Below are 141,494 nucleotides of genomic sequence, written 5' to 3'. Positions count from 1 at the left end.
TGTACTGTACGGCGTGAACGATGGAGAGTTTTGGTATTCAACCTTATATGTTTGAGCCTGTTTCTGACGAAGATGCAGATGTAGAGGAACAACCAATTTTGTTGCGATTGGCCATAGACGTTTCTGAGTTGTAAGTTAGTCTTTATTTTCAGTATGCACCTGCAAAACGTAACTGTTACGTCAATGGAACTAGCATATAGCGTTAACTTTACACTATAACTCATAACGTCAGTATTTGCAACTTTGTTTTTAGCATTGTAAAAAAAAATAATTGTAATAATGTGTCGCTGTATGGTTTTACAATGATAGCTTCTTCACTTTGCAATAACAACTCTAAACAACGAACGAAAATTTGTTTCTAATATATTGACATTACCGATATGATTTTAAATTTGATTTATTTAGCCAACCAAAGTAAAGCATAGAAGACATTCCAAAAAAGCAGTGTCATGTTTACTACTCAGCTGCCGTAGTGTGATTACGATTTAGCTATTAGTAACAAAAACTTACATCGTCTATAAATATCTTTTTCCACAGGTGTACGCATACAAGTCATACAAGTTCTCAGTAAATAAAAATATTTGAAAAAAAGTGACTAAATGTCTTGTCAAATGACTATCGTTTCAGTTTGAACGGTGTAGAAAGTTAGCTATAAGGATCGAGTATCTGTAGCTATCTGTAAGCAAATAAACTAACATAGTTAGCTTCGGTGTAATGTGTTGTTGGTTAAATATAGGTCAAATTATAATTATATCCGACAAAAGAGAATTGGCATATGTATCTACGGTTATGTTATAGATTTATATAACAAAGACAGTAATAAATTTTAACCTCACCGTTAATAGTAGTTACGTAAACTTTGCTATTTGTTACTGTACTAGCATCTTGCATTAGATCTAGACAACACTGGGTACATGGTCGTTAATGTTGTTAGCTCACTAAGAAACTTTACATTTAATCAGAAATAGTTTCTACAGCCAAGATGTGGATAAAAGCACTACTTACTGCTTGCGGGAATATAGTTGGAATTACCCCTTTCTTCAGTGTCAAACGCTGAGCGAAGCCTGCTTGATATTGTCCCAGGTTAGAAAAGCTGTCCGTGGTGAAATGGGCAGAGCAAACTAACAACTTTGAGTTAAATTGTTCCGGTATCCGGTTATAGATAAACATCAGCCATGCCTTTTGACAGTTTTTTTCTGGAGGAAGACTATGAAAAGTTTTCACATCCCCTTCACAGCCTGGAACATAACATTTATTTCCATGATCTGCCATTTTCGCTGTTATCCTCGCTTGGCTTGATTCTTCACTCTGCTTGCAGAACTTCCGATGATTCCGCTGGGCGGTTCCGCCTGGCCTGGATCATGAGCATATGCAAATATTGGGGGCGGAGTCCCCGACTGTTACGTAACAGTCGGTGTTATGTTGAGATTCGCCTGTTCTCCGGATGTATTTTAAACAAATGAGGTTTATATAAGAAGGAGGAAACAATGGGGTTTGAAACTCAGTGCATGTCTTTTCCATGTACTGAACTCTTGTTATTCAACTATGCTAAGGAAAATTCAATTTTTGATTCGAGGGCACCTTTATATCTACGAGTAGAAAGCACACGGGTGGACACCGGTTCCACTCGGAGGTTATAATACCTCGCGAATGTATTCGGTGTCGCCCAGCCTGCAGCTCTGCAAATGTCTGCAACAGAGGCGCCGTGCGCCAACGCCCAGGAAGAAGCAACACCCCGAGTGGAGTGAGCTCGCAACCCGAGGGGGCACGGCTCGCCTTGGGACTGGTACGCCAAGGCGATGGCATCCACTATCCAGTGGGCCAACCTCTGTTTGGAGACAGCCTTTCCCTTCTGCTGACCTCCAAAACAGACAAAGAGCTGCTCAGAGCTTCTGAAGCTCTGCGTACGGTCCACGTAAACGCGCAGAGCACGAACGGGACACAGCAGCGCGAGGGCTGGGTCTGCCTCCTCCGGGGGCAGTGCTTGCAGGTTCACCACCTGGTCCCTGAAGGGAGTGGTGGGAACCTTGGGCACATATCCAAGCCGGGGTCTCAAGATCACGTGAGAGTAGTCCGGCCCGAATTCCAGGCACGAATCGCTGACCGAAAATGCTTGCAGGTCCCCAACCCTCTTGAAGGAGGCGAGCGTGGTCAGGAGCACTGTCTTGAGAGACAGATGTTTCAGCTCGGCTGACTCAAGGGGCTCGAAGGGAGCTCTCCGGAGGCCCGAGAGGGCAACAGAGAGGTCCCAGGAGGGAATGAGGCGAGGCCTAGGAGGATTTAACCTCCTGGCGCCTCTGAGGAACCTGATGATCAGGTCGTGCTTTCCTAGTGACTTGCCATCAAGCACATCGTGATGCGCTGCGATGGCGGCCACATAGACCTTCAGGGTGGAAGGGGACAGCCTCCGTTCTAAACCCTCTTGAAGGAAGGAAAGCACAACACCGACCGGACATTTCCGGGGGTCCTCCCGGCGGGAGGAACACCACTCAACGAACAGACTCCACTTCATGGCATAGGCGCGCCTCGTAGAGGGGGCTCTGGCCGAAGTGATGGTGTCGACTACCGCGGACGGTAGGCCACTCAAGTCTGCCGCGTCCCGTCCAGGAGCCACACGTGGAGGTTCCACAGATCGGGACGCGGGTGCCGGGTGCGGGTCCTTCCTCAGGGGGATGCGCCAGGGATGGGCTGTCGCGAGGAGCATGAGTTCCGGGAACCAGGTCCGGTTGGGCCAGTACGGCGCAACTAGCAAGACCTGCTCCTCGTCCTCCCTGACCTTGCACAGTGTCTGTGCAAGGAGGCTCACTGGGGGAAACGCATATTTGCGTAGGCCCCGGGGCCAGCTGTGTGCCAGTGCATCCGTGCCGAGGGTCCCCTCGGTCAGCGAATAAAACAACTGGCAATGGGCGGATTCCTGAGAGGCGAACAGGTCCACCTGTGCCTCCCCGAACCGGCTCCATATCAGCTGGACCACCTGGGGGTGGAGTTTCCATTCCCCCGGGAGCGTGAGCTGTCGTGAGAGCGCGTCGGCCGCACGATTGAGCTCGCCCGGGATGTAGGAGGCGCGCAGCGACCTGAGTCGGCGCTGACTCCACAAGAGGAGACGGCGGGCGAGTTGCGACATGCGACGGGAGCGTAGACCACCCTGGTGGTTGATGTACGCTACAGTCGATGTGTTGTCCGTCCGGACCAGTACATGCTTGCCCTGCAGCAACGGTCGAAACCGGCACAGCGCAAGGAGTACTGCCAGCAACTCGAGGCAGTTGATATGCCAATGGCGATGGGGTCCTGTCCAGGAGCCCGACGCCGACTGGCTACTGCATATGGCACCCCAGCCGGTGGTGGAGGCATCTGTTGTAACAACAACATGCCTGGACACTTGTACTAGGGGCACACCGGCCCGTAGAAAAGCAAGGTCCGACCACGGGCTGAATGTGCGGCGACAACTCGGCGTGATGTCCACGCGGAGTGAGCCGCGGTGCCATGCCCACCTCGGGACTCGGTCGTGAAGCCAGTGCTGAAGCGGTCTCATATGGAGCAATCCGAGCGGCATGACCGCGGTTGCGGATGCCATATGCCCCAGGAGCCTCTGAAACTGTTTCAGTGGGACCGCTGTTTTCCGCGAGAACGAGTTCAGGCAGTTCAGCACCGACTGTGCACGCTCGTTGGTGAGACGTGCTGTCACGTTGACCGAGTCCAGCTCCACACCGAGAAAAGAGATGCTCTGCACGGGGCAGAGCTTGCTCTTTTCCCACTTGACCCGAAGCCCCAACTGGCTGAGGTGACTGAGCACCAGGTCCCTGTGTTCGCACAACTGCTCTCGGGACTGGGCCAGAATGAGCCAGTCGTCGAGGTAGTTGAGGATGCGAACGCCCACTTCCCTGAGCGGGGCAAGGGCCCCCTCTGCGACTTTGGTAAAGACGCGAGGAGACAGGGACAGCCCGAAGGGTAGGACCTTGTACTGATATACCCGCCCCTTGAACGCAAACCGTAGGAACGGTCTGTGTCGAGGAAGGATCGAGACATGAAAGTACGCATCCTTCAGGTCTATTGCTGCAAACCAATCCCGGGCGCGAACGCACGTGAGAATGCGTTTCAGCGTGAGCATCTTGAACGGGAGCTTGTGAAGGGCCCGATTCAAGACACGCAGATCCAGGATTGGTCGTAACCCCCCGCCTTTCTTGGGTACTATGAAGTAAGGGCTGTAAAACCCAGACTCCATCTCGGCACGAGGGACAGGCTCTATTGCGTCCTTCGCCAAAAGAACCGCAATCTCCGCCCGCAGGACAGAGGCGTTGGGACCTGTCACCGAGGTGAACAGAACGCCGCTGAACCTGGGGAGACGCCTGGCGAACTGAATCGCGTAGCCGAGTCTGATTGTCCGAATGAGCCAACGGGACGGGTTGGGAAGGCGTAGCCACGCCCCCAAGCTCCGTACGAGTGGAACCATCCGGACAACAGAAGTACCCACGGGGGGGCAGCAAGGAGCACTGTGGCCCAACTCGGGAGGCGGTGCGTCCCGAAGTCGAGGCTGTGAGTGGGGTCCACTCACATGGCTCCGAGTGGGCAGGGTGGCGTGGGAAGGCAGTGCGTTCCCGGGGCGAAGGAAGGAGTGGCTGGGAGAGAGGGAGCGAAGGCTCGCTCACCCCCAGCGCAGACCTTCTTATATGACCCAGAGGTTTCGGAAATTGCTCTTTTATTGAAAATGTGGGTGGAACAGAAAGAAAAAACACAGGATTTTCCCCCGGGCCCTGTCCCGGGGGAAGGAGCGGTGCGGTCACCGTCTCCCAAGCAGCAGCTTCCGAAACCTCCGGGTCTCCCGTCTCAGGGCCACTTCTTCGCCTTCTTCTTTTTCTTCGAAGGCGGTTTGGCGGTCTGGGCGGGGGGCGTGGCCTTCCTGCAGGTGGCTCGAGGAGGATGGGAGGGCTCCGATCTCACAGGAGCCGGAGCCGCAGGAGGACACCCTCGGCGAGGAGCAGACGAAGGCACGGCCCGTGGCGGATTGGTGGCATCATCACGCCTGGGCAGGATGTGCTTGATGGCTTCCGTCTGCTTTTGCACTGCCGAGAACTGCTGGGCGAAGTCCTCGACAGTGTCGCCGAAGAGGCCGGCCTGGGAGATGGGGGCGTCAAGAAAGTGAGCTTTGTCGACCTCCCTCATCTCAGCCAGGTCCAACCAAAGATGCCGTTCCTGGACCACCAGGGTGGACATCGTTTGACCCTGGGCGTGCGCCGTGACCTTCGTCGCCCGGAGGGCGAGGTCGGTCGCGGCGCGCAGCTCTTGCAGCAACCCTGGTTCAGCACTACCCTCATGCAGGTCCTTCAGAGCTTTCGCCTGATGGACCTGCAGAATAGCCATGGCGTGCAGGGCAGAAGCCGCCTGTCCAGCAGCGGAGTAAGCCTTGGCCGCGAGAGCGGCCGTGGTCTTACCCGCTTTGGAAGGGAGACGCGGACGATTCCGCCAGGTGGCCGCGGACTGCGGGCACAAGTGCACCGCAATCGCACGTTCCACCTGCGGGATGTCCACGTACCCCTTGGCGGCTCCCCCATCGAGGGTAGTGAGAGTGGAGGAGGCAGAGGACCGTAGTCTGGCAGTGTGAGGTGCCAACCAGGTCTTCTGGAGCTCCTCATGCACCTCCGGGAAGAACGGCACTGGGGCGGGACGCGGCTGAGCGCTGCGCCCCGACCCCAGAAACCAGTCATCCAGCCGCGAGCGCTCGGGACACGGTGGAGGGTTCCACTCAACCCCGATGCCCGCGGCGGCCCGGGCAAGCATGGCTGTAAGTTCAGAGTCCACCTCCGACTGAGCAACCATCCCAGAGGGCGGAAGCTCGGAGTCATCGTCGCTCTCTGAACCGTTCAGCCCACTCCCCGATGCAGCGATCGACATCCGATCCTCCTCCGGAGCGCCGAAAGTGACGTGGGGCACCCCCGAAGAGGGCCCCGCGACAGCAGGCAGCAGCTCGACGGCACATGGTGTTGTAGAGGAGTGGGAGGTTCGTGGGGACGGACCCGACAAAGTGGCTCCCACTGTGATCCTCAGATCTCCCAGAGCACTAACCGGACCGGGTAGTGACAGAGGGGCCTGGGGTAGTGACAGAGGGGCCTCTCACTTCCGTGTTAAAGAAGGAGAGACGCAACCTCAACACTAACATGGACATGCCCTCGCAGTGAGGGCATGTACCATCCACGAGCGCTGACTCAGCGTGCGGTCTACCCAGACACGTGAGACAGTGGTCGTGGCCGTCAGAAGAGGTCAGGAAACGACCGCATCCAGAAACACACGGACGAAAAGACATCTTGAAAAAGACGCTGATCGCCCGTGCTTGCTCTTTCAGTAAGCCTCACCAGCCGAAGCACCCAGGGATGGGCGTAGCACCGTCCTGTGGGCAGCGCGCCGTCACACCCACCGCTGAGCGTGCCTTTTCCCACAGCTGGAGAGACTCGAGCAGCCACCGGAACAAACAGATGATAGCAATAAAAATTGCTGTTGTTCAGGATGAACCTGTAGCAATTAAAATTGCTGTTTGCTCTTTCCTTAGAAATTCGCTCTCTTATAGAGGTGATTGATGACCGAACTGATCGGCTCCGAAGCAAAAGTATGAATGAAGGTGAGTATGCCGGCCCTATTTATACCCGTATGCCGGGGGAGGGGCCCGGCATGTAAATCTCACAGGCCAATTCCCATTGGCTTGTTTTGTATCCTTGGAGGTGATTGGGCTCCCTGGCGAGACCCCATTACGTCAGTATCGACGTAACGTCGAACGTGACTGACTGAATGGGAACTAGCCATTGCTCTGGTCTTCGTAAACAGCCGCTAGCGGTACCTGCTGGCATCTGCTAACAGCAGATGGAGATCATGCATCGGCACTCTACTGCTTTTCCTGCAGTTCCCGGATGTGAAATTTTGAATTTTCTGCCGAATTTGAACCACTGAATTTGTGGAAGTGAATTTGTGAAGCGAAATTAAATGGACCAAAAATTGCCAGTCGAATATTATAGGTTGTATTTTTAAACGGAATGAATGTTTTGGAAGTGAAATCTAAAAGGTGAATATGAATTTATTGAATTTTTAATAATGAAAATGTATGAGAAATGTTTTGAATTTAAATATTCATAGCTTAAATATATGACCATGTTGAATTTCAGTGCATAAAAATGCAAACCTTAAAAATACAATGCGTCTAAATGCAAGCACAGATAATGTAATGCATTTTTTTTTTCAATTAGTGCAATTCAACAAGCTTTTTATTTCAAAAACATTTGGCATTAATTTACTTCCATACTATGACGTCAAAGGGCAGCGAGCACTGCCTCTGCAGAAGAACGCCTACTTCATCACTGCCTGTTTAGCCCCGCCCACTGATTCACGCATGACATGCAATAGAATAGGTAGCCTAAGGCCCCGTCCACACGGAGACGTGTTTTTATGAATACGCACAAATTTTGTATCGGATAGCAGTTTCGTCCACACGGATCCGGCGTTTTCAGAAGGTGAAACCGCTATTTTTTGAAACCGGGTCCCAGAGTGGATAAATCTGAAAACGCTGTCTTTGCATTTACGTGTGTACAGCCTATCCGTATATTTTGTGAAACGATGATGTCATCACCCCACGTGTCGACCCTAGTCAGACTCCGCTTACAGCACAAAACAGCAGCAACAGGTTTATGCGCATGCTCCAAGTCTTATTCGCTGTTTTAAGTGTATCTCTGTGGCAGAATTACAGTGCCACATACTGGTCTGGCATGTATACTACATCATTTTGAGTCATTTCAGTGGTTTTGTGTGGACGAAGATATTTCTTCAGACGAGGAAAAAAAAGATCGGATAGGGTAAGCTACGACTTCGTGTGAGCGTAGCCTAAGTCATAGACATTAGGCGTAAGTAACACAGGCCTACGTGGGGCTAAACCAGATCGAGCTACCAAGCAATAAACAAAAGTTGAGGATTACAAAATACTGTGCAGTGCCTGGACTCGACAGTAACGCAACAACATGTAAGTAACTGTGTTAATTCTAATGCCTGATCTGATATTAATGATTCATGTACAGTCAGATGTTCTTTGTCTGTGTGTCTGTAAATCAAACCCGTGACTAAATGTCAACTGTGTTGTTTCTCTTAGTAGGATTAAAATAATCTGTTATTTAAAGGTGATTAAATTATATAAAGAATTTATCAGTGAGTGACTCGCAAAACTCCCATTTTATTCAACGAATCTCTTAGTTATATCGTGTTTGCACTGTAAGTGAAGATGAAAGCATTTGTTAGTGTACAGAAATTTAGTTGCAATGACGAGATCACTTCTTTCATGCGCTCAACAACATGTCTGTGATCGGCTACACGCTCATCACTGCAACCTTTCATGCCACTATCTAAATATAATGCCATAGATCTAAATGAAATGCAACACTTTTCACGATTAGTCAACCTTGAGAGCTGTAATAGTAAAAACACGCTAATAGAGAGAGTAATATGTTATTTTATATGAAAAATATATTCATATGAAATATGCTATTTCAAATGGAAAGATGTTAGCCAATCACAGCAGTGGGCGTTTACACTGAAGTCTCACAGCAAAATAAAACAACACAGTTCATGACCTCTTTAAGATATTTTTGATGAAATCCGAGGGTATCTGATCCACACATAGGCAGCAACGTCATTGCACCTTTTGATGTCCAGAAAGGTAGTTAAAAACATGGTTAAAATAGTCAACGTGACTACAGTGGTTCAACCTTAATGCTATGAAGCGACGAGAATACTTTTTGTGCGCAAAAACAAAACAAAAAAAATAACGACTTTATTCAACAATTTGAACCGTAGTCATACATAGTGAACTCAATGCAGGCTTCCTTGTTTACGTCCGAATGCCGGCTTATTATTTGCCGAATCCTGTGTCAGCATCACATGCATACGCCGCGCTGCTCACGTGTTCAGCTTCAGCTACATTCTAAATAATGTATTTATGCAGTACTGCTGTAGCTGCTGCTGTTTAGTGTTGTGACATTCCTCCATGTTCAAAAATAGTAGGCTAGTGATTGTGCTGGGCAAACTCCATATTAATGCTTCCAAACTTGATTGGCTGATTGGAACAGTATACGATTGTGATTCCTATTTCATTACGGTGGCAGGCCATTTGCCAATTTAGCAGACATTAAAAACTTTGACATTAAACTCAGACATTAAAAACCTATACTGTTCACATAGATCTAAATCTCATTCAAGAATTGAGCCAAAGCTCAGGAGTTTGATTGACAAGCGAAAAAAATATCACTCATCACTTAATGAAAGCTTAAAAATGAAGGCCTGATTTTTTTCAGGGGCCTTGTCACAGGTCTGTTGATTTTGAATTTCTGTGTTACTTTTGCTATATTTTCACACTTAAAACAATGATTTGGTAATCCTCTTGTAGCCTACTCTTTTGTGCTAAGAAATAAGTATCCTGACAGTTCTCTCCCAAGTGGTTCCATTGTTGTCAGTATTAAGTCTGAGAATGATTCATTGGGCTAACACTGTTAGACCTTGCTGTAGAAAAACGGCCAAATTCTGACAGTAACAAACCATTTTCCATTAAAACTGTAATATACTGTAGAAAACAATGCATTCTGGGTAATATTTGTCATTTTCGAGAAAATAGCCTTCAGGAATGTACTGTGAGTTAACATCGCTCAAAGTCGACACTCAGAGGCTGTGATCTAAATCACACCCTATACCCTCATTCACTATTCCCTACATTAGTTCACTAATATAGTCCACTTGACAGAGTTAATTAAAAGAAGTGAGTGAATTCAGACACTTTATGAACACCTGATAAGCAGAATCACTGAAGGACAGAGAAACAAGTATCCAATAAAAAGAGATGAGCAGAAACACAAGAACTACAACTGACTTCAGCCACACTGAGTGTCAAACCAGTTTACAAACCTGTTTGACATTATTTCTTTTATACATGTACAAAAGTTCTTGTTGAGAATTAACAGATATGGATGTTGATGTTTTATTGAAAATAAAAAATTATTGAAGTTTGCAGTCACCATCGTGGTGACCAGTGTCTGCTTTAGTTGGGCTCTTGACTCTTTTACATTAGTTTTCTCAGGCTGCTGTAACTGAGTGTGGTTGCTGATGCAGTGAAAATCTTTTTATTTAAAATGTTTTTATTGAATTCTAAAGAAATAAGTTCATAATAATAATATGCATATGTTATTAGCATATAATTAAAGTTAGTTAGTAAATTTAAATGGCAGTCTGAGGGAGTTGGTTTCTGCAAATGAAATGAGGTAACACAAGTTTTAATTTAGTGAATGGTATCTTTACAGTAACATACTGTAGATTACAGTAAATAACTGTACAATCAATAGTAAATCACTGGCAACAGTGTTGACAAGCCTGGCTTGTTTTCTAATCTTGTTTTATGATACAGCCCTTTGGATTGATCCTGTTTGAGTTAAAGTGGTTGTGTAGTGTCTTGTTTGTGTTTTGACTTATAAGGATCTTCTTCGTTGTGTGTTTTATTACAGCCACCAAACCTGACATTTACTACAACATGTTTTTTTTTTTTTTTTTAAGCATTTTAATATGTTTGAAGAACCAACAAATAACGGAACATACAATAAGGTTATGAGGTAACATAGTAGAATACATACATTAATGCATATTATATAATAAAAAATAACAAGGTGCCTTTGTTCAGTTATTCTACCAGCTGTAAAGCATAAACAATGAAAGTAATTTAAAATACTAAAAAAAAAAAAAGAATATCTATAGCTCTGACATTGTTTATTTACAATTATTTACAGGTTTTTTATGATAAATATTTAAATTGACTGAGCTGTGTTGCATCTATATTTCAAATTTGTGGCTGAAAGAAGCTCAGTGAAAGTTAAATCACATAATTCATGTAACATTTTAAAAACCAATAAGCTACAAGTTTATCAACATACAATTGTTTCATATATTTTGGAGTTGGGAACCATGGAGGTTTTGAACCTCGAGGGACGTTTACCCTCGTCCAAAAACCTTACAAAAGTTGATTGCATGTACTAGCTTGTTGCGAAGTGTGTTGATATCGCTGTATTTGGGAAGAATTAATCTGCCAAAACAGGTCTGGGCCTCTGGTAAACGGTCATCTGGATCAGGACCGTCTGACTGACGAATCTTCAGAGAGCACATTGAGAAACCTCCCACAGGTACACGTTTCCTTCCATACAAGAACACTGAAGAAAAATAGAGTGAGGCAATAAAGTTAACATTTCTTAAATGTCCATATGATGTTGTTGTTGCATCAAAAAAATAAAAAAATAAATAAAAGAAATTCATATGTTCAAGTTAAAGCTTACTCAGAAATTTCTTCTTATTCTCTTCAGAGAACTCAAAGAAAACAGTCCAGAAGTTCTTGATAAGCTCATCAGAGGCAGAACAGCTTTCATAGGAAGCAGACTGAAGATGAAACAAAAAGTCTTACTAAATGTGTTAAATACTTGTTAGAAATTTGCCAGTTTTGTAAAAACATTTACCGTTTGAAGCTCCTTCCATTCATATTTAGGGGAGCCTTGAAGAAGCTCCTGGAGTTCCTCAGGGTGGAACATGCTCCAGATATCGAGAGGACAGCCCTTAGAGAAACCTCTTGAAAAATGCTTGAACTGATTCTTCACGGACTTGTTGAAAACAAAGTCGACATACAAATCCACATACTTCTGTCTGCAAAATAGATAGATAAACAGATGGATAGACAGACAGACAGATGATAAATAGATAGATCAATAGAACGATAGAGAGATGATAAATTGATTGATAGAGACAGATAGACAGATATAACAGTACCTGTTAACTTTGTTCACTTGAATTTGACCTCCGTTTGGAATGAGCTCTTGCCCTCTGACCTGAAACAGATAAAAGGCTAATGTAAGCATTTAAACTACAGCTGTGTACACTTATGTACAAGTGAACCATATAAACTGTATTACTGTGAAATCCAAAAAGAGTATATCCACGACGTCCTCATCCTCCTCAAGAAGGTTTTTCAAATTTCTAATGTGGGATTTTAAAAATACAATTAAAAACATGACCTGCACTGTGAAACAATGTATAAAATCGAATGGTTTTAACGGTTTACCCGGCCTCCACAGGGGACAGTTCCTCCAGATCATTCAGAGTGGGACTCAGCTTGAGCAGTTTCTTGTACAAGGCCAGTGGGAAGTTAATGTCTATGTAATGATGGTTGTACAGCGCCATTCCACAGATAACGCCAAGATAGTAAAAATCCTTATTACCTTGTGTGTGCTGAAAAGACCAAAGCATACTGATATATGGGGAAGACCACATAAGAAGGAATAAGAATTGTTTGGGGCAGAGCTTACATGAGGATTGAACCAAACCAATGAATTCCCTTGAACTTCCAGCACCTTTTTCTCCCATTTGAGAAGAGACTGGGAAAGGAGGGTGAAGAATTCTGCAGATAAGCCCCTCCAATCTATTCCATTCTCCCCGATGAACACCACCTGTACAGGAGACATTTTCATAAATATAAAGGTAAAATGCACTGTCAGACTTTTAAAATCTGATTTCAATTCTGTAATTCTTTTACCTCTAATAGATGATAAAATGAGTGGGTGTTTTGTCTGAGATACTGTAGCGTGTCTGTCAACAGTGATTCCCTGTTTACGCGCAACACGTTGTCATTTAACATGAGCATCTCTTGGTCAGGAGAGAACTGTAAGTGCATCTGCAAGTACTAAAAGAGGTACAATTATGTTAGCTTTAAAGGGAAAAAATGTAAATTCTGTCATCATTTACTATGTCATTCTAAACCTGTATGACTTTCTTCTGCGGAACACAAGTATTCTGAAGAATGCTGGTAAGCTGACAGTTTTGATGCCCATTGACCTCCATTGTATGGTTCAAGGAAAAAAGGCATTTCTCAAGATGTCCTGCATTCTTAGAAGAAAAGGCTCTATAATATAGAACCTTTAAGGAAATTATTTTTAATTCATTTTTAATTACATTTTATGAATTAAACAGCTTGTAAACATAGTTTATCATCAAATAACCTTTTAAACATGAGGGTATTATGCAATCATGTAAGACATTTCTCCTTATAGAACCTTTTTGGCATTGGGGGTTCTTTAAAATGGAGTCCAAGAATCCTAGAGTTCTATATAGAATCCCAGTGAACCTTTTTCTTTTTTTTTTTTAAATGTATTTTGTGTCCCACCTAAGAAAGAAAGTCATACAGGTTTGAGGGTAACTTGCTAAAAAATTAAGTTATTTTGCATATGTATGACTGAGTATATCCACCTCTGACTTACACAAAACATTCTCTGTTTAGATTGGGTGTCAGCTGCAAAAGGGAACTTGACCAATATTTCAATAATTCCCTGAAAGAAAGATCCATGGAAGTACTGTAAGATTTGTTAAAGTTATTGAACACAGAACATAAAAAATGTCAAGCAAAAATTTTCATATGCATCATGTCAGAAGCTTTGAATACCCACAAGGTAGTAATCTTTCAGTGTCACCAAATCATTGAAATCTTCAGTGAAACGAAGGTCCAATAAAATCATGGCCAGATTTTTCAAGGTAACTTGCAGCTATTGATGTATAGAAAAAGAGAAATTCTTGGTATTATGGTTTTTGTCCAAAAATATCTGAAACAAAATTCACTATTGCTTTGGTTCTCACCTTAACTATGAGATCATTGACCTCATGAATGATGAAATCACTGTTTGTGATGGTATTGTGGGTACTGCAACAGACCTTCACAACAGAGACAAAGAAACAACCATTATACAATGATAAGATATCCCAGATAGCATCAATGATCGAAATAATGTTGAATCAGTGTTAATGTGTCAATGTTAACTGCATTAAATCAATATCACTTTTGCACCCACAAAAAATGTTGAAATTTCAACCAAAAATCAATGGAAATGATTGAATTCATTTAATCAGGGTTACAATGTGATGTTGGTTCAACATCATGCTTACACTCTCAGAAAATGAAACACAACTTCAACTGACTTAAAGCTACACACTACACAGCCTGAAATCAACTAAAGATAAAAGAAGACAATAAATCTCTCAAGATCTCAGCAGAAGTTCTTTTTGAGAATTAACAGAGTTTTAGATGTTGATGTTTTATTGAAAATGTTTGGTCACCATTTTGGTGGTCAGTGTTTCCTTTAGTTGGGCAGTTTGACTCTTGGCTTTTTGTGTGAGTTTGTTGTCTTTGTTACAGTGCTTACTAAAACACATAATTTGTTGCAAAGAAAACCTGAAACAAATGATAGAGTGATATAGTTTTCATCATCATAAAGCAAAGTCATTTACTAATTGTTCTCATGAGCAAAAGTGCATATTTGTTTTTAACAGGTAACATTCACCAACAATGCTTTCTTGCTACAGATCAGACTTTCTGAATCTTGACTTTTAAAGTGCAAATTTTTAAAAACATTTTTAGACACACAGACATCAAAGAATCAGCATATGAATCTCAACATTGGTGACATCCTTCATGCTGCAATGCATGCTGGGAGCCACCATAGTATACAACTCGTGACTCCTAGCATGCATTGCGGCATGAAGGATGCCCAACTAAAGGAACCACTGACCACCAAAATGGTGACGAAACATTTTCAATAAAACATCAACATCTAAACCTGTTAATTCTCAAAAAGAACTTCTGCTGAGATCTTGAGAGATTTATTGTCTTCTTTTATCTTCAGTTGATTTCAGGCTGTGTAGCTTTAGGTCATTTGTAGTTGTGTTTCATTTTCTGAGAGTGTAAGCATGATGTTGAACCAACATCACATTGTAACCCTGATTCAATGCCAATTCCATAGATTTTTTGTTGAAATTTCAACATTGATTCAACATTAATTGAGGGTGCAAAAGTGATATTGATTCAATGCAGTTAACGTTGACACATTAACATTGATTCAATATTATTTCAATCATTGATGCTATCTGGGTAAATTTCATCTTGAGATCAAATGTTTAAAAAACGCACCTCATAGAGCATCTGAAGGATCTGCAAAAAGTTCTGCATGTGTCTAATTAAGTCATGGCCAGTTTTACCACAAGAAATCTGGCCAATCAGCTCAGCAGATTCTTTGTGAAATAACTTCACCAAGCCTTTGAGCCAATCATCAGGGAGTTTGGACCAGTACATCTCTGAGAATATATCATACAAATACTTAGACAAATACAACAAGGACAACAAAACAAAGGATGTAAATGTCCACCAGCTTTACCTAACACCTTGCGAGCAGCTGGATTCAACTGAAGGATTTTGGAGGCCAGTGCTCCAGTGAGTTCAGTTCTTTTTTTCCGAAATCCTCTGATGAGCTCAGGGAGGAGGAGGTAAAGTCTCAGAGATTCAACACCAGTTGGATTTGGATTCAGAGACGGCAGCAGTTTCTGTTGAACCACCTTCACTACCTGAGGTACAAAAAAACATCAACTGCATCTTACTGTTTAAAATTTAATGAACATGTTTAGTAAATGTTGGATTCATCATTACCTCTGATATCAACCTTTCATTCTCTGATAACTTTGCAAAGGATGTTTTAACCAGATCAAAATCCAACCCACAATGCTCCACAGACGTCTGATAATGTTCATCACAACTACAAAGACAGAACGTTACATCAAATCTGTGATGGAAGAAATCATTTTTGGCATAAGGAGGAGAAATTACTAGATAATACTATGTAATGTTACCTTGTTTTGAGAAAACTTCCATTCAGAGAGGCAGCAGAGGAGAACACTGTGTTTATTTCCCTGTAAATATCAAAACAACACTTTTTAGACCATTTATTTATATGTATCACTATAATATATAAAATTGCTCAATTACATTATTAGGTCACAACCTCTAATCAAATAATAGCAAGAATCCTACATAAGATTAAGATCCACACACTAAATTGTTGAAAGAATATGTGTATTTTCAGTCATCTTTAGTCAGATTGTGACTGTGCCTCAGGTCCTGTTTCCACCTGGTGTTAAGCTGCATTTGGTCGTTCAGATCACTATAGACGAGGGAGAAACTGTGCTACAATACTACCGTCAATAAATTCTTCTCCCCACAAGAACACTGGTCAAGCTTACTTATTTTATGTATTAGAGAAATATAATAAATTGGCGAGCCACCCAAACAACTGCTCAGCCAAATACAGCAAAATCTAAATACATAAATATAAATACTAACAAAAAAAACAAAACATAAATACTATCTGGAATTTCTGCTATTTACTTTACTAAGTTTAAAAAGAAGGACACATGCAACACACAGCTCCACATGCATTTTCACAATATTTTAAGAGCAACATGGACATAGTATACAATTTATAGCAATATCATAAAAAAAATCATGTGAATAGATAAATCAAACACTCACTTCTTTATTACTTTCCATGAATCCCTTTCAGACACCCATCGGTCAATCATTCTGTCATTTAATGTCAAAACCCCTCTGAGAGTGGATTTTGGCTTACTTTCAAGCTCCTACAAATAATATAACATAGTAAAAATATTATCCTACAATAATTTATATGTTAAACTATTTATGAATGAAAACTGCCTGTCTTACTTTGAAAAACAAGGCAAATGAATGATTCTCCCCAGCGATGAGTTTTTCAATCATATATTCATGATCACATTCTGTGTGCAACATTTAGTTTAGAGCTCTGAGCAACATGACGAGTAAAACAATATTCATAACAAAATAATATACTGTTAAAAGATCTACCATTTGACAGATCCACCGGTAAAGGCACAGACTGCTTGATCATTTCTCCATTTCCCAGCTGCCCTTGCATCCCACATCCAAATGAGTAGATCAGTTTTGACGATGAGACTGATACGAGTGTGTGACGTCTTTATACAAGAAAAAAAAAGTTACTGAATCGGACTTGAACCATAAAAAGACGTGTATTAGGGCTATTTATCTTAACCATGTGAGGATCATTATGTGCTTATTAGCCCTAAAGAAGGTGCACTGTGAAATCAGCACAACTGCTCTGAAACACTGATTGCTTGTGAAAAGTCTAGTTTACCTCCCACATGTGACCTGTGACACTTTAGATCCCCACAGTTCAGCAACCACCCGCGGATGATGTTCATCTTTAAACGAGTTGTGCCCAAGCTGACCAAAACCTCCAGATCCAAATGTGAACACTGTGCCGCCCTGAAACATAAACTGTTTACTACATTTTCTGTTAAAGGGTTAGTTCACCCAAAAATTTAATTTCTTTCATCAAGTACACACCCTCATGTCGTTCTAAACCTGTAAGAGCTTCGTTCATCTTCGGAACACAAATTAAGATATTTTTGATGAAATCCAAGGGTTTCTGAACCACACATAGGAAGCAGCGTCATTGCACCTTTTGCAGTCCAAAACTGTAGTAAAAGACATCATTAAAATGATGATGTTGCTGCCAGTGTGTGGTTCATATACCCTCGTAATTTATCAAAAATATCTTAATTTGTGTTCCGAAGATGAAAGAAGCTCTTATGGTTTGGTACAACATGAGGGTGAATACTTAATCGCAGAAATTTTGTTTTGGGGTGAACTAACCCTTTAAGCTTATTTAATCTTTTTATCTGATATATAAAACATAAATGTATGATCTGTTACAACATACTACCTTTGATAGAGTGGCAGTGTGTTTTCCTCCACATGAGATGGACACAGTTTTCTTTCGGTTCAGACTATTTACAACCGTTGGGATGTGTCTGTCTGTGGTGAAAAAACATCATGCTTTGATTTAGATTTGACACAGTATTGCACAAATGTAGTACATTTAAATGTGCTTTTATACTATTACTGGTTTAGTTTGTACATGAAGTATTCAGACCTGTAGTGTCTCCGAGGCCCAGCTGTCCAGCCGAGTTCTTTCCCCATCCGAACACGACTCCAGAGAGAGACAACACAAAGCTGTGGTCTCCTCCAGCGCTGATCTGAGCCAGTGGGATCCCACACAGACTCTTCACCTGTTGAGCTGACGGAGATCCAGGATGTTCTTTCCTCAAACCCAGCTGACCGTGAGAGTTTTCACCCCATACGAACAACTGACCATCTGAAAGACCAACAACAGCTCTGCATATCTACACTCAAATGCCAATCAATTCATGTCAATCATGAGATGTCAAAAGATTAAAACATCAGATGTTACATGAAATGGTGAATACCCTTGGTTAGTGCCATTGAATGCTGGTCTCCACATGTGATCTGAATCACCTGCCTTTCCAGACCTTTGAGAGGCCTGCAGAGAAAAGACAATTTGTCAGATATATATTAACATTTAAGGTAATTTATACTTTTATGCCTACAAAATCATACCTGCACACAGTAGATTTGTCCATAACGAGAACTCTTCCTGCATCAGCAAGAAGAACCGCACCCGCTCCTCCACAGACAATCGATCTGATTCTGTTATTCTTCAGCTGTAGTTGCTCTGGAGTAAATTAAATATTTTGATCAATTCAACTTCTGTTCAGTGTAAACATAAAAACAAACATGTTTTCATTTTTAATATATGACATTAAGTATTATGTAATGATAATTTTAACAATAAGAATAAAAATAGTGTAATCATACCTAGTTTTCCATTGTGATCATAGTTTTCCCCGCGCAGTCGCAGAACCGAGACTTTCCCATCCCGGATAAATCCAACAAAACTCCTTCCAGCTGACATGTCCTCAACTGATTTTGGACACATGGATCGTATTCCATAATTGCCATGTTTGACTTTGTCAGGCTTTAACAGACCGAAGCCCTCTCTGACAGGCGCTCCCCAGTAGCACAACATGTTCACTGACGGATCTCCAGCTGACTGAAGACATACTGTCATAAACACGCTGATTTCAGCCAAAACGAAACTTGTTCTATTTCCTACTAAATGAAAGTGTTTGGGAATCATGCCATGCTTGGTGCTTTAAATTGAGAGTGATTAGATAAAAAGTACATCAAAGAAAACATATAGAGGAATGAGGACAGTTAATTGGAAAAAGAAACAAAAACCTAAGGGATATTTCAACCAAAAGTTTATATAGCTATTTTTCTCGTGTTTTTCAAAACTTAATTTTTTTCCACGGATCACAAAAGGAGGTGTTTGACTAAATTAATGGATTAAAACTCAGAAAAGTCAACATTCACTTTCACTTTCATCGGGTTTTCATGCAACGAAAGTTTCGTTGCATGAAAACCCGATGAAAGTGAAAGTGAATGTTGGTGACGATTCACATGACATCCCTACTACATCAAGATCTACATGTCGATAGATACATATGTATTTTAACACACATTCACGCTAAAGTTAAGATATTGACGGTTTGAATTTTTTTATAACGAAACCTATGTTGTAAAACACAAATAGTTCGCTTATTTGCATTCCGAGTTTGAGTGCCAAACTACCGTTTATCCTAAATCATTGGTTTAGATCCACGTCAATCACAGAAGTCTGGCCAATCAACTGATTGAACCCTACCGACGAAACAGAGGGATCTGATTGGTTCACAGGTATTTTCCTTCAGCGGCGACGTGCAGTACTGCAGAGAAATGGCCGACTGTTAGCCTATTTACATAACTCGTTAGTATAAACAAAAACAAATCGAATTTCATTGTTATCATGCGATTTGAAGGTAGGTAGCAAATAGAAATCATACAATATTGTCGTTTTTTTGTTGCGGTGTCTGTTTTCGCTAGATTCTACGTCTTGAAAGTATGACCAACATAAGAATTTTCACTGGAAAATATCAGCTGAACAAGTACATAACATTTCTACCACTTTTGTTCTGACCAACTAAGGAAAAAAGCATTAGGCCTACAATAATCCGTGCTGCCAATGATTAAATCTAACGATCGCTTAGCCTGGATTATTATTACTGTTACTTTGTTCTTAAATTGTTAATGTTAACAACATCAGCATTGCGTAATTATCCCTGCGTCTCAATCAGCTCCCTAGCTCGTATATATCATGTAAAAAAATGTGGCCGATTCCCTGATCAGTGCCCTGACTACTGAACTAGGGAGCTGATTGAGACGCACACTAAGTGTATTTAGTGTGTATTAGCGTTACCTGTAGATTTCAATTTCTGTAGCCACTCCGTAGTCCGAAGTCTTTTGCTTTTGACTACGGCTGAATCTCCAGTTGTCACTTGTAACAAGTGGAATTAGGTACTGCTCCTTTAAGGCGGAACGCACTCTCTCTCACTCGCTGATGAGTGGGCAGTATGGAGCGCGAACTGTGAGCATCGCATGTGTGCATGATTTATCTCTGTTGCTCTTTGCCGCTTATTTCTTTTGTTTTGTTCAGTAACGCAGTTGTCAGTGAAGTGTTGCAAACTGCCCCATGTGTTCGTGGGAACGGCGCTTGATAATGAACCCCATGTGAAAGGTCAGATAGCCTACGTGAGTTTTGCTTGCTCTTGGCTGCAACCATTCGGTCCAGCTATCCGATCTCTCTCTCTATATAAAGCGTTACACACTGATGATTGTAAGTGTCAGATTGACACTTACTTATTTCAGTTGCTGTGAGAACAGGCTATAAATGATCCACCACCTGCAGCATCCTCACATGATAAAACTGAATTGCTTGCCTGGACTCCTTTTTTCTGTTTACGGATGTGACTTAATGACGCAAAGACGAACTGCTCCATGCTCGAATTTCCCACAGAAATCCACCAGGTCGTTATAAAACATTATTACAAGCTTAGATAAGGAGATAGTTTTGAACACTGGCTAATTTTTAACCAAAAAAAGTTACGGACTGCAACTTTAACTTGTTGATTCTTTGCCCAAGTGTCTTTATGTGGGTCATTTCCCTTTTATATTATTGTATTGATCAGGGATGGGCTGTATTTATGATACATGTATTTCAAATATATATTTCAAATACAAAATAGTATTTTGTAATTTGTATTTGATTGGGTTGATGAAAATAGCTGTGTATTTTGTATCAAAATTCTTTAGTGTTTTGTATTTTTGTATTTTTAAAATATTGTAAAATACTTTGTAAGAAGTCTACATGATGACATCATACAATTGCGTTCGTTTTGGTAGCCTAGGCTAAATAGTTTACCAATTTACTTAATGTTCCTGAAAACTATTGTACCGAGCAGCAGCCCCCTATATTTATGATTAACACTCAATTTATTAATTAGTTAGAAACTAGTTGCCATGAATACAGGAGCCATCAGTTGTCTTATAATTGACTTGTTTGTCATTGAGTCAGTGTTGCTGATGCAAAGTAGGCCCTTCATTACCAAATATCAAGTAACTAAATTAGGATACAATTATGAGTCTTTTGCAAACATTATACTGTTGGTTACTTTAAAATAGGGCTGGGCGATATATCGCATGAGATTGTCACGCGCATTTCGTCAGTAAAGCCGGTTCCCTGATTACCGCTAAATCGCCATCACCTGCTTTCAAATGGAGCGGCATTTAATAGACAGAACCGTAGATCACTGAAAAGCCACGCAATATCGCGTTCATATCGCAGATGAATCGCCTTCGATAATGAACGCGATATTGCGTGGCTTTTCAGTGATCTACGACTCTGTCTATTAAATGCCGCTCCATTTGAAAGCAGGTGATGGCGATTTAGCGGTAATCAGGGAACCGGCTTTACTGACGAAATGCGCGTGACAATCTCATGCGATATATCGTGCAGCCCTACTTTAAAACTAAACTTCATCTGGAAGATCACAGGGATATGTGCATATTTGATCTTTTGATCTGTTAAAGCCACGATATGTACATTTTCGCCACTAGAGGTCACTCATTCAAAACTAAGGCATAACTCGATGACACCTTGATTTCACGGAATCACAGGAGGTGTTGTCTTCACGTCTACAGCCGGTTGAAAAGAATTGGGATGGGACTCAGGTTGAAATCATGTTCATGGATGAGATTGTCAACGTTACTGTAATATGAAGCAGAGCATGGCCGAATGCGCAGAGGGTGACAGCAGCGGATCTTTTATTATGCCGCAGTCACTGCTTCCACTTCTTCCGGTCATGTGCACTTAGGGTAACGCAGCGCTGGCTTATCATATTAGATACATTTGTGTGTTGAAAGTTGTTGTAATGCTACTCTGTGCGTTTTCTCGGTGGCTGCTATGAGACACTTGTTGCACACCGCAGTAAGCTAGATCGATTTTAGGCATGGTAAAACATGGTACTCGCTGTAAATCAAGAAAACAAGATTTAAACAATAAGACTTAATGTGTTGAACTATATAACATGTTTAGTTTTCTGTTGATGAATGTATCCAGTTGCTCCCCTGTCTAATAAAACATAATATATTAAAGCGTCTTTGATGGTTCCCATGGCTTCGACAAAATAAAACCGGAAATCAAGGGTAACGGGGATATGATGTCATTGATAGGTGACGCATGGACACGGTCCGTGTCCTCAGTAAAATTGCTTTTTTTCTGGATTTAAACATTATTGGAATCATTTGGGATAATGTAAGTACACAAGTCAAAAAATATATAACACTCTTCTAGTGTCACAGACACGTCAGGTTCCAACCTCAACCAATCACAGTGCACACCATCTCCAGAGTACTGATCACCGCCACCTGCACCTCATCACCTCACTCATCAGCAGCACCATAAAGAGCACACACACACAGCACTCCATGTCCGGTCTCGTTCGCATATACTTCCTGTTATGCTTACCTCAAGGACTCCTCTTCATATACTCACCTGTCTCCAGCGTGTCTCCTCCCCTCTGTGTGCCTCGTCTACTGTGTGGGTGTGCTCCAGTCAGCTCCAAGTGTCTCCAGCGATCTCCAAGCTCCAGCGTATATCTCCCTGCAACGAAAAGGACAGTAACTATTCCTTATATCACCCTCTGAACATCATCTGCATCCATTCTACTCACCTGTTTGATATCTCATGCTCTACTGTGGTCAATAAACTACCGATACCTGTATACATCTGTGTCTGCCTCCTGTGTACCGTAACAGAAGACCGGACCAACACCGCAGACCCAGTATGAGCCAACCGGATCCCTTTCAAGCCCTGGTGGATGCGCTTCGGCGAACTCTCACCACCAATCCACCACCACCATCTCCTGTCACTGCTCCTGCACCTGCACCAGCGAACACCACCACCAGCGCCATTAGCTCTCCTTCACCACTGCCGTACGCCAGTCCCATGGCCAAACCGGCGCCCTACTCAGGATCGGCGGAGGATTGCAGTGGATTTCTGCTGCAATGCACACTGGTCCTGGAGATTCAGCCGCACCTGTACCCAAGTGAGTCATCCAAAATCGCATTCATCATTTCTCAGCTCAGCGGCAAAGCATTGAAGTGGGCCGATTCCATCTGGTCCCAACAGGGCGCTGTAACCCAATCCTACTCGGCATTTATTTCCCACTTCCGGGAGGTGTTCGGGAAACCGATTACAGATTCGTCTGCTGGTGAGAAACTCTATAATTTGAAACAAGGATCAATGTCTGTTTACGATTATGCTTTGCACTTCAGAACGCTTGCAGCAGCTAGCGGATGGAATGAACAAGCTCTGATCACAACATATCGTCAAGGATTGGAACCTCGGGTACGGCTGCATCTCGCTGCATGCAAGGATTCCAATGGCCTTGAGAAATTCATCCAGCTCTCCATCCCAACATGCTCCTCTGCCGATCCGAACCCGTCAGCTCCCCAGAACCAGCCCAAGTACCCATGGATGTGGAAAATTCCCGCTTATCTCCGGAAGAGCGCCACCATCGGCTGACCCTGAATCTTTGTTTGTACTGTGGATGTCCTGGGCATGTGATTGCAGCATGCCCCACACGACCACCTCGACCCATGGTGAGTGCAATCATTCCTGCTACCCATAAAATGAAACCACTCACCACTGTAGTCAATCTTACTGCCGCTACTATCTCCATTACAGTGGTCGCGCTCCTCGACTCAGGGTCAGCCGGCAACTTCGTCTCCAGCGCCCTCTGCTGGCAGCTACGTCTCAAGACCTCTCCGTCTCCGACGATCTACAAGATCAACTCCATAACTGGCAAACCCCTGAGCCGTAAGAGCGTCCACACCGTGGCAGGACCTGTAACACTCCAAGTTGGTTTACTGCATCAAGAGGAATTACATCTGCTGGTTCTGGAGGATTCCACCGCTGACGTGGTTCTGGGGCGCCCCTGGTTGGAGCAGCACAACCCAACCATCTCCTGGAAAACGAGCGAAATCCTGAAGTGGGGCGACACCTGTTTCTCTCGCTGTCTGGCTGAACTTCCTGTTCCATCTTCTCCTTCGCCTGATCTCTCCCTCTGCGCCACTTCCATCAAGAGTCCAGTCGAACAACGCTCCATCGACATCCCCAAGTGTTACATCAGGCCGTCTACTTCCCCTGCTGCTTCCAGCTTCTTCTTTGTGGCTAAAAAGGACGGAGGCTTGCGGCCATGCATAGACTATCGCTCACTCAACAAGATAACCGTGAAATTCAGATATCCCCTTCCTCTCGTCCCAGCGGCCCTGGAACATCTCCGTGGTGCCACTGTGTTTAGGAAGCTGGACCTCCGCAGCGCGTATAACCTCATCCGGATACGTGAGGGGGACGAGTGGAAGACCGCCTTCATTACTCCTGCCGGCCACTATGAATACCTGGTGATGCCGTATGGCCTGGTCAACGCCCCCTCTGTATTCCAGGACTTCATACATGAGGTGCTCCGGGAGTTCCTCCATCGCTTCGTCATGGTGTACATCGGCGACATTCTCATATACTCCCGGAGCCAGGCCGAACATCGCCAACACGTTGCGGAGGTCCTCACCCGTCTTCGTCAGTTCAACCTGTTCCTCAAAGCAGAGAAGTGCTCCTTCCATCAACCCTCTGTCTCCTTCCTCGGATACAACATAGACCACAGTGGCATCCGGATGGACGAGAGGAAGGTGGAATCCATCACCAACTGGCCAGAACCCACTACCATCAAAGAGTTACAACGCTTCCTCGGATTCTCCAACTTCTACAGACGGTTCATCAAAGGTTACAGCTCCATCACCCATCCACTTACCAGCCTACTCCGTGATAAGCCCAAGTCTCTGTCCTGGAACTCGGCAGCCACCAACGCATTCAATCACCTCAAAGAAGCCTTCACCACCGCTCCGTTACTCGTTCATCCTGATCCCGAGAAACAGTTCATCGTGGAGGTAGATGCTTTGACTACTGGAGTGGGAGCGGTGTTATCGCAGCAGCAGGGGACGCCAAGTAGACTCCATCCATGCACCTTCTTCTCCCGCAAGCTCAGCCCGGCGGAAGTCAACTACTCCATCGGTGACAGGGAACTTCTTGCTGTTAAGCTTGCCTTGGAAGAGTGGAGGCATTGGCTGGAGGGAGCCAAGCATGTGTTCCTGGTGTTAACTGACCACAAGAACCTTGAGTATCTTCGTTCAGCGAAAAGACTAAACCCAAGACAAGCTCGCTGGGCCATGTTCTTCTCCCGATTCAATTATACCATTTCCTACCGTCCAGGTACCAAGAATGTTAAAGCTGACGCTCTCTCTCGTCTCCATGCTCCAGAGGAAAAGACAGAAGAACCTGAACCTATCATCCCGAGCTCTCTCATTGTAAGTCCCATTACCTGGTCAGAGGAGACCATTCCCTCCTCCAATGCCTCCACGAATCCTCCGCCGGGCTGCCCACCTGGCTTGCTTTACATCACCCGGACACGACGCACTCCAACCATCCACTCTGCTCACACGTCACTTGGCACTGGTCACCCGGGGGTCAATGAAACCCTCTCGTTGCTAAAAGAACGCTTCTGGTGGCCAGGGATGGCATCTGATGTCAGAAGGTACGTGCAGGGCTGCCGGGAGTGCGCCATCTCCAAAAGTCCTTGTCATCTGCCAGCTGGGAAACTCCTTCCGCTGCCCATTCCAGATCGACCATGGTCACACCTAGGAGTGGATTTCATCACTGATCTCCCTGTCTCAGAAGGAAATACCACCATCCTAGTCGTTGTGGACCGTTTCTCAAAATCCTGCCGTCTAATTCCACTCCCAGGATTACCCACTGCCATGGAGACCGCCGAAATACTCTTCAATCAAGTGTTCAGGTATTTCGGAATACCAGAAGACATAGTCTCTGACAGAGGACCTCAGTTCATCTCCAGAGTGTGGAAATCGTTTCACTCCCTCCTAGGTGTGGCCGTCAGCCTGATTTCCGGATACCATCCACAGTCGAACAGGCAGACGGAAAGGAAGGTTCAGGAGATTGGCCGCTTCCTCCGTACCTTCTGTCATGACCACCAGGACTCTTGGAACCAGTTCCTGGGTTGGGCAGAGTACGCCCAGAACTCTCTCCGGCAGTCGACTACAGGACTCACACCATTCCAGTGCGTACTCGGCTACCAACCCCCACTGTTCCCCTGGACCGGGGAACCCTCCAACGTTCCGGCAGTGGATTACTGGTTCCGAGAGAGCGAGAGGGTCTGGGACTCAGCGCACCATCAGCTGCAACGAGCCCTGCGCAGACGCAGAATGACGGCCGACCTTCGACGCTCCAACACCCCAGTCTTCCAGCCTGGTCAGAAGGTTTGGCTGTCCACCCGGGATGTCAGACTGCGTCTGCCCTGCAGAAAGCTGAGTCCCAGGTTCATTGGCCCATTTCCCATCGTCAAGCAGGTCAACCTAGTCACCTACCAGCTCCAACTGCCACAAGGGTATCGTATTCACCCCACTTTCCACGTGTCACTGCTGAAACCTCACCATCCTTCTGCTCTCTCCACAGGACCTGACGTGGCTCCCGCCGAACCCCCCCTTCCACTCATCCTGGAGGACGGAGCAGCGTACGAGGTCCATGAGATCTTGGACTCCCGGCGTCGTGGTGGTCAGCTGGAATATTTAGTGGACTGGGAAGGTTACGGTCCCGAGGAACGCTCCTGGGTCCCAAGAAACGACATCCTGGATCCCAGCTTACTCCAAACTTTCCACGACAGTCACCCTGATAGACCGGCACCGCAGGGAAGAGGACAACCACCACGGCGTCGGGGTCCTCGGCCCTCTGGAGCGGGCCGTGGAGGGGGGGGTACTGTCACAGACACGTCAGGTTCCAACCTCAACCAATCACAGCGCACACCATCTCCAGAGTACTGATCACCGCCACCTGCACCTCATCACCTCACTCATCAGCAGCACCATAAAGAGCACACACACACAGCACTCCATGTCCGGTCTCGTTCGCATACTTCCTGTTATGCTTACCTCAAGGACTCCTCTTCGTATACTCACCTGTCTCCAGCGTGTCTCCTCCCCTCTGTGTGCCTCGTCTACTGTGTGGGTGTGCTCCAGTCAGCTCCAAGTGTCTCCAGCGATCTCCAAGCTCCAGCGTATATCTCCCTGCAACGAAAACGACAGTAACTATTCCTTATATCACCCTCTGAACATCATCTGCATCCATTCTACTCACCTGTTTGATATCTCATGCTCTACTGTGGTCAATAAACTACCGATACCTGTATACATCTGTGTCTGCCTCCTGTGTACCGTAACATCTAGTGGTTATTGGATATTTTAATCTAAAAAACCTACATATTGTGCCGTTAAATGGTTGCATATGTCAGATTTATTGCATGACTCGGGCAGAGAAAAGTTGGTGCTATCAAACATTGTGCACTTAAATGAGTCTGTCTAATGGTGAAGGGATAGATCAAATAGGCCAATTGATGGAAGGTTTGCAAAGACATTTCATGCTCCCTTGTAACAGTATTTTTTAGTATTTTTAAAATACAAAAATACAGTATTTTATTTTGATACATGTTGTAGCTGCTCTATTTTTGTATTTTGTTTATTTTGATATATTTAAAATTAAGGTATTTGGTTTTTTGTTTTAAAATACATTTTGATGTATTTTTGCCCAACCCTGGTATTGATGTTGTCTTCGCAGGTTATGCGTCTATTGAATCTTGTGTGAATTAACGTAAAATTGGAATTTTAGAATTTGCGTAAAATTGTTACTGAATGACTCCATTGGGACACAGCATAGACTGTAAAAAATATATGTGGACGACGCACCTCCACTCTTTCCATTGTAGAAAAGTGAAGCCACCAACATGTCCCAACATGGTGCTGACATCTTGTGCTGGTTCGGGACTTCAGTCTGCATAGTAGTGAGCATGAAGTGGAGCCGTTCGCTATCAAGGCCCCGCCCACACAGTCCACACTCCCGCAGAATTGTTTAGTACAGTTTACTGCAGAACAACTCATTATAGTGTAGGGGGAAAAAACAGTAATGGAAATGTAGAAATTAAAGTTAAAGATCTAAACACCTCCTGAAAATCCTAAAAAAAAAAGTCTGTTGGTGCCTCAGTGACTACTTTGTTTAGAGAAGCTGTCACAGCTGTCAATCATGACGTCACACTCCCATTTTTATAGTATCAAATAACTAACTAAAAACTTATTTAAAAAAAAAAAAAAACGGACACTTGAACTGACATAAGCATGATAAAAACTACATAAAATGACACTATCTAAATGCAACTTTTGTGTCTTTATCAGCTTTTCTGCATTTATACTGGGCCTGATAATCATCACACATTCTCTTACCGCTTGCTCTATTTCTGCAAATCCGTTTTTATGAATGATGACTAACTAGCCATTGTTCTAGTCTTCGTAAACAGCCGCTAGCGGCACCTGTTGGTGAGGACGACTAACAGCAGATGGAGATCATGCATCGGCACTCTACTGCTTTTCCTGCAGTTCTCGGATGTGAAATGTTGAATTTTCTGGCGAATTTGAACCACTGAATTTGTGGAAGCGAATTTGTGAAGCGAAATAAAATGGACCCAAAATTGCCAGTCGAATATTATAGGTTGTATTTTTAAACGGAATTAATGTTTTGGAAGTGAAATCTGAAAGGTGAATATGAATTTATTGAATTTTTAATAATGAAAATGTGTGTGAAATGTTTTGAATTGAAATATTCATAGCTTAAATATACGACCATGTTGAATTTCAGTGCATAAAAATGCAAACCTTAAAAATACAATGCATCTATATGCAAGCACAGATAATGTAATGCATATTTTTTTCTATTAGTGCAATTCAACAAGCTTTTTATTTCAAAAACATTTGGCATTAATTTACTTCCATACTATGACGTCAAAGGGCAGCGAGCACCGCCTCTGCAGAAGAACGTGAAAATAAACATGCTGTTGAGGATTACAGAACATTGTGCAGTGCCTGGACTCGACAGTAATGCAACAACATGTAAGTAACTGTGTTAATTCTAATGCCTGATCTGATATTAATGATTCATGTACAGTCAGATGTTCTTTGTCTGTGTGTCTGTACCAGCGGATGAGTCTGGTCGCCATTGAATCAATTCGATTTCTAGGGCAGAGCAAATCCGAGCAAACAGGAAGCGGAGTAAACCAATCAGAGAAGGGCGGATATGATGTTAGCAAAGCGAAAAGAGAGTCAACAGTGAAAAGTAAATAAACTGCTGGGGTTTTAATGACTTAATGTGTTTTTGGTCATTTAAAACTGAATTCACGGCTGAATAGAACAAACTCTCGGGTCTCGCGTGCGCCATCTTTGTTGATATTGAAGGGACTTTCATCGCACTAGAGTGACGCTGTTTGCGTCACTGAAATAAACGAATCTGATTGCACGGTATGGTTTGGAGTTGACTCGAGGTGCGACGGAGGGCGGACTGACCAGACTGATATATCATGTAGAAGATATATCATTCTGGACTTACCAGGCAAGTAAAAAGCATACTAACAATATAAGTCGACCCCAGGAAACATTATAAAAAAAATAAAACAATGCAGTTCATGATCTCTTTAAGATATTTTTGATGAAATCCGAGGGTATCTAATTAGGCTTGGGTATCGAGTATCGAGTATCGATTGGAACCGGGACTAGCTTTGCGATTTTCCCGGAATCGGTCAAAAGTTTAAATTTCGATTCCTAGTTTCGATTCCCAGTCCGCCGACTGGAAGAAGAAACCGCTTAACACCAACGAAGAAGCGTCCACCGAAAGTGTTGGCATAACCGAGCGAGTCGAACATGGATAGCGTGCGTCGGCGGTCCAAAGTGTGGCTTCAATTTTCTAAATAGAACGAAATCTCGGTAAAATGCTAGCCTGACTTCGTCATACTCATATTCTAGGCAGAATGTGAGTCTGATACTGCTCCATTGCACTTGAATTATGGGGCGTGTCTTAACCGAACCAGTAAAAAAAAAAACTCTGCACTCAATTGGATAGACCTACAACCAATCAGAGCAACGCAGTAAGTGACGTATGTTGAACTTGTACTTAAACTTTTGCCGAATATTTTAAAATTTTAATAGCACGGCCATTCAAAACCCGAGGATCTACTATGTGCATTTAAAACTATCAGTGACGATCATTTTGGGGCAGGAAGTAGCCTAATGTAAACACAGATATCGATACCAGTGGCGTCTAAAGTGAGTAAACACACTGGCCAAAAAATCGGATATGGTCAAAAGATCGGATTTGTGCATTAAGACTTGCAGTGTAAATGCACACACTCATGTGTAAATGTGTTTTCAATATATTCATAATTTATAATATTTATATTCAAGTTCATAGATTTGATATTTATATTGTAGTTGAAAACAGCCCTGTGAGAAATTCATAGTAAAGTTCATAAAAAGTAAAAAGTTCATAGAATTAAAATTGATGGAGAAGGTCAGATTATTTCCTTCAGAAAGACCGTTGGTTAGCTAGCTCATTTAAAATATCCTAAACTTTTTTTGACCCTGCCTCTTAAAAGAATCGGAATCAAGAATCGTTAGGAACCGGAATCGAAACCATGAATCGAAATCGGAATCGGAATCGTTCAAATTCAAACGATACCCAACCCTATATCTAATCCACACATAGGCAGCAACGTCATTGCACCTTTTGATGTCCAGAAAGGTAGTTAAAAACATGGTTAAAATAGTCAACGTGACAGTGGTTTAACCTTAATGTTACGAAGTGACGACAATACTTTTTGTACGCAAAAAATAAAACAAAAAAATAACGACTTTATTCAACAATTTGAACAGTAGACATACATAGTGAACTCAATGCAGGCTTCCTTGTTTACGTCCAAATGCCGGCTTATTATTTGCCGAATCCTGTGTCAGCATCACATGCATACGCCGCGCTGCTCGCGTGTTCAGCTTCGGCCAATACTGAGACGGCGTTCAGACGTAAACAAGAAAGATTTTAGATAATGATTTCAACACTTTTGAAGCTTTTCAGTTCAAAAATTTACTGGGAAAAGTCAATGCTGTAGTACACAAAAAGAAAATGAACATTTTTATTTATACATAGCCTACATTTATTTTGTAGAAATGTGTTACAGTTGCTTGTTCATTTTTGCACATTCTATTGTCTTCCCCTAACACCACTACCACCACACATTCTTACATATCTTCCTATTGCTCTTTCACGACAAGCAACTGGGAATTTTCAGTTTAAATGAAACACATTTTTACTAAAATAAGTGTACTGTATAATGTATTTATGCAGTACTGCTGTAGCTGCTGCTGTTTAGTGTTGTGACATTCCTCCATGTTCAAAAATAGTAGGCTAGTGATTGTGCTGGGCAAACTCCATATTAATGCTTCCAAACTTGATTGGCTGATTGGAACAGTATAGGCCTACGATTGTAATTCCTATTTCATTACGGTGGCAGGCCATTTGCCAATTTAGCAGACATTAAAAACTTTGACATTAAACTCAGACATTAAAAACCTATACTGTTCACATAGATCTAAATCTCATTCAAGATTTGAGCCAAAGCTCAGGAGTTTGATTGACAAGCGATCTAACCAATCATAACACAGATTCCACCATTTTGTCCAACAAAGCAGTCAGGACAGGAGTTAGAGGATTAACTTCGGTGGACTTGAACTTGAAAAATGGTGTGTACTGACGTCTTTCCGCGTTTGAAACAACTTTCCTTCTCATGTTCAATCATGTTTATTTGATGCTATAATAAATGAACTAGTAAGAGATGATCGGTTCACAAGCCGCTTGAACTGAGGCGCTACAGCAATCTGTCACGACACATTAAAGAGCCACAAAACAGTTTTTATTTTTTTAATTTCTTAAAAAAATACAGTTTGAAAGCTGGGACTTTAATATCATAAGTAACCTGCTCTGTCTTGTCTGTTGACATGTTGTCAGTGTCCTCCTCTTTGCTCCACAATGTATTTTTCACTCTGTGTGGCGTACAGCGCCCAAGCAACAGTAAATAAGGGAGGTGGGCCTTTGCAAAGGGACAACTGAAAAAACTCTAATAAGATCAATATTATGAAAAAGTATTTACTGTCACAGTTTGTTCTCGTTTAAAGTTTGATTTGTCATCATGACTTTTCCATTTTACTTTCATGATCTGTTTTCTGCTTAAAACTGAGAAGGTTTTCTTTTGATTTTTCTGCGTACAGATGACACCATTGTCAAAACGATCCCCATTCATACGAATCCATGAAAATGACTAAAAACCCATTTTCAAAAGTTTGTGTTTTCAGGCCACCAAAACGCTTGTCTTGTAAATGAACGGACAAAATGCATAAAAAGTTGTATGCTCCTTTTTTAGTTGAGAATGGTGTCGTCATGTAAACAGCCCCCTAATTACCTCTCCTTTCCTTCGCTCCCTGCCAGTATACTGATTTATTAGAGTATTCTGTTCAGGTGTGTTTTTGTTTCTCCCTTTGTTCAGATCTGTATTTAAGTATTTCTGTTTTCACCTCTCCTCTGTCCTGGATTGATCCTGTTTGAGTTAAAGTGGTTGTGTAGTGTCTTGTTTGTGTTTTGACTTATAAGGATCTCCTTCGTTGTGTGTTTTATTACAGTCATCAAACCTGTGACATTTACTACATGTTTTTTTTATTTTTTTTAATATATAGCATTTTAATATGTTTGAAGAACCAACAAATAACGGGGCATACAATAAGATTATGAGGTGACATAGAAGAATACATACATTAATGCATATTATATAAAAAAAAGAGAAAAGAATATCTATAGCTCTGACATTGTTTATTTACAATTATTTACAGTTTTTTTATGATAAATATTTAAATTGACCTGGCTGTGTTGCATCTATATTTCAAATTTGTGACTGAAATAAGCTCAGTGAAAGTGAAATCACATAATTCATGTAACATTTTAAAAACCAATAAGCTTTATCAACATACAATTGTTTCATATATTTTGGGGTTGGGAACTTTGGAGGTTTTGTACCTCGAGGGACGTTTACCCTCGTCCAAAAACCTTACAAAAGTTGATTGCATGTACTAGCTTGTTGCGAAGTGTGTTGATATCGCTGTATTTGGGAAGAATTAATCTGCCAAAACAGGTCTGGGCCTCTGGTAAACGGTCATCTGGATCAGGACCATCTGACTGACAAATCTTCAGAGGGCGCTTTGAGAAACCTCCCACAGGTACACGTTTCCTTCCATACAAGAACACTGAAGAAAAATAGAGTGAGGCAAAAAAGTTAACATTTCTTAAATGTCCAAATGATGTTGTATGCATCAAAAAAAGAAAAGAAAAAATTAATATGTTCAAGTTAAATCTTACTCAGAAATTTCTTCTTATTCTCTTCAGAGAACTCAAAGAAAACAGTCCAGAAGTTCTTGATAAGCTCATCAGAGGCAGAACAGCTTTCATAGGAAGCCGACTGAAGATGAAGCAGAAGAAGTCTTAAATACTAAATGTGTTAAATACTTGTTAGAAATTTGCAAGTTTTGCAAATACATTTACCGTTTGAAGCTCCTGCCATTCATATTTAGGGGAGCCTTGGAGAAGCTCCTGGAGTTCCTCAGGGTGGAACATGCTCCAGATATCAAGCGGACAGCCCTTAGAGAAACCTCTTGAAAAATGCTTGAACTGATTCTTCACGGACTTGTTGAAAACAAAGTCGACATACAAATCCACATACTTCTGTCTGACAAACAGATAGATAGATAGACAGACAGACAGATGATAAATAGTCAGATCAATAGAACGATAGAGAGATGATAAATTGATTGATAGAGACAGATAGACAGATATAACAGTACCTGTTAACTTTGTTCACTTGAATTTGACCTCCGTTTGGAATGAGCTCTTGCCCTTTGACCTGAAACAGATAAAAGGCTAATGTGAGCATTTAAACTACAGCTGTGTACACATATGTACAAGTGAACCATATAAACTGTATTACTGTGAAATCCAAAAAGAGTATATCCACGACGTCCTCATCCTCCTCAAGAAGGTTTTTCAAATTTCTAATGTGGGATTTTAAGAATACAATTAAAAACATGACCTGCACTGTGAAACAATGTATAAAATCGAATGGTTTTAATGGTTTACCCGGCCTCCACAGGGGACAGTTCCTCCAGATCATTCAGAGTGGGACTCAGCTTGAGCAGTTTCTTGAACAAGGCCAGCGGGAAGTTAATGTCCATGTAATGATGGTTGTACAGCGCCATTCCACAGATAACGCCAAGATAGTAAAAATCCTTATTACCCTGAGTGTGCTGAAAAGACCAAAGCATACTGATATATGGGGAAGACCACATAAGAAGGAATAAGAATTGTTTGGGGCAGAACTTACATCAGGATTGAACCAAACCAATGAATTCTCTTGGACTTCCAGCACCTTTTTCTCCCATTTGAGAAGAGACTGGGAAAGGAGGGTGAAGAATTCTGCCGATAAGCCCCTCCAATCTATTCCATTCTCCCCGATGAACACCACCTGTACAGGAGACATTTTCATAAATGTAAAGGTAAAATGCACAGTCAGACTTTTAAAATTTGATTTCAATTCTGTAATTCTTTTACCTCTAATTGATAATAAAACGAGTGGGTGTTTTGTCTGAGATACTTTAGCGTGTCTGTCAACAGTGATTCCCTGTTTATGTGCAACACGTTGTCATTTAACATGTCTCCGTCAGGAAAGCTCCTCTTCTGCAAGTACTAAGAAGAATGAAATTATGTTAGCCTTAAAACAAGGTAGTTCACCCAAAAATGTAAAAATCTGTTATCATTTACTCTCCCTTGTGTCATTCTAAACCTGTATGACTTTCTCTCTTATGCAGAACACAAGCATTATTCTAAAGAATACAGTTTTTATGCCTATTGACCATTTTATGGATTTAGTTTCAATTAATTTAGTTTTAATTCATTTTTACTTTATAATTACATTTTGTTAATTAAACAGCTTATAAACATACTTTATCACTGGGGAAAAACTGAAATAACCTGTTAAACATGAGGGCAATATGCAATCATTTAAGAAATTTCTCCTTATAGAACCTTTTTGGCATGAAAAATAGTCAAGAACCCACTGAATCTTTTTATCTAAGAGTGTATTTTGTGTTCCACATAAGAAATAAAGTCATACAGGTTTGAGGGTAACTGTTAAGGGGGGTGGGATATCACACACAGTTTATGCTAATTTCATGTTAATCTTGAGTTCCTATAGAGTAGTAGTGCATCCTTCATATCTCCAAAAAAGTCTTTAGTTTAATCATATTTATAAAAGATATATACGCTGTACTGAGTATTTCCAAAAAAGCCAAGTGCCTGGAGGCGTGTCGCTGTGAGCGGAGATAGAGTGATGCGCTATCACGTGTACACGCAGCTTTTGTGTAGAGATCGTCTACAAGCTATCAACGGTCAGCTAAACAACTGTATTTAAACACACAACACACCATCACATTATCCCTGGGTAACTTTTAAATCACTATAATGAATATAGCGTATGAATGATGAAATAATAATTTTATAAATTCACTACATTCGTATTGTTTACTTTACGTTTTAGGCACTCAGGCGCCTATTGCCAACAAAACAGACATTTGAAGCAGTTTTACTCACCACCTGCTGTTTCGACTCATGATCTTTTATTACTGTGACCGCTCCATCTTTCAGTTTTAAACGATCTGTAAATCCAGCGTCGAACTGGGCCTTGTTTATGAAACCATAAGCGCCGATCCTGAGGGCTCGAGCAGCCACGGAAAAACACGAAATATTCTCCATTAATTTTAACCAATAAAAAAGTGATTTAACCATCAGTTTCTATGGTTATTGAGTAAGTGTCAAGAGCGCATCAATGTAATGTGTCAGAACAAAACTCTCAGCTCCACTTAAAACTGGGTTCTTTGGGAAGCAAGGTTATCTTTCCCTCACAACCAAAAACACACTTTTTTGGTGACATTGTTGATTTCGTGCAGTCCTGTGACCTGTGCAGCGCTGCCGACGACTTCTGTAAACCCGAGTGCGCGTTGATAGGCGTGCTATTGCTCTCTCGCTATGGTCGGCGTGCGCGCGCGCCCTTCCGTGGGAAGTGCCCGTATAAGGAAATTCTGCCCTCCGTGACGTCACTCAGAACCACGCTTGAAAAAGAAATCCGACACCTGTGACGATTTGGAAGAGAATTTTTGGAACAGAAATACATCCAACTCATGTTTTGAAACTTTGGCCATGTTTAGCATGAGAATCCAACTCTTTAACGATGTAAATAAGTCAGAATACATGAAATAGCACTATACCCCCCATTTAAGTTATTTTGTGTATGTATAACTGAGCACATTCATCTCTGACTTACATAAAACATTCTCCGTTTAGATAGGGTGTCAGCTGCAAAAGGGAACTTGACCAATATTTCAATAATTTCCTGAAAGAAAGATCCATAGAAGTACTGTAAGATTTGTTAAAGTTATTGAACACAGAACATAAAAAATATCAAGCAAATCTCATTGAAGTTTTTGTATGTATCATCTCAGAAGCCTTCAATACCCAGTAATCTTTCAATTTCAAGTGCATAAGCATGTCCATGTCTTCCAAGGTTACTTGCAGCTATTGATGTATAGAAAAAAGAGAAATTTCTGGTATTATGGTTTTTGTCCAAAAATATTGTTGTGAAAGAGAATTCACTATTGCTTTGGTTCTCACCGTATCTAGGAGATCATTGACCTCATGAATGATGAAATCACTGTTTGTGATGTCATTGTGGATACTGCAACAGACCTTCACAACAAAGACAAAGAAACAACCATTATACAATGATACGATAAATTTCATCTTGTGATCAAATGTTTAAAAAAGGCACCTCATAGAGCATCTGAAGGATCTGCAAAAAGTTCTGCATGTGTCTATTTAAGTCATGGCCAGTTTCACCACAAGAAATCTGGCCAATCAGCTCAGCAGATTCTTTGTGAAATAACTTCACTAAGCCTTTGAGCCAATCATCAGGGAGTTTGGACCAGTACATCTCTGAGAATATATCATACAAATACTTAGACAAATACAACAAGGACAACAAAACAAAGGATGTAAATGTCCACCAGCTTTACCTAACATCTTGCGAGCAGCTGGATTCAACTGAAGGATTTTGGAGGCCAGTGCTCCAGTGAGTTCAGTTCTTTGTTGTTCCTGGAGTCCTCTGATGAGCTCAGGGAGGAGAAGGTAAAGTCTCAGAGATTCAATACCAGTTGGATTTGGATTCAGAGACGGCAGCAGTTTCTGTTGAACCACCTTCACTACCTGAGGTACAAAAAAACATCAACTGCATCTCACTGTTTAAAATTTAATGAATGTGTTTTGTAAATGTTGGATTCATCATTACCTCTGAGATCAACCTTTCATTCTCTGATAACTTTGCAAAGGATGTTTTAACCAGATCAAAATCCAACCCACAATGCTCCACAGACGTCTGGTAATGTTCATCACAACTACAAAGACAGAACGTTACATCAAATCTGTGATGGAATAAATCATTTTTGGCATAAGGAGGAGAAATTACTAGATAATACTATGTAATGTTACCTTGTTTTGAGAAAACTTCCATTCAGAGAGGCAGCAGAGGAGAACACTGTGTTTATTTCCCTGCAAATATCAAAACAACACTTTTTAGTCCATTTATATGCATTACTATAATTTATAAAATTGCTTTATTGCATTATTAGGTCACAACATCTAATTCAATAATAATAGGAAGAATCCTACATACCGACAACCCTACAATAAGATATACAATCCTACAATACAGAAGAATCCTACATAAGATTAAGATCTACATACTAAATTGTGTAAACATTATATAAAATAAATACTGGAATTTCTGCTATTTAATAAGTTTAAAAAGAAGGACAAATGCAGGAATAGTTCACCAAAAAATGAAAATGATGTCATTTATTACTCACCCTCATGTCGCTCCAAACCCGGAAGACTTTCATTCATCTTCGGAACACAAATTAAGATATTTTTGATCAAATCGAAGAGCTTTTTGTCCCTCCATAGACAGCTACGCAACTACCACTTTGAGATAAATGTTCAAAATGTTCATAGAGATCTTAAAACTAATCCATATGAACTGAGTGGTTTAGTCCAAATTTTCTGCTTGAGCTTCTGTTGGTTTACTGATGTGTGAGTTGATTAATGTTTATATGTGAATAAAAGACTAAATTAAATCATATAAAGCGATCATGTCTCTTCAGAAAATTTGGACTAAACCACTCAATTCATGTGGATTAATTTTACGATCTTTTTTTTGAAGCGTCAAAGTGGTAGTTGAGTAGCTGTCTATGGAGGGACAGAATACTCTCAGATTTCATCCAAAAGATCTTAATTTGTGTTCTGAAGATGAACGAAAGTCTTACGGGTGTGGAATGACATGAGGGTGAGGGCAAGCTCCACATGCATTTTCACAATATTTTAAGAGCGACGTGGACATACAAAAACTCTGGATTTATAACAATATAATGAAAAATCATGTAAATAGACAAGTCAAACACTCACTTCTTTATTGTTGCCCATGAATCCCTTTCAGACACCCATCGGTCAATCATTCTGTCATATAATGTCAATACCCCTCTGAGAGTGGATTTTGGCTTACTTTTAAGCTCCTACAAATAATATAACGTAGTAAAAATATTATCCTTCAGTAACCTATATGTTAAACTATTTATGGATGAAAACTGTCTGTCTTACTTTGAAAAACAAGGCAAAGGAATGATTCTCCCCAGCGATGAGTTTTTCAATCATATATTCATGATGACATTCTGTGTGCAACAAACATTTAGTTTAGAGCTCTGAGCAACATCATGAATATAAAAATATTCATAACAAAATAACCTACAGCTAAAAGATTATTTTATCTACCAGTTGACTGATCCACCGGTAAAGGCACAGACTGTTTGATCATTTCTCCATTTCCCAGCTGCCCTTGCATCCCACATCCAAATGAGTAGATCAGTTTTGACGATGAGACTGATACGAGTGTGTGACGTCTTTATACAAGAAAAAGAAATTCCTGAACTGAACTTGAACCATAAAAAGACTTGTATTTGGGCAAATATTTATCTTAACCATGTGAGGAATTATCATTATGTGCTGCATGAGAGCTAAAGAAGTTTCAGTGTGCATAAATAAATCTGCACAACTGCTCTAAAACACAGATTGCTTGTGAAAAGTCTAGTTTACCTCCCACATGTGACCAGTGACACTTTAGATCCCCACAGTTCAGCAACCACCCGCGGATGATGTTCATCTTTAAACGCGTTGTGCCCAAGCTGACCAAAACCTCCGGATCCAAATGTGAATACTGTGCCGCCCTGAAACATAAACTTTTTACTACGTTTTCTGTCAAGCTTGTTGAATCCTCTTATCTAATATCAAAAACATAAATGTATAATATAGTACAACATACTACCTTTGATAGAGTGGCAGTGTGTTCTCCTCCACATGAGATGAACACAGTTTTCTTTCGGTTCAGACTATTTACAACCGTTGGGACGTGTCTGTCTGTGGTGAAAAAACGTTAATTCATCACTTCTAGTCCATTGATTTAGATTTGACACAGTATTGCACAAATGTAGTACATTTATATGTGCTTTTATACTATTACTGGTTTAGTTTGTACATGAAGTATTCAGACCTGTAGTGTCTCCGAGGCCCAGCTGTCCAGCCGAGTTCTTTCCCCATCCGAACACGACTCCAGAGAGAGACAACACAAAGCTGTGGTCTCCTCCAGCGTTGATCTGAGCCAGTGGGATCCCACACAGAGATTTGAGCGGTTGAGGATACAGAGTGCTCGGCTCTCCCTTCCCTAAACCCAGCTGACCTTGAAAGTTTTTACCCCATACGAACAACTGACCATCTGAAAGACCAACAACAGCTCTGCATATCTACACTCAAATGCCATTCAATTCATGTCAATCATAAGATGTCAAAAGATTAAAACAAAACATCAGATGTTACATGAAATGGTGAATACCCTTGGTTAGTGCCATTGAATGCTGGTCTCCACATGTGATCTGAATCACCTGCCTTTCCAGACCTTTGAGAGGCCTGCAGAGAAAAGACAATTTGTCAGATATATATTTGTTATTATAATTTATGGTAATTTTTACTGTTTTGCCTATATAAACATACCTGCACACTGTGGATTTGTCCATAATGAGAACTCTTCCTGCATAAGCAAGAAGAACCGCACCAGCTCCTCCACAGACAATCGATCTGATTTTGTCATTCTTCAGCTGTAGTTGCTCTGGGGTAAATTAAATATTTTAATGAGTTTAACTTCTGTTCAGACTATAAACATAAAAATAGATTGTATTTCTAATGTAACACACTTAGCTAATAATTCCATTAATAAGTCACAAAGATAGTCTGGCGCAGTAGCTCATGTACTTTTATATATGACATCTATCTCTTTAGTATTATATATGTTAATGTTTTCAACTTTATGAATGAACAAGTGTCATGTAGTGCATCATACTTAGTTTTCCAACATGATTATTGCCTTCATCGCGCAATCTCAAGACCGAGACCTTCCCATCCCGGATAAATCCAACAAAACTCCTTCCAGCTGACATGTCCTGAACTCCTGATTTCGGACACATTGATCGTATTCCACAATAATTATTGGCATGTTTGACTTTGTCAGGCTTTAACAGACCGAAGCCCTCTCTGACAGGCGCTCCCCAGCAGCACAACATGTTCACAGCTGACCGATCTCCAGCTGACTGAAGAACACACTGTCATATTGAACTGAAACCGAAACACGCTGGTTTCAGTCAAAACGAAACTTCCTCGATTTCCCACTAAATGAAAGTGTTTGGGAATCATATCATGTCTGATGCTTTCAATGGACAGTGATTAGATAAAAAGTTTTTTTTTTTTTTTGATTAGATAAAAAGTACATCAAAGAAAATGAGAAATGATGACTAATTGGAAAACGAAACAAAAACTATATTTCAACCAAAATTAATATTCTAGCTATTTTTCTCTCTCGTGTTGTTCGAAACCAGTTATTTTACTTAGGCACGAAAGGAGGAGCTTGGCGAAATGTAATGGACTCAAAACTTAATACACTGACTTTTATCTGTTTTTCATGCAACGAAAGTTCTGTAGGTACTTTATGTACGACATCCCTACTACACCTCAATACATGTGGATTTTAACAAACATACACGCTAGGTCTGAGTACGACCAAATTGAGATAAACATTTTGGCAGTCTGAATTATTTTATAACGAAACCTAAACAGTTCGCTCATTTGCATTCCGAGTAATACTGTTTCTCCTAACTCATTGGTTTAGATCCACGTCAATTACAGAAGTCTGGCCAATCAACTGACTGAACCCCACCGACGAAACGGAGGGATCTGATTGGTTCACAGGTATTTTCCTTCAGAGGCGGTCGCTGCAGCTAAGCCGAAACGATTCTGAGTGACCGACTGTTTATTACATATATTAACTCGGTAGGATAAACAAAAACAAATCGGATTTCATTGTTATCATACAATTTGAAGGTAGGTAGAAATTAAACTAGAAATTATACAATATTCTCGTACAATATTCTCGTTTTGTTGTAATATATATATTATGTTTATGTTTAAAACGGCAATAACGACCGGTTTGAAGATATTACTAACATGCTGTTATATAAGCGGCGTTGCGTCATGTTTATTTATCCTCTTTTCATTTTTAACTTGTTGATTCTTCACCTGTATGTCTTTATTTGGGTTATTCCCCTTTTAGATGATTGTATTAATGTTATCTTCGCAGGTTATGTGTATCTATTAAATCTAGTGTGAAATAAATAGGGGGTGGGGCACATTTGCGTGTTACAGAATGACTCCACTGGGACATGCTGTTTAGTGTTTATACCAGACCATGGAAAACAAACGGCATGGGAGGAAAAAATATTTTTCAAAGCTTTTGCGTTCCCTCGCAAAACTTTTCCTTTCTCTCGCAAAGATATTTGCATTCCCTCACAAAACTTTGCGTTCCCTCGCAAAACGTTTGCATTTTCTCGCAAAGATATTTGAGTTCCCTCATAAAACTTTGCATTCCCTCGCAAAACGTTTGCGTTCCCTCAAAAAACGTTTGCATTTTCTCACAAAGATATTTGCGTTCCATCGCAAAACGTTAGCATTCCCTTGCAAAGATATTTGCGTTCCCTCACAAAACATTTGCGCTCTTTCGCAAAGATATTTACGTTCCCTCGCAAAACTTTTCCTTTCTCTCGCAAAGATATTTGCGTTCCCTCACAAAACTTTGCGTTCCCTCGCAAAACGTTTGCATTTTCTCGCAAAGATATTTGAGTTCCCTCATAAAACTTTGCATTCCCTCGCAAAAATATTTGTGTTCCCTCGCAAAAAGTTTGCGTTCCCTCACAAAACGTTTGCATTTTCTCACAAAGATATTTGCGTTCCATCGCAAAACGTTTGCATTCCCTTGCAAAGATATTTGCGTTCCCTCACAAAACATTTGCGCTCTCTCGCAAAGATATTTACGTTCCCTCGCAAAACGTTTGCGTTCCCTCGCAAAGATATTTGGGTTCCCTCGCAAAACGTTTGCATTCTCTCGCAAAGATATTTGCGTTCCCTCGCAAAACGTTTGCATTCTCTCGCAAAGATATTTGCGTTCCCTCGCAAAACGTTTGCGTTCTCTCGCAAAGATATTTGCATTCCCTCGCAAAACGTTTGCATTCTCTTGCAAAGATATTTGCGTTCCCTCGCAAAACTTTGCATTCCCTCGTAAAACGTTTGCGCTCTCTCGCAAAGATATTTTTAGGTAAAATTCTTCTTTAGGTAATAATTTTAGGTAATAATATCTTCATAAAGATATTATATAGGCTTTAAACGATACCAGATGAGTAATAAGGGTCTTATATAGCGAATCGATCTGTCATTTTCGAAAAAAATACAACCGTTTATGCTTTATAAACAAAATATCGCCTTGAACGTACTAGATAAGACCCTTATTACTCTGGGATCGTTTAAAGCCCTTGAAGCTGCACTGCAACTGTAATTTTGACCTTCAATCTGTTGGTAGCCATTGAAATCCACTGTAAGGAGAATAATCCTGGAATGTTTTCCTCAAAAACCTTAATTTCTTTTCCACTGACGAAAGAAAGACATGAACATCTTGGATGACATGGGGGTGAGTAAATTTATCAGGAAAAGTGTATTTAAAAGTGTACTAATCCTTTAAGACAGAACTATTTAGCTCAGGGTCAGATCATCATTCACTAAATAGACCGATACTTAAAATGTTGAGACTAAATATACCACCATCATAGTTTCTCATATTTGTCATAATAAAATTATATTCTATGGATTTATTGCATACAGACAATGTAGTGACCTGTCAATTCACTTTTATTTATACAGAGCTTTTTAACTGTATATTCATTGTTATAGAGAGTGCCATTAAATATAGCTAATATAAAGTGGGTTTTCACGAAAAAATAAAATAAAAAAATATAACTAAAATCAGAACTGGGAAATGCTGGATAAAAAAAACTCCCAATAAATGTCCAAACAACCCATATGTATACACAATTAATCATTACAAGATTGTGATCTCAATTCAAACTCAAAGGCGATCTTATTCCTAAATGACAGTGATTCTGTTTTGTCTAACCTAAATTATGATAAAACGATATTTAAACTTTCGCGCTGCCTGTGGCTCTTCTCATGCGATATGCCACGCTCAGCGGGTCCCGTGTCTGCAGCAGGGATGCCCTCGGCCTGACCAATGCCGATCAGGAAGACCCGAGACGTGCTCTACACACTCCATCATCTCCTCGATGCAGTAACTCCCGCTTTGATCCAGACAGCAGTGGCTGTCTGACTACCTGGGACTCCATTGGGATCTGGGACAACCGCATCGATGAGCCCATTATGCTTCCGTCAAGTATCCGCTATGGTAAACTTATTCCCAAAGTTTGTCTGACCAAGCTGGGCTGCGCCTCGCTGATTGGTCAGCGGAAGGAGAACGAAGACCCCTATCAACTATCGCTGATGAGGGACAACATAAGGGCTTTTCACACTTGAAATAGTTGACTCTGGGTCATTCTAAACCCCTGGTAAACTGAATCCTGGGTTATCTTTATTCACGTTTCACAATGTTCATACTATACCTGGGGTTGACAGTAAATCCTGGGTAATCCTGGGTTAAAGTCCTTAGCTGCATATTTGTGGTGTCACTGTCACTGACTGGACAAACGCAGCACGTGACCTGTTTACATAAAGGCCAATTCACACCGCACCGACAAACGCCAACGAACAAGTTGGGCGCTGGATTTCGAATTCTATGAGAAAAAACTGTCATGTTCACACCGCCCCAACAAACACCGACCAACGAGTGACGTCTGACTGGGAAAATTCCACAACTACACAAGTAACCATGTTAACAATATGTCAGGTTAGTTTACTATATTAATAATAGTATCATTTTCATTGTATTAAAGTATTGAGGCAAAACAAAAATACTAACCTGAAATCCGAAGCGCTGTAGCCATCGATCTGATCGTAACCTGCGCTGCGGTTGGTATACCGGTTTTTAAACTTTTTTTAGCGCGACCCTATTTATTAACGAGACCCATAAGCATATACAACCATGTAGCTAAACAAGTCAAAACGAATTATTAAAAAACGAAACTGAAGGTAAACCTGCGTTGCTCTCATGGTGGTTATAACGTTACGTTACCTCTCTCTTTCGGTGAAGTGGAGCAGCTGCTCTCGCTGAATGGCACGGCTTGCACTATGGACTGTTGTACCTTTTGTGTATATATATATATATATATATATATATATATATATATATATATATATATATATATTAACTGTATTTTATTTATTATAACGAACAAGCTGCGATGTCACGTGTCCAGTGTTTTGTTGTGTGTGCGTGAGGCGCGGGCGCGATCAAATAGCTGTCTTTGCAGGGGACTTCCCTCATCGTCATGGCAACGGTTCGTGAACAGGTCAGATTACGTCAGAGTTGGTTGCCGTCTGTTGGAAAACTGTTCACACCGCGCAGACATTCCACGACCCGACAAACGCCGATTAAACATGTTCAGTCGGGTGAAAACCGACTCCGACCAACGCCAACAGACAACAACAGGGGTATCACACCGATCCAACAAACTCCAACAGACGAGTTTGTTGGCTGTTGTCGGTGCGGTGTGAATTGGCCTTAAAGGCTCTAGCATTGTGTGTGTGTGTTGCTGACTGTATCAAGTGAACTTTTCGAACTATAAAGGTAAGAAATGACTCCGATTGTTGCGTTTTCTGTTGCCATTTGACATTTTTCCTATCATATGCACAAACTACTGTTTATACATCGCAAGGTATGTCCGTGACTGCCCAAAGGCACGCAATTGGTTGTTGGTTGCTAAGTATCTAGCTGGAACATTCTAATACTGCATTCACATTGTACAAGTTTGGCACAGTGCGGAGTTCATACCACAAAAGCTCCACTATCCCTGCTCTAGAGCAGGGTTTCATAACCCTGGGTAAAAAGCGGTGCTAACCCCGCATCTAAATTACAAGTGTGAAACACTCCTTTACCCGGGGTTAAAAGTGGTTTTTATAACGACGATAACCTGGGGTTAAGTGCAGTGTGAAAAGCCCTATAATGTACTTTGCAGTTTTTGATGGGCACAGGTGCAGAGGCTGCTGAATTCTGCGACAAGAACATGGAGAAGCATACTAAGTAAGGATCAGTCGTTTAATGATTTTATTTTATTGTTATATCCCATTTCCCTAGTTTTGTACGTTTGCATTCCCTCGCAAAGATATTTGCGTTCCCTCACAAAACATTTGCGCTCTCTCGCAAAGATATTTGCGTTCCCTCGCAAAACACCTTGCAAGGTGTTCCGGCTATGATTTCTCATAATTGTACTTGCGTGCCATTTATGGATTCCAATCATGTGCAATTAGTTATTGTGTAAGCGTAAACAATTGTACTTACTCTTTTGCGTTCATGTGCCAAAACATGCAATTTGCCCAAATCAGTTAGAAATTCAAATCTGAGATCTAAACATTTAAGAATTGAGCCAAAAGCAATTGAAAAAATTTTCTTTTTATTTAAGCATTTTAAGATGTTTGAAGAACCACCAAATAACATGCATACAATAAGGTTATGAAGTGACATGCTATAATACATGCATTATTGCATCATATTATATAATATGATAATAAAAATTACAAACTGCCTTAGTTCAGTTATCCTACCAGCTGTAAAGCACAAACAATAAAGCTCATCCAATGAAAGGTTATTTAAAATACTAAAAAAAAAAAAGGAATATCTATAGCTCTGACATTGTTTATTTACAATTATTTACAGTTTTAATGATAAATATTTAAATTGACTGAGCTGTGTTGCATCTATATTTCAAATTTGTGACTGAGAGAAGCTCAGTGAAAGTTAAATCACATAATTCATGAAACATTTTAAAAACCAATAAGCTACAAGTTGTATCAATAAATATACAATTGTTTCATATATTTTGGGTTTGGGAACCATGGAGGTTTTGAACCTCGAGGGATGTTTACTCTCGTCCAAAAACCTTACAAAAGTTGATTGCATGTACTAGCTTGTTGCGAAGTGTGTTGATATCGCTGTATTTGGGAAGAATTAATCTGCCAAAACAGGTCTGGGCCTCTGGTAAACGGTCATCTGGATCAGGACCATCTGACTGACAAATCTTCAAAGAGCACATTGAGAAACCTCCGACAGGTACACGGTTCCTTCCATACAAGAACACTGAAATAAAATAGCGTGAGTCAATAATAATATTTCTTAAACATCCAAATGATGTCGTAGATGCACCCAAAAACGAAAAGAAAAAATTAATATGTTCAAGTTAAAGCTTACTCAGAAATTTCTTCTTATTCTCTTCAGAGAACTCAAAGAAAACAGTCCAGAAGTTCTTGATAAGCTCATCAGAGGCAGAACAGCTTTCATAGGAAGCCGACTGAAGATGAAGCAGAAGAAGTCTTAAATACTAAATGTGATAAATACTTGTTAGAAATTTGCAAGTTTTGCAAATACATTTACCGTTTGAAGCTCCTGCCATTCATATTTAGGGGAGCCTTGAAGAAGCTCCTGGAGTTCCTCAGGGTGGAACATGCTCCAGATTTTGAGAGGACAGCCCTTAGAGAAACCTCTTGAAAAATGCTTGAACTGATTCTTCACGGACTTGTTGAAAACAAAGTCGACATACAAATCCACATACTTCTGTCTGCAAAATAGATAAACAGATGGATGGATGGATGGATAGATAGATAGATAGATAGATAGATAGATAGATAGATAGATAGATAGATAGATAGATATAGTACACTACCTGTTAACTTTGTTCACTTGAATTTGACCTCCTTTTGGAATGAGCTCTTGCCCTTTGACCTGAAACAGATAAAAGGCTAATGTGAGCATTTAAACTACAGCTGTGTACACATATGTACAAGTGAACCATACAAACTGTATTACTGTGAAATTCAAAAAGAGTATATCCACGACGTCCTCATCCTCCTCAAGAAGGTTTTTCAAATTTCTAATGTGGGATTTTAAGAATACAATTAAAAACATGACCTGCACTGTGAAACAATGTATAAAATCTAATGTTTTTAAAGGTTTACCCGGCCTCCACAGGGGACAGTTCCTCCAGATCATTCAGAGTGGGACTCAGCTTGAGCAGTTTCTTGTACAAGGCCAGTGGGAAGTTAATGTCCATGTAATGATGGTTGTACAGCGCCATTCCACAGATAACGCCAAGATAGTAAAAATCCTTATTACCTTGCGTGTGCTGAAAAGACCAAAGCATACTGATATATGGGGAAGACCACATAAGAAGGAATAAGAATTGTTTGGGGCAGAACTTACATCAGGATTGAACCAAACCAATGAATTCTCTTGGACTTCCAGCACCTTTTTCTCCCATTTGAGAAGAGACTGGGAAAGGAGGGTGAAGAATTCTGCAGATAAGCCCCTCCAATCTATTCCATTCTCCCCGATGAACACCACCTGTACAGGAGACATTTTCATAAATGTAAAGGTAAAATGCAATCAGACATTTCAACTCAATTCAATTCTGTAATTCTTTTACCTTTAACGGATAATAAAATGAGTGGGTGTTTTGTCTGAGATACTTTAGCGTGTCTGTCAACAGTGATTCCCTCTTTACGCTCAACACGTTGTCATTTAACATGAGCATGTCTTGGTCAGGAGAGAACTGTAAGCGCATCTGCAAGTACTAAAAGAGGAACAATTGTGTTAGCTTTTAAGGGGTAGTTCACCCTGAAATGTAAATTTTGTCATCATTTTCTGTCTTCATTTAAGCCAAGTTTACACTACAGGACTTTAAACGTCGGCAGATCGCTGTGCTGTTCAGACTATGTGACTTTCTGTGGAGTCTTTAAGTCGTTGTGGTGTTCACACTACATAAATGATCTGCAACAGGAGGTTACCACTACATAAGCTCACGATAACTGTCACCAAACGACTTTATTTGAAAATGGATGTTGGGAGGAAATTAGATTTTGAATTAAATTTAATTAAAATTAAAATAATCCTTTCACACATAAGTTTAAATCATTCTGGCTGCCTTCCCAGAGTTAAGGCGACTGTTATTTTATAACGTTTCCCTTTATTGTTTCCATGATGACGCGTCATGCTTGTCACGTGACACACCGCAGCCAGCCGGCCACACTCTATGACAGATGTATTGCTTTTCTCACCATGTCATCAACTATCTAATATTCCAATTCTCAAATATGTGCAAGTGAGTGTTTTGTCATTTAAAGGTGCCCTAGAATTGAAAATTGAAATTACCTCGGCATAGTTAAATAATTAGAGTTCTGTATATGGAAATGACATACAGTGAGTCTCAAACACCATTGTTTCCTCCTTCTTATGTAAATTTGATTTGTGTAAAAGACCTCTGAAGAACAGGCGAATCTCAACATAACACAGACTGTGACGCAACAGTCAGGATCATTAATGTACGCCCATGTTCAAGGTATTAGACAAGCAAGTATTAACCTCTGGAGCAGCACAGCCGAGTCATCAGACGTTATGCAGGTAAGTAAGCTAGGACAACAGCGAAAACTGGCAGATGGAGCAATAATAATTGACATGATCCATGATATCATGATATTTTAGTGATGTTTGTAAATTGTCTTTCTAAATGTTTCATTAGCATGTTGCTAATGTACTGTTAAATGTGGTTAAAGTTACCATCGTTTCTTACTGTATTCACGGAGACAAGAGCCGTCGTTATTTTCATTATTAAACACTTGCAGTCTGTATAATTCATAAACAACTTAAATCTTTATAAATCTCTCCAACAGTGTGTAATGTTAGCTTTAGCCACAAAGCACTATCAAACTCATTCAGAATCAAATGTAAACATCCAAATAAATACTATACTATACAAGATCTGATAGGCTGCATGACGAACACTTTGTAAAGATCCATTTTGAGGGTTATATTAGCTGTGTGAACTTTGTTTATGCAATGTATTATAGAGTTGCGAGGTTGGGGGCGGGGAGCGCAAGCATTTAAGCGAGTTAGCATTTTAGGACTTCCGGTTCCATCACCCTGAAGTCAATGGGTTTTTTGAATGGATTTTTGCCTGAAATAAGGTCTGTGGTTAACAAAGCCTCTAAATATTTTCACATTTTGATCTATGACATAAAACACACCAGTTATAACCCGCTTGTGATTTTTTTTAAACATTTATTGTGTCTTAAAAACGGCAGTTGCTAACAAATTGCTAAAATGGACTACTTCCTTTGGCGGGGACTTTAGACGTCATCATGACAAACAGGACATTTGGACAGCATTTCTCATGAAAAAGTGGATAAGTATTCACACACAGCGCAGATCATTCAAATAAAGTTGTTTTTTAAATAAAGTTTGAGGAAGCTTGGTGGTGGGGATGTTGATCCGCGACTATGGTGTGCTGTAACCCGTTTATAGCCTACTGTTAGCTTTTTATATCTGACGACTTTATTTAGGCTTTAAAATGTATAAAAGTTGTGTTAACTTGTAAAGATTATCTTGATAGACAAAATGTGTAAGTGGCATAACACTTTGTTAAACATAGCTTATTTTTTTGCGATTTTCTAAAAATTCCAAAAAGCCTCTTTATGCGTCGTAGAGTAGTTCACACATAAAGATTGGCGAGCGCCGATCACCCGCTGATTTTCCCCCGATCACAGCCCGACCTGTCGGCGAGGTCATTAACTTGCAAATCAGGCTTAAATAGAGCTTAAAATCCTGAAGCGTAAACTTGGCATAACTCACCCTTGTGTCATTGCAAACCTGTATGACTTTCTCTCATCTGTGGAACACAAGTATTCTGAAGAATGCTGGTAAGCTGACAGTATTGATGCCTCCATTTATGGCACAAAGAAAAAAGGCATTGCTCAAGATATCCTGCACTCTTAGAAGAAAAGGTTCTATAATATTCTTCTGCATATTATAGAGCCATTTGGATAAATTATGCTGCTATAATTGTCAGAGTGTGTTGGTATGGATGTGAGAGTGTAGTTTGTATGTGTAATAAAAAATTGTGTGTGTGAGTGCTTGTAATATTTGAGAGAGAAAAACTCTACTGCAAATCACAAATCCAACCACTGTGTGTACTTAAAATTTGGCACTGCACCCAAACAAAATCTTACTGAAAGCTCATTTTTTGAGATATTAACCTCAAATTTGGAACACAACTTGTTTAGATGTATGGCTTTGATTTTCTAGCAGTTTTAGAGATCAACATGTTTCATAAAATATATATTTTATATAAAATATTGTTCATAAATCACTTTCATAAACTTAAACCACTATAACTTTTTTTTCCCCCACTTTTTTAAACTTTTTTTTTTACTTAATCTGCCAATGGTCTTTAAATGAGACCAAACTTAAGTCTGTACTCCCAAGCTTCAAATTTTTGACAGTTTTTTGACATGGACATTTCTGTCCTCTATGGACATGTGTAACATTTTTTAATTAATGCACAAGGGTTAAGGGTTCCGTCAGGCGCTTCATATATAGAACCTTTTAGAGGCACCCATTATGAGATAATTTTATGGATTTAGTTTTAATTAATTAATTTTAAGTCATTTATAATTTTAATTACATTTTATGAATTAAACAGCTTGTAAACATAGTTTATCATCAAATAACCTGTTAAACATGAGGGTATTATGCAATCATTTATGACATTTCTCCTTATAGAACCTTTTTGGCATAAAGGGTTTTTTAAAATGGAGTCAAGAACCTATATAGTTCTATATAGAATCCCAGTGAACCTTTTTGTTTTTCTAAAAGTGTATTTTGTGTCCCACATAAGAAAGAAAGTCATACAGGTTTAAGGGTAACTCTTGCTTAAAAATTAAGTTATTTTGCTTATGTATGACTGAGTACATCCATCTCTGACTTACACAAAACATTCTCTGTTTAGATAGGATGTCAGCTGCAAAAGGGAACTTGACCAATATTTCAATAATTCCCTGAAAGAAAGATCCAAAGAAGTACTGTAAGATTTGTTAAAGTTATTGAACACAGAACATAAAAAATGTCATGCAAGTCTCATGAAATTTTCATATGCATCATGTCAGAAGCCTTGAATACCCACAAGGTAGTAATCTTTCAGTGTCACCAAATCATTGAAATCAGTGAAACGAAGGCCCAATAAAATCATGGCCAGGTCATCCAAGGTGACTTGCAGCTATTGATGTATAGAAAAAGAGAAATTTCTGGTATTTTGGTTTTTGTCTAAAACATCATTGTGAAACAGAATTCACTATTGCTTTGGTTCTCACCGTATCTAGGAGATCATTGACCTCATGAATGATGAAATCACTGTTTGTAATGTCATTGTGGGTACTGCAACAGACCTTCACAACAGAGACAAAGAAACAACTATTATACAATGATACGATAAATTTCATCTTGTGATCAAATGTTTAAAAAAGGCACCTCATAGAGCATCTGAAGGATCTGCAAAAAGTTCTGCAGGCGTCTATTTAAGTCATGGCCAGTTTCACCACAAGAAATCTGGCCAATCAGCTCAGCAGATTCTTTGTGAAATAACTTCACCAAGCCTTTGAGCCAATCATCAGGGAGTTTGGACCAGTACATCTCTGAGAATATATCATACAAATACTTAGACAAATACAACAAGGACAACAACACAGAGATTGAAATGGTCCTACAGCTTTACCTAACATCTTGGCAGCCGCTGGATTCAACTGAATTATTTTGGAGCTTATTGCTTCAGTGAGTTCAGTTCTTTGTTTCTGGAGTCCTCTGATGAGCTCAGGGAGGAGAAGGTAAAGTCTCAGAGATTCAACACAAGTTGGATTTGAATTTGGACTCAGAGACGGCAGCAGTTTCTGTTGAACCACCTTCACTACCTGAGGTACAAAAAAACATCAACTGCATCTTACTGTTTAAAATGTACTGAACATGTTTTGTAAATGTTGGATTCATCATTACCTCTGATATTGACCTTTTGTTCTCTAATAACTTTGCAAAGGATGTTTTAACCAGATCAAAATCCAACCCACAATTCTCCACAGACGTCTGGTAATGTTCATCACAACTACAAAGACAGGACGTTACATCAAATCTGTGATGGAAGAAATCATTTTTGGCATAAGGAGGAGAAATTACTACATAAGACTAACTAATTTTACCTTGTTTTGAGAAAACTTCCATTCAGAGAGGCAGCAGAGGAGAACACTGTGTTTATTTCCCTGCAAATAACAAAACTATAGTTTTTAGTCCATTTATATGCTCTAATTAAATAATATGAACCCTACATACTAAGATTAGGATTCACATAATAAATTATCTAAACATTATATAAAATAGATAATATCTGATATTTCAGCTATTTAATAGAAAAGTTAAAAAAGAAGGACAAATGCATTGAGGTCATGACACAACTCCACATGCATTTTCACAATATTTTAGAGCGACATGGACACAAATGGTATACAAAAACTCTGGATTTATAGCAAAATAATGTGAACGGAAGCTAAGGCAAACACTCACTCCTTTATTGTTACCCATGAATCACTTCCAAACACCCATCGGTCAATCGTTTTGTCATTTAATGTCAAAACCCCGGATTTTGGCTTACTTTCATGCTCCTACAAAATACAAAAAAGTAAAATATAAGTAATCACAGTGCAGCAATAATGTTATGTTAAACTATTTTTTGAAAAATGAAAACTGTCTGTCTTACTTTGAAAAACAAGGCAAAGGAATGATTCTCCCCAGCGATGAGTTTTTCAATCATATATTCATGATCACATTCTGTGTGCAACATTTAGTTTAGTTTAGAGCTCTGAGCAACATGACGAGTAAAACAATATTCATAACAAAATAATATACTGTTAAAAGATCTACCATTTGACAGATCCACCGGTAAAGGCACAGACTGCTTGATCATTTCTCCATTTCCCAGCTGCCCTTGCATCCCACATCCAAATGAGTAGATCAGCTTTGACGATGAGACTGATACGAGTGTGTGACGTCTTTATACAAGAAAAAAAAAAGTTACTGAACTGAACTTGAACCATAAAAAGGGCAAATATTTATAACCATGTGAGGAATTATCATTATGTGCTGCATGAGAGCTAAAGAAGTTTCAGTGTGCATAAATAAATCTGCACAACTGCTCTAAAACACAGATTGCTTGTGAAAAGTCTAGTTTACCTCCCACATGTGACCAGTGACACTTTAGATCCCCACAGTTCAGCAACCACCCGCGGATGATGTTCATCTTTAAACGAGTTGTGCCCAAGCTGACCAAAACCTCCGGATCCAAATGTGAATACTGTGCCGCCCTGAGGATAAACTTTTTACTACGTTTTCTGTCAGGCTTGTTGAATCCTCTTATCTAATATATAAAACATAAATGTATGATCTGTTACAACATACTACCTTTGATAGAGTGGCAGTGTGTTCTCCTCCACATGAGATGGACACAGTTTTCTTTCGGTTCAGACTATTTACAACCGTTGGGACGTGTCTGTCTGTGGTAAAAAAACGTCATGCTTTGATTTAGATTTGATACAGTATTGCACAAATGTAGTATTTATATGTGCTTTTATAGTATTACTGGTTTAGTTTGTACATGAAGTATTCAGACCTGTAGTGTCTCCGAGGCCCAGCTGTCCAGCCGAGTTCTTTCCCCATCCGAACACGACTCCAGAGAGAGACAACACAAAGCTGTGGTCTCCTCCAGCGCTGATCTGAGCCAGTGGGATCCCACACAGAGATTTGAGTGGTTGAGGAGTGCTCGGCTCTCCCTTCCCTAAACCCAGCTGACCGTGAGAGTTTTCACCCCATACGAACAACTGACCATCTGAAAGACCAACAACAGCTCTGCATATCTACACTCAAATGCCAATCAATTCATGAGATGTCAAATTATTAAAACAAAACATCAGATGTTAGATGAAATGGTGAATACCATTGGTTAATGCCATTGAATGCTGGTCTCCACATGTGATCTGAATCACCTGCCTGTTTTCCAGAACTTTGAGAGGCCTGCAGAGAAAAGACAATCTGTCAGATATTGTTATTAACATTTATGGTATTCTATACTGTTTTGCCTACATACTGGCACACAGTAGATTTGTCCATAACGAGAACTCTTCCTGCATCAGCAAGAAGAACCGCATCAGCTCCTCCACAGACAATCGATCTGATTCTGTCATCCATTAGCTGCAGTTGCTCTGGAGTAAATAAAATATTTTGATTAGTTCAACATCTGTTCAGACTGTAAACATAAAAACAAACATGTTTTCAATACATGGCGTTCATCTTACATTTATTAGGTATAATGTAATGATAATTTGAACAATACATAAATAAATATAGCTGCGAGCAGCAGTTATCGGGGTTCAAGCTCTTTAAGGCTTTTAAGCACATAAAAAGGTTTTATATTTTATTTAGCAATCATGTAAGCACTTATATCATAGATGGAAAAGACCATTTACAGACCATTTACACTTTTTTAGGTGTCCTCAGAGTGTGCCCATACATATGTGTCAAATTCAGTGAAAATATCTCATTTCGTTTTGAAATTATAGACGCTTATATATATGAGAGCATGAAAAATGACCCATAAGCTACGTTGATTGGATTTTTTTGCCACTTCCTATCAAAATTTTGACATTTGGGCATTGAAATATAGCTATCGACCTATGTTTCTGTATTTCCTACGTTGGTTTAGTATCGATTATACTAACGGTTTCAAAGATATTCGCAAAAGTTTTTTAAGCGCTAAATCACAATGTTGCACAAACCACAAGGCGAAACCTAGCATGTTTGGTATCGCTGCACTCGGCAAGGATTCAGGAGTCTAAGGAGGCGATAAGTTGACCACACCCAAAGTTATAACCATCTGAAAATTTAATTTTACCACTAGGTGGTGCTGCTTCGAAACTTCTCAGTCTCCTTCAGGGCATCGTGCCAATGACCAGTACTGACCCTGCATCCCAATGTGCATACTATCCACCCTAAATAGTATTGAATATTACTAATGTCACATACTATTTAGGATGGATAGTATGCACATTGAGAGGCAGGCTAAGTTTCGTTCCGATTGGCCTCCATTAACCTTGTCTAATAGGTGCTCAAAATTCATTGGCCAATGGCGGCCATGTTTTTTGAGATACACCAATGTCCTCATAGACAATCATGGCACCTTGGACCAAGACACTGCATGCATTTAAGTCGATCGGACTAACTGTGGGTAGTTAGAGTCATTTTCATGTTTTTTCATGTTATAGCGCCACCATGTGTTCAATCGATGCATTTTTTTACTGTGACCACAGATTGAGCCCACACTCACGTATACCAAGTTTGGTAAACATATCTCATTCTGGAATGTTCAATAGTTATAGCCATTTTAGTAAAAGTGGCCCTTTTTCGAACGTTTTGGCACCCCTTAGAAAACAAAATTTCATTTTTTTTTTTTTTTTCTTTTCTTTCTTTTTCTTTTTTATTATTATTCATATTCAGTCTCCAGAGAATATTTCTGCACTGGTTTGGTTCCAATCAGGCCAAAAACCTAGGACTAGTTCGCAAAAGTATGTTTTTGACAATTCAAAATGTTGGAAATTTTTTCATGAAATTATATAAAGCTGGGTGCACACTGTGAGATCTATAATAGTCCTTTACGATTGTTGCTTGTCAGACTGTACGAACTTGATCCTCATGTCACACTGTGGGATCTCAGCTGTCCTATATGTCAGACTGTATGACAGTCAAGACGGACTGGGCGTTAAAGGCGTTAAAAACGGACGCGCGCATGAAAACTTGTCCAGAGTATTACATCATCAACCCACAAACATTCGGTGACAGTGAGCTGCATTAGCTACACGCGGGACTGAATGGTGGCTAATAAAGAAATCTCTAGCGTTAATTTTGATCACGGCTTATCTTGAAAAATTAAGACAATTTGACGTTTGTCGTAGAAGAAGTCACACTGCAGGACTGTGCACCAAAACTTCTGACACTGCCAGAATTTCGTCGGAGGTAAAATTTGATCGCAACGGTCATTAATCGGCGGTTGGTGAACATGTCAAATGAGCGATCAAAGACTACAGAATTTAGCCTAGGATTATAGGAATCTACGGAGCCCCAGACATGACATGCAGGAAAAAAATAGTAGGCTAAATCGTTCCCTCGATTTACTAAATCATGCGCACGATTTACTATTTCGTTCCCTCGATTTACTAAATCGTGCGCAAGATTTACTATTTCGTTCCCTCGATTTACTAAATCGTGCGCACGATTTCCTATTTCGTTCCCTCAATTTACTAAAACGTGCGCACGATTTCCTATTTCGTTCCCTCAATTTACTAAAACGTGCGCACGATTTCCTATTTCATTCCCTCGATTTATAAATCAAGCGCACGTTTTAGTAAATTGTGCGCACGAATTAGTAAATCGAGGGAACAAATTAGTAAATCGTGTGCACAATTTAATTTTTTTTCTTTCTTGCATGTCATGTGCAGGGTTTCGTAGGTATCTTTTAGGATTCTCAAAATTGGTCCCAAGACAGGAACACACCAAGCCGACGGTCGGCCGTCTGGCAGTTTTTGTTCGTCGGCCGACTAAGTTTTCTCAGTGTGTTCTGCACCGTCGGCTGAAGTTGGTCCTCGTTGGCTTTTTTCGGCTGATTCGAAATGCTGAATCGGCATCGGAGCTCGTCGGTCCATCTGATCATTCTGATTGGCTGTTCAGATACTGCCACCTGCTGGTTCGGAAAGGCATTTCATCTCACGCAGGTGCAGAACGGACGTGCTACTTGGCCGTCAGCTGTCTAGCGTTGGTTTGGTGTGTCAGGGCAACTTTAGACACAGACGCTGCCGACGTGAGCCAACCCCGCAGTCTGCTTTCGTCGCATAGTTCAACGGCGCTTGGTGTGTTCCGGCCTTCAGATGACTAATCGTAGCCACAGTGTGCACCCGCCTTGAGTTTACGACAAACGGACTCTAGGGGTTATTTTACATTTTTGATCATTGTAGCGCCACCTATTGGCCAATCTGGGTCATACTCTGTCATCCTCTCCCCAAATTGAGACCTATTATCTGGCCAAGTTTCAAGTACGGTTTGGTTTGCATGATTAGTTTAGTTTTACTGCAGAATAATAATAATAATCCTTACAATAGGGGTTAGCACTACGTGCTTGAGCCATAAAAAAATGTCATTTAGTGTAGGCTATCCTACCTAGTTCTCCATCGTGATCATAGTCTTCATTGCGCAATCTCAAGACCGAGACCTTCCCATCCCGGATAAATCCAACAAAACTCCTTCCAGCTGACATGTCCTCAACTGCTGTTTCCGGACACATGGATCGTATTCCATAATTGCCATGTTTGACTTTGTCAGGCTTTAACAGACCGAAGCCCTCTCTGACAGGCGCTCCCCAGCAGCACAACATGTTCACAGCTGACGGATCTCCAGCTGACTGAAGACATACTGTCATAAACACGCTGATTTCAGCCAAAACGAAACTTCCTCGATTTCCCACTAAATGAAAGTGTTTGGGAATCATTCCATGCTTGATGATTTCAATAGACAGATTAGATAAAAAGTACAAAGAAAACACATAGAGGAATGAGGACAGTTAATTGGAAAAAGAAATAAAAACTTAAGGGATATTTCAACCAATAATGTATATTCTAGCTTTTTTTATCTCGTGTTATTCGAAAACAGTATAACTTATTTTCTTCTACGGATCACAAAAGTGTTTAGCAAAATGCAATGGACTAAAACTCACAAAACTCAACATTCACTTTCATCAGTTTTTCATGCAACGAAAGTGAATGGTGACGATTCACATGACACATCAAGATCTACATGTCGATAGATACATATGTATTTTAACACACATTCACGCTAAGTTGTGATAAACATTTTGGCAGTTTGAATTATTTTATAACGAAACCTTCGTTTGTAAACTTGCATTCCGAGTTTAGTGTGCCAAATGACCGTTTCTCCTAAATCATTGGTTTAGATCCACGTCAATCACAGAAGTCTGACCAATCAACTGATTGAACCCCACCGACGAAACTGAGGGATCTGATTGGTTCACAGGTATTTTCCTTCAGAGGCGGTCGCTGCAGCTAAGCCGAAACGATTCTGAGTGACCGACTGTTTATTACGTATATTAACTCGGTAGGATAAACAAAAACAAATCGGATTTCATTGTTATCATACAATTTGAAGGTAGGTAGCAAATAAAAAAACTAGAAATTATGCAATATTCTCGTTTTGTTGTAGCGGAATCTGTTTTTGCTAGCAGCTCGAGCGCCAAAAGGCAAAGCTCGAGGATTCATCTCCATTTTGTTTGTTGTGATTAATGTTTTAATAAATAAGCCCCTTCTGGTATAATTTATATCAGTTTCTCTTTTTGCATTTTTAGTTATGTTTAAAACGGCTATAGCGAGCGGTTTGAAGGCATCGCTAACATGTTAGTTATATAAGCGGAGTGTTGCGTCATGTTTATTTACACTGTTTTCATTTTAAACTTGTTGATTCTTCACCTGTGTGTCTTTATTTGGGTTATTCCCCTTTTAGATGATTGTATTGATGTTGTCTTCGCAGGTTGTGTGTATATAATCTATTAAATCTCGTGTGAATTAAATAGGGGGTGGGGCACATTTGCGTATAATGTTGTTACTGACTGACTCCAGTGGGACATGCTGTTTAGTGTTTAAACAAAGGCTGTCTCATAACCCAACGAGCTGACTATCTAGGCAGCGTTTTGGGCACGTATTATACAATGTTTTTATTGAATGACTTAAATGGAAAGGGCTGTAAACATGCTATTTAGTTTTGTGTCTCAAAAACCCATTGAGCTGCCTGCCTAAATAGCTTTTTTGGGAAATCATAGGTGTCTAAAAAGTGCCTGAAATGCTGTCTGTGTTGGCATCTTACTAAGTTTTGAGACACCACTGAAAGGTACGTGCAGCATGTCGCATAGTATGTTCATCTAGGGAATAACAAGCTTCAGGGCAAGTTATTCATTTGTTAATGTCCTCGTTTTTCAGAGAACTCCTGGTCAAGACTGTATATTCTTTGAGACAGACTTTCTGCACTGAATTTTGAAGCATATTTTGGGTCCATTTGTTTGAGACTCTTCCCACCTATTCCATAAGCCACTGAGTATGTCAGTGGCTCTTCTCATGCGATATGCCACGCTCAGCGGGTCCCGTGTCTGCAGCAGGGCTGCCCTCGGCCTGACCAATGCCCATCAGGAAGACCCGAGACGTGCTCTACACACTCCATCATCTCCTCGGTGCAGTAACTCCCGCTTTGATCCAGACAGCAGTGGCCATCCGACTACCTGGGACTCCTTTGGGATCTGGGACAACCGCATCGATGAGCCCATCATGCTTCCGTCGAGCATCCGATATGGTAAACTTATTCCCAAAGTTAGCCTGACCAAGGTGGGCTGCGCCTCGCTGATTGGTCAGCGGAAGGAGAACGAAGACCGCTATCAACTATCACAGATGACGGACAACATAATGTACTTTGCAGTTTTTGATGGGCACGGGGGTGCAGAGGCTGCTGATTTCTGCCACAAGAACATGGAGAAGTATATCAAGTAAGGATCAGTCGTTAATGACTATTAGGGGTTTTTATTTTATTATTATATCCCTTTTCTCGAGTTTTGTCATGAATATGCAAGGTGTTCTGGACTCAAGCCATGTGTTTAATAACATAAAACCAGTTCTCAGGATTAATTCAGGAGATGGGAATGTGGTGTTTCAGAATAACTAACTGTTTATATTGCATTTGGTGATTTTTGTTTCAGAGACATTGCAGAGAAGGAGAATAACTTGGAGTTAGTTTTAACCAAGGCATTTCTTGAGGTGGACAAAGCGTTAGCAAGGCATCTTCACTTCAGTGCAGATGGTAGGTCCTATTTCACGGATTTATTCTTTTTTGAAAGCATGCATGTTACGTGAATATAATACTCTGTAGTCTCTCAGTTCAGTTTTAGAGTCTTAAATCAGTATTGCTTTGATGCATCAGGTATATATGTAACAGAGCCAAATTGACATTTGTGAGCAAAGCATGGCAATGTAGAATAAATAAATTTGGTCACTTTAGATTAGGGTCCAATTCTCACTATTAACCAACTATTAACTACGACTTTTGCCTCAATAAACTCCTAATTACTGCTTATTAGCAGTTAGTAATGTAGTTGTTAAGTTTAGGTATTGAGTAGTATTAAGGGATGTAGAAAATGGTCACGTAGATTAAGGCATAAATATGTGCTTTATAAGTACTAATAACTAGCCAATATCCTAGTAATATGCATGCTAATAATCTAGTTTATAGTGAGAATTGGACCCTAAACTGAAGTGTTACCATACATTGTTTTGTTTAATAAAATGAACAGTGATGCCTAATACAGAGCAGTGAAGACCTTTATGATCTTCTAGTGATAGTTCACAGACTTCTCTTTGGCTCTGTAAAATGCGTCCATCCCAACATTAAGATAGCACTTGTATATACTAGGGGTGGGTAAAAAAAAAAAAAGAAAGATTATTAGATGCATTGACATTCTTTCTCCAAATAGTTATTAATAATTTTATTTACTGAAAACGGACAAACACTGGTTTGGAGGACATGTGTAGTGGCATATATACCACAAAATGGTGTTGACACTGTGCGGTTTGTGCAAACAAACATACACAGGAGCTTTCAGATAAATTTGAGCAAGGCAAAAATCTCAAGCTTTTGTTTACATCAACATCCAACTAGCATTTTGTATCATTAACTCTAAATTAAATGATTAAAAATGACAAATTCAATTATTATAATTACAAATGATAATAAAATTATACAAATTATGCAAATAATTAAGACTATTTTCTTTCTTTTTTTTATGTAAAAATATAGTATAATGAATATAGTAATATGTCATCTTATGTAACTGTAAATAACTCTTTGTTATAATTGACCCTTCGCAAAGACCCGCCCCCCTTAGTTACTGTTGCTTTGTCTGACAAGCTGTGGCGCTGTCACACCACACACAGTGAAAAATACATCGCGGAGCAAAGAGGACACTGACAACACATCGACAGACAAGAAAAAGCAGATTACTTAGGATATTAAACAAAGTCCCGGCTTTCAAACTGTGTAGTGTTTTTTTTTTAAGAAATTCAAACAATAAAAACCGTTTTGTGGCTCTTTAATGTGTCGTGACAGATTGTTGGAGCGCCTCAGCTCAAGCGACTCGTGAACCGATCATCTCTTCCTACTAGTTCATTTATAGCATCAAATAAACATGAATGAACATGAGAAGGAATGTTGTTTCAAACGCGGAAAGACGTCCATACACGCCATATTTCAAGTTTAAGTCCACCGAGGTTAATCTTCTAACTCCTGACTGCTTTAATTGTCGGACAAAATGGCAGATTCGGCATTCTGATTGGTTAGATCGCTTGTCAATCAAACTCCCTGCAAAGAGTCAATTGCTGTATCCTAAACGATTTTCCTGAAATATTCTCTAAACAAATTTGATATGAAACAAGTGTGTTATTAGAATCAGTATTTTAGTCAAAATGTTCACGCTCCCCTTCTCTTTTTGCAACTAGGCAGTTGACTTAATTAGTAGGGGTGTAACGGTACACAAATATCATGGTTTATATCACCTCTGTATTGAAGTCGCAGTTCGCTACGGGTTCTGTACAGGAGGGGGGAGAAAACTAATCATAAAATTGCTTCTTCTTTTTTATTAAAAGTGGTTTATTGAAAAAATTGTGTCTCTCACTTTAAATAAATTTAATTATTATTAACCTTTTCTTAAGGATAAAAAAAATCTATCTCAGCTAATGCTGTAAAATATATACAATGATCCTTTTCTTGCACATTACTATAATATTAAAGGTTACAGTTAATAGCAGAGCCCAAACTATTAAATTCATTTGTTATGTATTTTTGGATATAATAATCAACACACAAATAAAAAAGAAACATGTTAATTGCACATAATGCAGGTTTTGCATTAACTGCTAAACCTAATGATAAAATTATTACTCCAATACATTTGTGAAATATAATCATTTGCACAGATACTGTCATAACTTGTTTTCATGAAAAAATTATTTAAACATATTAAGATATTACTAACAGGTAAAGTAAAAAAAAAAATACTAAATGACTTGCCTGAGGTAAATGTAATGTTACGTGAGATATTATTCATGTAAACATAACTATGCATAGATCGTCTGTTCTTCTTCTTCTGCATTTTTTCCTGTTATGGCGGTTAGCAAACAGTGTTGCATTACCGCGTGCGCTCCCATTCTGGATTGGATCGTGGATCGCCTGTGACCGACTGTATTCGTTATCTGACTGCATGCACCGAACTGTGATGCACCGTATGATGAATAGATGTACCGTTACACCCCTAGTGACTAGGATACCTGTGTTGTACCATGCAGAACTGCTGTCAATTAATAATCTGAATATTTTAGCGCTGAATCAAGACATTAGTTATTATACTCATTTATTTCTATTTCTTAACAGAAAATTTGCCTGCAAGCCACCTTAACTAAATAACGATTCGCACCCAATGGAGTTGCTGAAAAATGCATCAGAAATTATTTGGACTCCTTGAACTTAAATAATAACAAATATTACATTAGATTCCCACCCCCAGTATATAATATTAATGCATCATTTAAAAAAAAGGATTTTGTCATTTTTCTTTAACATAGCCTTGTTAGATTCATGTGTGTTGATAAGGATATTAAATGCTGTTAGAATAAGTACGATTATGCCAGGTGCATCTTATTCATGTAGTGTGCGGCCCACTAGTGTGGCCTGCTGCGTGACATGTCCAATCTTGCCCTGTGTGTGTGCGTGTTATATCTACAACAGCCGCGGACCCAGCTTACCCCCTATAAGAGCTGCAGCTCTGCACTACCTTTATGGAGGCCGGCGGGCTAGATTGCTCCAGCGGGTCCTTGCGTGGACTTCTGGAAGGTTCCTGACCTTTCTCTCTCTCTTTTCCTTTCTGTCTTTCTCTCTTATCTCTCCTTTACTGTGCTCTGCCTTCTTCACATGTGTTGGTTGCTGGAAAATGATTGGTTAGTCGTTGTGTTCAGAGCTTGTTTTCTGTGTATGGATAACGCTAGTTTTTTATTTGATGTTGTAGAAAATAAGCACAAGATATTTACTGTGGGAGAACAAAATAATTTTCAGTGAAGAAAAGCTGTTTTATGCCATTAATGCCTTTTTGTAGGCTAAGCAATGGTTTACATTCTTCTCACATGTGTCCTATGTGCTAGACTAGTCAAAAAGACACAATGCTACCTGCTTGCCTTGATCACTTCAGTACATCATCTCTTTTGGAATCTCCCTCTTTTTGTTTCAGTTTACATTTATGTTTTTATCAGCTTGTTTACCAAAGCATTGCGTATATATATCTGATAAATATGCACAGTATTGTGTAGTATAGTACACTAGAATTATGTGCAAATCTCAGAACAGGACTAAGAATAATAGCTGTTTAGTTTCTGTGTGATTATATATTGTGCAAAAACTCTGTATTGCGTGTTATACTGTATCAGTGACCTTAAACGCGTCACAGACTAACCATTCAGCCTCGCTCTCTGGTGTGTTACAGCCTCTCTGTTGAGTGCAGGGACCACAGCCACGGTGGCTCTGCTGAGAGATGGGATCGAGCTGGTGGTGGGCAGCGTGGGGGACAGCCGTGCTATGATGTGCCGCAAAGGCAAGGCCCTCAAACTCACTGTGGATCACACGCCTGAGAGAAAGGATGAAAAAGAGAGGTACAGTTTGCCTCTGGGAGCTTTAACTTCTCTAAGCAGATTGAGACACTGTGAGAGCACTTCTTCTGATCATCATGTGTTTGTTTCTGAAGGATACGCAAGACTGGAGGTTTTATTACGTGGAATAGTTTGGGTCAGCCTCATGTCAACGGCAGACTGGCCATGACACGCAGCATTGGAGATTTCGACCTCAAAACGTCAGGTGTCATCGCAGAACCAGAGACTAAGAGAGTTTCAGTGAGAGCATTTTTTAAGTTCACTTTAAGAAATTCAAAATGTACTATATATATATATATATATATATATATATATATATATATATATATATATTACACACACACACATGATTTTACTGAATTTATTATATAAAATGTTTAAAAATAAATTATGTTAAAATAATATAAATACTTATGAAATATTTTACTGAATTACATCTCAAATTAAGTTGTATTGATTTAAGTGTACCTGTGTTGTCAGTTGCATCACGTCCATGATGCCTTCCTGGCACTCACTACTGATGGCATCAACTTCATCATGAACAGTCAGGAGATCTGTGATGTCATTAACCAATGTAACGACCCTAAAGAGGCCGCACAACGCATATCTGAGCAGGTGAGTCAAATAATCCAACATCCACCATTAATATTATTAGATATTCTAGTTATTACACTCAGCTCTTTATGGCTTACAATACTGCATATCATAAATTGTTCAGATTTACCACAGATTTTGAGATGATGTCTTTTGTTTGTATCAAAGTTCCAATTAAAAAGAGAAAATCAGATGAGATGAAGTATTGATTCATTAGATCACAAATAGAGAACAACTAAAAAATGAACTACTGGTTATATATCTAAATTGGGGATGGGCATTTTTGTCATTTAGAGTATTGATGGGGCTCAAAAACAAGTACTCAGGGGTGTTTGTCCGTCATGCCGATAATAAAAATAGAAAACACTATAAAATATAAAATAAAACACTGTTGTGAAAATAAATGTTGCAAACAAAAATGACATATGAAAATATGACTAGAAAAATAACACTGCTTGATTATCAATAATACATCACTGTTTTTGAAAAAGAAACATCCCAAATGAATATGACTCATATAACCCAGTCATAGTCAGTAATGTCGGGCATTGCCGTTTGAGCTGATGCTGAAGAGTGAATGAACTCGTTATCGATTTCGTTATCGATTAGTGAAGGCAGGATAGGCGGAATCACGCTGAATATAAACCTACTGTATCTGAAAAACAAGTTTATTTAATTTGTGTATCTATAGTATTTGTTGTATTGCTAAAAAATGTCCTTAAAAATGATATCGGTGCATCCCTAGTTCTCATTATAATGTTATAACATGTAACATTGTAATGTTATATATGTTGTACATATGCAGTGCTTAGCAAATTTATTAGACCAGCTGCCATAATAAAGAGAACAAATATTTAAGAATGTGTCAAAAAACTGTTTAAAAAAATTGTATTGTCATTTAGTAGGCAAATGACAAACTGAAACAACTAAATAGTCTTTTTTCACACATAATAACCAAAAAACTTTTGTATAACCTCATTTGTCCTTGATAACAGCTTGCATTCTTGCTGGCCTTGTTTTTATGTACTTTTCCACAGTCTCTGTTGTTATTGACTTCCAAATAATTTCTAGTTGTTCCCTTAGACTTGCTTTTGATTAAACTTCTGAGCGATCTATCCTTGAATCCATTCATTCACAACAATAATTATATTTTAGCATTAGAAACACTACTGTGACTAAAGAGCTTAAACATACTGGTGTGGATTAACCATTACAGAAACATAAAAGATGATTTTGGTAATCACCAATACTGTTAGTTTAGTGCAGCTGTGGCACAAACCATACATTGGGTAGTGGTCTAATAAATTTGTTAAGCAGATTGGTGCTGCACATCTCGCACTTAACTGTGTTTTCATGATCAAAGTGATTCCAGACATCACTGCGTGCTTTCAAAGCCATAGTTTGACTTTGTTTTGGCAGTCTGGATGATGTGCTGTCCTAACGCTAACCAAGCAGACCTCGGGTAGCACGCAACATGCTGCAAAAATCAGAAAAAAAAAGAAAATCTATTTTTAAAGTCACAGCGATCATCGATTTCATGATCAGTCATCGCTGTCACGTCCGATTATTTGAGTACTCATGCACATCCCTAATCCAAGCTATTTTTGGAATGTCCAGCAAAAACAACTATATTGTAATGTGTACTGTTACCGTGATATAAAACTACTCATTTATTCTTGTCTTTATTGTGAATGCAATAAAGACAAGTGACACCCAGTGTTCAAAATAGGTACTGCAGTCCAAATTCAAAATATTGTTTGGCCCGCCCCCTCGCCAACAACAATAGGGAGCGCAATTCAACATGAAAGCTGAGGAGACTTAAACACTGTATGCTGATGAGTTGATTTATCTGTTTTAATATGCTGTTGTTCATATAGATATTTAGATGGATTCAGAGGCTTTTTAGGTCAGGTAGAATCTGCGATTCTCTGACCCAGTTTGTTTGTCGGTTTCCATGGTTGCAATACGCGGTGTTTTCCGCCAAATACTATTGGATAAACGCACAGACCAAAACAAAGACAGACATTCCGACACGGAACGCACATTTTCAAAGTAGAATATCTGGCTGTAGCATTGTGTTTCTGAGAAATAAGTAGGTGAACTTAGCATGTTTCCTAAGTATCTGCAAACATATCGGGGTATTTTTATGCTTTATTAAAGTAAAAATCTTACATAGAGCCCCTTTAACTTAATTGGTTCTTTTCCTCTTCTGCCCCTCTCAGGCTCTTCAGTATGGATCTGAAGACAACAGCACTATCATGGTGGTGCCGTTCGGTGCCTGGGGCAAACACAAAAGCTCTGACGTGAGCTTTTCCTTCAGTCGCAGTTTCGTCTCCAGTGGTCGCTGGGCCTAAGCAAAAATAATAAGACATTGATGGTATAAGTGATGCGCAAAAGTGACTCACTAATATGAACTGATCAACGTGCAATATTCTCTTTATCCATCCTGTGAGGATCACCTCAAAAAAAAGACCATTACATACTTCAGTTATTTTGCCTAGAGAAGCAAATTAATATCTAAGACGTTTGTGTTAAAGGTTTTCCTTGTCTTGAAATCTTTCTCATATTTATCTCCTGACCTGTGGTGCTAACCAACAATTTGGTTACCTCAGTTCTGGTTTTCACTTTTGCATATATAATACTTTAGTGGAATCAACATTTTATTTTCACAACAGGAAATTTAAGCACTTTCCTCATGACTCTCGTCTTTGTAGTGTTGAGGGACACGCAGAAGCACATTTCAATGGTCTATAGTCTTTGTCTGATGGCTGTGCACATTCATAAGCCCATATTCACAGAGTTAGACTACTGTATATACTGTGTATACTGAAGTATGAACTCCTATTCCTTGTGCAAGCACACATTTCTATAATTCGATCTATTATTAGTGTGAATATTCATTCATACAGTTTTCCAGTTTAACAACCAGCAATTTTAAAGCTACACTAAGAAATATTTCTACCAAAGGGAATCTGCAACCCAACTTGAGGACCATTGTGTGAACAAATTGATGATTTCTGTGCCTTTTCCATAAAAGTCTGTTCTTATTTCACATGCTTGAGTCATTCTGGTAAGGAACTCAACTTTAGGTTCATATCTAAAGTTTTAAACTGTGACTTGTGCTTATTTAGTGTTACCAGACAAACTATTTTTGTTCAGATTGTATGGTTTTCCGTACAATGCATAGATCAAAGTGCAGTTTTATGTTATTTATATAATGTATATGATGGACAGTTAACTTTATGGTTTATGCGTTTGTATAGATGTTATATTTAAATACATCTTTTCTTCTAAAGTCTCCTAGTTACAGGAGAGAAGTGAACGTCATTCATTCATCCTCTGACATGATCGTTGTAATTGCAGACATTCTGCTCTAACTTTAAAACCTCCAGCTTTTAATCGAAAAGGCTTCTGTCATGATCTCTAATGTCCAGTGAATTTTATTTGTAGAGCCATACACACGTGACCTCAGCAAGTCGGCATCTCGGTTCATATTCTAGTGCTGTTTCTTCATGTATTGATTTCTGCATTAACATTTCTTTCATTCTCATTCAGCGTTTCCTCTAATTTTAGACTTTTAACAGGCTTTTTTTATGTCTTCCTCTTTCCAAAGCATATCCAGTATATGATGGGTGTCCTTTTTCTGTTCATATTTACTGTTTTTCAGATATTATGTTTCTGTCAGAATGTATTACATTCAGTGTTAACACAACTGTGCATGGATCTTACCTAGAACAATCTGTAAAACAACTACAAGTGTTTCCTGCTCTATATATGGACCTATCTTTGCTATTATTGATAAGCTGTTTATTGTAAAATACAGTGCAGCTGTGAATAAAGTTTTACCAGAAACATCTCCTTTGGTTACATTTTATTTTTTGCCTGTGTTTAAATACTGGTGCATCTGCTTTTAAATCTGATAGGGTCCATTAAAAGATTTTTTTTTTTTTAAATTTCCCATTGTATTAGACACCACAATTATTGATTCTAGTTTCTAATTCACTTACTACTTAAAGCATATATTTTATTAACTTAAGTTTGAATAAATGTCCTGCTTTAAAATGTTATATTATTGTGTCCCAGTAAATGTAATTCAGGAAAATGTTCAGAGGAGGTTTAAACCCTGATGATGCCTGTGCCCGAATCCCACCCTCTGCTTCACCTATTTAAGATCTCCGCTTCACTGCCTCAAGTCAGATTTGGATTTTTCCCATCTGATACTCCTGAGAAGAGCTTAAACCCTTGCAGACGTCCAGCGGTCACTGCAGCAGCTTGAGCAGGGTAAGCATCTTCTTTAATGTCTTCACTGATGTTATATTAATACTGTAGAATGAAGTTTGTGCAATGTTTATGCTACACTGTAACCTGTTTGTGCTTGTATTCTGTTCTATCTATAATCTGTAACTGAGTTACAGTGAAAAACATGCTGATAAAGTGTTACAAAATAATTTTCTGAGCCTGCAGCCAAATTGTATTACTCAGATGTGCATTTGTTTTTAAATAATGCCTAATTTAATAAAAAGACAAGATTATATAAAATTACATATTCATATAAATGATATAGCCATATAAAATTAATACATAATACACTGGAATATAAAAAATTAAAGGTACATGTATAGAATGTTACATTCTAAAAGGATAGTTTTATTTCTAAAAGTTTCAGTATAGACATACCTTAAAGGCTGCAAAAAGACTATTAAATATGTAAGCGTTATTCTGAAAATAGCATAACAACAACTCTGTTACGAATTTCAGCGGTATCATTTATAGTCCTGATACAAGCTAAGCAAACTTCTTCTCTTGTTCATATCGTGTTTGTCTTTTTAGGGAGAAAACCTGTCAGAAGATGACTGACAATGCTGTCTTTGAGCATGATCAAATCACTGAAGAGACGGGCAGAAATGGGATGTCTTTGTCAAAGGTCATCACCATGGAGCCCATGAAAAAGCAACATGGAGCCACTGTCAGCTTTCACAGCATCCGTTATAGAGTAGAACAGAAGAGTGGACCCATCTGTAAGAGGACAACAGTCCAGAAAGAGATTCTGGTGGACCTCAAGTGAGTCAAGAGAGGTCAAAATAATACAGATCAGGGCTCATTTAGCCTCTTTAATTTGTTAAAAGATCATTCTCCATTTCATCTTTTTTGGTTAAGTTTCTTATACAATGATGTTCAATAAGCTCTTCAGACCTTCATATTAATTCTATTGAAGTATTCTTCAATCCTTATTATTGCATCATAGGAATTTAGTCCATTACTTCATACGAACTTATAGGAATTTTAAAAGGTTCTCCTATGACATCATAAGAACTTAAAGGTCTTCTATGATAATATAGAATTTTAAAAGGTTCTCCTATGACATCATAAGAACTTAAACGTCTTCTATGATAAAATAGGAATTTTAAAAGGTTCTCCTATGACATCATAAGAACTTAAAGGTCTTCTATGATAATATAGAATTTTTAAAAGGTTCTCCTATGACATCATACGAACTTAAACATCTGTTATAATATAGGCATTTTAAAAGATTCTTCTATGACATCGTAAGAACTTAAACATCTTCTGTTATAATATAGGAATTTTAAAAGGTTCTATGACATCATAAGAACTTAAACATCTTCTATAATAATATAGGAATTTTAAAAGGTTCTATGACATCATAAGAACTTAAACATCTTCTATAATAATATAGGAATTTTAAAAGGTTCTATGACATCATAAGAACTTAAACATCTTCTGTTATAATATAGGAATTTTAAAAGGTTCTCCTATGACATCATAAGAACTTAAACATCTTCTATAATAATATAGGAATTTTAAAAGATTCTTCTATGACATCGTAAGAACTTAAACATCTTCTGTTATAATATAGGAATTTTAAAAGGTTCTATGACATCATAAGAACTTAAACATCTTCTGTTATAATATAGGAATTTTAAAAGGTTCTATGACATCATAAGAACTTAAACATCTTCTGTTATAATATAGGAATTTTAAAAGGTTCTCCTATGACATCATAAGAACTTAAACGTCTTCTATAATAATATAGGAATTTTAAAAGATTCTTCTATGACATCGTAAGAACTTAAACATCTTCTGTTATAATATAGGAATTTTAAAAGGTTCTATGACATCATAAGAACTTAAACATCTTCTGTTATAATATAGGAATTTTAAAAGGTTCTATGACATCATATGAACTTAAAACGTCTTCTATGATTATATAGGAATTTTAAAAGGTTCTCCTATGACATCATACGAACTTAAACGTCTTCTATAATATTATAGGAATTTTAAAAGGTTCTTCTATGACATCGTAAGAACTTAAACATCTTCTGTTATAATATAGGAATTTTAAAAGGTTCTCCTATGACATCATACGAACTTAAACGTCTTCTATGATTATATAGGAATTTTAAAAGGTTCTCCTATATCTTAAGATATCACAGGAACATAAAAAAAATTCTCCTATGCCATTATGTGAAACATACAAATGTTCTCTTGTGACATCACAGGAAATTTAAAAGGTCTTTCCTCTGGCTTCAACTGAACTTCAGTAGATTCTCCTATGGCATAAGGCTGTAAAAACCATTACCTTTACATGTGCTGCATTACATGTGTTCACCAGAACAATGGATAGCAGAAAACCAAAATGCTTTTCCTAAAGACGTTTAATAAGCTTGACATTTCCCAGAACCAAGTTTCTTTGGACATTCTCTCTATAGTGTTAGTGTCAATTATATGATATTATGAATGGGTTTGTGAGTCTAATCTCTTGATCTCTTGGCTTGCAAACCCACCAGGGTTAAATGCAGTCAAGTGTGATCTTGACCTAATGAAAGACCTAGTGGAACTGCAGGTCTCGGCATCAGCTTGATGACCTAGTTTTAATCGTATTAACCATTTGAGATTTCTTAAATGTCAAGTCAGTTAGATTCATTGCTAAGATGAGCAGCATTTGGCCATGGCACTTTTCTTTTAGACTAGCACAACAACATCTATGCAATAAGTGTGCCTTTGTTTTTTTTTCCACCGGGCCTGATGAATTCCATAGCAAGTGACATGAACATAATCTCATTTTTATCTCCCTTTTCAGTGGGATCATGAGACCTGGTTTAAATGCTATTTTGGGTCCTACGGGAAGTGGCAAATCTTCGTGAGTACATATTTGATGAATTCACAGCTTAATAAAATATCGGTGCCAAATGGATTCCGGATTGAAGGCGAGATTATGTTTTGTTTAACAAGCCTTTGGAGTATCTTTCCTGACATTTTCCTCCAGTAATGCGGAATCAATTGTATGTTAATGCAACATTATTATCATCCTCAAATGGAGTTTTTCTCTCTATCACTCAGGTTTTTGGATGTACTTGCAGCCAGGAAGGATCCTGCAGGTCTTTCTGGAGAAGTGCTCATCAATGGAGCCCTACAGCCGCCTAATTTCAAATGTCTTTCCGGTTATGTTGTCCAGGTACAATGCATGCATGATATGAGCACTATATATGAGACTAAAATGTGTGCTCAGAGTATGCCATCTTAAAAGCCTTTTTATGCTTAAATGCTTATAAAGGATAGGACGGTATATTGGGATTCAGAATAGAGTTACATTATATACAACGTTCATGTGTATGTGTTAAGGATGACATTGTGATGGGCACTCTAACGGTGAGAGAGAACCTCCGTTTCTCGGCTGCGCTGCGTTTGTCCTCCCAAATCAGTCCAAGGGAGAAGGAGGCAAGAGTCAGCCACCTCATCTCAGAGCTGGGCCTCAACAAAGTCGCAGATGCAAAGGTGAAATAGCGTTTCTTGTCCAGGATAAATTAGGTATGTCAAGTGTACTTGTTTAATTAAGTAGATACAAACATACAAGGACTATCAGAAAGCTGTTACTTCTTTCATAGATAAAAATTAAGTAAAATTAGGTGGTGTATGTATAACAAGTTCTGACACATTGTTTATTATCCAATGTAAGTATTTTACATAAAAATGTATAGAAATTAATAATGGAAAGTGTATATTTCAGGTCATGTATCTAGTTTCCATTTCTAATCATCTTTTTGCACTAGTTATTTTAAAGAGGCCATATTATGCCCTTTTACAAAGTCTTGATTGTTTTTGGGGTCTAATAGAACATGTTTTCATGCTAGAATGTTCAAAAAACACATTATTTTTCACATATTTGACATTGTTGCAGCACCTCTATTCCCAGTCTGTCAGTAACACTCTGTTCAGTTCCTGTCTCTATGAAGCCCCTCCTTCTGAAAAGAGCAATGTGGTCTGATTGGTCGGCTGGATCAGTGTGTTGTCATTGGTCAACCGCTTCGAGCATGTTTGAGGAATGCCACGCCCCTTACCATAACAAATTACTAACTCAACACAACCCAACCAAGCTTCGCCCTTTTATTTTGCGCATGCTTTGGGTGGGAATTATTTAAATGAGGAATATTGTGATGTGTTAGTTCCTGGAAGAAGTTTCAAGACTACAATGGAGGTGTTTCAGGGAGTTCAGAAACAGTGCGCACTGATATAGAGAATTACTCACTTGTGCTTTGTAACTTTTTGAGCATGGAAAAGGTCTACATAGTAACATTACACACTAAAGAAAGTTGAAAATGTAAAAATGCATAATATGTCCTCATTAAATTGTCCTGTGATGTTAAAAATATTTTTAAAAGTAATTTAAATTTTTTAACTCCTATTCAGTGTAGTCTCAAAAGATATGGACCATAAATGTGCACGTATGTCTGTATAGGTGGGCACGCAGCTTATTCGCGGTATCTCCGGTGGGGAGAGGAAGAGGACCAGCATTGGGATGGAGCTGATCATAGACCCCTCTGTGCTCTTTCTGGACGAGCCCACCACCGGTTTGGATGCTAGTACAGCTCATTCTGTGCTTCTGCTGCTAAAGAGGTCTGCATATTCAAAACATCCATCCACTGTCATCTCATAGACTTTACTTAAATCAGAAGGGGATGTAAAATAAATATTAATTAATAAAAAGAATCCTTTGGCTGAGCTTATGTGCTTTCAATGCCCATTTTTGAGATATGCAAGTCATCACATACACTACCGTTCAAAAGTTTGGGGTCAGTTAGTATGTTTTTAAAAGAAATTTTTTTATGTTCTCTCATTTATTTGATCAAAAACAGCAAAAAAGTAGAATATTATTACAATTTAAAATAACTGTTTTCTGTTTGAATATATTTTAAATGTATTCCTGTGATGTTAAAGCTGTATTTTCAGCATCATTACTCCAGTCTTCAGTGTCACATGATCCTTCAGAAATCATTCTAATATGCTGATTTGCTGCTGATTTCTTCTTATTATTATCAATGTTGAATACAGTTGTGCTGCTTAATATTTTTTGTGGAAACCGTGAAACATTTTATTCAGGATTAGTTCAAGTTCAAAATAACATATTTTAAATAAAAATCTTTTGTAAGATTGTCTTTGCTGTGACTTTTGATTAATTTAATGTGTCATTGCTGAATAAAAGTATCAATTTCTTAAAAAAAAAAAATCTCAATGAACTTAAACTTTCAAGTAGTGGTGCAGATATTTCACTGTCTCAACACTGTTTCTGTTTGTTTCAGAATGGCCGGTCAGGGACGCACCATCATCATGTCCATTCATCAGCCGCGGTACTCCATCTACCGGCTCTTCGACAGCCTCACCCTGCTGGCCGGTGGCAAACAAGTCTACCACGGACCCGCTCAAGACGCTCTAGACTACTTTGCCAACATTGGTAGCATAATTTATATATACGAAACCTAAAAAGTTTTGAATATGCAACTATGGTTGAAAGAGTTGAACTGTGAGGTGTCACTTTCTTCACTTTCTTTAAAAATGTGAATATTCTGCAAGAGTACAGTGCTTTAAGTACTAACATCTCTACTGAAATGAATGAAACTTAAAGGTGTTTGTTTTTTCTAATATATCTTAGGATATGCTTGTGAAGCTCATAATAACCCAGCTGATTTCTTCTTGGATGTCATTAATGGCAGCGCCGCAGCTGTTAACATGACAAAGATTCAGAATAATGGAGGTACTTGGTTATATTTCTATTTAAATTGAGGCGGTCAGATTCACTTGTTGAGTGATGTCCTCATCAGATATAAAATATAAAACATGCTAAAAAAAAAAAAGGCCAATATTTCCTTGCTTTTCTTTCTAGTTAATTTCTTTCTAGGGATTTGCACAGAACGTGGCTATAAATAATAAAAGAGATGCTTTGTATTAGTGGTGCATTGTAAATTGTGATTTGTGTCTGCTGACATCACTTAAATGAACTTTGTGTAATATCATTGACAGATTTTGAGTTTGAAGTGGCTGCCGTCAGCCAGCAGTGTATTGGGGATCAGCTGGTGGACAAGTACAATAACTGCAGTTATGCACGGGGCATCAAAGCCGAGCTGGATCGCATCATCCGAACCAAAGACAACAATATCAGAGCCAAATGTCACACCATCACCTACAACAGCTCTTTCTTCCACCAGCTCCACTGGGTGTTATGGAGAACCTTCTGGAATCTAATGCTGAACCCACAGACTTCAGTTGCACAGGTACCTTATGGATTCTTACATGTAGATCTGTCTGTCTGTCTATTGCTGTTTTCTAAACTATTTACATTTTTTATTTATAATAATTATATTAAATGCATCACCCCAAAACCTAAAAATGAAATAAATTCTATAAACACAAAATAATAATTATAAATAGAAATGTAAATAATTTAGTAAAATAACTGAATTTTTTAATATATGTTAAAAAATAAAAAAAATATTAAAATAGGTATTAATATATATATATATATATATATATATATATATATATATATATATATATATATATATATATATATATTATTGTTATTTCAAAAAATCAAACCAAAATCAAAAAAGTACCTTTATTTATAATTATATTAAATGTATCACCCCAAAACAAAAGAATAAAATAAGGAATAAATACAAATAATAATTTTCTATAAATAAAAAAATAATAATTATAATGTAAATAATATATATATAATTTTTTTTTTTTACATTATAATTATTATTTATATATATTAATATATAAAGTCTTTTAAGGTCAATTAAGAGATTTTGTAATTTTGTATTTTCCTCCCAATTTAAAATATTTATGGTAGTCTTTGTCTATTGTTTTGTGTTGCTTTATAGTACAATTATAATTATAAAGTTTTGGTCCAGCTATTTTTGTTAATTATATTATTTTATTACTGTATTACAGTAAAGAGAATCTAAAAAGTCTTGCAATTGAAAATGATGGTAATTACAAAAATTGAAATCTGTGGATGCATGAGAATTTAATTATATATAAAAAAAATAATGTCACAATGTGAAATCTTCTTAATTGTCCTAAAATAGGCTTTATTTTTTTATGCAAAACATCTATGTAACCTGGGCATGTTTTCATGCATTGAGCCTAGTTTGTAGGGATGGATTACACTAAACAAAGACTTGTTGCCCCAACAGTGTAGATTAATCCTGCTCCAGATTTTCCTCAAAAGAGACTTTATGGAGACTTTAGATGCTCATTAACACCAAATGCCATCAGAGGAGCCCTTGATTTAGTCATTATTAACAGCTGATTGCTCCTAGAGGCTTTCGGCTAATTTCTTGAGGTCAGAGCTAAGCGGATTTAGTGACTGTTGTGACCCTGGTCTCGCCCTCCTCGTAGATCTGAAGTGATATCATTTCTGGCCATGCAGTGTGGATAAATGTTTCACAAGCATAAGAGAATAGTGTCTACCCGACCATCACCTGACTGGAGTTAAGTCGAGCGTTGGCGCCTCAACACAAGGGGTGAAGGGTGGTTTCTTTTCCAGCTGTGCTGTATTTGCTTAGCCTTTTACCCTGGGAACGACCTTCACACTCATAAGCTGTCAAGAGATTATTGTCAAACTCACTCGCTCTCGCTCTTTCTGCCTAGTGCCTTTATTGAGTAAATTATGCTAAGATGTTCTGAGTGGTGTTTAGCACGTTGCCTTGTGGTTGTTATGTTCTGGGTGGTTGGTGCACTGTTGCTTAATGGTTACTAGGATGTTTTGAGTGGTTTCTCGGTGGTTAAAGCTGAATTTGTGGTCCATCTCATTTGCTGCTACTTATTTCCTATACTTCTTTTGTTTACATATTTCTCCAATTGCATTTAAAATAATATCTTAATGAAAACATGTTAATGTGTCAGTTGGCCGTCACGACCCTCATGGCTGCCATTGTTGGTGCCATCTTCTATGGAGTCAAAGATGACCAGAGTGGCGTACAAAACAGGTGAGTTACCTCTTCTCCCGTGGGGCATTAAAAGTGCAGTAAGTGATTTCTGAGAAACACTGTTGATGTTTGAAATCAACCCAAACAAACACACCCCTCCCTTCATTGCTCCACCCCCAGAATGCACGAACATGCAATGCTAGAGTGGATGAATCTTTATCATAGCTGAAGTGAAACAAAATAATGCTTCACAAAAAATAAAGTAAAGATGATGAAACAACAACAACAAGGAAGAACAAAAAAAATAACATAGAAGTATAAACAAGCAAGAGTTCGTTGTTACCCCCTACTGCAGAAATCGCTTACTGCCTCTTTAAGTAACTTTAATCTTTAATGCCTTTCTTGAAGTATTGCGCTTGTATATAAAGCTTTCATTCTTGTTCGGGGTGGGCAAAGTACACAAATCCTGGACTTGGAGTAAAATGTGTGATATTATGCTTTAGAAATGAATGAGAAAATTCATCAAAATAAAACACTCTGTAAAGAGCAAATACTTGTACTTGCATACAATACTTTGACTAGACTGAAAAAAAAAAACCAAATAGTGAAATTTACTTATTTTTTTTTAGGTTTTGGAGTTCTTTTTAAAGTATTTTTTTTTTACTTAGTGAAACTAAGTAAAATCTACACTTTTAGTAAATTAATCAGCAGTTATGAGTAAATCAGTGCTATCAAACTGGTTAATCGCGATCAATCACATCTAACATAAAAGTTTGTAAATTATATATTTTTGTTTGTGTATACACGTGCATTTACAAACTTTTATGTTAGATGCGATTAATCACGATTAATCGATTTGACAGCACTAGAGTAAATCTAACTAGATTATTCTACATATAATTAATTAGAAGTAATGTGTATACATAATTTGTTAATGTAAAACTAATTAAAATTGAGTGTGATTTGATCATTTTATGATCATTAATTAATTAAAAGCTGTGAATAAATTACTAATTTACAGTGACTATACTAAGTACACTCTTATTAAAATGACAAGGTTATGAGATGAAAACAAAACAAAACAAAAAACAAGAAAATGTCAGCTCTTTTTCCACCTTTAATGTGATATTGAAATCAATAAATTTCATATAAACGAATATAAACTTGTGAAATTAAGTTAGTTATATGCAAATTACACTGTGGTTTTGAGTCAGACACACTGAGTAAAATACATGTGCTCACTTGATATTTTTTTTTTTTTTTTTTTTATGGGTTCAATCTAAATGTCACAATTTTCTTTTCAGGTTTGGTGTTTTGTTCTTCATCACAACGAATCAGTGTTTCAGCACACTCTCCGCTGCCGAGCTCTTCATCACGGAGCGCAAACTGTTTATGTATGTACTTTAACACATGTTTGGCATTTAGAAAGATTCTAGAAATATTTTCTTTTCTAGTACTGAGCATCAAATTCTTGTGTACTGTATTAACAAGCCGAAAACCACACATACATAATGACTAACAGAAAAGTAGTGCTTGTGGAGTGATATTATTTCTGTTTTTGAGCACATCCTTTAAAGGCCTCTAAATTTTTGGTACTGCAAAAAACAGGCTCAGTCCCTAATATCAAAAAGCAGCTCTGATGCAGTTTTGGTCCAGCCATTTTTGTTAATTATTATTTTGAATTATTTCGTATTATACTTGTAATTCATTTATTTTATTATAATATATATTTAAATATATATTTTAAAATTTCATTCATAATTTCATGTTTCTATATTTTATTATTATTTATAATTAACATGTGGTATATATGCAGGCTCAGATGCATCTTCTGCACCTCCTCTGCTCCGTAAAGTAGCATGTTATTTTTCTCGTTTTGCAGTCATGAATACACAAGCGGATACTACAGAGTGTCTGTCTACTTCCTGTCCAAGATCCTGTCCGACATCATCACTCAGCGCACGATCCCTACCATACTGTTCACCTGTGTTATTTACTTCATGATTGGTAAACATTGTACATGATTAAACCTTCATCCATATGTTTTAACCCACAGTATCTACATTCAGCCTACAAAAAGGAAAACTCATATAATGTATGTTTGCAGTGTTTTAACATGTTTAAAATGTCTTTGTTTTGCAGGGCTAAAACCCACAGCGGCAGCGTTCTTCATCTTCATGCTGACAGTGATTCTGGTGGCTTGTACGGCCGCGGCCATGGCCATGGCCATCTCAGCTGACCAGTCAGTGGTGGCAGTGGCCAACATCTTCATGACCGTCAGCTTCATCTTCATGATGGCAAGTACATAACGCAGAACAAGTCTTTTTTACTGCAGAGGAGGCCTGATCTTTTTACTTGAACTAAATGTGTGTCCAGATCTTCTCTGGTCTGCTGGTTAACCTGAAGAGCATCATGGACTGGCTGTCCTGGTTGAAGTATCTCAGCATCCCTCGCTATGGGCTTGAGGTATGAACTTTCACTTCCTACATCTGAGCAACCAAGGCTTTCTGTTGAGATGATATTTTTTTCTGATGGTTGGTCTAATCATTTGAACAGGCATTGGAGATAAATGAGTTTGTGGGGCTGAATTTTTGTGGAAATGTCTCTGCTGTGATGAGCGGCCCAGCCACAGACATCCTCATGTATGTATAAATATATATGTTGATATATGTGGTATGTGGACTGATAGTCTCCGCATAAGTGTAGAATTGTGTATATTGTGCCAGTTTATCTTATATAAAACAATATTGTTAAATGCAAGTAGGTTCCTGAATTAGACATTTATAATGTTTTCTATTTCAAATAAATGTTGTTCTTCTGAACTTTCTATTCATAAAAAGAATCCTGGAGAAAAAAAGTATCACAGTTTCTACAAAAATATTAAGCGGACAACCATTGTCAACAATGATAATAATCAGAAATGCTTCTTGAGCAGCAAATCATAATATTAGAATGATTATGTGAAGGATCATGTGACACTGAAGATTGGAGTAATGATGCTGAAAATTCAGCTTTGATCACAGGAATAAATTAGAGTTTAAAATATATTCAAATAGAAAACAGATATAATATTTCACAAGATTACTGTTTTTACTGGATTTTTGGTCAAATAAATGCAGTCTTGGTGAGAAGAGACTTCTTTCAAAAACATTTTTAAAAAATTGTCGAGTGTATATGTGTATCTGATTTTTTTTGTAATGTTATACTACATATTCTGTACATTATATTTCACAGGTGCACAGGAGAGCAGCATCTGACGTTCCAAGGGATCGATTACTCATCCTGGGGTTTATGGCAGAACCACATTGCACTTACAGTCATGACTTTGATCTTTCTCATCATCGCTTATATCAAGCTCAGATACATTCATACGTTCTCATAAATGTTCTGTTTAATATTAGCTTTATGAATCACTACACAGTGATGTATCATATAATATCATTTTATCCTTCTTTACAGTAAGGACGGACGTAGATGTGATTCTTTCAATGCTGATTTCATGCTAAGTTCAAGATTGTAAAGATCATCAGGGTTTTATAGTCAACATGTGATCAAAACTGGCCCTATTTACTTTCCAAATACACATGACTGGTCTTACTATGAACAATTATAATACACATTATTTTTCCAGTCTGATCAAAGTGTTACTGCATTTTCTTTCTTTCTTACTTTTGTAACAAACATATCACATGAAGGGCCGTTCACACCAAGAACGATAACTGTATTAGCATCCACACCAATGCTTGATGATATTCTGTTTATTATAAGCATGCTCTTCAGTTTTGTCGCCTGCCACTTTAAATTCTCGAGCTCTTTAAAGGATTAGTTCACTTCAGAATTCACCCCCATGTCCTCCAAGATGTTCATGTCTTTCTTCAGTCGAAAAGAAATTAAGGTTTTTGAGGGGAAACAATCCAGGATTTTTCTCCATATAGTGGACTTCAATGGCTACCAGTGGGTTGAAGGTCCAAAAACAGTTTTAGTGCAGCTTCAAAGGGCTCTACACGATCCCAGACGAGGAATAAGAGTCTTGTCTAGTGAAACAATCAGTCATTTTCTAAAAAAAAAAAAAAAATTATATACTTTTTAACCACAAATGCTCTTCTTGCACTGCCCTGCGACGCGCCACGCATTATGTAATCATGTCAGAAAGGTCGCACGTGACGTATGCGTAAGTACTGTGGTAGGGCGAAAAACTCCATCTCATTTTCTCCTCCAACTTCAAAATTGTCCGACGCTGTTTTACCTTTTTTTTGTAAAAGGCATTTGCACGTTTGCTTTGTAAACACTTTCTCGATTCTTCCGCCTACGTCACACGTGACCTTTCCAACATGATTACATAATGCGTGGCACATCACAGAGCAGTGCAAGACAAGCATTTGTGCTTAAAAAGTATCGAATTTTTGCAATTTGGACCTTCAACCCATTGGTAGCTGTTAAAGTCCATTATATGGAGAAAAATCCTGGAATGTTTTCCTCAAAAACCTTAATTTATTTTCGACTGAAGAAAGAAAGACATGAACATCTTGGATGACATGGGTACGGAAGAGGATTAGGGCCAAGGAATAATAAAAAAATAAAACAATCTCGAGATTAAAGTTGTTAAATTTCGAGAAAAAAGTCTAAATAAAATGTTGAGAATAAACTCGTTAAATTTCGAGAAAAAATTCGAGATAAAATGTTGAGAATAAAGTCATTAAATTACGAGAAAAACGTCGTTAGATTATGAGAACAAATTCGTTAAATTATGAGGAAAAATGTCATTAAATTACGTGAAAAAACTCGTTAAATTTCGAGAAAAAAGTCGAGATAAAATGTTGAGAATAAACTCATTGAATTATGAGAAAAAAATCGTTAGATTATGAGAACAAATTCGTTAAATTATGAGAAAAATGTCGTTAAATTACGTGAAAAAACTCGTTAAATTTCGAGAAAAAATTTGAGATAAAATGTTGAGAATAAAGTCATTAAATTACGAGAAAAAAGTCGTTAGATTATGAGAACAAATTCGTTAAATTATGAGAAAAATGTCGTTAAATTACGAATTTGTTCTCATAATCTAACGACTTTTTTCTCATAATTTAATAACTTTATTCTTAACATTTTATCTCGAGTTTTTTCTCGAAATTTAACAAGTTCTTTCTCAACATTTTATCTCGACTTTTTTCTCGTAATTTAACGAGTTTATTCTCAACATTTTATTTCGACTTTTTTCTCGAAATTTAACAACTTTAATCTCGAGATGGTTTTATTTTTTTATTATTGCTTAGCCCTAATCCTCTTCCGTACATGGGGGTGAGTAAATTATCAGGAAATTTTAATTTGAAAGTGGACTAATTCTTTAAATCAGAATGGATTGTGATTGGCTGTCGATGTTTTTATCGTTCATTCGATGGAAAAAAACATGATTCCAACAATATTGTTTCGTTAATGTGCCGTTATCGTTACAGTTGTGGTGTGAACTCTGCTATTCTTTTATATTTAGAGTGATTTTTAGAACCATATCATCAGTTATTGTCATTGGTGTGAACGGGCCTTTGGAGAAGTAAAATGGATGTTTCATGCTGACTTGTTAGTATAATACTATCTGTAAGTATATCTTAACATTATTATAAAATTATAGTTAAAATTAGCATAGGTATAGTATATAATCTTTTATGAAGCTATATTAAGTTTATTGAAATGATTCACTATATCAACTTAAATGTAAATATTCTCCCTTTCATTGTTTTTCCCCCACAAATGTAAGCATATTACACAAATTACAAGTCAATTGATGTGGTGTACATTTCCTTGGAATAATGAATAATTTGAACCCCGATGTTACAAACAGGACCAGGGTTGTGCACAGGCCTGGTACGGCTCGCTCCTTCATAATCCGTTTAATTGGTCTTAACCCTCTACAGCACAGCGTTGCCCTCAGGCAACGGAAAGTTTTCTTAAGCCCTATGTTTACTACATTTTTCTTTAAATGATTACAACCAATTAGAAAGGTCGAGAAAGTACCCATTAACAGACCAGTAAGGTGTGGGAGTCAATATCAAGCACCATTTAAAGGTGGGACGTCCTGTTCTGACACATGGTCACAGGAGCACATGGTGTGAGAAGAAGGCAATATTATTTGCTTTAGTAATCTTATTTAAAACGACATGAACTGTACATAAAAAATATGTGTGCATGTATGAAGGTGTAGAGAAGCCTTTTGTCAGGTTTATGAAATTTTTTTTATTTTGCATGTTCAGAAATTCAGTTTTTCTTTTCGTAGCCTCAGGGCAACGTTGTGTGATAAGGGGTACTTTTCAAGGAGGTTTTAGACAGTACCTCTCATTGGCCCCAATGTATTATAAGAAGGGAAGATGCAGGGTTCCTGGGTGTGCAGGAATACCCAAAGTTATGTGCAAAAATTGTAACATACACCACTATGTCACAGCAGAGAAGAACTGCTTTTTGAAGTTTCGTACGAAGTGAAATCTTATCACATGAAGTACATTATATTGCATAGCACACTACATGATACAGACCTATGCATGTATCAAATTCAATATATCAATGTCTTTCAAGTGTTTTTCCCTTTTTACTTAATGATTTCTTTAATTTTTTTTTTTTAAAAAAATGATTTTGATGATAATTTTCTCTATGACTCTGTACCATTGTCGCACAACTTTGCCCTGAGGCAACGAAAAAATATTTTGGGGTTGGGGGAGGGTGGGGGGAAATTTTTTAAAATGTTCCCAAATGAACCAAAAAATGATGTGGAATATTTTTTTTTTTCATGTGCCATCAACATGTGTGCAGTAGAGGGTTAATGTGTTATAATCCACACCCCACAGCCAGCAGCTAAAACCACAGACGAAAGCTAGCAAACTCTTTGGTTGATAACTACACAATATTCCCTTTATTGTACAGTCGCTCTGTTTGAGGGCATTATGACTGGGATCAAGCTACACGTGTTTTGTGACCAAATAATGAGCACATGATGAGTTTCAGTGGATTTTATTTCAAACGACTGTCATATTAAACTGTAAATAATGTATAAACAGTACCATAAAGAGTTACAGAGGTCATTGAACAAATTGAAAAATGTAGAAAAGAAAAAAGACATTTTTCTTAGGCTTAAAGGAGAAGTGATTTCTGCTTTAGCGGCACCAAACGGTGAATTGTTTGGGCGGCCCAACATAACAAATTTGGCTGTATGTTTAAATAACCTGTTTGAAAACAGCTAGTTGTGCAGAAACTATATATTTTACCTTTAAGGAACAGTGAAAAGCTTTGTAAATCCTACCTTCGACAAATACACATGGGTTTCCCATGAAATCAGATGCACTCCAAATTGAAGTTTGTTTCAAATTACAAAAAGTATCAAAATGATTTAAGAATCATAATTATTAAAAATGATTAACAGAACATGCCACACTTGTATTAAATCAAGACAAACTAGAAAATATGGAAAAGCAAATCATAAACTTGAGTGGAAATTGCACCAAAGTTGAGATAAAAAGCAATGTGTGACCACCTTCATTGTTTGGAAAATGTGAATGTTTACTTTTCATAGCAGAGATGCTTTATAAGGTAGATTTTTGTGTTTAGAAATGGCTGTTCAATTATATACAGAATGATATTGGTCATTATTTCCTTCATTATTACATTCATCATTGTAAGCTTTCCGACTGGCTTCTTCATTACTGTTGAAACAGGACTTAAATACTGTAGGTTAGTCAAAGCTTAATGCATAACTAAGTATATACTGCATTTATTTGTAAGCAGCGCATTCAATCATAGCAGGATACAGTACAAAAAAAATGTGATATATATATATATATCTGAGCCATTTCTACAATGACTTCTATGTGTTTTTAGTGACTTCATTAAGTTCTCAAGTTTAACATGATTCACTAATACTATTTGTCTTCATTTTTGAACAGTGTATCTATTGTATTATGAATGTTTTATCATTTGACACATGCTACTTTTTTGTATGTTGTATCTAATGTTCTGAAAATGGTTTAAGAAAACGTTTTGGGACGAATGCTTACTGTAAATTAGGAGCTTGATGAAATGATTGCATCAGTAGAAGCAGTATAATTATAGCTAGGATTGCCTGTTAGAAAAAAAAAATGCACCTCAAATTCCAAAAACCTGATTAATGCGTTAATATGAGTAAACTAATGCTAAGCTGCAGCTGATTGACCTTAAAATCTAATTTGCTTTATTAGAATATCCACAAAAAATTCTTTTCAATAAGTAATAGTGAAACTGTGTTTTAGAACTTCAAATTTATCTTCATTTTTTGCATTATAAAGCACTGTAAAACCCCAAATTTACTTTAATATAAAGAAACAAATAAATAGCTTTGTGCAGGACTATTTAACGTACTGTATGTGGCTTTAATACTTTGTAAGTAGATTTTGCCCAGTGCACTGCACCAGACGTGGCACTGGAGAACAAATTGTGGAACAATGAAATTCATGAAATGTAGGAATGTTTTTACAACCAAAACCGTTCAAACGTGGGCGGCAGCACTGGCCGCACCATCAGGGCCTTCATTGGACAGCGAGGAGGGTGAGCGGGAACTGCGGGGGCGGAGCTGAGCAGATGGGATGATGGGTGTGCCCTGATGGTGGCTCACCTGTGACATCGTGTCATCAGACTCCCAGCGCTCCAGCTCTTCTCTCACCAGCCGGTCCATGTGCTCTCGGTGCAGCTCTGGATCTCGGCCCATTCTTTCGTCCTGAGAGCACAAGATTATATGTCTGAATGTGTGCTCAAATAATTTGCTCTAATCCACAGTTAAACATTAAACATGTCAAAGGCTGCCTGTTAAAACCTACTGTCTTAAAGGGATAGTACACCTAAAAATGACAATTATCCCATGATTTTCTCTTTCGATGTGTAAAGCCATCTGCTGTAAGCTAGTTATTATAGTTTATAAAGTTTTAAATATGGATATATAGGTCTTCATTAACCCCCTGGAGCCATATGGATTAGTTTTATGATGGATGGATGCACTTTTTTTTGGGCTTCAAATTCAGGAGCACCATTCACTACCATTATAAAGCTTGGAAGAGCCAAGATATATTTTAATATAAATAACTCTAATTGTGTTTGTCTGAAAGAATATAATCATATACACCTAGGATGGCTTGAGGGTGGGTAAATCATGGGGTAATTTTCATTTTTGGGTGAACTATGCCTTTAAAAAGCATTTTTGGGAGTCGTAAGCATGCAAAAGTTTCTAAAAAGTCTAAAAGCAAAAATGCTGCCCGACATCACACATGCACATTGTATATAATGTATTGAGTATTTCTATTTAGTACTAAATGATGTTGAAAAGTATAGGAAATATATTTTTTTTTAATTTAAAAAGTTTGGAATAATTAAGATTTTTTAATGCATTTATTTGATCAAAAATACAGGTAATTTTAATTAATATTTAATATATTTTACAATGTAATTTATCCCTGTGATGGTAGAGCTAAATTTTTTGTATTCCAGTCTTTTTTAATAAATTAATACTTTTATTCAACAGAGATGTATTAAATGGATCAAAAGTGACAGTAAAGACATTTATAATATTACAGATTTACATTTCAAAAACATGCTGTTCATTTTACTTTCTATTCATTAAATAATCCTGAAAATTGTGATTTCCACAAAGAATAAGTAGCAAAAATGGTTTGCCACACAGATAATAAGAACCATTATTAATAACTTAACAACAAAAATTGATAATAATTGAGCAGAAAATCAGCATATTAGACTGATTTCTGAAGGATCATATTACAGTCAAGAAAACAGTTATCTTAAATTGTAATATTTCACACTGTTCTCACTGTTTTAAAAACATTACTAAATCTAATTATTAAGTGTATGTATATATATATATATATATATATATATATATATATATATATATAAAATATATAAAAAATGTACTGTTTATTTAATAAATGCGTTTTATATTTGTCTGTGGTTTTCACTAGGTTTTCAGACACAGCAAAAATCACTAGAACGTTTTATCACAATGCTATCGCAATGGTAAAGTTGTCATAATGCTAACGTGCAAAAGTTTTAGAAAGGTTTTAAAAGGGTTAAACATTTTTATCATCACCTCAATGACTCCATCCAGGATCCGTCCAAGGACATCTCTCCTCTTCATCTTGGCTCTCTCCATGGCCTCTAGCTTCACGATAACGGCGTCTATCTTTGACACAATGCTGCCGATCGAGTGCTCCATGCGGTCCACCCGACGCACAAGCCTGATGGGACACATCGAGCACAAAATACTTTTTACTTAGAGATCAATCATTTGATATATTGTGAAAACGTAATACCAGTGACAGGTGATGTTTACACTTGGAACTCCTCGTATGACACGCCTCCTGAGCTGCTGCCACGGCGACGGGAGCTGTGTCCACTGTCCTCGTCGTCGTCCTCCTCGGAGTCGTCCTGGCTACGAGAGAAGCTCCGCCCACTCACTGGCCTGGGCAGCGAACTGTGCTCCAGATCCAAGTCCTCCTGGCGAGTGTTCAAGAGATACTAAACATCTGCTCCAGTGTCATGTAATGATTTGATTCTTTATTTAAAAAATGTTAATAGTGTTCTTCAATGTTTTTGAGCATTTCTGTAGCTCAAACAGTAGATCATGGCACTAGCAACACCAGGGTCATGGGTTTGATTCCCAGGGAATGCATGAACTAATAAGATGAATGTAATGTATGCGACTAACAAATGCATAAATATAAATGTTTAAAGCATTCGTTTTTCACTCACTCTCTCTTTCTCCAGGTCATCTCTCATCTGCTGGTGCTCGTGTTCGGTCAGTTCCTGATCTCCGTCAAGGTCATACTTGGCAAAAATGGCTTCAATCTCAGCATCTGAATGGCCCTTTCTGTGTACAAGCACACACACACAAAAAAAATGCATTGACGGTTGCGTCCATCTTGCAAGGGGTTTCACTTGAATAATTTAGTGGAGATAAACGTTTCTCACCCTCTGAGGTCTTGCCGGAGCTCATCAAAGCTGAGTTTGCCACCACCCTGGTGTAAGCCTTCTGGGATGTCATTGATGGAGGTCTTCTTCAGCTTGAGTTTTACCATTGCCCTGTTATAGCCCTTCTTGATTAGGTCTGTGATCTCCATCTCTGACCTCTGCTGGGCCATGTCAGCTTTCACTTCCGAGTAAGTGTCATTGATGATGGCCAAGAACATATTCTGAACATAGCAAAACGATCAGTAAAACATAAGCATTCCTTTTTTTATATATTTTTTATTTTCTTTTAAGTTATATTATGATTTTTATTGTTGCCTTTATTTAAATAGGACAGTAGGGGACAGGAAATCTCAACCAGTAGAACACGGCGCTTGCAATGTCAAGGTCATGGGATTGATTTCCAGGGAAAGCAAGTGCTAATAAAATGTAAAGGCCTCGATATACTTTAAGCGAAATGGAAGAATGAACTGGTGTGATATAATTTCCAACAAAATCAGGCCAAAATGAAGTTCGTCTGGAGTCTGGATAAAGTAAAATATATAAATAAACTTGACGTAACTTGAATGGAGAGCCAAATTACAGAGCTCTTGCAAACATCCACATTGCTATGATCAGATGCTTTCTTATCAGCTGTTTTCTCATTTTTGTTGTGTGTTTATTGTGTTATTGAGAGGAAAACGCTCAGCACATATTTACATATTCAACGTCGCTCTCAGCAGCGTGGACAGTTTGCTAACAGTATACCGCCACAAAGATATTTCCAACTTCTTTTTACCCCTAAATGAAGAACGAAAAAAGAACTTCACTGTGTGTATATCGAGGCCTTAAACCTTCAATCATAGGAGAGAAAGAGGGGAATTAGACCGGGAAAGGACCTCAAGATGAGACTCGGACTTGGGTTTCCAGAAGTGCAGTCACACTATATGTCGGAGCACTTGCCCACACGGCTATGACATGACTTTATTTATCTTCTATTGTTATTATTTTTATTTAAAGTGTTAGTTCACTCAAAAATGAAAATTCTGTCATCATTTAATCACCCTCATGTCGTTCCAGACCCGTAAGACCTTGATGAAATCTGAGAGATTTTACAATCTCTTTATGAACTTTTTGAAGCGTTTCAGTTGCAAAGGCTGTCTATGGAGGGACAGAAAACTCTCGGATTTCATCAAAAAGATCGTCATTTGTGTTCCGAAGATGAATGAAAGTCTTACAGGTTTGGAACAACATGAGGGTGAGTAAATAATGACAATATTTTCATTTTTGAGTGAACTAAACCTTCAAATGACTTGAATCCTAATTTATTTTTAAGGTATATTTCATGTCATTTATGTCATATTCCTCATGTGGTGTTTACCAGCAAAATCATGAAGATGAAGAACACAAAGGTGGTGAAGTATATGGGTCCCAACACGCTGTCGGCCTCCTCGATTTCTGAGAAGTCAAAATCACCCAAAATGATCCGGAACTGCGTGAAACTGAGAGCAACAGAAACCACAAAGTTTAACAATATTCATAATGTATCACAATATATTTTTTTAAAGTGTCTTAAAACTAAATAAATAAATACATTTATTATTAAATTAATATTAGTTTTGAAATAAAAAAATACTCAAAACAGAAAAGTGCCTCATATGTTACATAAAAACACTTTGTCAATTTTATGTCATGCATATTTAAAGTCACGATGAAACAAGTAGCAAAAGATATTTTCTTCAGTATTGTGATATGCATCTGAGTTTTAATGGATTATCGAAACAAAAAAAATGTGGGGTGGGGACTTGGTTCTATGCATCACTTGTTGATTGGATGTTGATTGTGGGCGTGGCACTCAAAAAATGAAGGCAGATGAATGTGAGCTTGCAGGGGTGGGGTTTAAGTGGACTAAATGATTGGAGAAATCCTGCATATATCACCAGAGAGACTTCTGGCGTTTTTACCGAAAGATGATATTTTGATTAAAGATTATGAAGGATGAATTGTCCACAATAAGATCTATATCATGCATTTAGAAAATAGAGTGAATTTTTATTTCATGCCGACTTTAAACATGCATGACATTTTTCTAAATAGCTGACAACTAATTGTTGTCATGTTTTTGTAAATTATTGCATATTATTGTTTATATAATAAGAGTATATTCTTGGTTATTTAAATATGTCCAAAACTCACATGCAGGCCTGAAAGGTGCTGAAGTCGTTGACTTGAGTTCCAAAAACTAAATATGCCAGCTGCGCGTAGGCCAGGAACACGATGAAAAACATGATAGCAAAGCCCATCAGGTCCTTGGCGCAGCGTGACATGGTGGTGGACAGCTGATTCATGGTCTTGTTGAAATTAATAAACTTAAAAAGCTGTGGGAGAATCAAGATGGTTGTATTTTGAGGAAACAACAACAACACAATCATTTTGGCATGTCAAAGGTTGAGAAGACATCTCACCTTCACCCATGAAAGGAAGACAATGACAGCAGCCAGGTTGTTGAAGTGAACCTGAAGGCGAGCGAGCGGCTCAAAGTTGGGGTATGTGCTGTGGTTCTCCAGCAGGAAGTGAAGTCTGTGACTGACCGCTGATGTTCTGCAGATGTTCATAATGATGGCTGGAAGACTGAGCTGAAGAAGATGAACCAAAGTGTCATACTCAAAAGCAAAAAATACACTGTCTAGAGTAAACTATACATATGCAGCGTCTAAAATACGTGGCCTACTGTAACAATGAGAACATCCAAGCAGTTCCACAGGCTCTTGAAGTAACGCAAACGATGCAGGCGGATCTCTAGAACTTCTTCCACCAGGTAATACAGCACAAAGAGGCAGAAGGCCACTTCACACATGCCCACAAAGTAGTCCCAGCTGGACACGTACCGGATAAGACGCACCGTCTGGAACTGCCAGGAGGTCACGGCGCCCCCTGTGGCCGGAAACTCTACTAGCAACCTACAGCAAAGCAGCAAGTGACAGAACTTTGAGGTAATGTGGCATATTGAGTTAAGAAAAGTAGAGCAAGGATGCAAAAGCTATGCTATATTTTATTATACATCATACATCACATGACATAAAAAAAAATCGTGGCCACGAATTTAATTAAAGGTGCCGTAGAACGTCTTTTTAAAAGATGTAATATAAGTCTAAGGTGTCCCCTGAATGTGTCTGTGAAGTTTCAGCTCAAAATACCCCATAGCTTTTTTTTTTATTAATTTTTTTAACTGCCTATTTTGGGGCATAATTAAATATGAGCCGATTTAGGCTGCGGCCCCTTTAAATGCTCACGCTCCCCGCCCACGGAGCTCACGCTTGCCTTAAACAGTGCATAAACAAAGTTCACACAGCTAATATAACCCTCAAAATGGATCTTTACAAAGTGTTCGTCATGTAGCATGTCTAATCGCGTAAGTACAGTATTTATTTGGATGTTTACATTTGATTCTGAATGAGTTTGAGGCTATGCTCCGTAGCTAAAGCTAACATTACACACTGTTGGAGCGATTTATAAAGAATGAAGCTGTGTTTATGAATTATACAGACTGCAAGTGTTTAAAAAAATGAAAATAACGACAGTCTTGTCTCCGTGAATACAGTAATAAACGATGGTAACTTTAACCACATTTAACAGTACATTAGCAACATGCTAACGAAACATTTAGAAAGACAATTTACAAATATCACTAAAAATATCATGATATCATGGATCATGTCAGTTATTATTGCTCCATCTGCCATTTTTCGCTGTTGTCCTTGCTTGCTTACCTAGTCTGATGATTCAGCTGTGCACATCCAGACGTTAATACTGGCTGCCCTTGTCTAATGCTTGAACATGGGCTGGCATATGCAAATATTGGGGGCGTACATATTAATGATCCCGACTGTTACATAACAGTCGGTGTTATGTTGAGATTCGCCTGTTCGTCGGAGGTCTTTTAAACAAATGAGATTTATATAAGAAGGAGGAAACTCTTGTTATTTAACTATGCCAAGATAAATTCAATTTTTAATTCTAGGGCACCTTTAAATTAAAAGGAGTGAAAAAAGTAGTTCAACGTGGCCACAATTTAACAAAAATGAGGGAACCAATTAATAAGTCATATGAACAAATTCAAGTCATTTAAATTATATGTTTAAAAAAATGCAGGACAGAAGACCAATCACAGTTCAGTATTCAAATTACACCTTTTAATCTCAAAAGTCAATGGATGATTTTCAAACTTTAATCTTTAATTTTTTTAAATAAAAGTTTAAAATAAAAGCTTGATAGTTTAAATTTGTAGCTAAAACTATGCTATATTTTATTAAATAAATTATATTTGCTATATTTTATTAATATATATGCAATATTTTATTGCATAAAATAACTATTTAAATTGAGCTATTTAATTTTTTTTTTTAAATAATAATTTAAAATATAAATTTTATTTTATTAATTTTAGTATATATTAAACTTATGTAAATGCAAGCAAGAAGACCAATTACAATTCAGTATGCAAATTACACCATCACAAATGCTTAACTATTAATCTAAGTCATTAGATGATTTTCAAGATTTCATTAATTTCTTTTTAAAAAGAACAAGTATAAACAGTTAACAAAAAACTTGATAGTTTAAATGGAGCATGTATGTTAATGGTTTGGAATAGGCAGAATAAATTGCCTCAAATGTAATCTGAGGTTTAGAATAAAATGAGTGTTAATCCCATGCACATACAACACAATTACCTGACTATACAAAACAGGTTAACATTGCCATTGTAGATGGAGAAGTCCAGGAACACTGCTCTAGTGCCACGGTCCAACCAGAGGTTGTTTTTTAACTCTTGCAGCTGATTGGCCGTCTTCTCTCGAGTGCGTGAAAGGTCCTGGTAGTAACCTCCACCGCCATAAGTCGACACTTGACCCCAGTAGCTGCTCTCACCCAGACTACTCTCCTCTGAGTACCTCCACCTGACAGATAAACAGCATTATAAACCTGTTTAAGACCACTATGTTAAAAAAAATATTCAAAATAAGCTATCCATGTATTTGTACATACGCTGTGCCATTCTTAGATCCGAATGGTGCCTTGTCCTCATTGGCAGGAGAATAGACGTTGTAACAGTCGTAAACCTCGTCCCGCAGGTCCTCGTGGACAGAACAGGACTCATTGCGCACTTTGAGTTGCCGGAGACGTGGGACGCCCAACAGGAGGTTCTCGTAGTAGATCAGACTCTGGTTTTCTGGGAGACTCTTGTTGTTGTACCAAAACTCCCAGTACATGCCATTAAGGAAGGGGCCTTCTGTGAACTACAGATAATGTTTTCATTAAGGTCTGTGATGCAGTTGGAACTAACCTGCATTTTCGTACTGTAAAAGAGCATTAAAGTCAGTAGAATAATTACTTTCCAGAAGTCCTCCATGGTAGAAAGAGACTTGAAGGTTGTTGGTTCTCCACTTGTCAGCGGTGTATCCACGAAAAGTTGGGACATGACTTTGGTGTAGTAGTACATGTTGGTGCTCACCATTCCATAGGTTACTAAAACAAATTTAAAGACATATCGATAATTTGTTTAATATGAAGCCCTTAAAGAGACATGGTGGTGGAAAAAAATAATGGGAGGAAAAATAAGTCAATGCTTTTGCGCTCTCGCAAAATGTTTGCGTTCCCCGAGAAACTTTGAATTCTCTCGCAAAATGTTTGTGTTCCCCTGAGAAACTTTGCATTTGCTCGCAAATGTTTTTGCGTTCCCCCGAGAAACTTTGCGCTCTCTCTCGCAAATGTTTTTGCGTTCCCCCGATAAACTTTGCGCTCTCTCTCGCAAATGTTTTTGTGTTCCCCCGATAAACTTTGCGCTCTCTCTCGCAAATGTTTTTGTGTTCCCCCGATAAACTTTGCATTTGCTCGCAAATGTTTTTGTGTTCCCCCGATAAACTTTGCATTTGCTCGCAAATGTTTTTGCGTTCCCCCGAGAAACTTTGCGCTCTCTCTCGCAAATGTTTTTGCGTTCCCCCGAGAAACTTTGCGCTCTCTCTCGCAAATGTTTTTGCGTTCCCCCGAGAAACTTTGCGCTATCTCTCGCAAATGTTTTTGCGTTCCCCCGAGAAACTTTGCGCTCTCTCTCGCAAATGTTTTTGCGTTCCCCCGAGAAACTTTGCGCTCTCTCTCGCAAATGTTTTTGCGTTCCCCCGAGAAACTTTGCGCTCTCTCTCGCAAATGTTTTTGCGTTCCCCCGATAAACTTTGCGCTCTCTCTCGCAAATGTTTTTGCGTTCCCCCGATAAACTTTGCGCTCTCTCTCGCAAATGTTTTTGCGTTCCCCCGATAAACTTTGCGCTCTCTCTCGCAAATGTTTTTGTGTTCCCCCGATAAACTTTGCATTTGCTCGCAAATGTTTTTGCGTTCCCCCGAGAAACTTTGCGCTCTCTCTCGCAAATGTTTTTGTGTTCCCCCGATAAACTTTGCATTTGCTCGCAAATGTTTTTGCGTTCCCCCGATAAACTTTGCATTTGCTCGCAAATGTTTTTGTGTTCCCCCGAGAAACTTTGCATTTGCTCGCAAATGTTTTTGCGTTCCCCCGAGAAACTTTGCGCTCTCTCTCGCAAATGTTTTTGTGTTCCCCCGATAAACTTTGCGCTCTCTCTCGCAAATGTTTTTGCGTTCCCCCGAGAAACTTTGCGCTCTCTCTCGCAAATGTTTTTGCGTTCCCCCGAGAAACTTTGCGCTCTCTCTCGCAAATGTTTTTGCGTTCCCCGAGAAACTTTGCGCTATCTCTCGCAAATGTTTTTGCGTTCCCCCGAGAAACTTTGCGCTCTCTCTCGCAAATGTTTTTGCGTTCCCCCGAGAAACTTTGCGCTCTCTCTCGCAAATGTTTTTGCGTTCCCCCGATAAACTTTGCGCTCTCTCTCGCAAATGTTTTTGCGTTCCCCCGATAAACTTTGCATTTGCTCGCAAATGTTTTTGTGTTCCCCCGAGAAACTTTGCATTTGCTCGCAAATGTTTTTGCGTTCCCCCGAGAAACTTTGCGCTCTCTCTCGCAAATGTTTTTGTGTTCCCCCGATAAACTTTGCGCTCTCTCTCGCAAATGTTTTTGTGTTCCCCCGAGAAACTTTGCGCTATCTCTCGCAAATGTTTTTGCGTTCCCCCGAGAAACTTTGCGCTCTCTCTCGCAAATGTTTTTGCGTTCCCCCGAGAAACTTTGCGCTATCTCTCGCAAATGTTTTTGCGTTCCCCCGAGAAACTTTGCGCTCTCTCTCGCAAATGTTTTTGTGTTCCCCCGATAAACTTTACGCTCTCTCTCGCAAATGTTTTTGTGTTCCCCTGAGAAACTTTGCGCTCTCTCTCGCAAATGTTTTTGTGTTCCCCTGAGAAACTTTGCGCTCTCTCTCGCAAATGTTTTTGTGTTCCCCCGATAAACTTTGCGCTCTCTCTCACAAATGTTTTTGTGTTCCCCCGAGAAACTTTGCGCTCTCTCTCGCAAATGTTTTTGTTATGTTTTTTATTATTATAATTATTATTATTAGCAAGATTGTTTGAAAATATGTTTATTTTTGTAATTCCGGAAGGTGCCACTAGTGTCGCAGAAACTGCATACTTCACCTTTAACTCCTAAATTTCAGTTTGCTCACTTTATAAAATGTAGTGCACTTTCTCTATGGATGCATTTCCTGCAGCATTTCCTTATGTTCCTGTAGCTCAAACTGTAAAGCATGATACTAGTTAAGGACATGGCTTCAATTCCCAATTAATGCATGAACTGCTAAAATGGAAACCGTATATGCAATGTAAGTCATTTTGGATAAAAGCATCTGATAAATGCATAAATGTAAATGCATTTGAGCTGACTATAAATAGTCAAAAAGAGAACTGCTGCTGTGGTCGTTTTGAGGACTTTAAAGCACCGGGTTTTTCCAGACTACCAGAGCTGGAGCAGACCAGGGAAACTGACAATTTGAGAAATATTTTTTCCATTATTACATCTCATTCTCTGTGCTGAATGGCAATACATTTTGTACCATTCAAAACAAATAAGTCTTTATACTTCTTTTTTTATGCTCTATTAAACAGAATCTTCATCTAAGAAATATTTCCCAGGCCTGTTACTCCAGCATGTAAGGAAAGGCAGTGTAAAAGCATTAAAAACATTAATGTAACATGGTATGTATTAACATATTCAAGCATGAAACTGTCCAGTATTACACTTACATATGCAGAGGGTGACCAGAAAGAGGATGTATGTGATCATTTCTCGTAGGACGGTTTTCAGGTACATCTCTCTGTTACTGTTGCTCTCACCCAAAAGACGGGTATCCCACAGCACTGAAATAGAGAATTAAATTAGGCAGACGATATAAGGATATAGGGTACCCACAGCAACAAGAAATATTTTCAAGAAATCTTTTATACCATCTGCTATTACTTTGTTAAATAAATGATCTATGACTAGGCTTAAGTATGCTATGTAACAAGTGTTTGTAATCCATGGGGCAGGTAGTTCTTGCAAGTTTTTATGTTTTTGTGTGTTTGGTGTATTGGATTGTGAAGTTAATGTATCTGTGGTATATGTTTTTTATGTTTTTGTGATACTGAAGATGAATTTCCACATGTGTGGACAATAAAGATATCTAATCTAAAATTAAGAACTATCAATTTTCCATCAATGCACACAAACACATTTACCAAGCTAATTAGGGATTTCTCACATATTTTCTTTCTCAATTATTTTTAGTTTTAGCTATTTCTTTTTTAATGATTTTTACCGTTGACATATAATGAGGTACTTTTTGGAATGTAGTATATATGTAGCCTACTACATTTCAAAAGTTCAGGGTTGGTAAGTTATTTGAATGTCTTTTCTTTTCTTTTCTTTTTTTTTCATTTGTTCTTTTTTCAGTCTCTTCTGCTCACCAAGTCTGCATTTATTCCATTAACTATACGGTAAAACAGTAATATTGTGAAATATTATTGCAATTTCAAATAACTGTTTTCTATTTAAATATAATTTAAAATGTCATGTATTCATGTGATCAAAGCTGAATTTTCAGCATCATTACTCCACTCTTCAGTGTCACATGATCCTTCAGAAATCATTCTAATCTGCTGATTTGATGCTCAGGATACATTTCTGATTATTATCAATGTTGAAAACAGTTGTGATGCTTAATATTTTTGTGGAAAACATGATACTTTTTTTTCAGGATTCTTTAATGATGAATCAATCAATGCACTTTGCTTAATTTTTTTTTTTATTTATCTTCTGATCAATTCAATGCACTTTGCTTAATTTATTTTCAAAATACTTACAAAAATAGCAAATTATAAATAGCACAAATTAACAAACAGACACTTCGTCATATTTAGATTTTAAGACATTATTTTGCCCTTTGTATGAACTTTATATATAAAAAAAGTGTGACCCGGCCTCTTAAGGCTATTAGGGCCCGGTTTCACAGACAGGGTTTAAACTAAGCCAGGATTTGGCTTTATTTCAATTAAGGTATTTAAGTAGCTTTTATAAACATACCCTAGAAAAAAACATTTCTGGTGTGCATTTTGAGACAAAACAACAGCTCTGACATATTTTAAGATATGTCAGTGCAAGTTACTTTCAGTTAAAACAGCTCAAACACGCATTTTAGTCTAGGACTAGCTTAAGCCTCGTCTGTGAAACCGGGGGTAGAAGTTTTATTATATTTACAGTATAGTGAAACATACATAACTATATCAGAAATTCCAAGCAAAAGTTTCACCTCTCATTTTCTCCAGTATCCTCTTCCCACAGCTGCGGTGTTCTTGTGCTGGTGGGGTTGGATACAATCCTCTGTTGATCCGCGCACTGATGCCAGAGAAGCTCCCGGGTCCGCTGCTGCTGCTGCTTCTGCTGGACGCCGTGGACACTGACCTCCGCCCCGGGCTCGCCGGAGGCCAGTCCGCTTCCATCATCCCCTCCTCCGGTTCGAAGCCTGGGTTATCCCGGCTCCATGCCTGTCTGGAGCTGGATGTGGGTGGAGAGGGAGTCTCTTCGGGCACTCCGAGGCCTACTTCTTCATGATGCATTTTTTCCATCTCGATCCCTTCATCATAACGCGGAGATGTTGCGGGGGCAGCTGCTGCAGATGCCGCCTGGGTCTGCGGTGCTTGAGGACGGACGCGACTGGAGCTCATTGTGTCATTTACAGTAACTGAACATAAACAAACGTCTTCATTTCAGTCGCTGTTTAATGCTGGATGATTGCGAAGTTGGTTATGAAACGCGCAAAGTTGATGCCACGAACTGAAAACGCAAACTCCATCAAGTCAAAGTTGTTGAATAGTTATTGTTTCAGCGTTTTAAAACTCTAAATTCACGATTACTATGTTATGCAACAGAAATACTTAAGAAAACTGAAAAAAACAGGGGTTTTTTGTCCGAAAGAACAGACGCTTTGAAAAATAAAAATAACGCTAGTTTATACTTGCATGTTTCACTCTGAAATCATTTTGAGTGGCTTCAGTCCAGCTTTTGTGAGAGTGGGGAAAATCAGTTTTCCAGTCCACACTCAGCCATCTTTGTTCCCAGTTGTTCCAGACCAGAGGAATCCAGTTACACTGACATCAACCTCTGGAAACTTCAACATTTCCCTTATTTAGTGCAGCTCCTCCCTTTCTGTCCACCGCACTTTCACTGACACTCACAAAATCACTTAAACGTTCGTTTAATATAAAGATAAAAAAAGTAAATGGTTTAAAGTTCTTTAAATTACATTGTAAAGAGGAAAAAAAGTTTTTTGTAAAAAAATAAATAAATAAAGTTTTAAAACAATGGCCATACATATCATTCAGTCTAAAACAGTGACTACATTTGTTTCAATTTGTTTAAAACTACTCGAATTCACACTTTGTTGTTGTTTGCGTAAAAGGGGAATAAGTTGCCAGGCAACAAGATGCCGCCCCCCTCCAGGATTGGATGTGGAATGTTGAGTGACGTTTGATGAACCAATCAAAAGATCAAATCAAAACCAGTTACGACCACTTCATATATGAGATGTTCTTCTACCGGCGATGTAGTAAATTACCACAATAATTCAGGTTAAAATAATGACTACCAAAACGTTGCTTTAGCCTTTGCACTGTAAAGCACGCAATAAGGAGAATAAGGGGAAACCCTGCAAATGTACAGCGATACTATATAGTGTTTATTTGGCATCTGTGGTTCCATGAAGTAACTTTAAAGGGATAGTTCACCCAAAAATGAATATTCTGTCATAATTTACTCACCCTAAAGTTGACCCAAGCCTGAATTAATTTCTTTCTCTTTTGTGTTCAGCACAAAAAACTCAGTGAGTGAGTCATGCCGGAAAAAAAAGGTGTTAAAATTGTACCTTTAGGGGTACAACAGCTTGTCGCTAGGCCAGTACCCTTTAAAGGACATCGTTGTACCTTTTTAGTCCTAAAAGGTATATATTAGTACCTACCTTAAGATCTTTTAAGGGTACTGCCCCAGCGACAAGCTGTTGTACCCCTAAAGGTACAATTTTAACACATTTTTCTCTCTGTGTGTGTGTAAATGATGAGAGAAGTTTCATTTTTGGGTGAACTAACTATCCTTTAATATCCATGGAAACTTTTTATTGCACTGAAGGTTCTTTGTTGTTCTTTACACTGAGGGAAAAAATGGTTTCTTTTAAGAACTGATAACTGAGAGTTTGTCTGGGGACCCCACAATGGTTCTTATGGCATCGTTGTGAAACCCCACTTTTGGAACCTTTATATTTAAGATTGTTTTTTTTTTTTAGGCTAATTAAATCAAATTATCTGCTATTCGTGTATTTTACATACAGAAACTAAGAACAATGTTAATTTGGTCATTAATATTATGCTTTACTAATTATTCCTAATATTTTTAGAATTAGTATTAATTTAATTCTAAAAACAATTGCTTTGCTTTTACTTTTGGCAATTAGGCCTTCAACTTTGACTTGGTGACTTTGACTTTGATAGAGAAAATGCATGCATAAAGCATAATATTTACACAATTTTGGGACAAGACTCAATCAGTTGTTCGCAATGCAATTAAATCTATTGTTTTTCTGGTATTTGCAAGTCTACAACATTCTGCCATAAGGGATATTCAGTGAGTCATTTGCAGCCTCAGACAAGTCCTAGTAGGCCTACATCTCACTGATAATGATCAGATGTTTTTCATCTGAATCAACTTTTTGGCATTTTCACACCTTTCCAAGTCTCTCCATTGTCTTCCATTTCCTGTTAGATTTCAAGACCACCCTGGGTGTTTGTGTAGAAAAAACATTTGGTTACCTTCCCCTTGTCTTGCTTCTCCAGATCCAGATCACCAACTTATTTATCTTCGTTCCTCAGTGGTGGAATCAACTCCCAACGCCTGTTAGAACAGTGAACAATCCAACCACATATTTAAAAAAAGCCTCAGAAGATATTCAGACATAATTAAAAGGTTTCTCTGACTAATAAAGTCATTTAGTCAACGCCTCGGGTAATTTCACAATTTGTGGGGCTCCACAAGGGCTGGTTTAAAATAAATAAAAGTCTTGTTGATAGGATCTTTGCTTCATTTGCAGCCATGGATGTTAACACTGCTCTCAGACTGCTTGCTGCAATGGTTGTTCTCACCTCACAGCCATATAATACTGAAGGTATGTTTATGAAAACTATTGTTTTATGTTTTCACATTCAAGCGTTTTAATGCTTAATTTTATAAATGATCACCTTTAGTCTTTATTTTGAACTTAAATGATAAAATGCTATAACATTCTGTTCTGAAGGGGTTTCAAACTAAAATTCATGTGTGCCTTTTTATAGGTAGAAATATTTGCAGCAAAGATCTGCGCAGTAAGTACATTACATAAGATATGAATGTTTTGCATTAAGTTATGAAAATGTTATTTCTGAATGTTATAATGTTCAAAACATCCAGATTTTTAATGTTTTTTTTTTCTAAAACATTACTTTTGATCATTCTCTAAACATTCTGAAATAAGCAATAGTAAAATAGTTTTAAAAATGATGAAAGTCCAACTAAACATTTCAAGAAAATACGTTTCATGAACGGTGTATAAATAATGTTTTTGTGCTAACATTTTGAGAACATTATTAAAGACCAGATAACTTTGAATGGACGTTCTGTTAACGTTAATGGAAGGTTTGTTCATAACTTTGAGAGAACCTTGACAAAAATGTTCCACGTTAGCTGGGTTAGTCCCATTCTGAATTTTATTCCAAATTCTGTTGTATCATTGTATACTGTAACGGTGCAGTTGTAAATAAGATTATTTGAGTATGTTTACAAGAAAACACTATTTTTAAGTACGTTTTTCTTGTAAAAGGTGTCATATATTAGGTCTCTCCGCTGGTTTGACTGTGACCGCCCTGTTTGTCCTCTCAGAGCTTCAGAAGCGTTCAGGTGAGGATGTTGTTCTTCTAGAAGGTTATGAAGTTTCACCGAAGGATGAGGAGCGGGGCAGTGGCTGTGTGGAATATGAGGCAACCAGTCCTGTTCCCACCCCTGCTGCACAAACAACCACAAGGAATAATGTGCCATACACAGTAAATCCAGTCCCAACCCCCAAAAAACCAACCAAAAAACAGTTGTGCTGGGTGTACTATGGTAAGCCTGTGAAGCTGTATCTACCCATGAGGAATCTGCCCACACTTCCCAATCCTCAAGGGAATAAGCAGATCTCTGGACTGTATACAGGGGGAATGAAGGGTTCTGTTAATACTCAACCTAGGGTAGTGTGTGGGAAACTGCAATGGTCTATGAGAAGCTTCCCTAAGGTACTTCAGGATTACACTAAAGGCGGAAAACAAGATATTAAAGGATCAGGATCAGTTAAGCCAATTGTGGTCAGGCCTGCAACGGCAATTCAGGTGTCTAGCAGTGGAAGCTCCTCTTTTTACAACTTACTCAGATCTTATCAGAGACTGTTAGCTGTTCAGAGGCCCAGGGGAAGTTCAGTTTCCTCTCGCTGTGTTTAGGGTGCAGAGCAGAGAACTAGATTGATGTTATCGATATACTACTTTAAATTTTCATGTCTATGGGCAACAGCATGCTTCAACATGGGCTTCATTCAATTTATCTGATAAATCCTGTGCGATTGGCATTGATTTGATGGTGATTTTTACAGTGAGTGTATGCAAATTATCAATGTTTTGTTTAATCTTTTCTTCATTTTGGTGTATAGTTGTATTGTACCAACTTGCAGCATGTCTCTAATAAAAGAGTTTAAGTAAAATTGTGAAAAAATTACTGGTTCTGTCAGGACCACTATTGCCATGATTGATAATGCATAGAGTTTGTATTGGCGGTATGGTTCTGTTCTGCAAGAACTCCCTGAGCATCCATGCAGCTTAGCATGGATAAGAGCAGGGAGAGCAGCAATAAACCCCCTAGGGTAAACAGAACAGGACCAACATATGCAGAAATCATTAAATGTCATAATTTAACATGTACACATATTTCAAGACTTAGTCTGATTCAGGGGAATCATAAGGCCAATCCTGACTGCAGAGAGGAGGAGCTGGGGATGGAGGAGGGTAATTTGCTCCTGAGAAATGCAATAGCTGCTGATAATACTGAGGAGCTTATATATAGATGCTGTGATAGGCGTTGTATTGCTATAGGTAGACGTAAGTCACCTGGGAGTCAGCTGATGCGAGCTTGACTGACGTGACCTGCCAGAACTGACGCTAACGCTGGATTTATCTAAAATGTATAAACTTTCAATTCACCCAAAAATGAAAATTCTGTCATCATTTACTAACCCTCATGTTGTTCCAAACCGGTATGAATTTCTTTCTTCTGTTGAACACAAAAGAAGATATTTTGAAGAATGTCGGTAACCAAACTGTTGATTTTGGCCCCATTGACTTCCATAGTATTTAGGGCTGTCAAACGATTAATCACGATTAATTGCATACAAAATAAAAGAGTTTGCATAATATATGTGTGAGTACTGTGTGTAATTAATATGTATATATAAATACACACAAATTAATATATATATTTAAGAGAAATATGTTATGTACAATTTTTTTATTTATATAATATAAATTATATAAAATATAACTAAATACATATATTTGTAAATATTTCCCAAATATATACATGAATGTGTTTGTATTTATATATATACATAATAATTACACAGTATACCCACATATATTAGGCAAACTCAAACTTTTATTTTGTATGCGATTAATCGCGATTAATCTTTTGACAGCCTTAATAGTATTACTATTCAATATTGTGTATTCAATATTGTATATAGTATTCAATAATATATATATTATTTGTGTTCAGCAGAAGAAATAAATTCATACAGGTTTGGAACAACATGAGGGTGAGTAAATGATGACTGAATTTTCATTTTTGGGTGAACTATATCCCTTTAACCTATAATGGTACTTGGTATTCATACTCATATACTTTATATAGTATTAGCGTAACACCAAAATATATGTTTATTCATATATTCATATATGATATTAGGTCAGTAGGGCCCACACATTATGTAACCTAAAGGGACTTTCGCTATACACAGCAAAATATAAAACAGAACATAATTGGCCTCGTTATTTTTTCCTCAGCATGTATTCTGACAAGTCCCGCCCTTGACCTGAAGCTTGTTTGCTTTGGTTGCCACGGCTATATGAACGACTTCTTAACTGTCCAATCACGATTGGCTTTGATGCCATTCCGACCAATCCGATTGGTTAGTAGATGGAGACTTGACGCGTTAGAGGCGGGACTTGTCGGAGCCTCCATCACTTCCTGTACCGCAGCCTGTAAACCTCTACGCTTCCTTCTGGAGTTCATTACACACAGAGGACCCGGCACTTCATTAAATTAACTTCTGCGAATATATTTATATCACACTATTTATTTGTTTATCAAGTGTGAACTCAGCAGCTCAGAATGGAGACATCTGGGAACTCGAGTAAGAAGCAGAAACTGAGTAACGCGCCTGAGAGCTGGGTGAGTAACCTTAGCGACTGTTTATTGAGGGATATTTTACATTGCTAATATAGTACAGTTACAGTGCCACACCTCGTGCTATGAATATGATGTTTTTGAATATGATGAATCTGACCACACTGTTTTAATTCATTATATAACGAAATCCAGAATAATCGTGCTCGTAATGGAGGACTTCGGCTGTGATAAATGCACGAAAAAGATTCATATATTCATTTTATTTGTGCATATAGTGTATCTTAAAACCTAGTGAGCTTTCTACAACATTTCTGGGAATCACATGCACGGGTATCATAACTTTTTGGACATGTACTATAATAGTAACATGGCCTCTTAGACATGTACTATAGTAGTCTTTAGAGTATCATGTAAATACCATGGTACACAGGTATTTACATGATGCAGTACAACGTTATATGTCAATTATAGTATTTTTTAAGCATTTATGCATCATAAGCATGTGCCATATGTATAAATATCATCGGCCATTGGTAAAAAATTGGCTTTTTTTTGGACATGGTACCATAATACTACAAATTTACATATTTTATAATATTAACACAACACCAAGAGACATGTTCATTCATTATATACAGAGGTGTAAAGAGTACCTAAAAACCATACTTGAGTAAAAGTACAGATACCTTACATTGAAAATGACTCCATTACAAGTTACAAGTCACCAATTCCAATACGACTTGAGTAAAAGTCTTAAAGTATCTGATTTTAACAGTACTGAAGTATTTTACTCATGCTGAATGTAGGCTCAGAGATGCACTAGTCCTGAGAGACATGCCAGTGAAAATAAGAAACAATTGATTTGTAAGATGAGAAATCAAGTTTATTTCTAAAATCAAAATAAAACTGAACACCTCAATGTTGCAACAAATCAAGGTCAAAACAACAACCTTTTAAACGTCTACAAACTCTCAAGTCTGAGTTGAGCTCAAGTGTACAGAAAGGCCATAAGTAAACCAATATCCTTCAAAACGGTCTTGTCAATATAGCGGATAAATAAAACAATGTTAAGTAAATTTAAATAGTCAAAGTGTACTGTATGTGCTGGTTTGAGCCTCATCACCAGATGCAGTCATTTCCTCATCTAATAAATCAAACACCTGCGATCAGCAACTACCTGCTAATGCACTCACATTCACGTAAAGTAGCTTTGTTGACAAGTTTTGGGGGAATAAAGGCAAAATGCACAAGTTACAGTACCTTCAATGCCCTTAGATGGCGATATCGCTTCTTTATATCAGAAACAAACTGCTGCAGAAAAAGTTAGGTGCCATGAAAAATGTAATTTGTAATTGCATTACTCATCACAAATGTAGTGGAGTAAAAAGTACATTTACTTGCTCAAAAATGTAGTCAAGTAGAGAGTAAAAGTTGCCAATATCTTTGATATTCAGTACAACTATAAAGTAGCCAAAAAGATACTTAAGTACAGTAACTAATTACATTTACTCAAGTACTTTACACCTCTGATTATATACAATGAACAACAATGCACAAATAAACAATGACACAATGAATAAAGAATACAGTACAACAAATTTTAAGTGCTCCAGCACTAAGGTATATATCCACATACCATGTAATTACCATATGATACAGCCAACGTCGTTCTTGAAGTGTTTCACTTAAGTCAATCAAACAGGAGGCCTTTGTTACAGATGAGACCGATGAAATGAATCTGATTATGCAATCTGTACAGGGCATGCAAAGAGCCACCAATGTGACATATCAAGCCCATCATGTGAGCCGAAACAAGCGTGGACAAGTAGTCGGCACTAGAGGAGGATTTCGAGGATGCACAGTGTGGCTTACAGGTATAACATGAATGACGTGATTTCATCTTCATTGTTGTGTCCAAAATGTTCAGTAAATATCAAATATATTCAAGACCTCTCTGTTCTGCATCCTCAGGTTTGTCTGGTGCGGGTAAAACGACGGTCAGCATGGCTCTGGAGGAGTACCTGGTGTGTCATGGCATCCCCTGCTACACTATGGATGGAGATAACATCAGGCAGGGCCTCAATAAGAATCTGGGCTTCAGCCCTGAAGACCGCGAGGAGAACATTCGGCGTATCGCGGAGGTGGCAAAACTGTTTGCTGATGCTGGGCTCGTGTGTATCGCCAGCTTCATTTCCCCATACAGCAGGGTGAGAAACATACAGAGCTGTGTGTATGTGTGTATAGTAATATGAAATAATATAGAATTGTTAAAAAATTAGAACAGTTTATCGAACCTGTTTTATGTTTTGTTTAAGGCTACAATTTGGTGCAAGTTATTTGCAAAGCTTGTAATGTAAATCAATGAGATTTTTGTTGCAGCATAACAGACAACTTAAATAAAATGCATATAAATATCAGTTGTCACTTCAAATTTTCTGGTGTATCTCACTAAAATGATATTTAAATTTATAATTTTATGATCAAAGCTCTGTAGTTTTAATTTGTGGGTGGTGAAATATATAATGCAAAGCAATACAATGATAATTGAGAGATGTACAAGATGTACAAATTCCTCATAAAACCTGTTGTATCATCTTTCATACATTTTAACATGTTTTTTCTAAAAGGTTAGGTATGGATGATCAAGTAAACCCAAGTTGCTTTAGTCCAGTAAATGTTCTTCTTGATATAAAAGTTATTCTTACATTTACTCTTTAAAATCTTTAAAGATTTCACAGCAAAAAAACATTTATCATGACCTGGAAGGGGATGTCTTTAGAATTATACTAAATGTCTTTTACTTACTAAAATATATAAACTATCAATCAATCAATCAGACAACAGAAGGCATGTAGTAGATTGTGTAAATCTAAAACAGTTTTTTCAGCAAAGTTTGGATCATTTTGGTAATTTATAGGCCTTAGAAATGAGAAATTTTAGGGTAAATTTTTTTTTTCTTTTTTCTGGTATATCCCCAGGACCGCCTGAATGCAAGGAAGATCCATGAAGCTGCTGGCCTTCCATTCTTTGAGGTGTTTGTAGATGCTCCTCTGGATGTGTGTGAGCAGAGAGATGTGAAGGGGCTCTATAAGAGGGCTAGAGCTGGAGAAATCACAGGTAAGACAATCATGGTTTTTTTTGGCATATCCAACTCAAATCATTTTACTTTTTTGGTAGTTTTCTGCAAATCTTTACATGAAATTCAATGGTTTCTATTCAGAGTCAAAGCACATAGACATACATATTTCATCTCAGTTGCTGTCACCAGATGGCTATTTTGAATATATAATGTTGTACAAAATATGTGTGTCCAAATACACATATTTTCACCAATTTTTTTTGCTGTACAAAAAATGGCAAACTATTTATTGGTCTTTTAATGGTCTTAACCATTTTAATCACAAATCACTGGTAAGGAAATGAGCAAGAATTGCAGAAATACTGTAGATAAAGTAACTTAACTAAAGCCGAGTTCAGACTGCACGATTTTAGCCCCGATTTTGGCTCGCCGACAGGTTTTGAGAAATCGCCGACAAATGCCCGAAATCACAGGCAAATCGGTGCTCGTTCACGCGAGTGACAATCACGCAGTGTGAATGAGCAAAGACGTGATCTGAGAGAATCGCCGACGAGTCGCCGACGCCCGTCAGATATTTTGCATGCTAAATATCTGGACCTGTTGGCGATTCAAAATCCTGCAGTGTGAAAAGTGTTCTGACTGAAAACTACATCGGCGATGACCGACAGCCAATGAGAGAGCAAGATACAGAGCAGCGGAGAGTTCGGGGAGAAGATATAGACCAAAATATCAGCAAGCATGGCTTCGTTTCAGATAAACATTACAATTTTATCATACAGAAGCAAAGCACAAACATTTGCTTGACCATCAACAGCAGCACATTGAAAAGTTATGTATTTTGCTCCAACTGTCGTTGCAGAACACACAATCCTTGTTCTTCGCGTCTCCCCAAACATTTCCTTCTCCATATTCTTCTTTTCTTTATGTTGTTTTCGCTGCAAATCAGCGCACAGGCAATTCGTATTTCAAGCTTCTTGCGGGCTACTATTTTTAATAATAATCCCACCGTGTGTCTCAATCAGCTCCCTAGCTAGTTCAGCAGTCAGGGCACTGATCAGGGTATCAGCCACATTCACTTTCATTATATACTGATTCACGACCTAGGGAGCTAGGGAGCTGATTGAGACACAGGGCCAGTCTCACGTGAGAACTCTGGTCTTGCGCGCGTTGTTTCCTTGTCATGTCTCGCGTGTGTTTGGTTGTGAAACATAGTTTGCGTGCCAGACAGAGTTGTCGGCGATTCTTCCTATTGTAAAGTCATGCAGTGTGAAACCTTCTGTCGCCGATCCATCGTGCAGTATGAACATAGCAGCGACTGAATGCTGGCCAAGACAGTCATGCAGTGTGAAAAGAACAGTGACCCGACTACTTTGAAAATCGTGCAGTCTGAACTCGGCATAAGTAACTTAGTAACTTAAATTTCCCAACTTGCAGACAGCTTTTTACAGGAAAAAGAGTCCGTGTTAATGGCCTGAAAAGGTCATGAGTAGTTGAAAAATCTCTCCCAGCTCATTTGTGTTTAATGTGAGACCAAATATTCACTATAGGGTTCAAATCTGAACTCTGACAGGCCAAAACATGAGCCTGATGGACTTGTTCTCGAGCCACTTCTTGGTCGTCTTTGCAAGCAGGAGCATTGTCTTGTTGAAAAATAACATCTGATGATTCCTCGTTAGATAACAACTTTCATTTGTGGGAAGCAAGCCATTCTGCAATATTCTCATGTACTACAAAGCATTAAATGACTTTTCACAATGAAGCAGCTCAACAATACCAGCAGCAAAAAAGGCTCCCCATACATGATTCACTAGAGATGCATTTATTGTGTTATTTCTCAGCAGATTTTCGAATACTTGCTCTGGAGCATCACTGTGCAACTTGTGATTCATCACTTCACACAACTCTGCTGAACAACTCTGAATCAAACTTCTCATATTCTGCAAAAAAAACTACATTCTGTCTTTGATGTTTTTCTGAAACAGCAAAGGCTTTTTAAGTAGTTCACTTGATTAAATTTGGCTAATTTCCTGACCAATAATTTGTGGTTAATTGTGCAAAGATCTTGCAACCTGTTTGTGCAGAAATATGCAAAATTGTGGTCAATTTTGCAAAAATCTGGCAACCTGTTCTGTGCAGAAATATGCAAAATGATTGAGTTAGACAAAACAAGGGCCCTGGGATGTTCGGAGGCACTGAAGGAGGACAAAATGTTTTGTCTGAGAAGAAAAACAGCAGAAAAGCGGTTACTGGATTTTTGCAGAATGATGAAAAAGTGGAGCTTGTTAGTCTTTTTTGGTGTGTGTAACACTTCATCTCGGAAACACAGTTGTGATATCAGCAGTGGTGATACATCACAACCCTCTTGGTTTCCTGTAGAGGCTAGACATCAGCTTCAGATGAATCTTAGAAAGCCTGTTTCTGGTAGGAAATGTAAAGGAGACACTTGACTCGCTCTTGACTGTAACTCTGTGACTCAGTGTTTCCTGTTTTTGTTCAGTTTAATTTTTATTGCTGTGGACCTGCAGACTCAGTAACAGCGAACCATATGAGAGTGATACAGGAAACACTCCTGTGACCTTCTGGACTGATGCAGATCTGAAAATTGCTGACATCACATGATGAAAATGATTGATGTTTATAGCAGGAAGTGTCTTATTCTCATGTGCATAACAAACTTCACTGTTTTCAGTCCTATTGAATGAAAAACTGTTTTCATGAAGTTCATTGCAAGCATGTCAGTTTCTGCTGATGAATGGATTGGGGTTACTCCTGTTGTTGTCCTCAGGGTTCACAGGAATAGACTCAGAGTATGAGAAGCCAGAGGCCCCTGAACTGGTACTAAAGACCGATTCTTGCAGTGTGAATGAGTGCATCCAGCAGCTCCTGGATCTCCTGCAGGAGAGGGTAAGTTCACTCGATTAATTTATGTTAAAGTGAATTCTATGTGAAACTCTCTTTGAGAGTTTGTAATCTAAATGTCTTTGGTTAAAAACTGATTGTTGCAAGGAGTAAAACATCAGAAGTGTTTGGCACATCAATGATACTATATTCTTATATCAACTGGAATACGGCAATATTACAATATTACTGCCACAGTCTGATTTGGCTGATTTATTGCCTGTTTTATTCGGAAATCTGTTGCGTGTATACACCTTATTCACAAAAGCCTCTGAAATTAACATTTTTGTATTTTAAAACTTTATTTTATTCATGTGACGCAGAGCTGCTTTTCAGCATCATTGCTCCAGTCTTCAGTGTCACATGATCCTTCAGAAATCATTCTAATATGTTGATTTGCTGTTTTAAGAAACATTTATTATTTTTATTGTTCTTACAATTGTTGAAAACATTTGTGCTGCTTAATATTTTTGGTGGAAATTATGATAATTTTTTCAGGATTCTTTGAATAGAAAGTTCAATGAACAGCATTTATTTGCATGTATTACATTTATTTATTACATTTTTAAAAGCATTTATTAAATAGAAATGTTCTGTAACATTATAAATGTCTTATCACTGTCACTTTTGAGCAATTTAATGCTTCCTTGATGAATAAAAATATTAATTTATCTTTTTTTTTTAAACAAAAAACTTAATATTAAGCAGCACAACTGTTTTCAACATTGATAATAATAATAAAAATGTTTCTTGATCAGCAAATCATCATATTAGAATACAGTGTGACACTGTAGAATGAAGTAATGATGCTGAAAATTCAGCTTTGTATCACTGGGAAAAATAACTTTTTTAAATTTATTAAAATAGAAAACTCTACGGAAGAGGATTAGGGCCAAGCAATAATAAAAAAATAAAACCATCTCGAGAAAAGTCGATAAAATGTTGAGAATAAACTCGTTAAATTACGAGAAAAAAACTAGTTAAATTTCGAGAAAAAAGTCGAGATAAAATGTTGAGAATAAACTCGTTAAATTACGTGGAAAAAAACTTGTTAAATTATGAGAACAAATTCGATAAATTATGAGAAAAAAGTTGTTAAATTACGAATTAGTTCTCATAATTTAATGACTTTTTTCTCGTAATTTAATGACTTTATTCTCATAATTTAATGAGTTTATTTTCAACATTTTATCTCGACTTTTTTCTCGAAATTTAACGACATTTTTCTCATAATTTAACAAATTTGTTATTGTAATTTAACGACTTTTTTCTCGTAATTTAATGACTTTATTCTCAACATTTTATCTCGACTTTTTTCTCGAAATTTGAGTTTTTTCTCGTAATTTAATGACATTTTTCTCATAATTTAACGAATTTGTTCTCGTAATTTAACGACTTTTTTCTCATAATTTAATGATTTTATTCTCAACATTTTATCTCGACTTTTTTTTAAACTCGTTAAATTACGAGAAAAAAAATAGTTAAATTTCGAGAAAAAAGTCGAGATAAAATGTTGAGAATAAACTTGTTAAATTACGTGAAAAAAAACTTGTTAAATTATGAGAACAAATTCGTTAAATTATGAGAAAAAAGTTGTTAAATTACGAATTTGTTCTCATAATTTAATGACTTTTTTCTCGTAATTTAATGACTTTATTCTCATAATTTAATGACTTTATTCTCAACATTTTATCTTGACTTTTTTCTCGAAATTTAACGACATTTTTCTCATAATTTAACGAATTTGTTATCGTAATTTAACGACTTTTTTCTCGTAATTTAATGACTTTATTCTCAATATTTTATCTCGACTTTTTTCTCGAAATATGAGTTTTTTCTCGTAATTTAATGAGTTTATTCTCAACATTTTATTTCAACTTATTTCTTAATTTAACGATTTTTTTCTCAAAATTTAATGACATTTTTCTCATAATTTAACGAATTTGTTCTCGTAATTTAATGACTTTTTTCTCATAATTTAATGACTTTATCCTCAACATTTTATCTCAACTTTTTTCTCGAAATTTGAGTTTTTTCTCGAAATTTAACAACTTTAATCTCAAGATGGTTTTATATTTTTTATTATTGCTTGGCCCATTATCCTCTTCCGTAGAAAAACAATTAGTTTAAATTGTAATAATATTTCACAATATTACTGTTTTTACTGTATGAAAAATATGCATGCAGCCTTGGTGAGCAGAAGAGACTTCTTTCAAAAACATTAAAAAATGTAATGTTTCCAAAGCTTTGACAGGTACTGTACTTGGATATAAATGACAGTGTTGTCTCTGTGATAATGTCTACATCTTCTATAGGACATAGTGCCTGTGGATGCGTCCTATGAGGTCAAGGAGCTCTACGTGCCTGAGAACAAGCTGGACTTGGCCAAGGCTGATGCAGAGAGTCTTCCAGCAGTGGAGATCACAAAGGTATCTTCACACCGTCACTCAAATTCAGTCAGAAACTTCTTCAGACTGTCTGCAAATCTATTTTGACAGTTGGTCAAAATAGATGAACTTGTTTCATGAATGAACTTGAAACATTGTCTGATCAATATTGGTGTTAAACAATTTAAAACATTTTTTTTTTCAGTTTAAAACCTAACGTCTGTTCTCTGTTGGTGGGTTAGGTGGACATGCAGTGGGTTCAGGTGCTGGCTGAGGGCTGGGCCACTCCTCTGAACGGCTTCATGAGGGAGAGAGAGTTCCTACAGTGTCTTCACTTCAATTGTCTGCTCGATGGTAAACGCAGAATTTAACACTAACACCGTCTTCTCATGGCATACTTTCAGGCATGGATTTTTTTCATATACTGTGTTTTCTGAATGCAACACCAGATGGCGACTTTAGACAGCGCAATGCACTTTTTTTCCTCTGGCCACTATTAAGTTCAGAAGTGATTTTAGAAATCATTCCCTTCATTTCATTGTAATACAAGTTTAATTGACATATAGTTGGATAGTTTGGATATAAAAGTCTGTCATTATTTACTCACTCTCATGCCATTCCAAACCAATAAGACTTTGGTTAATCTTTGAAACACAATTTTAGACATTTTGGTAGCACTTTTTTACAGTCCTGTTCCGGTTCATGTACATACTATGTACTTATTATAGTAATTGCAATAACTGGGTAATAACTAGGTTCTAATCCTGAACTTAACCCTAAACTTAACTGTAACCCATGTAGTTACCTTACATTACCCAGTACTTTCTTAGGTAAGTACATGCATGTACATGTACTGTAAAATATTTTTAATGAGACCATGATTCATATGGATTTGTTTTCACAACGCATTTTTGGATTTTTCAAGTTTTGGTTATTTGGACTTTCACTGGAGAGACAGAAACTCCTCAGGAAACTTATGGATTTGGTATTTACAGAATTTTAGTTTTTGGGTGAACTTGATGGACCACCAACATCAGGTGAACAAGAAACTGCTAATAATCTACTAATATTTCAGTGTTTCTAGGTCAAGACAGGCAAACCTCCTGGAAAAGGTGACCTACCACAAAATAAATTGAATTTAAGTGAGGCAATCTGAAGGCTCAGCAAGTGGATTTTAAATATTAATTAGTGGTAGAAATAAAGAATTATTATAATTTTAATGGAGGCTTGGGTTATTTTGATCACATGCTTTCAAGGCCGTTTGGGCTTTTTAGAAACATGATCGTCTGAAATAAAAAGTCGGCACCTCTTTGATTACGAGAACGACAAATGTGTGAATGGCTTTTTAAACCATGATGTGGTTCTCGCATTTATAGAACTGGGTAATTACAGCAATTTCCCACATCAAGCTTGAGTTTCCAAAAAGTGTCAATTTAGTTTTACGGCCTCGTAATGCTCTGCTGTGTGTTTTCTTGCCTAGTATTCAAATTTGTGTTCAAGGTATGCATTCACACTCACACACCTATTAAGATAAAAAATGGGCCTAGTAAACGTTTGACTTTGGATGTGACAGAAATACGGCAAGAGAAAGTCATTATTTGTCCATGCATTACATCATCAGCGTCATTAGACAGGATTACAGAACATCACACCTTGAGTTATTGTTTTGATCCTTACAATACGCTCAATTGGACTCTTGTTGGACCGGGCTGGCGTCTTTATGAATATAACGGACAGATTTGTGCATCTGATAGTTTAATTTGGATTGAGCTGAAATGTGACATTCACAAAGCTCTTTCTTATGGAAAACAGCTGTTATTGCTATGATTTATGTGTGTGTGTGTGTTTTATTCTGAAAATAGATTTTAAAAGCTTCCCGCTCATATTGCTTTAATCAAAGTGTAGGACCTCTTACTTTCTTAGAAACCCAGCACTTTGACATTCAGAGTTCTTTCCCTTATCTCGCCCCATAGATCCTTAACTGTTCCCCTTCAGCCCTTTCAAAGCTGTCAATTTCTCAAAGTCTCGGTGTGTTTGATGTATGTGCCGTGTGTCTGAACTCTGTTTGTAGGTGGGGTTATTAACCTGTCGGTGCCGGTGGTCCTTCCCGTCTCAAGCTCCGACAAGGAGCGTCTGGACGGCAGCACTGCATTCGCGCTGGCCTACGCTGGTCGGAGAGTCGCGATCCTGCGAAACCCAGAGTTCTACGAGCATCGCAAGGAAGAGCGTTGTGCCCGGCAGTGGGGCACCACCTGCAAGGACCATCCATACATCAAGGTCAGGGGTCAAATATGGAGAAACACCTGCATGTTTAGTAGATATAGTGAACACAGTGTCCTAACTAAACAAGAAAGTGGAAGATCTGCGTGATCCAACACAGTAACAACCAGTTAGAGCACATTTGACCATGTGCAAATTCATAAGTCAGCACCATTGCAGGCTTTAGCATATGATTAACTATGACAGCTCTGAAGCAGGAAAGTCTCGAGAGAAGCCAGGTTTTCACGGTATATTTTCTGTTGATATGAAAAATTGTGTAGATTTAGCAATATAGCGAGTGTATTACGATGTTATGATGAACTATATGTCTTTCTCCACTGACGTTCTGAGTTGTTCAAAGCGTTTGTAAGGATATTGATTGTTAGAAGGCAGCTGTCTGACTCTCAGATGAAGAACAGGAACATGGTTTGTGTAACATTAGCAACACATTATTAGCTGTTTGATAACGTAGTCAAGCAAAAGGCTAATCATATTAATTCATATTAATTAATGACAGAACCGTCGCAAATGCTGTGCCAAGTGTGCGAGCGCATAGGGGCTCGTGCCAAAGTAAAGTGACAGCTGACTTGAAGTAAAGCCAATGAAGTTCATGTTGTTGTCCTTCGAAAAATTGTAATACTATAAAACATAGCTAAAACAATATTGCTCTGAGCGTGTGACTGTGACTGTGATTCGTGTGCATATTCAGTCAGTGTGTCCTCGCACGTTAAGTTCTGAGAGAGTTTTATTCAGTCCATTATAAATTCTGGAATGGATCAAACCTTAGATATTAGCCTACTTGATAAGTTCAAGTAAATACGCTGGAAATCTGCGCTCATTCAATGATGTGCATGTATTTCATGTGCGGAGAAGGCACGGGCGCCTGCAGGATTTCATCTTTCATCTGTTTTTTTTAAATCTGATAACTCCAAAAAGCAACGAAATTGTCAAACATCCATTTAGCACATGTTCATGGAGGAAAACGGCTGCTTGTTCTCTCGATACTGTCTGTTTTCCTGAGAAATCGCTTCAGGTGATTCAGTGAGAGAGCAGTCCAAACGAATGCAAAATTCAGACCATTTTGCAAAGGAGTTTTACCAATTCATAATTTAAAACACAATTTAAGCGTCAGAAAATGAGCAGTTCAGTTGCACAGCTGTTAAACTGAATATACGAAGCGAAGCAATATTTTTTTCTTAAATATCTACAACACAAACAACAAATTGCTCGTCACTACAGCAACAGTAGACTCTCCGAGCTGGCGTGAGCAAGTGGAGGCGGGGCTAATTTGCATATTCATTGATCCGTGTATATTAAAGGTGCTCTAAGCGATCCTGGGCGGAGTAACTTCCTGTTGACGTTCGAAGTGTTGTCAAACAAAACAGAGGCTAGCTAGACCCTCCCTCCTCCTCCTCCTCCCCTCCCCTCCGTGCTTCCTGAAACAGTCATGAACGCGCATTTAAAATCATTCTTGTCGGTTATTGGCTGGAGCATGTTTATTATGATTCGTGGTCCAGGCTGCACCAGTTTGTTTTTGTTGCCGTTTTCGGCGCTTGTGGCGACTACAGAGACCACGTTTTTTACAGTGTGTTCAGGGGACAGGCAGCTAGCGGATAGTGAGGAGATGTTTGCTGTATGAGGCAAGGGTGTAGAGTTACATTCAAGCTATTTTAAGGCATGAAGAAATTTTTTTCACTTGAATTTTTTTTAAATATGTCATTTTGGTGATCAAAGATGAGTTTTAAGGGATAAAATAATTGACTACAGGGGGACTTTAAATGTATTCTTTGTTCATGCTATGTCATAATTACTGAAATTAATAGATGAAAACACGGTTGTTCACCTCAGAGCTCTTCACATCCTTAGAATTATGCATGTCTGTGGCAACACTATAATTGCCAAAATGTACCGGTAATTTGAGTAATAAGTAGACAGAGCCACAAAACATGCTTATTATGTTTTTATTAATAATTGTATAGTTTTTTTAGCGGGACATTAGATGGTTATTGTAACTCTGATAGCTACTTTAAACTGCATTGTATGTCGTTTGTTTGTTTTCACATTGATCTTTTATTATTAATACATTAACAGTAGTCAGTTATAGGAATTATTACACATAAATATTACAATATAACCGCTAATTTTGGACCAATGAGATCATTGGGCGGGGCTTTTCTGTATAACACCACAAAATGTAAACCTAACCACAGCTTAGATGCTGGTTTAGGATAAAGTTGTTGATAAAATATTTCTATCATCTTATGTAAGCAGTTGGAAATGATTAACATTCCCCTTTATCTAATTTTTGTTGTCAGCTCCCTCCCTATTCTTTCTTTTCTGACTCACAAACCACCTGGAAAGTCCCGATTGTGAATGAGAGCACTGTTTAGACTACTTACATGTTAATATGAAAGCAGAATCACAGTGATTCAGCAGCATGATCCGTTAACGCATCACTTTTCACCTGTCTGGCACTGGGCACCCTTTATGGGAACACTGTCACTATTGGTTCTTTGCTATTTAGTAATGTTCATGAGCAAATATTGTTGCTCTCGCTTGGGCACAGATCTGAATTTGATCAGAAACTCACTCTTAACTGTTGCTTTACTGAAATTATAGCTCAAGACTAAAGTTTCCTCCTGATTAGTGATAAAAGTAGTGAAAAAATGGGCTTAAAGAACATTTAAGAAGAGAAGAGTTTTTCAGGGCTATTTGCTCTGAAATAAAATTTCGTTTTGTTCTGCAATTGTATTTAAAAGAGCGGATTTTCCACTTAAAGGGATAGTTCACCCAGAAATGAAAATTACCCCATGATTTACTCATCCTCAAGCCATCCTAGGTGTATATGATGGGCGTCTGGCAGAAGTTTAAAAAGTTTTAAATATGTATATTTTTCTTACAAAAATCCATCGCTTCGCTTCAGAAGGCCTTTATTACCCCCCTGGAGCCGTATGGATTATTTTTATGATGGCAAAACATGCCCCCCATTAACTACCATTATAAAGCTTGGGAGAAGCAGGATATTTTTAAATATATCTCCGATTGTGTTCATCTAAAAGAAAAAAAGTCATAATCACCTAGGATGGCTTAAATCATAGGTAATTTCCATTTTATGGCGAACTATCCCTATATCTAGCAAGAAACAGCTGACCTGATGTTTAATTGGCCCCTGTGCGGTCGTATTGCCAAGCTTTCCTTGGACTGCACTCTGACAGAAGACAGAGCCACGGTGCCCTCTCAGTAGGTCTGTGGAAACAGGGTCTCACTCTCTCTCTCATCTTTGTTCAGTCCTCGCTTTAGTAATCTCTTTATTCCTTGACCTCCTTCATTTCACACATGTGTTTTAGTTGGATTTCTCGCCCTGCGTTCTATCCAAACAGTGTTTAGGCAAGTGGCGCTCTCCTCCCCTCCTTTCCCCTCACCTTCCTCTTACAAATCTCGCAGAGTAAATACTGAACAATTGTTTCCATCTGTAAGTAGGGATTGTGGGCTTAGGTGGACTTTAATGGCTCCGCTCTGCTCCAGCTCGCACTAATGGGCGCCAACGGAGAGCTTTCGGACTCTGGAATGGCCCCGTCTGTCTGCTCGCCTACGGTCACAAATAAACCCATCCCCAGACCAAAGAAAGAAATTGCACATAGTGAAGTTTCTAGCAATCAGCTTTCTTTTTATTTACTGTATTCTTCACTCAGTGGCATTCTCTTAATGAATTTTAAACTTATCGCAGTCCATGAAAAATATATAAATATATATAATGTATGTGTGGATGCTCGTTTATATATATTTTTACATGTAATATTTAATAATCTTTTTAAAATGGTAATCATTCAATAATTGAATTTCCATTTTTTTGTTCTATACTTTATGATGCTCTCATGCCTAAATTCATGTGTAGCATTTTAAACTTTATTTTATTTCTAGTTTAGTTTATTTTACATTTTTATAGCTTAGAATTTCAGTATCGTATTTCATATAACCATATCATCCCGAATTTTAATATTGTTGCATCCCTAGAAAAGTATTTACACTTTAGTTCCTTTCAGAAGTTCAGTTAAAGCTCAAGTTCTAACTACCACCATGCCTGTTTTCATTTTACATGATCATTAATATCACTTAAGCTGAAAAAAAAACCCTAAAACAAACGAGTCTGAACTTCTGTTTGATTAATATTGTACCAGAGTGCCCAAAATAGGAACATTTGGTCTTAAGAATGTGGAATATGTGGAAAGTAAGTGAAACTGTGATAAAATATGATAAGTTCATGGAATAGTTCATCTCATTACTTACCCATGTCTGGTGTGTATGTTAAACTCCCTCTGCTGAAGCGCGTCAATCAGCGTGGCTGTAAAACCGGCCTTCATTATGTATGGTAAATACTCTTTTCCTGTTTATTTCGCCTGTCAGTCTGACAGCTGAGTCCACATTGGGAGATTTGGTATGGGGGGATGTTAACCAGACTTGAGAGCATTAACTTAATTACATTATCTATGTTTTTCCCCTCATTGAACGGGGTGCAGTGCTCAACCGGTGCTCAATTATTTTCTATGACATCTAATAGAGTTGATTTACTATATAGATGTGATGTAGTGCCAACAGATCGCTCACTGTTTTGCTCACAGTTTTTCCATCGCCAGCCTTTGCAACATAAATTAAATAAACGGCTGCTACTGTTGCTATACTGCGGCCAGGAAATGACAGCTGCACATGCATTCAGTCTTCAAATGCAAACGCAGTACAGCTTATGAAGCATTTTATTAAAATTCACCGCTTTCAGACCTCTCCAAGTTTGCTTAATATGATCACATGCTTGCACGTGAAGCTCTTGAGCCACCAGTGCTGCTGTCAAGTCAAATCAATAGATGAAAGTCTGTGGGGTTGTGAAATGGTATTCTCCATCCTAGCGGGCCGAATCTCCTCAGCGTACTTTACTGCTTTTTAACTCTGGCCAAGTTAGAGGCTCAACCAATGCCAGCGAAGACCTCCTGAAGGTAAAATATTAGTAAAAGCAGCCGAGAGTTCTAGCCTGATTTGATATGGTGGTCCCTATAAAGAGGGATTTTAAGTCAATTATTGTTTGGAAATTCAAGCTAATCAACCAGGGTCTGTTGAGTCCCAAATTTGGGAATAACTAAGATTGTCAATAAGTTTCCAGGTTGCTACAATTAGCATTAGACCTAGCTGGGTTAACAACATTTGCAAGGTTCATACCATGAAATCTTTTAAATGAATAGTTTTGTTTGATTTTGTATATTTTCCCATTTTCAGAAAGTGCCCCCAACTGTGGTTGCCAATTCCAAACAGATTCTTCTTCTTAGTGGGCATTTTGTGGCCAGAATATGCTACAATGTGGACCAGAGTTTAAACAATAGTCATGTTCTTGCATGGATCATTTAGCTTTCAGAATCTGGAGGGATTCTTATGTTCCTCAAACTTCACAAAGAAACAAAGAGAGTACAATTGTGGCTGTTTGTCCAACAACATTGTACAGATGTGGTTGGAAGTTCATTCCTGGTGGTCTCTCCTATGGCAGATGGTGATGGAGAGTGGAGATTGGCTGGTCGGAGGTGATCTCCAGGTGCTGGATCGGATCTACTGGAACGACGGGCTGGATGGTTACAGGCTCACACCAACTGAACTCAAGCAGAAGTTTAAAGAGATGAACGCAGGTATGGAACAACACTCAGGAGTTGGTTCTTTTGAGCTAATTTTGACTAGTCTGTTGGGTGTCGCGAGTCGCCTTGCCCTCAAACACGCGCATTCATTTTCTTAAATCGATTACATTAGTTTTAATGCAAACAACTCTTACGAATAAACAAGTCTTTATGGAGTTTAATTGTATTGTCATAGACTTGCATTGCTCTGTATATTAATTTTGCTGCATTACATTGATAATTATGGCAAGTAAAGAGACATTAACACTCTTCTCTCATTTTTAGATGCCGTCTTTGCCTTCCAACTGCGAAATCCAGTGCATAATGGCCACGCGCTGCTCATGCAGGACACACAGCGACGTCTAATTGAACGTGGCTACCGCCGACCCGTGCTTCTGCTACACCCGCTGGGAGGCTGGACCAAAGATGATGACGTACCACTGGCCTGGCGTATGAAACAGCATGCAGCTGTGCTGGAGGAGGGGCTGCTTGACCCCAAATCCACCATTGTGGCCATTTTCCCCTCACCGATGATGTACGCCGGCCCCACAGAGGTTAGTGTGAAATGAAAAGGGACCAAGAACAGACACCTGAGGCTTAACATTAAAACAATAATGTACGGTCAGCTGGTCATTATCATTTTTTCAGTTTTCTTGCCTTAAATGGAGACACTTGATCATCTAGTCTTCTATCAAAGATTTTATGCTCACCATATATATTACTATATACTGAAATCCCCCAAGACCATTTTTACTACAGTTGGTAGCTACTTGATTTGATTTGAGATCTTCCTCAATATGAAAATCTTGGCTACTTTAGGAATTGCTTGACATATGCGGTGTTTTAAAGAGAAAGACACTCTATCAAATGTGCTTTGTGCAAGAATGATAAATAAAACGGCGTTTGAAGCCAATGAACTGTTGTATGGAAAGTTAGTGGCGAGGAAACTTGCGCAAGGCGCATTCCATCTCGAATAGTCTGGCGTACACTGGATTTCTGATCAGTTCCACCTAACCTGTGCTGGAGGCTGAAGACAACAGGGACAGTCTCATCTTGTGGGCATCACGTGTCTCTGGATTTTCCAGTAGGAATTGATTTGTGTCTCCTTATGTGGCTCTAAACAGAACCAAACTGTTTAGAGGACAGTAGTGTCCCTCTACGATCCATACATACACACACACACACACACACACACACACACACATAACGAGGACAAACGGGCAGCTTTTTTCTAACAAAAATTGTTGCTGGTGTAGTGTTCCATGGCTATTTTGAAGTCTGTTGTTCTTTAATCATGTGGCTGGGGACATTAAAACTTTTATTGGGAGCAGACAGAGTCTGTAAGACTAAAGCAGCCCACAGGAAGCAGTCGTTCGCCTCGTTGAGTTATGAGGAGGAAGTAGGGGACATGCTGGCTCAATAGAAAAGAATTAGCTTAGGTGGTGTAGGCCAATTCTAATCATGTGTCTATAATAAGAGATGTTTTCATTTATCTCAAAATTATATGTTTTGACAGATTTTTAAATTGTCCCTATCTCTGTGTCATTGAACAGAATTTGCATTTGGTTTACATTATCATTGCACTCCCAAATTTAAGCATTGGATTGTTCATCAAAAAATGAAATGTTTCATCATTTACTCACCCTCATGTTGTTCCAAACCTTTGTTCTTTCATGTACAACATAAAAGAAGTTTAGCACAGATTGTCCCAGATGTTTTTTTTCTGTAGCTATCTGTTCGACTTTCCAAGTTTATCTAAAAACATACAGCGGTTTTGTAAAAGACCAAAATTGAAATTAGATGCTGAAAATCTTCCTGTTGTAGGCACTCTCAAATCACATTCACATGCATTTGGCTACAAGACATGCAAGAATCAGTTGACGTCAAACCTGTTTTGTTGCGGCGTATTTAAATGTACACAAATGTGAATGACATTTGAGAGCTATGGCAGAGGGGAAGATTTTAAGTTAATTATTTAAATTTTGACCTCTTTCTCAAACAAAAATATTGTATGGTTTCAGAAGACTTAGAACATGGTGTACAAGTCGTATGGAGTTATTTTATGATATTTTATGATGCTTGTTTTGTCTTTTTGTATATCAACAACCCCAGTCCCCATTCACTTTCATTGTTCACACTGCTGCAGTAGCGTAAACTGGTTGAACTAACACTGTAATTGATTAGTTTTAAAGTGAAAATAGAATAAATTTGAACTGTTTCCAACAGGTCCAGTGGCACTGCAGGGCCCGAATGGTGGCCGGGGCCAACTTTTACATAGTGGGCCGTGACCCCGCAGGAATGCCTCACCCAGACACAGGTAAAGACCTCTATGAGCCCTCCCACGGAGCTAAAGTTCTCACCATGGCCCCTGGACTCATATCGCTGGAAATTGTGCCTTTCAAAGTGGCAGCCTACAATAAAGTCAAGAAGGCCATGGATTTTTATGATCCCAAAAAGTAAGTTTATATCTTTTTTTCCCCCTTTTATTTTGCTTTCCTTTTTGTAATATCAAAGTAACTTCACAAAATGAGTAAGACAAGTGTCTTTAAGGATCAAATTTGATCAAATTCGAGACTTGGACATATTGATAGTGGCGGTAAACTGAAACTAGGAATTTGCTTTATATACATGTTTAAACAGTCTATCATTGCATATCTTGAGTTAAAGTTCCCTCCATGTCAGGCTTACTCGATTCTTAACTGTGTTGCCAAGAATAACAGGAAATGTTTTGTTGTTGTGTGCTTTTACCAAATTCTATGGCTTTGCTCTGTTCTTTGAAGTCATTTAGAAGTGGAGATCTGCCATTATTCCTCTGGCGCTGTGCAAATGCTGTGGAAGATGACTAACGAAAATCATGCATTTTCACGGCGTCTCGTCTTGCAATTAATAGTGCCCACCGCTATCGAGTTAACAGCCCTTTCAGTCGTCGCTGATGAAGAACATGCAGCATGTCAACATGCAGCAAAACAGACTGGAAGAACTGGGGACTTTAATGTTGAATGATCTTTATGCATATGCACATCTCACAAGGAGAGGAGTAGCTAAACCAAATAAATGAAAATTGTATCAGTTACTCACCCTCAGGTCATTCCAAAACCATATGTGACTTTTTTTTTCCATGGAAAAACAGCAGCAACAACAAAAAAAGATCTTTAAAAAGATCTTTCATCTGTCAAGTTCCATAAACATAAAAAAAAAAAAAAAGTAAAAATATTCCATACAGATGGCACTGAATATTCAATTGGAATGCTAAAAAATATAAAAATATTAACATTCGTAATTCCTTATTCAATCTATGGAAAAGAGCAGTTTGGATATTCTGTAAAACATCATCTTTCATACAAGAAATAAAGTCATACGGGTTTGGAATGACAAGTTTTTTGGGCTGTTTCGCTGTCTATACGTCACGTGCCGTAATTATAATTATCCTTATTATGATTAGGTATTCAGATATGTAAAGTCAAGTGTCATAGTGAGGCTGGAGGTTACTAGCATCACTTCCCTCCTCCATCCCAGCAATCGTTTGGAGGGGGTTGGGGTGGCAGACTCACACTCCATCTGAGTTTCAAAGAGCCCCGCTTGGCGCCTTAGTAAATTTATGGCGTTCCGTCTGCTCCTTGAGCAGGGTGTTGGGCCTGGCCAAATTTGAGTCGAATATGGATGCTGAGCCTAATTGCCAGCCATCCCCCTTAAAGTCCTCATCTAAAATGGCTCAAATCAGTCCAAGCTGTTTCTCATTTAAATGCATATTAACGGTTCTCTACGGAGTCAGGGTTTATGTGTTCCACCCCTTCACCCCATTGAAGTGACTACCAGGTGGAATGGTGATAATATTCCATAAACCATCACTTGTGGCTCCATCCAATGGTAGGATGCATCAGATTTGCATCTTACTATTGGGGGATTGCTAAGGTGTTCTGGATTCTTGCTAGGGCAGTTGCTATGGAATTTTGTGTGGTTACTAGTGTGTTGCCAGCCGGCAGCTGAGGTGTTCTGGATGCTTGTTAGGGCATTGCTAGGGTGTTTTAGGTGGTTACTAGTGCGTTTCTATGTGGCTTTATATACTGAATACTTGCTAAGTTATTGCTAGCCAGTTGCTAGGGTGTTCTGGGTGGTGACTAGGATGTTCCTAAGAGGTTGCCAGGGTGTTCTGGATGTTTGTTGGGACGCTGGTTGCTAGTGTTCTGGGATTTATAGGTGACTGAGCATCAGAGGTTGCGTTAGACTTTAACATTGTCCGTCATTTTGACGGACAGGGTCGTAAAAATTCCGTCATAATCTATTACTACCCGTCATTTTAATTTTCATATTTTAATTATAATAACACATTTAATTGCTTTTATTTTTGTTCACAAATAAAAGCAATTAAATGTGTTATTATAACATTTGAACAAAAATAAAAGCAATTAAATGTGTTATTATAATTAAAATATGAAAATTAAAATGACGGGTAATTCACACGTGAAATTTCTCTGTACTGTACTATAGGCTACGATGGTAGCTATTAAAGAAAACGTAGTTTCATATTTATGCTTAAATAGTCCTATGTTATATTTTAAATTCATCTATTTGATTATGAAAAGTTAACAGCATGAGTAAGATGCATCATAAGATGCGCAATATATCGGGAGACATGGAGAGGGTCAGACATGATTTTAAACACTTCATTAAGTTTTATTTTGTAGAAAGCCCTTCTTTAAAGTGAATTTCGTTTTGTAAAAATTGTATCTTAATTTTAATCAATGTTTCATTAACCAATTGCCTGGATGTAATAAATAAGAAGCAAATATACCAGACAATATAATCATGACATGGAGGCGCGGGCGCGATCACTGGCTCGTGAACTGGAACGCGTCAGCTAAATGAACCGAAACTCAGCGGCTGCTTGCCTCACAGACATGAGAAATATATCTACAGAAAGCTTTAAATACCTACTTTAACGAAAACGAATTAATTCAAAACGAAAAGAAATAGGCTGCTCTGATTATGTAGACTAAACCGAATGAAGTGCATTCTCTCTCTAGCGCATCCATGAGGAGATGATGAGAGTCAATATCAACTTCATCTTTGCAGCCGACACTGATTCAGAAAACATTACTTTATTAATAAACAACTAAAATGTCTCCTTGCTGTTTTGCGCATGCATGAGACCAATATCGATTCCTAAATCACAATCGATCTCTTGGTAGGCTATATGCTGTTTTCAGTTGATGATTAAACAGTGCATTGTGCGCCTCCCATCCCATTGTGTTGCTTTTGATATGGAACAAAAGTCTCAGATTTCAAATTCTGTCCATTTCATTAAGAAATTCAAGCAATAAATACCGTTTTGGCGCTCTTTAATGTGGCGTGATAGAGAGTTGTAGCTTCTGGGTACTCGCCTGTGCGTTATCAGTATCAAACGCATAGCAAAAGATTCCTACCAGTTTTATTTTTGTTCTGGATCCAGTGCTCTGCTGCTACATTGGAGCGCACTCGCCACCAACTGGACAGGGGTGGGAATTACAGTTACAATTTACAGTAGATCACCCTGAGTGTAATCTGTCACCGTGACGGACGGCCTTCAGATTTTTCCGTCATTGATAAAAAAATTCCGTCAATGACGGAAAATTTTCGGTTAACGCGACCTCTGCTGAGCATTTACATTTTTTTTTTAAAGGGGAACTATTATGCCCCGTTTTACGATGTAAAATAAGTCTCTGATGTCTCCAGAATGTGTATGTGAAGTTTTAGCTCAAAATACCCCACAGATAATTTTTATAGGATGTTAAAATCGCCACTTTTTGGGGGGTGAGCAAAAAAATGCCATTTTTTTGTGTGTCCCTTTAAATGCAATTGAGTTGCTGCTCCGGGTCCCCTTTCAAGAAGAGGACGGAGCTTAAAGAGTGCCTGCAACAACAAAACAGAACAATCTCATGCACTGTCAGTAATGGTGTTCAGTTCGAACCGTAGTCAGACAATGATGCCTACAGAGCCAGAGAATATATGCTGCATGGAGATGGAGCAGGTATAATTTAGTTTAATTACGGTTATAATTTTTTTTTTTTGTCATCTTGCTTTTATCCACTATTAGTACAAGCCTGTTGTAGCAGACCCCATCCGAATGATGGCCAAAACTTTACTGATGAGTTTTATGAAGTTTATTGTACTTCACACAAAAGATGAAGCGTCCGTTTTCACTCCAGAAAATCACTGTAAGAGCTGAATACACAGTACAAGAAGCGCGCATTAAGGTCTTATAAACTCTAATATATTTTAAAATGTAATTTATTCCTGTGATGGCAAAGCTGATCCCATTTAAAAACCGCTGCTTCATTTCCACAATTCAGCATTTCATATTATAAGCCCATATGAAATGCTTCACTTGTCTAGATAAAGAAAGCCTGAATGACACCATTAAATGAACGTGATTACAGCAGGGAAAGCGCAGTGCAACGGTGCATGTTTATAAATTCATTGTGCTGTGTGAATTTGTTTTCATAAGGTCTGCGTCTTAATTGAAGAACAACTAATCCGTAACAAATAAACCCTATCCTTAGGAGCCGTTCAGGATTGTATTTAGACTAGCGTTCGAGTTTTATTCGTGCTGTTGGAGACTAATTAGCTCTATTTATCAGACATTTTGCACACTGTTTATTTTCGAAGCATTTGTTTAAATGAAAATGTGTAGCCGAGAGTTTGGATTTAATGACATTGGTCTGAAGTTTAGATTTCTGTTTCTTGCTAATTTATTTTTGTCTAGAAGAAAAGTCAGCCTGTTTACCTCGTCGTCTTTGCACCGTTGAAAGGAATTATGTGGCTTGAAGAGCCACTTGAGAGAACATATTTTATCATAGAGCTCTTTTCAGAGTATAATACATCGTTCCCTCCAGAGCGAAATGTCCCGAACAAAGGAGCAGTGTACAACACCTAGTTATTATCTCTGACGCAAACCCCGAGATTATGTTTCTTTTGCTTGTTCTTATCACTTTGGGTACCACACTGTCCCTTTTCCGTGCACATCTTAAAATTCCCTCCGCCGTCTCGTTTTACCCAGACACCAGGACTATGACTTCATCTCAGGAACCCGCATGAGGAGGATGGCTCGAGAGGGCCAGAACCCCCCTGAAGGCTTCATGGCACCCAAAGCCTGGAACGTTCTCAAGGAATACTACCAGTCTTTGGAGAAGGCCTAAGCCGTTTTCCAGGTACGCAGAGAGAGAGGAGGAAGCAATTCTGTTACAGAGGGACGAGGAGGTGAACGTGGTTTGTACAAAAACAAAACAAAAAACACAAACATTGGGACCACCCAAAGGACTTCTTGAACTGTTTTGGATGTTGTTCCACATTAAATCACTGTTTCATGGTTCTGAGTCTTATGGCAGCATTTTTATATGTTCGGTTTAAAAAAAAAGAATGCGAGTTAGCTTGTGAAAGGTACACAATACTGTAAATATAGAAAACTAAACTGTTTTATTAGTAAACTATGCCATCTATGTTCTTGTACACTCCCTAGAATTCATAATCTCTGTTACAATTGGATGAAAGATGACATGTAATTTGAAAATTGCCCTACTTGCCTTAAAGATCATAAGCTTTTATTGAAACTGTTACATTTACTGCATTGTTCTGGCTTTAATTCACATTAAACTCTATCAACAGCATTTATGGCATATTGTCAAGTACAGCAGAAAATCATTTCCTTGTGTGTTTTTTTAACAGCAAAAATAGAGGTTGCAAAGTCAGTAAAGCTAATAAGTTCTGCACAATATGTTCTAATATATAAAAAAAAGACTGTTTGCATAGAGAAATATCAAAACAAAAGAGAAAATGTATCAGATTTTTATCTGCAAAAGTGACAATTTTTACAGTGCAATTAATGTACATATAAATATATAAGTGCAAAAATACAAGTATGCTAATGTAAACCTGTTTTTTGCTTTGAAAAATAAAACAAGTTGAAATTATTTTGTGGTAATCAACATTATGCTACAAATGCTGTCAAAAGAGCTTGGTGTATTGAGCAAGGGACAATCCTTTAAGCCAAAATGTGTGCCTGGATGTGACGTATACGGTTGGTTGTGTGCATCCCTCTTTTAGGCATTGTTTTTAGAAAAATCTGTCGTTTATTCAATGGTCTGAAAATATTTGTGGTGACAACAGTATATTCTCTGTGTACATTTTGGCAACGTTTTGTTCTGAAATCTGGACAGTTGTTTCTTGCTTGCAAAGCGGTTAAACATAAAATCCACATATTTAAATCTGTGAGATTTGTCCTTTTGAAGTTACTGGCATAACTTTAATAGAATTTCTTTAGTCTGTAACATTTCTAACCATGGTGTTTTGATATTTCTTTGTTTGAATGTAGTTTTTTTTTTTTTTTTTTTTTTTTTTGTTAAACAAAATGATTTAGCTTTTGTCTTAGGTATAGGTGCATTTTTTTTTTGTAGTATTTATTTTGAAACCTTTTTGTTGTGTGTTTATTGTATTAGAATAGAAAGGATCATAGTCTTCAGTTTACAATTCATAGTTGTCCTGATTATTTTTTAACAGTATTGTCCTTCTTTACTCAGTGTTTTTAATAAAGCATTCCACCCAAAAAAAAAAGATCAACCTAATTGTGATTAAAAGTCTTATTAATTAAAAAATTAAAAGTCTGCACTCTCACACAAAATGCACATCAAAGACTACATTAATCCAAATGTAATTTTCGTTTCAAATGCTCTTCGTCCAGACTAGCATTTCAAGCATTTTCCAAAAGTTTTTCATCCACACTGAAATGTCAAAAAATGCTTAAATCAACTTTACTGCACACGTGAAAAAAGTGATAACTCGGATGATACCGAGACCGGACACTCAATTGCCACTCCATGTTTGGTCTAAAATGCAATTTCCCTCATGTTTTGCCAGAGGACAGCAGTTGCGAGTAAATTTTCTGCCATCTTTACATGACTGTACAATCTTCATATTACAAAGGAAAACGGATCTTTAGCAACACTGTGAAAGCCCTGATATACTCACGGCAAACTCTAAACTTTCGAAAGAAGTGTGAAATATGTGACCACCAATATACTGTAAGCGAACATCCTGACGCCGCCCACACTGCTGAGAGTAGTGTTTAGATGAATATGTAAATATTTAAACAAAACAAACACAAACGATGATCGCGTAAACGATTGGCTGATGTTTTTAAGGCCCTACCTCGAGCACAGATGATGTATATTAATATTATTCCTTTCAGTGCACCTAATAAATAGTCTTTTATCAGTTAGTAAAGACAGTTTCAAGTAATATTGCAAAAATGTATAAAACAAAACATTCTCTTTAGCACCTTTAAGAAAGCATTTGATCATAGCGAGTGATGCTGGTAATGCTGTTTGTGGAGTTGTTTAATCCTCTGATGAGATCTTGAGAGATTTAATGTCTTTTTCATCTAAGGCTGTGGCTGTGGCTTCAGTGATTCTGCTTGTTAATAGCAGGTGTTCATCACTAATGCTCAGTCATCTCTTAGTTATTTCATTAACTTTAACTTTGCTTTAGTATTACTTTAACTCTCTGTAGAGAGGGACCATACTGTATGTACTCTGAGCAGAGTTTTAACTCTGGGGATTTTGCTTTGTACTAGTATAAACGTAGATACCTATTGGTACAGTATGCATCACATGACTAAACATGCATCATGGTTTTCGAATGCCTCCGTTTTCACAGTCCACACTGCAACTCCAAAACAGCATTGTTAAATTTATCCACTTTGGAGAGCGTCTTCAAAAAACTCAGTTTTCAGTTTTCCATCTCGGTGTGGACGAAAGGCCGAAACTTCGAGAAAAAGATGCTCTTTCAGATGTATCTGGATTAGTGTAGGCGTAGCCAAAGACATGAAAACATCCCTGATCATAATGTACATTTTGCCCAGTTCCCGCAGTTAAACAGTGCCGTATGCAACTGCTGTACAAGGTCAATGAAATATATCAGAAAATACACACAAGACCAGCTGGCCTCCAGATGCAGTCATGCCCCTGTGAATGTGGGATACCTAGGGTTAATCCAGACTCTTTCAGGAATACCCTGCCCGCTCCTTTGATTCCAGCTCAGAGATGAAACGTCCAAATGTGCCAGCCGTCATGTTTTTCTCTGCATGTCCTCTGCCAGATCTTGTTCAATCTCTGAACTGCATTGAGTAGGGCTTTCAACATTACTGGAAGGCACTTCGATATGAACATGATGTGAACTTGTCCTTGGGTATAAAGTTACTTTTCCCCTCTTCATCGGTTTACCTATATTCTTATAAGATGACTTGCTTGAATTATTTCAGTCATGAAACAAGATGATCCTTATATCTTGCGTATCTTGAATAAATGTGCCAGAACTAATTCAATACAAGGGTGCCCAAGTTATCTCAATTCTATAACATTCAATCAGTCGCGTAACATATTAAATGGTGTTTGTAAATGTTTCTGCCAACTGCTTTTTTCTTTCAGCAGTGTCTTTTAACACAGGCTTTATTGATAGTGACAGACTCTCGGTAGCACCTGGTTCTTGTCTTTGCCGCTCTGCAGTAAAAGCCTCGGCCCGTTTGACCTCCCCTCCAGTGCTGAAAATGCAAACCACCATAAAGGTAAATGCATCAAGTCATGTGGAAATCATTACAGTATCCTTAACACATAAAGATGAGTTAGTGAAGTTGTTTTGAATGGTGATGGGAAAGAATTATTGTGGTACAATTGTTTGTTGTTGTTGTTGTTGTAGAGATGTCTTTGTCAGGACATTATGTGTTCTCCTCACAAATAAATATACATAATAGTTTATTTCCAAATATACAGACTCCAGACTCTTGGACCGTACAGCATAAAGTGTTTCTGAGACATTTCATGTCTTTGAATAAGTATAACTATCTTAAATACCTGTTATCTTTCCACAAATAGGTTACTTTACTGTAAAAAACATTTTCGAAGTATTCTAGCTCATATGTCTTTACCTTCATAAGTGTATCTGACAATTTAAATTATACAGTCATAAATTTTACATTATCTCTTGAACTGATATCAAGTTCATTAGAGTACTAAAATAATTGGTATCACTTTATTTTAAAGGGTTAGTTCACCCAAAAATGAAAATTCTGTCATTAATTACTCGCCCTCATGTCGTTCCACACCCATAAGACCATTGTTCATCTTTAGAACACAAATTAAGATATTTTTAATGAAATCCGAGAAGTATCTGACCCCTCCATAGACAGCAATTTAATTGCCACGTTCAAGGTCCGGAAAAGTAGTAAAAACATTGTTAAAACAGTCCATGTGACTACAGTGGTTCAACCTTAATTTTATGAAGTGACGAGAATACTTTTTCTGCGCAAAAACAAACAAAAATAATGACTTTATTCAACAAATTTGTCTCTTCACTGCCATTCTCCTGCGCTGTTTACGTTGCAGCGCTTTTGTCAGAATGCTGGCTCAGTATTGGCCAGTGCTGTTCATGTGAGCATGATGCGTGTGATGCTGACGCAGGAGCTGACTAATAATAAGTCTGCGTTCTGACGTAAACACAGAAGCGCTACAACGCAAACAGTGCAGGAGAATGACAGGGAAGAGACGAATTTGTTGAATAAAGTCGTTAACTACCCCTAAACCAAACCCTAACAGTAACTCTATAGTAAGTATATGTAGTTAATTAATATTGCTCAGTAGTTATTGGGGCAAGTACAATGTAACTACGTCACCTTAAAAAGAAAAAGAAAAAAAAAAGTGTAACCCAGTGGTCTCAAACTGCCGGCCCGCGGGCCATTTACGGCCCGCCCTCCCCATCTACCCGGCCCGCAAACTAATCTCAAAAATAAAACATAATCCGGCCCGCTAAATTATTATTATTATTATTCTCTAGTTGCTACCTGTCTGATATGCGAAGAAAAAGTCGCCGTTCTATGAGGGCATTCACATACCGCGTCACATAAGCGGCCGCGCCGCATTCTCCTTCTTTACAATGCGCTTTCGCTCCAGTGGCGCCTGTCGTTGCTATGCAACCATGAGCCGCGCTCTCAACCGCGTCGCTTCTATTACGAGCACGCTTGCCTAAATTACAGTAAAAGCACTCGACTTTAAGTCACGAGCGTCGATTTAAACCACCGAAACGCGTCCGATGCAACCATTAAACGTTACCGATGCTCAAACGGCATCTGGGACAAATGTGTCTCAGCTGTGTGAGCACAAGCGCTGCCAGGTGTCTGTCAAGAAACAGAAGAGTGTACAAATGCATTCAGGGATATTTGAAATGCATATTTGGTCAGTGCAAGATTTTAATGTTATTTAAGCTAACATAATGTAAGGGAAAATACTTCCACTAAATGTTAAAGCTGCTGTCCGCGATTTTTGGCCCTCTAGCGGTTAATAAACAGAACTGCACGCGTCTTGTGGAGGAACATTCTAGCCGGAGCTACTTTTCTCCATGTATGTCTATGGCGAGTCACACAGTTACTGCGATACTCTGCGGCGAGTCCTACCAGTCCAGTCTGAAATAGTCTGAATATAAACACTTATTATAAGTGTACCATAATGATTCAGGGTAAGACAAAAACACGGTTTGGAAAATGGATTCATGTTGTATATTCTCATTATATAATTTTTGTAAATTTTTAACACAAAAAAAGTTGCGGACTGCAGCTTTAAAAACTAATAATGTATGTAACAATGAGAGATTTTTATTTTTCGGCAAAATAAAGTTGATATATATATATAGCTCTAGTTTTTTGTTTATTTCTGACCCCTCCATGCCACAAGTGTTGCTGGTTTTGTTCCTAAATTACTAATTTTTTTATTCCATGCACCTTGTTGGATGTGAGAAGTTGCACCAGACTATTGCAATTAATAGTATTATATTAGTAGTATTATATTAGTATATTAGTAGTAGGGCCTATTATATTAGTAATAGTATTATATAATTATATTACACTCTGTAACAATGAGAGAGACACTGCTGTTTACATTTTAGTATGGCAAATAAAATATTTATAGTATACGTATAAAAATATTTTAGTAGGCCTAATGAAATTTGAAGTAAATGAGAAATAATGCAAAGGAAAGTAAATTTTCTGAAATGTTGCGCTTTCTTGCACTTGAATGTTAATATGGCCCTCCTATGAGGTGTCAATCACAGAAATGGCCCCCTGCCAATTTGAGTTTGAGACCCCTGGTGTAACCAAATAATTATTAATTGGCTAATTATGACTAATTATTATCAAAAAATTGTTTTGCAACAACAAATTTTGCAACCACGTGACTTTTTGCCTTTTAAAAAATGGATCATTTTATAAAATTGTGACACCCAGGAAGTGACATCATTTGGACTCTTTCTACATTGTGGCAGGAAAACAATCATTCCATTTACTCAATTTTTACACACAATGAGACTATTTTCTTAAATGAGACCGCCTCTGACGTATGCAGCCTTCAAACGTGACCTCCGTAGGACGCAGCCTTCGAAATTCATGTTAACAATGCCACGGTCATGGGTTCAAATCCCAGGGAATGCATGAACTGATTTTTTTATTTATTTATTTATTTTTTATTAAATGTATACCTTCAATTTAATGTAAGTCGCTTCAAAAAGCATCAGATTTATTTTATTTTACACCTGCATTTACAGTATGTATGTAAAAGATTTTGGAAACAATATTTACATTTTTGGTCTCATATAAAACGAAAGCCTGAGTAAAACGCACAACTACTTTGCCCTCCGGATGTGGTTGAACATTTTCTGAAGATTATGCACCCCTTTAGTGTCACCACTCCATCATGTGACATCATCAGCTGTACCGGTAGATTAAACTGTTACATGAAGCCCAGCCATGTTTTCTTTTCCATTTCCCCTGCATCTGCTTTTACTTGCATTCAAAGCCATCCATGACAAAATCTGCCTCCTATAGAAGGACGATGAAGTGGGCAGGAGACCCAAACTCTGTTCCCGGAGCTTTACCAGACATGTATTACAGGTTCTATAATAGCTGTTAGTTAAAAGTTTTCTCTTTAAAATCCTGCTGAATACTACCTGTATTTTTCTCAGGCACTTGACATGTGTGATGAAATGAGAATGCTGACGTTCCCATGTGATTTTCATGGCTTATTTAAATATTTGCTTCCTTCCACATGTCTTTTTCCGCCAATGTCTGATACTTGAGACGTCAGTCACAAACATTCATGGTTTTCAGCGACTACATCCTTTTCCTTTTAATCTGCTTTCATCCTATATCTACAGATATATTAAAATCTGAGATATAGGGCATTACCTCAGATGTGAGGGGTTTGATATAAAGAGATCACATGGATAGAGGGGTATCATACATCAAATACTACAGCCTGGCATGTTCACATCAAAGAGACGCATCTGTTTCATGACATGATGAGGATTTGAGTCCCATGAGGCATGAGGAGGAGGACTTGACAGTCAACCCTCTCGCACTTTGTTCACCGTCTTGTGTGTCTTCAAACTATGGCAACGCTCCAGCCTCATGCCACCTACCTGGGTAAGCGAAAGTGATTTTTGTCATTGCCAAAAGATTCAAACTCTGTCATCTCGGTATCAGACGGCACACCTAAAGGCTGTTCACAAACCATATGATGCATATTGTATGTTTAAATGGCAGGAACCTCTGAAATCTGCCATTTCCAGGAGTCACAGGAGGAACCGTAAACAAAATGAAAAATATTTAGAATATATAACTGAAATATAAATATTTTGTAACATTTTAAATGCATTTACTGTTAATTTTGATCAATTTAAAGGGATAGTTCACCCCAAAATGAAAATTATCCCATGATTTATGTATATGACTATCTTCTTTTTTAGACGAACACAATCGGAGATATATTTAAAAATATTCTTAGTTCTCCAAGGTTTATAATGGTTGTGAATGGGGGACCACATTTTGAAGTAAAAAAAAAAAAGCATCCATCCATAAAATAAAGGTAATCCATATGACTCTAGGTGGTTAATAAAGGCCTTCTGAAGCGAAGCGATGCATTTGTGTAAGACAAATAACCATATTTAAAACTTTATAAATTAAAATAACTAGCTTCCAGTGGATGACCGTGCGCAGAATGCGCAAGTCGATTTGGGTGGAAGAGCAACCTTTGACCCGAACGCAGAGGAGAGAGCAAAACAAAACACCGGTCACGAATTAGAAGTCTAAAACGAGAAAATTTAAAGAGAAATGTCAGCAGATTTCAATATAAGAGAAGAGGAGCTTAAATTTGTTGCACAGCCATATTTGTTTGAACCGCAAGAGTTTAGATACTCCTACATCGCATCGGAGGATTACTCGGACAGTCGTCTGCCGGAAGCTAGTTATTTGAATTTATAAAGTTTTAAATATGGATATTTTTCTTACAAAAACCCATTGCTTCTCTTCAGAAGGCCTTTATTAACCCCCTGGAGTCATATGGATTACCTTTTTTTTATGGATGCATTATTTTTCCAACAAAAATTATAATTTTTCATTATTACTTCAAAAAGCGGCCCTCCACTCACTACCATTATAAACTAAGGATATTTTTAAATATATCTCTGATTGTGTTTGTCTGAATGAAGATAGTCATATACACCTAGGATGTCTTGAAGGTGAGTAAATCATGGGATAATTTTCATTTTTGGGTGAACTATCCATTTAATATGTCCTTGGTGTCAGAGTTTGAATCTGTTTTTCACATTTTGTATCGTTTTATTTAGCTTTCCTGTTCTGTTCTAGATTTGCTGTTAGTTTGTTAAGGTACGTTACATAACAACGATATACTTAAAATGGAGAAGCTTTTCCTTTTCGGTTTTCCGCGAACAGACGACACCGTTGTCAAAACGATCCCTATTCACACGGATCCGCGAAAACAACCAAAAATGCTGTATTATGCTGCCAGGCCATTAGATGGCGACGAAACACTGTAGACCGAACATTTAATATGCATGTGCATGATTTCATCGTTTTCAGAGGTTTGCGCTTTTGTTGTTTAGATGGAGACCGTTTTCAAAAACTTGAACGTTGAAACCCGTTTTCAGGCACCCAAAACGCTGTTGTCGTGTAAATGAACTATTGGTCACTGTTAGGCTTTCCTACACAACAGTATTCAACTCTTTCAGGAGTTTGCATAAACTGTCAGCCACATCAACTCAAATAGCTAATTATCATTGAAATTGACTTCCACAAAATTTTCTGCTTCAAATCACTGTGTGAATACATCTTTTATAGCACTGACTTCAGCTTTACCCATATTACAAATCACAGAAATGGTTTCATGACCTGAAATAGCAACAATATACACCAGACTTTATGCTTATAGTTGAGTTTTTTTGAATGCGTCTGCATGTGTCTTTTTCAGGTAATGCCCTGCACCCAGCCATGTTATTTGCCACAGGGAAGTTGAGGTGAATCTGTCCAGCAGATTGAAAGCTGTCAGCGCTTCTTAATGCCTTTTGGCCACAATGAGTTGATGACGAAGGTAATGTTGATGCTATCATCCATTGCATGTTTTGTAAGTCATAACGGTGCATTAATAAGTCATTGCCATTCACTGACACGCTACTGTATTCAAATGTAATGGCTTGTATGGAGCTGTCTCTTGCGTCAGTGCCATCTAAATGAGACCTGATGCTACACTGTGCTCCTTTTATCTGTTCTTCCTCGATCAGGAGACTAAGATACTATCTGTGAGAAGAGAAACATGCTCTAATCCTTCAGTTTATTTGTTCGTCACTAGTTACAGACCACCCTTGAGGGGGTACCTCTCAAAGTAAACACATAGCGTCAGTAGTGCAGGATAATTTCTAGTGATTGTTGCTTTGCTAATCTGGCACCATTTTAACAGTTTGGTGGTATAAATTGAGCAGATTGAAGTCACTCTTTAAGTTTGCCTTCATAAATGTATTTAATCATAGCTAAAGAGCCATTTTTAAAATGTTAATGAAATAAAGTTGAATTTAGTTCTTAGGAATAAAATAAAAGACCTTGGATAATTAACTATAAGAATATTAAACTGTAAGGGTATAAAAGCAATTTCAGGCACATGCCGTTTGGTACTTTCAAGTTATGTCAGATCATTAAAAGATTTGAACCCACATGAACCACACCACAGAATCGTAATTAGGAGTGGGAATCTCAGGATTTTCTTTTAGCCCCAAGTTTCCTAGATGGCGTAAAAACACAAAAAGCAAAAATGCAATAAATACGGACTTCCAAGGAAGCACCACACTTGGTGTTCGGGTCACTTTGACCCAGAGATTTTCTTTTTCCTGAAAATACTAGTTAATGTTATTGCATTGGACTTAATCTTCGTGACTTTGTTCACACAGGGTATAACTACTTCTAATTTTCTTACTTTTTTTTTTAACTTTTTTTTCACTTTGTCACACTTGTGTCATTATGCTATATTATCACCAAATATTGGATTCAATCTTTTGTCAACTTGTTTTCTTTCATTTAGGACTGGTTTTGTGTTTCTTTTTGCATCTGATTAATCGTAGGCCTCATTTATCTGAGAGTAGGCACCTCAGTTTTTGAGTGAAAAAAGTGTTTTTTGTGGATAATTTTGTAAATTTTGAAAATCAAAATATGAAAAAAATTTGCATTGTTTATCACACTAGTGTGATAAACAATGCAAGAGTGGACAGGTTTTGTCTTTAATGTTTAAGCCAGAAATCTGTTTTAAAATGTTTTTATTTTGGTTTTTATTTATTACAAAAAGGCATAAAGTCACACTTGTGGTGTTCCCACTCAAAAATGACCAGCCTATACAAATTTAAATCACTTATAAATCACTTGTTACGCTATTTTATTACCAAATATTGGATTCAATCTTTTTGTCAATTTGTTTTCTTTAAATTAGGACAGGTTTTGTATTTATTTTTTGAAATTGATTGATCGTAGGCCTCATTGATCTGAGCTGATATTGGTCAAAAATGACCGCCCATTGAAAATGAATTGGGGAGTCGAAAATCAGAGAAATATCATGTTCATGTTTGCATATGTACATGTGGGCGAGCAAAAATAAAGGCCTCGGACGTCTGCATGTGTGGATACATGCATACTCGTGAATCAGTGCACATTCATACACGTTCATGTAAACAAACGAACCATTTTCAGTATTACAGGCTTTTTTTATTATTGAACTTTATCCTCAAATCAGTGAGGCTCAGATCAATGAGGCCTACGATCATCCAGTTTCAAAAATTTATACAAAACCTGTTCTAATTTAAAGAAAACAAGCTGACAAAAAGATTGAATCCAATATTTGGTAATAAAATAGCGTAATAATTGATTTCTAAGTTATTTTTCTGCAGACCGGTCATTTTTGACTGGGAACACAAGTGTGATTTTGTGCCATTTTGTAATAAATAAAAACAAAATAAAACCATTTCAAAACAAATGTCCTGTTTAAACACTAAAGCACAATAGTGTGATAAACAGTGCAAATTTGTGCAAAATTGACATAATTATCCACAAAAAACACCTTTTTCACTCAAAAACTGAGGTACATAAGCTCAGATAAGTAAGGTCTACGATCGATCCGTTCCAAAAAAAAAACACAAAACCTGTCCTAATTGAAAGAAAACAAGCTGACAAAAAGATTGAATCCAATATTTGGTGATAAGGTAGCATAATGAGCGATTTATAAGCAGGCCGGTCATTTTTGACCGGGAACACCAAGAGTTTGATAGGGTTTTCAACACAGCACAAGGGTTAAAGGAATAGTTCACCCAAAAATGAAAATTGTGTCATCATTTACTCACCCTTATGTTGTTCCAAACCTGTATGAATTTCTTTGTTCTGTTGAGCACAAAAGAACAGAACAAGGAAACTCATACAGGTTTTGAACCACTTGGGGGTGAGTAAATTATGACACAAATTTCATTTTTGGGTGAACTATCCCTTTAATGACTCACAAGCAGAAACTATTTCTAGTTTTTTAGTTAGATAATTGTGGACTGCATCTGTTTATGTCATTGACGTTCACATTTTAAAGTGTGCAATTTCTAAGTGTGTATATTCTAAATAAAAAAAGTACAAACAGCTGAAACTTGTGCAAAATCACATACTATATATAATATCTATCATTTTTATACAGTATACTTATACACTGTAAAAAGAATTGTTGGTTTAACTTAAAAAAAATTAAAATTATTGAAATTAAAAATTTGAATTTATACAACGAAGGCAATTGGTTTAATCAATAGAAACTCAAAATATTATGTTATCTGAACCACACTAATTTTTGAAGTTGATTTGACAAAAAAAAATGTGAAATCATGAAAATAATTTTTTACAGTGTTATGTATATTATTTATGTGCATACACGTGTTGTGAATTAGGCAGAAAATGTTTGTGGAAAGTTCTCCTGTGCGTATAAATACAAATAATCCATGCAGTTATTAGGGAATGACAACCATTGTTTTCAGACAGGTTTCTTAAAGGTGCAACGTTTAAATTTTAGGAGGATCTACTAACAGAAATGCAATATAATATACATAACAGCTTTCAGTGATATATAAAGACCTTACATAATGAACCGTTATGTATTTATTACCTTAGAATGAGCCATTTCTAATCTACATACACTGCGGGTCCCCTTACATGTTAAAGGTGCCCTAGAACTTTTTTTTAAAAGATGTAATATAAGTCTAAGGTGTCCCCTGAATGTGTCTGTGAAGTTTCAGCTCAAAATACCCCATACTTTTTTTTTTAATTCATTTTTTTAACTGCCTATTTTGGGGCATAATTAGAAATGAGGCGATTCAGGGTGTGTGGCCCTTTAATTCTCATGCTCCACGCCCCAAGAGCTCGCGCTTGCCTTAAACAACATAAAAAAAGTTCAAACAGCTAATATAACCCTCAAAATGGATCTTTACAAAGTGTTCGTTATGCAGCATGTCTAATCGCGTAAGTACAGTGTTTATTTTGATGTTTACATTGATTCTGAATGAATTTGAGGCTAAGCTCTGTAGCTAACGGCTAATGCCTCACTGTTGGAGAGATTTATAAAGAATGAAGTTGTGTTTATGCATTATACAGACTGCAAGTGTTTAATAATGAAAATAACGACAGTCTTGTCTCCGTGAATACAGTAAGAAACGATGGTAACTTTAATCACATTTAACAGTACATTAGCAACATGCTAACGAAACATTTAGAAAGACAGTTTACAAATATCACTAAAAATATCATGATATCATGGATCATGTCAGTTATTATCGCTCCATCTGCCATTTTTTGCTATTGTCCTTGCTTGCTTACCTAGTCTGATGATTCAGCTGTGCACAGATCCAGACGTTAATACTGGCTGCCCTTGTGTAATCCTTGAACATGGGCTGGAATATGCAAATATTGGGGGCATACATATTAATGATCCCGACTGTTACGTAACAGTCGGTGTTATGTTGAGATTCGCCTGTTCTTCAGAGGTCTTTTAAACAAATGAGATTTATATAAGAAGGAGGAAACAATGGAGTTTGAGACTCACTGTATGTCTTTTCCATGTACTGAACTCTTGTTATTCAACTATGCCGAGGTAAATTCAATTTTTGAATCTAGGGCACCTTTAAGTCGTCATTTTGCACCGGCATGTTTCTACAGTAGCCCTAAATGGACAAACACTCTACAGAGCGCATTTGATTGACTGGCTACTCTCTGCTGTCTCAGACGACGACATCTTTGTCCTGTGTTGGCCACCGTAGCTTCTCTATATTGCAATTCGCAACCTCACCTTTAACCACTCTGCCATTGGTTGGAGAAACAAACGTCCCAAATGTACGCCATTGGTTTAACCAGTGTTTGTGACTCGTCCCAGTTGAGATGTTCAACAAACAGAGCAATGCTTTGATAGCGTCACAGAGTCCCAATGTTTTCTTTTTAGAGAAATCAATCTTTGAATGACTGACTTGTAGTT

The 141,494-nt window shown here is 38.1% G+C and overlaps 8 protein-coding genes and 1 pseudogene across 13 annotated transcripts; 5 read left to right on the top strand and 4 right to left on the bottom strand.

Moving 5' to 3' along the window:
• Positions 1-10,759: 10,759 nt before the first annotated feature.
• LOC125271939 (probable E3 ubiquitin-protein ligase HERC3) lies at positions 10,760-19,030 on the bottom strand. Its single transcript, XM_048196318.1, has 24 exons — positions 18,599-19,030; positions 18,341-18,455; positions 18,190-18,263; positions 17,856-18,077; positions 17,646-17,737; positions 17,055-17,185; positions 16,748-16,875; positions 16,589-16,659; positions 16,397-16,503; positions 15,718-15,777; positions 15,518-15,623; positions 15,249-15,435; positions 15,005-15,168; positions 13,678-13,752; positions 13,491-13,586; positions 13,305-13,373; positions 12,584-12,730; positions 12,357-12,497; positions 12,113-12,279; positions 11,964-12,027; positions 11,821-11,879; positions 11,514-11,697; positions 11,337-11,436; positions 10,760-11,213 (listed from the first exon to the last, which is right to left on the bottom strand). Exons 1-24 carry the CDS (start codon positions 18,918-18,920, stop codon positions 10,999-11,001), a joined length of 3,096 nt encoding a protein of 1,031 aa, XP_048052275.1. The 5' UTR covers positions 18,921-19,030; the 3' UTR covers positions 10,760-10,998.
• Positions 19,031-32,919: 13,889 nt separating this feature from the next.
• Positions 32,920-41,617, bottom strand: LOC125271944 (annotated as a pseudogene).
• A 1,729-nt stretch (positions 41,618-43,346) lies between these two features.
• LOC125271943 (protein phosphatase 1K, mitochondrial-like) lies at positions 43,347-45,038 on the top strand. Its single transcript, XM_048196325.1, has one exon. It carries the CDS (start codon positions 43,950-43,952, stop codon positions 44,307-44,309), a length of 360 nt encoding a protein of 119 aa, XP_048052282.1. The 5' UTR covers positions 43,347-43,949; the 3' UTR covers positions 44,310-45,038.
• A 358-nt stretch (positions 45,039-45,396) lies between these two features.
• LOC125271938 (probable E3 ubiquitin-protein ligase HERC4) lies at positions 45,397-58,769 on the bottom strand. Of its 4 annotated transcripts, none has more exons than XM_048196314.1 (24): positions 58,018-58,769; positions 54,899-55,013; positions 54,749-54,825; positions 54,425-54,640; positions 54,217-54,308; positions 53,989-54,119; positions 53,680-53,807; positions 53,516-53,586; positions 53,323-53,420; positions 52,962-53,036; positions 52,762-52,894; positions 52,487-52,679; positions 52,243-52,406; positions 52,086-52,160; positions 51,899-51,991; positions 51,705-51,773; positions 48,368-48,514; positions 48,145-48,285; positions 47,901-48,067; positions 47,752-47,815; positions 47,609-47,667; positions 47,320-47,503; positions 47,137-47,236; positions 45,397-47,025 (listed from the first exon to the last, which is right to left on the bottom strand). In XM_048196314.1, the coding sequence occupies exons 1-24, from the start codon at positions 58,343-58,345 to the stop codon at positions 46,811-46,813; spliced, it is 3,135 nt and encodes a 1,044-aa protein (XP_048052271.1). In that variant the 5' UTR covers positions 58,346-58,769; the 3' UTR covers positions 45,397-46,810. The 4 variants fall into 4 exon arrangements, with proteins under 4 accessions (XP_048052271.1, XP_048052273.1, XP_048052272.1 ...); XM_048196316.1 differs by having other exon boundaries at positions 52,762-52,867; XM_048196315.1 differs by having other exon boundaries at positions 52,962-53,021.
• A 108-nt stretch (positions 58,770-58,877) lies between these two features.
• Positions 58,878-69,048, top strand: ppm1kb (protein phosphatase, Mg2+/Mn2+ dependent 1Kb). 2 transcript variants are annotated; one of them, XM_048196324.1, is made up of 8 exons: positions 58,888-59,019; positions 59,687-59,754; positions 59,844-60,400; positions 60,611-60,711; positions 64,436-64,601; positions 64,694-64,838; positions 65,079-65,213; positions 67,415-69,048. In XM_048196324.1, the coding sequence occupies exons 3-8, from the start codon at positions 59,961-59,963 to the stop codon at positions 67,544-67,546; spliced, it is 1,119 nt and encodes a 372-aa protein (XP_048052281.1). In that variant the 5' UTR covers positions 58,888-59,019; positions 59,687-59,754; positions 59,844-59,960; the 3' UTR covers positions 67,547-69,048. The 2 variants fall into 2 exon arrangements, with proteins under 2 accessions (XP_048052280.1, XP_048052281.1); XM_048196323.1 differs by lacking the exon at positions 59,687-59,754 and having other exon boundaries at positions 58,878-59,019.
• Positions 69,049-69,176: 128 nt separating this feature from the next.
• Positions 69,177-81,336, top strand: abcg2d (ATP-binding cassette, sub-family G (WHITE), member 2d). Its single transcript, XM_048196322.1, has 16 exons — positions 69,177-69,473; positions 70,023-70,253; positions 72,292-72,351; positions 72,552-72,666; positions 72,834-72,986; positions 73,948-74,105; positions 74,789-74,940; positions 75,139-75,240; positions 75,507-75,757; positions 77,400-77,482; positions 78,727-78,816; positions 79,305-79,429; positions 79,565-79,719; positions 79,799-79,888; positions 79,979-80,064; positions 80,657-81,336. The coding sequence occupies exons 2-16, from the start codon at positions 70,042-70,044 to the stop codon at positions 80,802-80,804; spliced, it is 1,980 nt and encodes a 659-aa protein (XP_048052279.1). The 5' UTR covers positions 69,177-69,473; positions 70,023-70,041; the 3' UTR covers positions 80,805-81,336.
• A 3,063-nt stretch (positions 81,337-84,399) lies between these two features.
• On the bottom strand, positions 84,400-99,263 carry pkd2 (polycystic kidney disease 2). 2 transcript variants are annotated; one of them, XM_048196313.1, is made up of 14 exons: positions 98,124-99,263; positions 96,580-96,693; positions 93,780-93,913; positions 93,434-93,684; positions 93,121-93,345; positions 91,119-91,347; positions 90,853-91,023; positions 90,584-90,765; positions 89,769-89,889; positions 88,412-88,632; positions 88,193-88,310; positions 87,774-87,934; positions 87,531-87,678; positions 84,400-86,150 (listed from the first exon to the last, which is right to left on the bottom strand). In XM_048196313.1, the coding sequence occupies exons 1-14, from the start codon at positions 98,536-98,538 to the stop codon at positions 85,923-85,925; spliced, it is 2,718 nt and encodes a 905-aa protein (XP_048052270.1). In that variant the 5' UTR covers positions 98,539-99,263; the 3' UTR covers positions 84,400-85,922. The 2 variants fall into 2 exon arrangements, with proteins under 2 accessions (XP_048052270.1, XP_048052269.1); XM_048196312.1 differs by having other exon boundaries at positions 87,774-87,937; positions 98,124-99,261.
• A 1,162-nt stretch (positions 99,264-100,425) lies between these two features.
• LOC125271411 lies at positions 100,426-102,787 on the top strand. The gene is made up of 4 exons (XM_048195488.1): positions 100,426-100,864; positions 100,950-101,024; positions 101,191-101,220; positions 101,774-102,787. The coding sequence occupies exons 2-4, from the start codon at positions 100,952-100,954 to the stop codon at positions 102,364-102,366; spliced, it is 696 nt and encodes a 231-aa protein (XP_048051445.1). The 5' UTR covers positions 100,426-100,864; positions 100,950-100,951; the 3' UTR covers positions 102,367-102,787.
• A 1,350-nt stretch (positions 102,788-104,137) lies between these two features.
• papss1 (3'-phosphoadenosine 5'-phosphosulfate synthase 1) lies at positions 104,138-129,183 on the top strand. Its single transcript, XM_048196310.1, has 12 exons — positions 104,138-104,365; positions 106,083-106,197; positions 106,295-106,530; positions 107,302-107,440; positions 110,188-110,306; positions 112,616-112,729; positions 112,930-113,041; positions 114,759-114,964; positions 120,477-120,612; positions 120,883-121,151; positions 122,824-123,053; positions 127,634-129,183. Exons 1-12 carry the CDS (start codon positions 104,306-104,308, stop codon positions 127,770-127,772), a joined length of 1,875 nt encoding a protein of 624 aa, XP_048052267.1. The 5' UTR covers positions 104,138-104,305; the 3' UTR covers positions 127,773-129,183.
• The last annotated feature ends 12,311 nt before the right edge of the window (positions 129,184-141,494 follow it).

This window comes from Megalobrama amblycephala, linkage group LG7 (assembly GCF_018812025.1).
Source record: "Megalobrama amblycephala isolate DHTTF-2021 linkage group LG7, ASM1881202v1, whole genome shotgun sequence".
NCBI lineage: Eukaryota > Metazoa > Chordata > Actinopteri > Cypriniformes > Xenocyprididae > Megalobrama > Megalobrama amblycephala.
Note: the sequence above shows the minus strand (reverse complement) of the source record. Positions and strands in the feature narration are given on the sequence as shown.

Coding starts and splice junctions, on each gene's coding strand:
- LOC125271939 (XM_048196318.1), bottom strand. CDS start 18,920: ATGATTCCCAAACACTTTCATTTAGTAGGAAATAGAACAAGTTTCGTT. Junction 16,504..16,588: donor CATTTGCCTTGTTTTTCAAA/GTAAGACAGGCA, acceptor TATTATTTGTAG/GAGCTTGAAAGTAAGCCAAA. Junction 13,753..15,004: donor TCCTTCAGATGCTCTATGAG/GTGCGTTTTTTA, acceptor TCTGTTGTGAAG/GTCTGTTGCAGTACCCACAA.
- LOC125271943 (XM_048196325.1), top strand. CDS start 43,950: ATGCGATATGCCACGCTCAGCGGGTCCCGTGTCTGCAGCAGGGATGCC.
- LOC125271938 (XM_048196314.1), bottom strand. CDS start 58,345: ATGATTCCCAAACACTTTCATTTAGTGGGAAATCGAGGAAGTTTCGTT. Junction 53,808..53,988: donor TCACTGGTCACATGTGGGAG/GTAAACTAGACT, acceptor TCTTGTATAAAG/ACGTCACACACTCGTATCAG. Junction 51,992..52,085: donor TCAATGATCTCCTAGATACG/GTGAGAACCAAA, acceptor ATACATCAATAG/CTGCAAGTCACCTTGGATGA.
- ppm1kb (XM_048196323.1), top strand. CDS start 59,961: ATGTCAGTGGCTCTTCTCATGCGATATGCCACGCTCAGCGGGTCCCGT. Junction 64,839..65,078: donor CAGAGACTAAGAGAGTTTCA/GTGAGAGCATTT, acceptor CTGTGTTGTCAG/TTGCATCACGTCCATGATGC. Junction 65,214..67,414: donor CACAACGCATATCTGAGCAG/GTGAGTCAAATA, acceptor TGCCCCTCTCAG/GCTCTTCAGTATGGATCTGA.
- abcg2d (XM_048196322.1), top strand. CDS start 70,042: ATGACTGACAATGCTGTCTTTGAGCATGATCAAATCACTGAAGAGACG. Junction 79,430..79,564: donor TGTTATTTACTTCATGATTG/GTAAACATTGTA, acceptor TTTGTTTTGCAG/GGCTAAAACCCACAGCGGCA. Junction 80,065..80,656: donor CCAGCCACAGACATCCTCAT/GTATGTATAAAT, acceptor TATATTTCACAG/GTGCACAGGAGAGCAGCATC.
- pkd2 (XM_048196312.1), bottom strand. CDS start 98,538: ATGAGCTCCAGTCGCGTCCGTCCTCAAGCACCGCAGACCCAGGCGGCA. Junction 87,938..88,192: donor ATGACCTGGAGAAAGAGAGA/GTGAGTGAAAAA, acceptor AACACTCGCCAG/GAGGACTTGGATCTGGAGCA. Junction 87,679..87,773: donor TCATACGAGGAGTTCCAAGT/GTAAACATCACC, acceptor GTGTCCCATCAG/GCTTGTGCGTCGGGTGGACC.
- LOC125271411 (XM_048195488.1), top strand. CDS start 100,952: ATGGATGTTAACACTGCTCTCAGACTGCTTGCTGCAATGGTTGTTCTC. Junction 101,025..101,190: donor ACAGCCATATAATACTGAAG/GTATGTTTATGA, acceptor GCCTTTTTATAG/GTAGAAATATTTGCAGCAAA. Junction 101,221..101,773: donor TTGCAGCAAAGATCTGCGCA/GTAAGTACATTA, acceptor TTGTCCTCTCAG/AGCTTCAGAAGCGTTCAGGT.
- papss1 (XM_048196310.1), top strand. CDS start 104,306: ATGGAGACATCTGGGAACTCGAGTAAGAAGCAGAAACTGAGTAACGCG. Junction 107,441..110,187: donor TAGAGCTGGAGAAATCACAG/GTAAGACAATCA, acceptor TGTTGTCCTCAG/GGTTCACAGGAATAGACTCA. Junction 113,042..114,758: donor CTTCAATTGTCTGCTCGATG/GTAAACGCAGAA, acceptor CTCTGTTTGTAG/GTGGGGTTATTAACCTGTCG.